At 38.0% G+C, this 126,970-nt stretch overlaps 15 protein-coding genes across 18 annotated transcripts; 6 read left to right on the forward strand and 9 right to left on the reverse strand.

Annotated features, from left to right (window-relative positions):
* Window positions 1-650: 650 nt before the first annotated feature.
* LOC124639817 (transmembrane emp24 domain-containing protein 2) lies at window positions 651-3,501 on the forward strand. Its single transcript, XM_047177299.1, has 4 exons — window positions 651-897; window positions 1,405-1,586; window positions 2,329-2,478; window positions 2,726-3,501. The coding sequence occupies exons 1-4, from the start codon at window positions 756-758 to the stop codon at window positions 2,873-2,875; spliced, it is 624 nt and encodes a 207-aa protein (XP_047033255.1). The 5' UTR covers window positions 651-755; the 3' UTR covers window positions 2,876-3,501.
* A 561-nt stretch (window positions 3,502-4,062) lies between these two features.
* On the reverse strand, window positions 4,063-15,303 carry LOC124639491. Its single transcript, XM_047176879.1, has 10 exons — window positions 15,153-15,303; window positions 14,227-14,983; window positions 13,111-13,265; window positions 11,675-11,816; window positions 11,443-11,522; window positions 11,138-11,244; window positions 8,691-8,850; window positions 8,025-8,136; window positions 5,280-7,651; window positions 4,063-4,971 (listed from the first exon to the last, which is right to left on the reverse strand). Exons 2-10 carry the CDS (start codon window positions 14,972-14,974, stop codon window positions 4,834-4,836), a joined length of 4,014 nt encoding a protein of 1,337 aa, XP_047032835.1. The 5' UTR covers window positions 14,975-14,983; window positions 15,153-15,303; the 3' UTR covers window positions 4,063-4,833.
* A 306-nt stretch (window positions 15,304-15,609) lies between these two features.
* On the reverse strand, window positions 15,610-29,285 carry LOC124639439 (DNA replication ATP-dependent helicase/nuclease DNA2). Its single transcript, XM_047176798.1, has 23 exons — window positions 29,144-29,285; window positions 28,468-29,068; window positions 28,213-28,334; window positions 27,763-27,899; window positions 27,254-27,464; window positions 26,255-26,485; window positions 24,334-24,472; window positions 23,803-23,962; window positions 22,100-22,215; window positions 21,722-21,842; window positions 21,176-21,364; window positions 20,731-20,831; window positions 20,390-20,528; window positions 20,178-20,312; window positions 19,596-19,762; window positions 19,119-19,224; window positions 18,476-18,611; window positions 18,109-18,198; window positions 17,843-17,946; window positions 17,350-17,533; window positions 16,602-16,784; window positions 16,200-16,391; window positions 15,610-15,840 (listed from the first exon to the last, which is right to left on the reverse strand). Exons 1-23 carry the CDS (start codon window positions 29,168-29,170, stop codon window positions 15,637-15,639), a joined length of 3,795 nt encoding a protein of 1,264 aa, XP_047032754.1. The 5' UTR covers window positions 29,171-29,285; the 3' UTR covers window positions 15,610-15,636.
* Window positions 29,286-35,277: 5,992 nt separating this feature from the next.
* Window positions 35,278-36,731, forward strand: LOC124639442 (probable 18S rRNA (guanine-N(7))-methyltransferase). Its single transcript, XM_047176803.1, has 6 exons — window positions 35,278-35,438; window positions 35,519-35,556; window positions 35,650-35,828; window positions 35,906-36,099; window positions 36,181-36,370; window positions 36,457-36,731. Exons 1-6 carry the CDS (start codon window positions 35,400-35,402, stop codon window positions 36,645-36,647), a joined length of 831 nt encoding a protein of 276 aa, XP_047032759.1. The 5' UTR covers window positions 35,278-35,399; the 3' UTR covers window positions 36,648-36,731.
* Window positions 36,664-38,540, reverse strand: LOC124639443 (ATP synthase subunit C lysine N-methyltransferase). The gene is made up of 2 exons (XM_047176804.1): window positions 38,378-38,540; window positions 36,664-37,399 (listed from the first exon to the last, which is right to left on the reverse strand). Exon 2 carries the CDS (start codon window positions 37,330-37,332, stop codon window positions 36,739-36,741), a length of 594 nt encoding a protein of 197 aa, XP_047032760.1. The 5' UTR covers window positions 37,333-37,399; window positions 38,378-38,540; the 3' UTR covers window positions 36,664-36,738.
* Window positions 38,541-38,652: 112 nt separating this feature from the next.
* On the forward strand, window positions 38,653-50,549 carry LOC124639440 (ATP-dependent RNA helicase Ddx1). Its single transcript, XM_047176800.1, has 13 exons — window positions 38,653-39,218; window positions 39,391-39,508; window positions 40,210-40,376; window positions 41,685-41,816; window positions 45,270-45,459; window positions 45,753-45,940; window positions 46,187-46,311; window positions 48,050-48,187; window positions 48,464-48,678; window positions 48,898-49,013; window positions 49,279-49,386; window positions 49,720-49,854; window positions 50,280-50,549. Exons 1-13 carry the CDS (start codon window positions 38,769-38,771, stop codon window positions 50,382-50,384), a joined length of 2,187 nt encoding a protein of 728 aa, XP_047032756.1. The 5' UTR covers window positions 38,653-38,768; the 3' UTR covers window positions 50,385-50,549.
* Window positions 50,550-54,475: 3,926 nt separating this feature from the next.
* On the reverse strand, window positions 54,476-62,949 carry LOC124639441 (histone-lysine N-methyltransferase PR-Set7). Of its 2 annotated transcripts, none has more exons than XM_047176801.1 (6): window positions 62,606-62,949; window positions 60,573-60,675; window positions 59,883-60,306; window positions 57,235-57,425; window positions 56,421-56,633; window positions 54,476-55,757 (listed from the first exon to the last, which is right to left on the reverse strand). In XM_047176801.1, exons 1-5 carry the CDS (start codon window positions 62,613-62,615, stop codon window positions 56,426-56,428), a joined length of 936 nt encoding a protein of 311 aa, XP_047032757.1. In that variant the 5' UTR covers window positions 62,616-62,949; the 3' UTR covers window positions 54,476-55,757; window positions 56,421-56,425. The 2 variants fall into 2 exon arrangements, with proteins under 2 accessions (XP_047032757.1, XP_047032758.1); XM_047176802.1 differs by lacking the exon at window positions 62,606-62,949 and adding an exon at window positions 62,375-62,550.
* A 428-nt stretch (window positions 62,950-63,377) lies between these two features.
* On the forward strand, window positions 63,378-67,462 carry LOC124639475 (histone deacetylase 8-like). 3 transcript variants are annotated; one of them, XM_047176853.1, is made up of 9 exons: window positions 63,379-63,727; window positions 63,814-64,003; window positions 64,072-64,213; window positions 65,242-65,348; window positions 65,418-65,610; window positions 65,686-65,858; window positions 65,968-66,168; window positions 66,261-66,467; window positions 67,435-67,462. In XM_047176853.1, coding segments are annotated over exons 1-9 (1,296 nt in total). In that variant the 5' UTR covers window positions 63,379-63,646; the 3' UTR covers window positions 67,437-67,462. The 3 variants fall into 3 exon arrangements, with proteins under 3 accessions (XP_047032810.1, XP_047032811.1, XP_047032809.1); XM_047176854.1 differs by lacking the exon at window positions 65,686-65,858 and having other exon boundaries at window positions 63,378-63,727; window positions 65,418-65,552; XM_047176855.1 differs by lacking the exons at window positions 64,072-64,213; window positions 65,242-65,348 and having other exon boundaries at window positions 63,378-63,727.
* Window positions 67,463-67,520: 58 nt separating this feature from the next.
* Window positions 67,521-70,075, reverse strand: LOC124639476 (ubiquitin-conjugating enzyme E2 L3). Its single transcript, XM_047176856.1, has 4 exons — window positions 69,824-70,075; window positions 69,333-69,428; window positions 68,606-68,792; window positions 67,521-68,526 (listed from the first exon to the last, which is right to left on the reverse strand). The coding sequence occupies exons 1-4, from the start codon at window positions 69,848-69,850 to the stop codon at window positions 68,372-68,374; spliced, it is 465 nt and encodes a 154-aa protein (XP_047032812.1). The 5' UTR covers window positions 69,851-70,075; the 3' UTR covers window positions 67,521-68,371.
* Window positions 70,076-70,954: 879 nt separating this feature from the next.
* On the reverse strand, window positions 70,955-75,686 carry LOC124639267 (eukaryotic translation initiation factor 3 subunit C). The gene is made up of 7 exons (XM_047176531.1): window positions 75,529-75,686; window positions 75,238-75,354; window positions 74,104-74,521; window positions 73,631-74,016; window positions 72,261-73,544; window positions 71,869-72,162; window positions 70,955-71,623 (listed from the first exon to the last, which is right to left on the reverse strand). The coding sequence occupies exons 2-7, from the start codon at window positions 75,328-75,330 to the stop codon at window positions 71,453-71,455; spliced, it is 2,646 nt and encodes an 881-aa protein (XP_047032487.1). The 5' UTR covers window positions 75,331-75,354; window positions 75,529-75,686; the 3' UTR covers window positions 70,955-71,452.
* Window positions 75,687-75,944: 258 nt separating this feature from the next.
* On the forward strand, window positions 75,945-77,366 carry LOC124639268 (gastrula zinc finger protein XlCGF57.1-like). Its single transcript, XM_047176532.1, has one exon. It carries the CDS (start codon window positions 76,043-76,045, stop codon window positions 77,264-77,266), a length of 1,224 nt encoding a protein of 407 aa, XP_047032488.1. The 5' UTR covers window positions 75,945-76,042; the 3' UTR covers window positions 77,267-77,366.
* Window positions 77,367-77,658: 292 nt separating this feature from the next.
* Window positions 77,659-79,553, reverse strand: LOC124639269 (synaptosomal-associated protein 29). Its single transcript, XM_047176533.1, has one exon. It carries the CDS (start codon window positions 79,360-79,362, stop codon window positions 78,547-78,549), a length of 816 nt encoding a protein of 271 aa, XP_047032489.1. The 5' UTR covers window positions 79,363-79,553; the 3' UTR covers window positions 77,659-78,546.
* A 2,489-nt stretch (window positions 79,554-82,042) lies between these two features.
* On the forward strand, window positions 82,043-83,682 carry LOC124639764 (mediator of RNA polymerase II transcription subunit 31). Its single transcript, XM_047177232.1, has 4 exons — window positions 82,043-82,267; window positions 82,391-82,480; window positions 82,790-82,959; window positions 83,207-83,682. Exons 1-4 carry the CDS (start codon window positions 82,252-82,254, stop codon window positions 83,351-83,353), a joined length of 423 nt encoding a protein of 140 aa, XP_047033188.1. The 5' UTR covers window positions 82,043-82,251; the 3' UTR covers window positions 83,354-83,682.
* Window positions 83,683-83,831: 149 nt separating this feature from the next.
* Window positions 83,832-92,986, reverse strand: LOC124639763 (pickpocket protein 28-like). The gene is given in 15 exon segments (XM_047177231.1): window positions 83,832-83,985; window positions 84,820-84,911; window positions 86,014-86,155; window positions 86,393-86,467; window positions 86,551-86,636; window positions 86,931-87,115; window positions 87,182-87,270; window positions 87,361-87,473; window positions 87,619-87,767; window positions 91,082-91,202; window positions 91,907-92,113; window positions 92,334-92,476; window positions 92,640-92,723; window positions 92,830-92,964; window positions 92,966-92,986. Coding segments are annotated over 15 exon segments (1,776 nt in total). The 3' UTR covers window positions 83,832-83,851.
* Window positions 92,987-94,685: 1,699 nt separating this feature from the next.
* On the reverse strand, window positions 94,686-103,175 carry LOC124639724 (pupal cuticle protein-like). Its single transcript, XM_047177184.1, has 2 exons — window positions 103,035-103,175; window positions 94,686-95,693 (listed from the first exon to the last, which is right to left on the reverse strand). Exons 1-2 carry the CDS (start codon window positions 103,044-103,046, stop codon window positions 94,965-94,967), a joined length of 741 nt encoding a protein of 246 aa, XP_047033140.1. The 5' UTR covers window positions 103,047-103,175; the 3' UTR covers window positions 94,686-94,964.
* Between the last annotated feature and the right edge of the window lie 23,795 nt (window positions 103,176-126,970).

The following is a 126,970-nucleotide window of genomic DNA, read 5'->3' on the forward strand; positions in this document are numbered from 1 at the left end:
AATTTTGTTAAAAAAGGCATACAATTAGTAGAGCTGAAAACCAGTTTATCGATGTTTATTTATTGCTTGTCTCGTCGCAAATCTAGGTCCGCATTTAAAAACTTGAACAAAGATTTGGGCGCTATTTATTAAATTAGCGATTCATGCTGTATAAGACATACTTGTGTAACTACTTATACAGAGGTACCTTCATTATTTTTGTGCAATTGAAAGTCTTTCCCACTAGCTGTTTTTTGCGATTTCACCAAAATGTCCCATGTGAACATGTGCTTGGGGTCGAATATAATATAGTGTAGCTTGCAGCTCCCCCCAATAGTAAAATAATTTTTCAAATCGGTTCAGTAGGTTCAGAGCCTTAAATATATCAACCTTAACTAGTGACATCTATTATCCAGTAGCAGAAGCTCTTTGAAATAACCATAAACTAAGATGTGTGATGAGAATTTTAGATTTTTGTTTTAATTTCTTTGAACAATTTAGTTGCATATCATTAAATTATTATACAAGTTTTACAGTTAAGCTGATTGGACATAAAATATATGATTTTGATAAGGAAAAAAAAACATTTTCATTATTTTTCACTCATTATAATTTTTTATTTATCTTTGAACGCATTATTACGGCTGTCAAATCCGCTTCAGGTTGTCATCTCGTGAGTTGTCAAATTACGTGGCTTTCACGTAGGGAAAACAAGCTGTTCGCCTTTGATTGAAGAAAATCATATATTTTAGGCAAAATACTTTCAATTAAACAAAATGAAAAGCTCGTGGAGATCGCTTAGTTTTGCCATTTTAGTAGCGGCATCATTATTAAATACAGCGCACAGTTATACCATCACAGTGGATGCGCATGCCGAAGAGTGCTTTTTCGAAAATGTTGAAGCAGAAACCAAAATGGGTAAGTAATTATTAATAGGTCCCCTAATTTCCTATCTTCCTGATGTATCTCAACCAGATGTTCCAGGGTTTCTTTCTATATATAATTGTGTTATGCTAGACCCCATGTAGGACGTTTTTTTCACCTCTACTGTAGAAAAATGTTGTACGCCGGTGATAAGAAAGTGCCGCAGAAACGTCAATAGGTATTTGATAGCACAGTTATCTTGGAATGGCCTCGTCAATATAAGATTTCTGATATTGTTTACTTTTTAATTGATTTTTGTTATAACCTGGATTTTCATTGACATACTGCTCTTGAGAAATAAATGTTAGCTTATTGAATACTCCATTACTGAAATCTATTGAAATTGTAAATAAAAGTGTTAGTCCAGCATTGGTAAATTGTAGCAAGCCTGCAGCTGCTAGCCAGATAGACAATAGGCTATGCTATAATATTAAGTATTAATTTGGTAGGTTTCTGTGGATTCTTAAACTCTAAAATGACTTTCTATATCACCATTTTCAGGACTGACATTCGAAATAGCGGAAGGTGGCTTCCTAGACATAGATGTAACAATCACGGGCCCCGATGGTGCTGTGATCTACAAGGGTGAGCGAGAGTCTTCCGGAATGTACACCTTTTCTGCCCCCACGTCAGGCAGATACACTTACTGCTTCAGCAATAAGATGTCCACCATGACTCCTAAGGTTTGTTCAGACTTAAATTTTTTGACCATTAGCATGTAACATTAAAGTAAAAACATAATTTTAAGACAATAGAAAATCTATTGTGTCTTGCATATGTCTGTGCTCTGACATACAATGACCTAATTGTTATCCCTAATATTGGTTAGTGTTATTGTTTTACAATTATGTCATGTAGGCATTGAAAGTGAAAAAGAGTGAGTGTTGGACAATCAGGGCCTTACTACAAAAACTTTAAACCCTGTTTTACACTTGTCTAATAAAATTTTGGCTGCAAAATGAACCATATGTCAACGTCAGAATTTGACATTTTTTTAGACAAGGCATAAACTGACGTTTAAAAGTTTTTGTGGTAAGACGGTATGCCTTTGTTAAATATTTTTTTGTTAAAACTGAAAAAAGTAAAGGTGTAGTAAATATGATACTAAAATTATTTATTACTACTTCAAAGTATTTACAAAGACAGATAGTAGTACACCACACAATACATGTTATTGACTGACTATGTTACAACTGATTAAACAATACTATTATTGAGTATAAATAACCTTCTAGAAACAAGCCATAAAGAGGAATAATCTTTTTGTTTGTTTTTACCCTCAATTTCAAAACTCCTGAACCGATCTGAAAAATTATTTCATCTTTAAGAAGCTACATTATCCCGTTATAAGCAATAGTTCTAGTATTAATATAGTTTTATATCACAGTGTCTTTTATCATACTAACCAATAAATACATTTCTCAGGTGGTGATGTTCAACTTGGAAGTGGGCGCAGCTCCCCAGAGTCAGACAGGTGGCAAGGAAGAAGAGGTGAATCACAACAAATTGGAGGACATGATCAAAGAACTCGCCACCACACTCAAAACAGTCAAACATGAGCAGGAATATATGCAGGTAAGTTTGTGTTTATAATTCAACACTTCCTTTTGGCATTTTAGGGCTCAAACTACCAAAAACAGTGTTAGTACATTTCCTATGTTGACCTTAACTACACATCTTATTCTTAGCAAACTGAACAATTTATTTGCTTTCTATGTTACAATATTGAACATCAGTTTGAGAAACAAGTCAATGAAACTGTCTCTATTGTCTCTGTCATGGCACTGAATGTTTTGTTTATATGTTCAATGCCTATTTTCAGGTTCGTGACCGCATCCATCGTGCGATCAACGAGAGCACAAACTCGCGCGTGGTCATGTGGTCTATCTTCGAAGCTTCCGTCCTCCTTGTCATGACCCTCGGTCAGGTCTACTACCTCAAGAGGTTCTTTGAAGTACAACGCGTTGTGTAACACAACCGAAAGTACACCCACTGTACCAACAAATTTCTGATGACCAAGGACATTTGTCGGTACAGTCGAAATTAACAAGGATATATTTCTTCTTATGTTGATTTTAAGTTCTTGTTTAACAAATGCTGTATAAAAAGTACTTAGTGCAAATTATAGAGAAATATATCCATGTTTTTATATGAAATTCTCGCTCCCAGCTATGAACTTTGTGTACATTTCATTCATCACAAATAGGAGAAAATCATCTGTACAAATAATACATTGTCAATACTTACTAAAATCATGGATGCATGTGAGTCAAACTAAACTTCTTGGTTACTTAAAGTTAACATCTATCAGAGTATTGAGCAGAATAAGTTCAAAATCAAATAAATATGGGTCTCATTAAAGGTGTCCTGTCGGCAACACCACTGGCACGTGCTAAGAAGTTTGACGTACATAGACCATGCTTATAATGTTCATGTCTATCACATAACATTCATGTTATCAGGGCCCCGATTCTCCTAATTTTACTTAAGCGTCATACGATTCACGTTCGACTCGATTCGACTGATATCCGATCCCGACTCGATTACGATTGAAGCGTATGGTGGCATTCCGCTATTTTTTCTTTGAAATAAACGTTTTTATCCTTTTCTGTCATTCAATAATGAATCATTTTGTCTGCAAATTATTTACGATTGCAAAATGATTGTACAGCAAACTACCGTATGGACCAAAATCACCAAAATGGCAGACCAATCGAACACCAATCAAATGTCAATCGAATACGATTGGTCTTTTATTAGTAGCAGAACGCCCGATATGGTTAAAACTGCTATTGCGATCATATTGCGATTCGATTTCTACTCGATTTTGACATTATTAACTTAGGAGAATCGGGCCCCAGAGGACGTGCGCACGCGCAAGTCGTTCTATTTATGAAATATAGGTGGGGGCGAGACTGAGTGGATTCTCCGCGATCTGAAGTGTGTTTGGGTCAGTGTGCAGTATTGTATGTAGTTACGCGTTTGATGACTAAATAAATTAATATTGTTTGTATTTGCATGTTTCATTATTTCCTAAACCCAACTTTATGTTCATTCCAGTGGACGTTCACTCTAAAGAATGCTTCATTTTTATTCTATGCAAAATTCATCAAGATTATGACTATAAAAGGAAATGATGTTAAAATAAAACAATAGAAAAACAGTTAAAAAATAATTTTATTGATATGTTTCGTTAAAAGTACAGCAGCACCAACAGTTACTAGAAAATATCACTATGGAGAACTAGTGTACAATATAATATTTTATGTTCTGTATTACTATTTTTGCGCACGTTGCGCTTCCTTTTATTATTTGTTTATTATCATTTATTTAATTAAGCTACAATTATAATATGATGACCTACTACTAGATACAGCGATGGTATTATCGGTCTTCTAGGTTTGATTTCGTTACATAGTATGTAGGTATTTAACCCTTCTAGCGCAGTCGGGAAATTATTGAAATACTTTACTTAAAATTACTAGGTACTTGTAAGAAAACATATGTATTCGCTTCTTTGAGATTCACACTGCGAGACAACCGCCAGTGACAACATATTTACATAGGTTTATATTTTTGTTATTAAAAAAAAATACTTTCACATCGAGATTACCTATGTATCGCAAAATATGGCCAAGCCGGAACATATTACACAATGATTGAAATATGTTACAAGAGTCAAGTGATGGCTTATTCTAAGGTTTTTGTATCTTTTGCTAGCATACTACAGTTATTAAGTCACTAAGGCAGATCGTATGCTAAGTGTAGTTCTCGCCAAACTTTTATCGGCATGGCACATTGCACGCTTTGCTGCGCAGGAGGCATATGGCAAGGGTGCGTGAGGGATATGGGCAATATGCGCGTACTTGTGCTCGGAATTTAGCTGTAGACCGCCTGTGAGTTTTGCGAGGACTATACATGCGAATGTATCTAAGAGAATACATCGAGTCTGCCGGTAATGAGCGCGGAGACGACGGCGCCGGCCGGCAGTCGCTGCTGGGACGCCGTGGCGGCCGGTAGCTCCAGCAGCACGTTCGACCCGCAAGCGCTCAGAAGACGACTGCTACACTGTTAGGGAGAGAAACGTCATTTGTAGAGATATCAACAAGTTGTAACGTCCGGCGGTTTTATAGGAAATAATAGTAAGTATATAAGAAATCGTACGTAAGTACAAAGTAATACATAATGGGGTACATAAGAGAGTATTCTAAGTGGAGAACTATGGAGAACAAAATGACTAGCGGAGGCGCCATAACAGAAAATCACCTCGACAAAAAACCTCGTTGGCCCTCCGCTCATCTTTCCTTATTTGGGGAGAACAGAAGGTAGTATATAACCTCTTTGACTTAATATTGCTCTAGAGCTGTTAATCATACCTGACTGCCCAGCATGGTGGCGACGGGCATGTCCCTGTCCTGCGCCGGGTCGAGCTCGGCGCGCGCGTACTCGGGGCGCGGGTCGAGCTGCGCGGCACGTACAGAGCAACGTACCTGACTGCCCAGCATGGTGGCGACGGGCATGTCCCTGTCCTGCGCCGGGTCGAGCTCGGCGCGCGCGTACTCGGGGCGCGGGTCGAGCTGCGCGGCACGTACAGAGCAACGTACCTGACTGCCCAGCATGGTGGCGACGGGCATGTCCCTGTCCTGCGCCGGGTCGAGCTCGGCGCGCGCGTACTCGGGGCGCGGGTCGAGCTGCGCGGCACGTACAGAGCAACGTACCTGACTGCCCAGCATGGTGGCGACGGGCATGTCCCTGTCCTGCGCCGGGTCGAGCTCGGCGCGCGCGTACTCGGGGCGCGGGTCGAGCTGCGCGGCACGTACAGAGCAACGTACCTGACTGCCCAGCATGGTGGCGACGGGCATGTCCCTGTCCTGCGCCGGGTCGAGCTCGGCGCGCGCGTACTCGGGGCGCGGGTCGAGCTGCGCGGCACGTACAGAGCAACGTACCTGACTGCCCAGCATGGTGGCGACGGGCATGTCCCTGTCCTGCGCCGGGTCGAGCTCGGCGCGCGCGTACTCGGGGCGCGGGTCGAGCTGCGCGGCACGTACAGAGCAACGTACCTGACTGCCCAGCATGGTGGCGACGGGCATGTCCCTGTCCTGCGCCGGGTCGAGCTCGGCGCGCGCGTACTCGGGGCGCGGGTCGAGCTGCGCGGCACGTACAGAGCAACGTACCTGACTGCCCAGCATGGTGGCGACGGGCATGTCCCTGTCCTGCGCCGGGTCGAGCTCGGCGCGCGCGTACTCGGGGCGCGGGTCGAGCTGCGCGGCACGTACAGAGCAACGTACCTGACTGCCCAGCATGGTGGCGACGGGCATGTCCCTGTCCTGCGCCGGGTCGAGCTCGGCGCGCGCGTACTCGGGGCGCGGGTCGAGCTGCGCGGCACGTACAGAGCAACGTACCTGACTGCCCAGCATGGTGGCGACGGGCATGTCCCTGTCCTGCGCCGGGTCGAGCTCGGCGCGCGCGTACTCGGGGCGCGGGTCGAGCTGCGCGGCACGTACAGAGCAACGTACCTGACTGCCCAGCATGGTGGCGACGGGCATGTCCCTGTCCTGCGCCGGGTCGAGCTCGGCGCGCGCGTACTCGGGGCGCGGGTCGAGCTGCGCGGCACGTACAGAGCAACGTACCTGACTGCCCAGCATGGTGGCGACGGGCATGTCCCTGTCCTGCGCCGGGTCGAGCTCGGCGCGCGCGTACTCGGGGCGCGGGTCGAGCTGCGCGGCACGTACAGAGCAACGTACCTGACTGCCCAGCATGGTGGCGACGGGCATGTCCCTGTCCTGCGCCGGGTCGAGCTCGGCGCGCGCGTACTCGGGGCGCGGGTCGAGCTGCGCGGCACGTACAGAGCAACGTACCTGACTGCCCAGCATGGTGGCGACGGGCATGTCCCTGTCCTGCGCCGGGTCGAGCTCGGCGCGCGCGTACTCGGGGCGCGGGTCGAGCTGCGCGGCACGTACAGAGCAACGTACCTGACTGCCCAGCATGGTGGCGACGGGCATGTCCCTGTCCTGCGCCGGGTCGAGCTCGGCGCGCGCGTACTCGGGGCGCGGGTCGAGCTGCGCGGCACGTACAGAGCAACGTACCTGACTGCCCAGCATGGTGGCGACGGGCATGTCCCTGTCCTGCGCCGGGTCGAGCTCGGCGCGCGCGTACTCGGGGCGCGGGTCGAGCTGCGCGGCACGTACAGAGCAACGTACCTGACTGCCCAGCATGGTGGCGACGGGCATGTCCCTGTCCTGCGCCGGGTCGAGCTCGGCGCGCGCGTACTCGGGGCGCGGGTCGAGCTGCGCGGCACGTACAGAGCAACGTACCTGACTGCCCAGCATGGTGGCGACGGGCATGTCCCTGTCCTGCGCCGGGTCGAGCTCGGCGCGCGCGTACTCGGGGCGCGGGTCGAGCTGCGCGGCACGTACAGAGCAACGTACCTGACTGCCCAGCATGGTGGCGACGGGCATGTCCCTGTCCTGCGCCGGGTCGAGCTCGGCGCGCGCGTACTCGGGGCGCGGGTCGAGCTGCGCGGCACGTACAGAGCAACGTACCTGACTGCCCAGCATGGTGGCGACGGGCATGTCCCTGTCCTGCGCCGGGTCGAGCTCGGCGCGCGCGTACTCGGGGCGCGGGTCGAGCTGCGCGGCCTGCGCGAGGCGCACGCGCAGCCGCGCCCACGCGCCGCGCGACCCGCACGACACGCGCAGCGCGCGGATCACGAAAAGTAGGGCGCACACGTAAGCTGATACTGGGTTGCCTGTACATTCAAAAAAATATTCTGTTATACCTCTCCCAGAGATGGAAAACGAAGGAAGACCATGGAAGCGCTTGCGAGAATGTTTAGGACCTTTCCTCACTGACTGACCGCAGCACGCTTCAAATAGAAAAAGATGGAAGACTTTTGGGGAGTCCATTGCCCAGCAGTTGCGTTTCGTGGTCACAAGAGATTATGCGAGTTACCGCGTCACCGCGCAAAAACCAATTCTAAGTATCAGCGTACAGCATGCAAGGGTGGGGAAGAGGTAAGACCCGTGTGATTGGAATTAAACTTTAGAACGACACCAAGTCATATGAAAACTGAACATGCAATCAAAAGTAAATCAAAACAAATAACCTTAAAAGTAACGTACCAGGCAACGCGAAGATATATTTCTTCTTGCCTTCGAACTCGCACGTGGCAAACGTGCACGGCTTGCCCGGCTTCATGCGCACGCGTCCGAAGTGGAGAGTAGCGTTGAAATCCTGCGAGGGAGACACCACGTCATATAGGATTATTTATTAACTCCTGCGCACAATATACTTAGTACACGATTCATTTTTTTTGTGATACATAAAAAGTTATCATTCACGTGTTTAGTAAATACTAGGCACCTGTGACAGTAAATTATTACATGAGAAACAAAAACACCCGAATCGATGACCTCCTTTTGGAGAAATCTGTTACAAATGTCTTAAGTTACACACTGGAAAAAATACTCCAATATACCAAAGTACCCATGCCTATACCTAGTCATAAGCCATTTTTAGGGTCCCGTACCCAAAGGGTAAAACGGGACCCTATTGTTTTCGCTCCTCTGTCCGTCCATCCGTCCGTCTGTCACCAGGCTGTATCTCATGAACCGTGATAGTTAGAGAGTTGAAATTTTCACAGATATGTATTGCTGTTGCCGCTATAACAACAAATACTGAAAACTAGAATAAAATAAATATTTTGGGGGGGCCCCATACAACAGACGTGATTTTTTTGCTCTGGTACGGAACACTTCGTGCGCGATTCCGACTCGCACTTCTCATACCTTGAGCAGCACAGGTTTGAGTAGATCCTTCTCGCCCATGGAGACGCCGCCGGTGCAGACGAGCACGTCGGCCAGCTTGAGCGCGGCCGCGATGCCCGCCACGATCTCCGGCGGCGTGTCGCGCGCGATGCCGCAGTCTATGCTGTCGTAGCCGTGCTCTCTGTATCAATGTAACTCTAGATTAAGTAATATAATAAAGAGCATCGGAGAACACGTAAATGTCGGTCCTGCGCCTGATCTCTCTCCGGTCGTATCGGATTGCCGTCCCATCGGGCTATGAGAGTGATGGAGTAGTGAGTGCACCTGTGTCTGCGCAAATGCTCGTGCACTATAATTATGTCCTGCGCAGCTGGCTGATCTCCTTATATGAGAATCCTTATGTGAAAAAAACTTTTTGTTTGTAACCTAAAGCTATTAAGCTATTGAATCGATTTGAACAAATCTTTTTAGTGTTGTTAATTTGGGTTACCCGGAAAGCAGATGCTATATTTATTCCGGGTGTCATTATTTGGAAAATGGAACTGTCACTGGCACTAAAGAAACTTTAACTAAGCAACCCTTTTTCTCGAAGTTAGTGATTGATACCTCCGTCCGCGGCTCGGAGAGCTCGTAAATGTCGGTCCTATGCCTGACCTTTCTACGGTCTATTCTAATATTACAAAGTGTAAGAATCTGTTCAAATTTTTTTTTTCATTCAAGTGTTAGATAGCCCATTTCCAGCCCTGAGGAAGGCTTTGGACTTTTTTGACCCGATATCCAACCCGGATCAGGGTGTGCGAAGTAGTCCCAAGTGACGCGGGAGGAAGTCTGCCTAACCACTCAAGCGTCCGAGGTGATAACAGTCACCAAAAAAATTCTTGCCTTAAGCGTCCATGGTGACTACAGTATCCGAACGACATCGTTCGGTTTAAACGTGTACAGCGCTATAGCCAGGTGGTATTAATATAGTTGATTGATACTAGATGGCGCGTTATTAAATTTGTCATCCGTGAGTTGTGATTTTTTCTGTGCAATTGCAACATTAAATTTATAAAAAAATATATTGAAGTGACAGTTCGTCGTTTTTGACAAGTGACTTTTTTGTGTGTGGAGCTCTTGACTAAAATGTGGTAAGTTTCTTGTTTTATACCTTATTTAGATTGTTATTTTATATCAAAATAAACGTGAAGAAATTTCCTTTACGAAATATGTATTATTACGACAATTTCAAAACGTTTACATAGTATAATTTAGGTGGAAAAGTTATACGATCACTACACGATCATCGTTTGATACTTTTCTATTGTTTACAGTGTATTCTAATTGGTTATTTGTGTTAAATAAATGCAAAATATACGAGAATCGTTCACTATTAGCACGTTAATGGCCATTTACAAACGAAATACATTGAGATGGGGTCTATAATGATTAAAATGTTAAGACGTTATTCATGATTTTAGTGTTGGTGAGCCGACTCCCCTTGGACTGATCTACTTACAACGTAAATAATGGTTTGTTCACACGGAGCGTTTTATGATCAATTTGGGAATGTTTTGTGGCTTTTGGCTTTGTTTATGTATCTACTTATAGGTGACGGCATGTTTATTTAGTTTTCGTTTTTCAATATCAAAGAATGAAAAATACCTAAAATTACAGTTTTACAGTGTATTTATTTTACTGTAATATCAATAACCGCTTTCTTTTTTTTTATTTAACATAATAAAAAATTATATGTAATAAAATTATATAAAAGTAAACATGTTTGCTCTATAAACATACCGAACAGTAATATGCGTGTTTCATTAAAACAACGTCGTCGTGTGAACACGCTATTAGCCGGGCGGCCATCTTGTCACATTTTTACGTCGCCCGAGGCCCAGTGACCGCTTGAGAAACACTTAACTTTGTTTATTTTTTCATGACAGAAAACTAATTACTTATATTAAGATATTGGTATCATTTTAAAGAGTATATCCTGTACTAATATAATAAAAAAACATTGTTACCAGTAATCACTATATTTTTCTTATAAAACTCGGAATAAAAAAAAATTACGAATTTTTTTTTGATATCCTCAACTTTATACTTTATTATCATCCTATAATATTAATTAAAGTAATTTACTTTTGATCAAATTAAATTTTACGTTCTTTTAGCTTTCCGTGAGTATTTTTTATTCGAATCTAGCTATTGTAGTTTTTCAGTAGTAATCGTTTTTGTTGAGAGAGTCTCGCTTGGTCGTAAAAAAGCAATTGACATTTCATGCGCGGACAGGTGGGCCGAGAATCACTGCGCGGCTTGGACGCTTGAGTGGCTAAGGCATACTAGCTCATCACGAAAAATGCGAGTGGTGCTTAAAATAGATTGATAACATACCTAAAACGAATACTTGGCACCTAATCTATTACATCAAAACTTTTGTGTACAGTTCATGTAGTTCTATAAAATCTATTGCACATGAATCTTACCTGAGTAATACCCTTAGCATGGTCCTATTGGAGTCGCGGATGTGTGCCGGTTTTAGTTTCACATCCGAAGGCTCTTGTAGCTCGTTACCCGTCGACAGTAGCGCCACCTACACACAGTTGAAACCAAGTATTTTCTTGTTTTTGGGACTTATGGCTTTTGAAGTCGTATTTGCGGATTTGCCATTATTTGGAATAATATGTTCTGGAATTACTTGAAATAGGCAATATGGAGTGAATGGCACTTCCTTTCATGTTTGACATTTGACTTCTAAGCCGATGGGCAAATAAATTGAATGTATACATACCTTGGGAGGCGCTCGAACGGTCACGTTTTGATATCCAGCTCCCGCAAGTATTCCGATTTTAGCTGAGTCTAATATATGTCCTGAAATTATTATTAGCTTTTAATATAAGTGTGAAGCTGTGCAGCTGGCTGATCTCCTTAGTGACAGTGAGAACAGCCGCCGTGGCCGATAATATAATCGATGTGGACGCTATTACATAAAAAAATTATCTATTATAGCATAGGAAACTAACCTTTGTCAACAAGAACGGTTCCCATAGGTATATCGAAGCCCACATTCCTGACATCCTGCTGAGGTTCAGGCGCCTTCAGGATTTCCACCTCGTGCTCCGTCATTCCATCTTCAGACGCTGATATGAGTCTTGTGTCCTCAACCTGGTAAAGGATATTAATAATATTTAACTTTATGGTTCTTCGAAGAGACGGAGTAATTTTAAGATTAATTAAGAGCGACATTGGTACTCTTGTTTAATGGCGTCCACGGCCGATTTCGGCCACGGCGGCTGTTCTCATTTAAGGAGCTGCGCAGGACATATTATAGTGCACGAGCATTTGCGCAGACACAGGTGCACTCCCTATTCCTTCACTCTCATAACCCGATGGGACGGCAATCCGACACGACCGGAGAGAGATCAGGCGCAGGACCGACATTTACGTGCTCTCCGATGCACGGGTGAATCAATCACCAACTTCCAGACTACAGGCTGCTTTGTGAAAGTCTAAGAAAACCCACGAAGCGATTTCGGCCCGACCCGGGAATCGAACCCGAGACCTCGAGCACAGCAGTCGCGCTTGCGACCACTAGACCTATAAATCGAATAATCTCTATAAATCTGTTCTATATGAAAAACACGATGCAAGTCTTTATTCTCTGATAAGATCTTTAGCTCCAATCTTGGGAAAAGTATTATGACCGTAGAATTAAAGTAGTTCTCCCAATAAAGTAAATTATAAATAGGTACTTTTAATTGCCTATATAGTAAATGTATGTGTATTGTACATACACATAAACACAGTGTTTACTGTTAAAAGAGTGATAGTGATGAAGTTTTTAATAGGCATGACAACATTCTCAGACTGGTCACTTACACTTGGCTAGATTTATTACGACGAGCGCCAAAATGTATATTGTATCTGTAAGTTGTCAGCAAGCATACAACTTTTATATTGCAGATGTTATCAAACTGTTAATCATTTTCCTATCAATGCAAATCATAATTACTTGAAACATTTTTGGACGCATTATAAACAAACAAACATACCTAGCCTTTTTTATCGTCAGATGAAGTTGATGAGATTGTCGATTAGTTATTAAGTATTATACACAATATATTCTATTAAGACAATAATCACACACTTGTATACTAATTAATACAAGGCTAGAACTAGTCTGACGTTATTTACTTATGTGCTTATACGCCGAGCTGTGATCATTGGTGTAGTGGTAGAAATCGCAACTTAGCGCCCGAAGTCTAGGGTTCCATGCCGTTTGAGACCAGTAAATATAATGGTATTTTACATATCTTGTGTAATTAAAAGATCAAATAATTGCAATTATCTTAGGGCATAAGCTCTAGGTGTCAAGACTGTCAAGTCTAAGGGACATAAAGTCCTACCTAGGTAATATTAGGAAGGGAATTATTGACCTCTAAAAAAATCGTTTATTCACCTGTACAACGCAATCAGCCCCCGCAGGCAGGGCCGCGCCGGTGTTAACTCTTGCGCATTCGCCCGCGCAGAGCGGCGCGGTGGGCGCGTCGCCCGCAGTCACCGCGATGCGCACCTTGCGTGGACCCGCGCCGTCTATGCTGAGGCACGCGTAGCCTGAACATGGTGATTAAAGCAGTATTAAGCTACAGAATAAATATATAAGTGGACAAAAAATTGAGAACATCCTTCTTGGGAAGTCGGTTAAGAGTAGAGTATTAAAAAAAAATGGAACATCCTTGTGGATCATTTTGGAATATCTTTATATGTAGAAGAAAGACGAATTTTATTTTATGCGTGATATGTATTTTTTTTGAGGTATTATCGCTAGGTTTCTATTTTTTTTATATTTACTTCAAACCTTCTATTTTAAAGTTCTGTTTCAGATTCAGTTAATTATTTTAAGTTGATTATCATTATTTAAATTTTATCAACCTTCTGACAACTAATCGCCAGCATATTTACTCAAGTGTGTACCTGCCACTTCCGAAAAATTTTGATAACAAAAAACTGTCACCAAGATGCATATTAATTAGAGTTTCAAGGCGAAATAGTTTCATGAAAACATGTTTTATATAGTTGTTATGTACAATGTACTGGCGGAACAAATTGCTGAAATGACTATGCAATTGCTAGAATGAGCAATAATAGGTAATATCATGTTTCGTCATTGATTTAAAACTTGTTACAAGAAGAATAGTTCAGTGCATAAATTAAATGCAAATAGTGCATAAACATAACAATGATAGTTTAAAATACTGAGTGTAATAATTGGAAGTTTGTTGATTTGTACCAATCTGTAAATAGCAAGCAATTTCCGAATAAACATAATTTATCACAGACAGTGAGATTATAGAAGATAATAATCAAAGTGATTACAGATTAAATTACATGCTTTATTGCTCCATATTGTTCTATATTTAGATTAGTTTACTATCAGAGTAATCACATTGGATTAACATATGATTCAAGCAGACTTACAGACAGAAATGTTACTTTATCTTATCATATTATAGAATTTACTTTTTAACGTCTGGCCATGTGGGGTATTTAAATGCAGACAATAGCAATTACATACCGTCTTTAACTGATGCAGGAAAAGGTGGCATAGGCTCCTTAGCATGTAGCGCCTGAGCAACCACTCTGCCTAGTCCTTCTTCAATCGTCACAATTTCTAATCTCTCCGTCCATTCTGACATCACATCATCAACTATCTTCCAGGCTTCTGCCATCTCTATCATGGGGAATGGAGACTCCCTGGGTCTTAGAGCTACCTTACTGATGTCCACATTGCTACTGTGCATGCAAGTGTGGTTGAACTGCATGGAGTTGTGAATGTAGCTCACCTCGGCTACCTCATTGTGGATCAGAGATATAGCATGTGGGAGAATAGGCTTTACTACTTCAAAACACTCTGTGACAGCCTTTTTGCTGCCTGGGAAGTTGACTATGAGTGTTTTGTCTCTGATGCCAGCTACGGCACGGGATAGCTGGGCCATTGGGGTCTTTTTTAAACTAGCCAGTGTAATGGCTGTTGTGATACCCGGCACTTCTCTCTGTATGATTGCTTTAGTTGCTTCTGGAGTAACATCTCTAGGTGTCAAACCTGTCCCTCCAGTAGTCAATACCAAGTCTAAGTTAGTTTCACAGAAATATTTGAGTTCCCGTTCAATGATTTCCTTTTCATCAGGAATGATGATTGTATGGAGGTTGGCTTCAGGGAATAGTTCTCTGACAAAGTCAGCGAGGGCCGGCCCCGAGGTGTCTTTAGTGTTGTCCTTGAAGCAAGTATCGCTGATGGTGATCACTGCTACAGCTTTCACCATCTTGAAGACCTATTTAATAAATTGTTAATTATTTGGATGCAGAAGTTACGTAAGTCTGCAGAATTCCAGTGAAAAATAAATCGATAACTTTCGAATATGCATAATTATCGTACATAGTTCAATAGTATGAAGTTTCATATAAAAAAAAAAATAAGTTGCTCAATAAAAATCTGTTTACCTTCAGTTATCCGGCAATCACTATAGTTGTTTAAGTTTTAACTGATACGCTGGTGAATGAACCCGTTTAAGACCTTTATTACATCACACTGATAAGTGATGCAAAACACATTAAAAATAACAACAGGTCCAACACCGGCTCACATCAAACACAAACTAAAAAAATATTTTTTTATCTGTATACTTATGTCAGCCATTTGACATTGACAGATCAGCAAGGTAGGCAACTGTACGGCAGTAATAAATACGTTCAGTAATTTTAGCCGAACTAAACGGCAACAACGATTACGTCGTTTGTAATTTCGTATCACGTCGGATTACGAAGCTTATAACAAAAGAATAAAAAAACGTAATCTATAAAAATAATTGTTTAATAAAGTAACATACCTAACACATGATGTCCAAACGAAAAATAAAGGCTTACAAAACTATACTTAATTAACCAATCACTAAGGCACTTTAATTAAATTATTTATACTTTCATATCATAATGTTACATGCATTTTGTATTTATTACATAATTTGTTCACAATATGTTTATCTAGCTGGACGGTAGTACACGTTTGTATAAGCTTCTGAAGAGGTGCGTATCGACGCAAAGCCATAGAGTTGCCCACTATAAGGAGTTTGTGTTTCGCTCGGGTCACACTGACGGCGAGACGACGCTGGTCGTTTAGTACCTCGCCTTCCTGTAAAATGGAAAACAATATTTAGGAATAATAAAAAAAAATAATCCTAGCTGTTTTTCCCGCATCCCATGTATAAAACAAATATTCGGATATTCTTAGGCCCAAGTTCACCGACAACACAAACTGTAGTTTTCTGCATACAACTGATTATGCATTGTGAATTTTCACATTCAATTTTCGAAGTTAAGACTTGTTTTACGAAAAACGTATGATTATGTTGTTGGTGAAAATAGACAGCAGTTTTAGGAGACAGTTATTCCAATAACTTTCATACTAAATCTTATTTATGATGCAGGGAGTATAATAAACATACTTTTTTCTCTCATTATACGTAAAGTTAGGGTGGGAACATTTCTTACCTTAACCTTCTTATCATCACTTTTGCTATCCAATCTTTTCGTACAAGAGTATATGATGACGGACTTGTCCCTGCCTTGAAACTGGTCCACCGTGCTGACTTCCACCACGTGGTGGGAGAGAGAACGACGCAGAAGGGACACTTGGTCTCTATAGGGTGCTATCACTCCTATGTCTGAAGGTTTCACGTTGCCCTGGAAAGGAAATACGTAATTTAATAAATTATATGTATGTATATGGATGTCTGTTCCTCCTTTACACACTATCTCCTGAGTGGATTTTGATGAATCTTGATAATATAATACATATCAGAATAACATTTTGGCTTCTTTGTATCTGGGTGCGGCAAGTAGTATCGGGAAAAGAATGAGACTGCTTCTACTGTAATAAATAATTTCACTGACCTTTTTCAAAGCCTCTACCAGAGCCATAACTACGCAGGCTTCAATAGGATTTGCGCAAGAGTTCTTAGTGTCAGGAACATCTCCAACATCAACAGCTTCCACGTCCAAGAACAATGCTGCATGCTGCTGTTTGGGACTACACGCCGTCGACAGCCAGGGTGAGTCTGATAGTTCGGGGATTTTCTGAAACAGAAAATAACTTACTTATCACAGTAATTTGCGCAGTTTTGTGCAAAAATACAAGAACTGCGCAAAAACCTATGAAACAGATAGGCATCTGTTAAGTACATATATTATTAAAGACTTGAAATGCCAAAAAACTATAATTCTTTAGTTACGCGAAAAAAGTTCCATGGAACGCTGTCAACGAAGATCTGAGATCGATGGATAAGCGCCCATGATTAATGTTAATTTCTTCTGTTTGAGAAGATGCTTAAGTCCCCAGGACAAAGAACTGACAAAGGACTGGTGCTGTTAATGTATGAAGACCTTGAGTAATAATTTTAACCTATAGTTCGGCCATTCAGAGAATGCGTTCCTGACACGTCGCGATTGAACTGACGACGTAATAACATTCATTGATTATTGATATAATAATGTTGTTTTAATGCTCCTCAATTGTTAAAACGGTAAACAACCAGCAAAAATATTTTTATCGTAACTGCAACGCCATTGCAAAGTTACGTCGTCAGTTCAATCGCGACGTGTCAGGAACGCATTCTCTGAATGGCCGAACTATAATACCCACCAGTACGTCGATACTCAAGCAGGCTTGCGCGATGTTCTCGTTGGCACACTTGAGCCTGTTGTCATAGGCCACGCGGTTGGCAATGTCGGCTAGCGCTTGGTTCATGCGGTACTGGAGTTGTAAGGTAGAAGTCGCTTCTTCGCACATTAATCTGTGGAATAGGCTTTCTTCCATGCCTAGGCGCCTAGAAAGGGAAATAATATAGGTTTTTAGAATCTATAATTAACTATAACTTTCGGGGGAACATCTTCCTGCACATAGATAAAACCTAGCCTATTAGATGATATATTATGTTATATATAAGTAACATCAATGCTTTCCTTAATATACATCCGATAGTTTTTGCGTGAAATAGGACCAAACATTCCTATTAGGCTGATTTGAAAGTTCCGAAGTCGCAAAGTTCTTGTTGCAATAAATACTTTATTACCTTTCTTTTCTTTTTAGCCAGCATACATTAAAATAATACCAAAAGTATATGTTGAGGACCTACCTTGCTGCCCGACTCCTGACTACGGGTGGCAACTGTTCAGGGTCTCCCACTAAGACAAATGTCTTCGCCGCGAATAAGGGACGCAACACGGTACATTGTAACACCTGAAATAAAAAAAAATCAATTTAATTCCTGCAGAATTTCATAATTAGTATTGGCTTAATTCAGTAAATATCCTACCTAATCATGTAAAGAAATATGACCTCCTATATTTCTTTACACTATTAGGACAATATACATACGTTTATGATTATGTATGTATGTACCTGTGTAGCCTCGTCAACTATGCAAAGATCGAAAGTAGTTTTGGTGAGCATCGCATGAGCAGCTCCTAAGCACGTCACTCCTACAACGTCCTGGAAGAAATATTTTGAAATTAATAACCTGGCAAAAAAAAAACACATTTGTGAAATACCACAGCTCATTATTGAGAAACAAAATTGCCTATATAGTAGATTCCAACACTGATCTGCCAATAAAGATTCTTATTCTTCTATCCTAAAATATTTTTTTTAAATCGGACCATTAGTTCTTGAGACTAGCGGGTTGAAGAACTCTTCAGCTTTATAATATTGGTACAGATTAAAAAAAAAATAAAATAAGATAAACATCATAAACGATAATTATTATTACCATAGAATCATACAAAGCAGCAAGTTTTTCAGGAGTATCGCAGTCAGCGGTGAGTGCTTGCTCGCTCCGCTTCTGTAGAGCGGCGGCCACGCGACTCGACGAGCCCAGGCGCATTACACGCAATGATTCTGGTAACCTGTTATACAGATAAAAAATTATGGATTGTGTGTTGTACGTAAACATTTCTTTAATATTGTAGATGAGCAACAAATTTTTTTCTAGAAACTATTTTTATTATCCATTCTGAAACCCGCAGTGTTGCCAGCAATTCAACAAATTGTGGTTGCAACATTATTTATAAACAATAGTTTATATTAGATGATATGAATAGGAAGGGAGTGAGTGTCAGTATGACGAGTGACAGGATAAAATGGAAGAAAATGACATATTGTGCCGACCCCAAGTAATATTTGGGAACAGGGCAGGAGAAAGAAGAAGAAGAAGAAGTTTATATTACATACGGTTTTAACTATATTTTTTTTACGAGAAAAATAAATACTCGATCTGTGTATTTCTAATTAAATTTCTTCCAGCAGACCCGTTGTAGGAGAGTTAGAATCTATCTATAGTTCGTATTCGTATCGTTTTATATGTTTGGACGTTAGAATATCTGGCTAGTTAGAAAATAAAGTAAATATTTGACCTGCTAAGTACAGTGTCGACGGCGGAGTGCGTGTGCGCGGTGACGAGCACGCGCTGCTTCAGCGCCGCCAACATCTGTATGAGCACGCTTATCGTCTGCGTCTTACCTGGGAGAGGATATTCATTAATTTAGTATTTTTTTTATATATACTATATGTACAGTTAAGGTATTATAGTTATGGGATGTTGATGCTGGGTGGAACTTTAAATGCATTATGTAAACATGTGTTGTGGGCTGTTACAGTTTCTAATCCGCGATAAACTTAAATAAAATGAATTAAGCAGTACAAGATTTTTCTGAATTCATTGTAAACAGAATCGATTACCTCAATCGATTTACAATCTCCAAAAAAACGACTAAAAAGTCCAAAACTCGAGTTCATCAGCCGAGTATCCAGTCTGCCCACTTCACGTGGGAGCTTACCCTCGAAAGTGGGAGGTTCCTAGTGTAATATAACCTGGATATGTAATGAGTTACCAGTGCCCGGCAAGCCCCGCATGAGCGCGTAGTCCCTGGCAGCGACACACCTGAGCACTGCCCGCTGCTGCTGCACGTTCAGGCTCCTCATCAGCCGAGTGCCCAGTCTGCCCACCTCCCGGGGGAGTTTACCCTCGAAAGTGGGAGTTTCCTTGTCTATTAATAACCTGAAAATGGAATAAATGATGTCTTTTTTATATAGTATTGTTATAAAAATAAAAACATGTAAAGCCGAAAGAGGGTTGAATTTTCATATAAAATCAATTAACAATAGAGTTAGAATGGATATTGTAGAAAATAAATAAATAATAATAAGATCCTATTCAAACATAGATTTTCAAAAGTTTAGGAGGTTACAGAGGTCCTAAACCACTATCGGAGTGGCAGATGACGACCAACGACCGCATACAAAAATCTCCTACAAATTATCTCGCGGAAGGGAATGACGGATGTGTTGGCCTGGATTTCGGTCTAAACTTCGAAATGTAAGGAAAGGTGTGGATAGATATATATCAGAATGCCAAAAACAAGTAAATAAGAATTTTTAGATTACTTCTATACACATAGTTTATTTCTACTTACTTCCGAAGTCTGTCCGCTCGTTCGCTGTCCTCCATTAAAACGCCTAAATTGGTCAGATTCTGTACAGTAGTTGCATAAGATTCGTAAGTATCTATGTGATACACTGTATCTTTGTGCAAACGACTACTTACATCCCTGAAACAATTTAAAACAAACATTCAAGTCAGTCATATTTTTTTCCAAAAACTGTAAAAATAAATAAATCATCATACCTCTCTAAAAATATATGAATTTCTTTGGAATTTGATATGGTGACTACTCCTGCGGCTATCCAAGGACGGTTCTCAATGCTGACTATCGAAAATTCTCCCTCTTGTGGGCCCTTGTTGGACTTCACCTCATTATTACCACCTAAAAAAGTTTGAAGTAGCTGGTCATTTATTCCAGTCTTTTCACACCAGCGGATTTTTTGCGGATTACATAAAAACAACACATTCCGAGCGGCAAAACCCTGTCACTCGGTTTTATACGTCATTTTTTACACTAGCAGTTGTCAATTATTTGCCGCCCATAAAAAAAACCATACCTGTGCACATAAAACGTATGTACATACCTTTATCGTCATTCTTGCGATGAAAAATATGCAGATATCTGTCTTCTAAATAAGTTACTGCTATCAATTTCAGGTTTCCAGCGCATGTACCGCGCTTTACTCTGAAATGTTTCAAATATCATTAGTTTTCGTGGTAGCTTTGTTTGTCCGAAGTTAGCTACTAATAAAGTTAGCGACTTCACTATCTTAGGCAAGCAATACTCTAGAGCCGAAAGAAATACATGCAAATAAATATTTTGAGTTTGCTTTTGAGAAATCTACTATTTACAAATATAATAAAAATAATTTTTTTGTTTGTTTAGCTCCGAAAGAACTCATCCAATTTGACAAATTCTTTGAATGTTGGGAAGTTGCACTATCCCGGATAACATAGGCTATATTTTATTGTAAGAAGTTCTCCTGGGACGCGGGTGAAACAGCTATGTAATAACAAATATATCCTTACCTCTTTTCAACACTATCAGTCCATAACGCGTGTAAGGGAGACGCCACCATCTGCCCTGCTTCTTCCATCTTGAGTAAGGCGGTCCAATGAAGAAAGTATTGTATGTGCTTAGGTGTCAAGTGGCCTAGCGCGTCTGTACGTAGTTTAGTCAGGGGATGAGACTCAGAAACAGTTGGGCCGTCTGTATGCCTGTGATATGAGAAAAGGGTTACATGATGTATCAATATGTTTTTTTTTTTTTTTAAGATAAGACATGTACCTAAGACTTCATTAATAATTTAAATTATTAAATTCAATAGAAAGGTTACATTTTTTTTTTCATAAGACTATATACGTCAAAATTGATCAAAATCGCCTTCCTTTAAGAGTAGGGAGTTTTAATTAGGTCCGCAAGGGGATGAGACTTGAATCGAATAATCACTTTACTAAGATTCATCTTTTTTGAAATCGGCAAAAGAGCGATATGTTTACTTTATAAAGGATGAAATAATTTAAAAAATGGATACATTCAAAAGACAAGTTCAGAAGAGACATTGATAATCTCACCATAAATGCAAAGAGCATAGAGTGAGGTAGGGACACTTGGAGCAGGCGTTGTGATGATCCACCGGCTCCGGCAGCTTCTGTTGTAGCATTACTGATGCCTCTTCTATGTCAATTAGACTCTCTGAACAAAATCATCTTCTATTAGGTAAATACAAAAAAGTTGGGGTGAAAAAAAATTTGATTGGCAAACAATATAGCCATTTTTTTATTAATAAACCATTATAATTTATCTAAGATAAAATGCACTTAAGTAAAAGAGTGGGAATCGCGACGTCACGGTTGAACAAAATTTGTACCTAACAGTGACGTCACACAAAAATTGAAACATATAAAACGTTATCTTTTTCGTTGTTTGTTTGTTAAAATGGGGTAACATACCTGGGTCTACGCTCTGAGGCGACGGCGTCAGATACTGAACTAATTGATTACGCAGCATCACCAAGTCGCGACGCTCCGGGTACCCACAGCTCACCTCACGCAACTCAACTCCATCCCTGTTCACGAGAGGAACATGTTATTTTTATATTTTAGCCCTCAAGAACTAAATCAAACGTGTGTGAAGTACCTTTAACGTTAATAGCAGTGAATTGAATTTAAAATTTGATTTTTTTGTTAGTCTATAGCAGCGGTTCCCAAATGGGGTTCCGCGGAACCCTGGGGTTCCGTGACAGGCCCTCAGGGGTTCCGTGGAAAATTCAAGATTTCCATATGGTAAATTGTTTCACTTTTGATAATATTACATTATTATTCATTTTCAATCAAATTGTTTTAAATATGCATTCCAAAATTCCATTTAGGCACCATGTAGGTGGGTACCACTCGGGACTGTAAGTACGAGTTCACGACAAGTGGCGGGGGAAGGCCACAGCAGCAGATAATTTAATTCCGTTTTTTACACATTGTAGATTAACTTAATAACTCCAGGTCTTCGGCAATCGGCAAAAATAGGTAGCGAGTCGGCCAAAAATCACCGCATTTTTTGGACTTATCTCATTGCCAGGATTATACGTTTTCATACATTTGACAGGACGTGAAATGACACGGCATACGAGTATTTCCAGTGGCTATTTTTACCATGAATCAAAAAGTGTCATTATTTCCAATTTTTGCACCTCCGCGAATCCGAAAATTTCGCGCTCGCTTCGCTCGCGACTCCATATTGCCTGTGATGCTTTTATGTTCGTTTAATAGCTCAGGTATCCAACACCGAAAAAATTTCGCGCTTTTCCGTCGAGGTTTCTTTTGATGTTTATTTTTTATTCCTCTGGTTCAGAAAAAGCAATAGCGCTTTCTTCTGCTTTTTATTCATTTGCATTTGCTTTTTTGTGTGGATATTATACTTTTTGAGACCTTATTAATTTACAGTGGTTTTGTTTATTTTGTGTAGATACTAAAACTAAAAAAAATTCGCGCTCGCTTCGCTCGCGATGTTGGCTACCACTGTATGTCTTTCAATGCTAGCGGGTGTTTGGAACTTCTTCTTTTAATTAAAAAAATCGCGCTTGCTCGCCTCGCACCTGTACAAACCCAATCTATTTCTTTTTGCGTTTACTTTGTCAGTTTTTAAACTGAAAACTATTCACATAATGCACAAAGTCAAGAGCGGCAAAATTGTTTTCTGGCCCGTGTGGCAGATAGCCATGCTACGCCTGAATATACTGAATATGTCTCTAACCATATAACCATTTGGTGCGCTACCACACGCTACGAGCCGTAACTAAGTGTATTTACGTCTTTAGTTAACTTCTTACTTAAGCTAAGGTTCCGCCGAAAAATGGTGAAACGAAAAGGGTTCCGAAGCCAAAAGAATTCGGGAACCGCTGGTCTATAGACTATACCTACTGTCCCACTTCAGGTAAATCTACCTTACCACCTCCCCATAAGCAATAAAATAAATTACAGTCCACCACTTCCTAGATGACTCAAAGAACCTACGATTGAGCAAGGGCCTCCTTTACTACTAAGCCATTTCACAACTAGAGCATATTCTATGGTAAGGTAAGTACCCATAAACATGTATTACGACCCTTACATCATGTACATGCATAAATAAATATTATTCATGTCGTTTTTTAACTAACTTCAAATACAGTAGTAAGCCCCGTTGCGCCGCCTGCGTGGGGTCCTCACAGTTCTGCAAGTTTAGCATCATTCCATACAGGACCAGTTGGCCGCGGTGTTCCGCCGACATTGATGCCTTGCCACTCTTCAGTTCTAGAGGTACTACAGCTCGTTGACGACCTTCAAAATAGATTATGGAATATTATTAAGGTTCTATAACACAAGGGGAAAACGGGACCCTATTATTACGACTTCGCTGTCCTTGTCACATAATTTTGTGTCATTTTCATAGAAGATGTATTATTGTTGCGGCTATAACAACAAATACAAAAAACTATAATAAAATAAATATTTAATGGGGCTACCTTGCAAAAAGTTATTTTTGTCCTATCTTTAGATAAAGGTTTGGCTGGTTTTTTGGCGCATTATGTAATTTGCGAGTTTTAATGCAACACATGTCGATATAAATCACAGTTATAGTTCTAAGGATGAGACATCTGACGTCACTGACCTATTTTGATCTGTACAAAAGGTTTACACATTTTTCTTACCATTTCTTTCATGAATTGTGACTTGAACGGTGGCGTCAATCTTCCCCTTCAACCCCAATTTTGGACAACAGAGATTCTCCTCAATGTCTAATATTTTATCGATATGCCCAGACCAGTTCTTTTTATCTTTTTTGACGTGCTGAAAAAAATAAATATGTTTAACGAATCTTTGACCACCCATCTAGATTAGCTCTAAATATTTTTAAAGCATAAAAAAGCATTATTTATTTATTTATTTATTTATTTATTTAACTTTATGCAATCCTAAAATTACAAAGGCGGACTTAATGCCATAGGCATTCTCACTAGTCAACCTTAGGGTGATGCAGAGATAACATGGCAGGTGCATTAATTACTTAAAAAGACATGGACTAGGACAAATAAAGAATAACAAAATTGGATACTAAATACACATACTTATACATATTTAACATACAAATAATAAAAAAAATATAATTATATTATATATACATACACATATATATATATATATAGGTATATATACATATATAATATACCAATGATTATCATGATGAAGATTCTTCTAGCAATTTTTTAAATAAAAACTTCCGTACGGCACTTTTAAATGACTGCTTGCTGGTGGACTTCCTGATTTCCAAGGGCAGCTCATTCCACAAAAGGATAGACTGAATATGAAAAGAAGAGTGGATAGCGTCAGAAGTATGGGAAGGACAGTGAAGAAGAAGGTTGTGAGAAGAGCGGAGATTTTTAGAATGACCAGAGCAGCGGTATTGAAAATGAGGAGTTAGATATGAAGGGGGAGTGGGAGAGTTAAGTAACGTGTAAAGGGTCGTCAAGGCACGCAGGGATCTTCTCTGGCGAATGGGCATCCATTTCAATTGCATCCTGTACTCAGAAACATGATCGTACTTCCGCAGGTTGAAGACAAATCTTATGCAATTGTTGATAAGTCGATCAAGTTTATTGAGCAAGTCCGCATTGAGATCGTAGTAACACACGTCACCATAGTCAATTATAGGAAATATTAGGGACTGCACAAGCATTGCTTTGGTCTTCGGCGGCAAAAAGTTCCTTAACCGATTTAGATGACGTAAGGTTCCAGTTACACGCATACTCACACTAGCTACCTGAGTTTGCCAACCAAGCGTAGTGTCCAAATTTAGACCGAGGTTCTTGACATTGGGGCTAAGTGGAATAACAGCACCGTCCAGAACAATTGGAGGAGTGTTAGCTATATCCACCCTACCCAGCATCCGAGAACTACCCACAACTATAGCCTGACACTTTGTAGGATTAACAGAAACTCCAAATTGGTTAGACCATTGATTTATGATCGATAAATCCCCATTGAGTTTATCAATGGCTATATGCAAATCCTCAGGCCGAGCCTGAGTGTAAAGCTGAAGATCATCAGCATACAGATGATACGCACACTGAAGGTTATGAGTTATAAAATTAATAAAGATAGAAAATAATAAAGGAGAAAGAATACCGCCTTGTGGAACACCAGCCACTAGATCACGCCAATTAGACAATGTCTCATCAACACGAACAGCTTGCTGGCGACCACGAAGATAAGACGAGAACCATTCCAGAGCCTTGGGTGAAATCATAAGATGGGAAAGGATGGATTCTAGGATTTCATGACTGACGGCATTAAAGGCATTAGAGAAATCAATAAGGACCAAAGCTGTAACTTTGGTGTCCTGAATCCCCTCCCTAATGTCACCAGTCACCTTGAGGAGTGCCGTAGCAGTACTGTGTCCTGGCCTGAACCCCGATTGCAACGGGCTAATGAGGTTGTGGCGGTGGATAAAACTCGAAAGTTGCTTATGGACACAGGCCTCCAGCACTTTGGAAAGGAAAGGTAGGATTGAAATAGGTCTGAAATGGGTGGGGAGGTAGGGATTGGTAATTTTCGGAAGAGGACGGACATTACCGCTACTGTAGGTGGTTTTTCAGCAACATAAGTGTTTATAAAGTCGGCTAAAGGCGGTATATATTTGTATATATTATTCCTCGCTTCCTCCTCACTCAAGCCTGCGTCATAGAGCCTTTCAACCGCCTCCTTCACAATGACGTCAGTTATAGAACGTAGCTGCTCTATAGATGTTATCTTCTCAGTTAGAGCCTTTTGAACTAGCTCGTGTATTAGTATTCCTGTTGTCATCTGAAATTAAGATAAATATCTGCTTGTATATTTGTATGTGTGTAAAAATGATGCTTAATAGTCACAGTCATATAAATAATAGTTCTATAAAAAGTCAGCAATCGTATACCCTGCTCACCATTGTCACATGGAAATGTATCAGTATACAACATTCTAATGACTTAATTTAGCCGAGTTCCCAAAAAGGACGAGGTTTTTCATTCGCATGTTTATATTTTTTTATGTTTTACCTATTTAAGGCTCATTAATATTGTTGTCAATTAATATTGTTTTTTCTTTTTCTCTGCACATGTGGCTTCCCCGGCGACCACGGGCACGGGAGTGCCTCCGCCCAGACCAGCCAAGCCCAAGCCAGCAAGACCCCAAATTGCATTGTATAATAACTTGGTTACCCAATATATTTTTTCTTTGAATTGTATAAATTATTTTTCCAGTAAAGATTGCACTAAAATTATTTTGTATAATTTATTAATACATTTTTAGCTCAATTTGGATTGTATAACATTCTCAGGGCTAGTTAGAAAACTGTATGTCTGTAATTATTTTTATTTTCTTTTAAAAAGAGTGTCCATGGAGTTTCTTGCCGGTTCTTCTCCATGAGACCAACTCTTTGGAACCGTGCACCTAACTTTGACGTTTCGAAAGAGCTTTCATAGGCCTATTTGAAATAAAAAATTTTGAGTTTGAGTTTGAGTTTTGAGTTTATTACCAAACAGTACCTAAAGAACAGACAATATTCTTCAAAACTTTCCTAAGAGTTTCACCTACCGCCATATTAGCAGAGTCCAACCCTCTCCATCGTTCCTGCAGCACAGCCTTACGCTTACAGAACACGCCGGCCACAACACTAGTGCTGGACACTAGATGGTCTGGGCGCAACACTAGCAGGCCTGATGTGTTTGTTAAGCTGTAGGAACCACTTGAATCCCTTGAAGCTAGTATACTGACTATATCGCCTGGTACTAGGGGTGTGTCTTGCCTGAAATTGTTTAATTGAATGGTTTGTAAAACTTAGAAGTATTTTTTTATGACACATAGATGGTTAACCAGTCTTGCCAAGGGGTATCATGTTGCCCAGGCAACTGGGTTCATAGCTGCATTCTGGTTAGACTGAAATCTGACCTCAATATAGTTGGAAAAAGGCTAGGCAGATGATGAAATGGCTAAATGTAGAGTGTGTTAAATATGAGCGGGCAGGAAGAAGATGGCTTAAATAGCTACATATTTTTTTTTTTCGTAAGTGAAGTCATTGGATTAAGGAAAGAAATAACCCTTACCATATCCCTTCAACAAAGCATGTTGCTTTCTTGTCTTCACTATTTTTAAGTCTTAATTCTGTTCTTGAAGTATTTGTTGTAACTTTAAGTATTTCACAGCGCTGCATTGTACTGAGGTCTAGGTCATCAACACAATCCTGTGGAATATTACGGCACATTTTGTAAATTTATTTAAAGTACATACACTTAAGTTTTGCCATTGATTTGAGCATTTGTCTTATATGCTCTGTACAGACTCCTACTACAATCTGTCAAATTTTCTTTAATAGATTTTCAACTTTATCTCTAAAGCATAAGGTTCAATGTTGAGTAGTTTGGCCTGGTGTCTGTACTTCAAATAAAATCTTCAGGTTAAACTAATGAGTCATGAAAACATGTTGCTTTATGAATCACAGGTTACTTCCTTTACATACTGTTATTTAGTAAATGATAAATAATAAGTAATATTACCTCTTCAATATCATCGACTCCCCAATCATCACCAAAGTCATCACAAATATCTTCTGTAGTGAAATCCTGCTCTTTTACAATAGGTTCACCAGACAACACATTGGTTGGTGAACTGAATAGCTCTGCAAAGCAAGAGATGAAGTATTTAATGGAAAGTATATAGAGAATAGAAAAAGTGGCCTGCATATAGAATACCATATTGCGTACAATTCAAAATAGTAACGAAGTAGATAACATCTAGTTACACATACATACCTTGTAGAGGGCTTTTCTTAGGAGTTTTACTAGGACTGACATAAGTCTTGCATGGTGACTGCTTTACTGGAGTCACAGATCCTTGCATAATGTTCTCTGACTTATCACCATTTTTAACACATGATTCCTTATACAAAATATTGATATTCTCACATTCTTTTTCACTATCGTGGACAGTGGGATGGGTTTCTCTGTTATTTACAATTACATTATCTATTCTTTCATTATTTCTTTTGTTATCTACTAAATCAGTCATAGTGATCTTCTTTGGAGAAATTCTTTTTTCAGATATGTTTTCTTTGTTCGGTGACTTGTTCATCTGATTATTTATTTTATTTGGTGAACAGTTATGTCTGCTAGTTTCAGTCTTAATTTTCTTCGGTGTGTTTTTATTTCCGTCATGATTTGAAATAGCGTTAGTGGATGACCCATTTACATCAGTATCATCTTTGGAGTTGGGAGAAGGCGCCTTTCTTTTAACCCTTTTGTTTTCAATATTATCTTCTTGTATCTCAAGTTTAGCCTGCTTTTGACTTGCACTGTTACCAGCATTTCTGAGAAAATCTGTTATAGATTTCTGAGTTTTAGAAGGACCAGCCGTCTGAAAAGTTTAAAATAATGTGTTAAGTATAAAACAGTTTGTGATATCGTTTTCATCGGTTTAAATGCGTTTTACCTTTTTTAAACTTAAAGCTCTAGGCATACTGTAAGCGTAATTAAATTTACACTAAGAAAAATACTTTAGAACGTTTCCAAATAAAGAGAAAACAAAATAAAAGCAAATAAACTTAAGCTTTGCCTGCTCCCGCGCTATTTTGACATGTTTACAAATGACATAAATGCTAACAGGTTTTTTTTTTTTTTTTTTTGGGAATTTTATGACCTGGTAACTGAGACCTTTAAGTCAAGTCATATTTTACACATTAAAACTTTATCACTTCACTTCACGACACTTTTAAATTGTTTTGATAGTATTTTTAATGTATTTATATATGGGTTTATAAGTGTTCTTGTCTTTTAATAACTGTTCAAGTGGCGGCGGGCGGGATGAAGAATCAAACTTAATTTTCAGTTCACACAGTTCACTAGCCAACACTAATCTGTCAAGTAAGAAGGTTTGACAGTCAAAAATAAGATGCTCCATGGTTCCTTCTTGTGATTCACAATGGGGGCATGTATTACTTGTAATAATCCCAAGTCTAGCAAGGTGTGACGGTGCAGTATTATGGCCAAAGCGCAATCTATTTAACGTAGTGATAAAGTCTCGGCTGGCTTCTTTCAGTCTATTGTACCAGGGTCTAGCAGGTAATCTTTCTTGAATACTTCCATACCACTTCCCTTTGATGTTTTGGTCTTTCTTCCACATTTCTAACCATAAATTATGTACATTTTCATTAATACATTGCAGGAAATCAGTCATCGGAATTTCCATTGCATTTCTAACATCAACAGCATTATTACCATCATATGCGGTTTTATCAACTATCTCATTGCCAGAGATGCCTCGGTGAGATGGTACCCACAGGAATGCAATTTCGATATGCTTAAGGTAATACTGATAAATTATTTCTTTGATAAAATACAAAATATAATTAGACTTAAATGAAATTGAAAGGTTAGTTAAAGATTTTATCAAGCTTAGTGAATCAGAAACAATCAAAAAGTATTTACAATGATCAAACTGACGAATATATAATAATGCCCTATAAACCGCATATGCCTCTGCAGTGAATATATTACAAGTATTGTGCAGAACAAAGCTTTGAGAGAATTTTGAATGTGAATCGTATATAGCAGCATGCACATAATCATTCCCCTTACTGCCATCAGTATAAATAACATAAAAATTCTTATTTTCTGCCAAAAACTGCAACATTTCAAAATTATTATTAATTGAATTTTGCATTACTTTAATAGGATGTGTAATACTCTGATAAGAGAAGGAGTAACATGGCTATGGGCACTGTTTTCTAACACCAGTAAAACTATTCTCTGTTTCCAGCAATATTTTGGATAATGTTGGGGAATTACCACTCAAGAGCTCCTCTCCTGTTGTTAGTCTACCAGAATTAGTATTTCCAAAAGGTACAATTTTATTTTTTATTTTCTTGTTATTTGCAGCAATTAGCTTAAGACAGAATCTCCCTGCAAGTAGAATACGTCTCAAAATTAAGGGCATCAATTTAGTCTCTACTTCCATGGCCCTTATGGGAGTAGAGCACATTGCACCAGAAATTGTTCTCAAAGCTCTGTTCTGCAAGAGATCTAATTTATTTACATGAGTACTATTTATATACACTAGTGAACTATAATCGAAATGACTCCTAACTATACTTTTATACAAAATTGACAATATCTTCGGGTCTGCCCCCCATGAAACACCTGCGAGACATTTTATTATATTTAAGCCTTTTAGAGCATTCTTTGATATGTATTTAATATGTTCCTCGAAAGTTAATTTTCTGTCGATTACTATGCCTAAAAATTTCTTTGAATTTACTGTATTTATAATTTCTCCATTATAAATTACTTTTGAAGTTGTATTCTCATTTCCAAATATCATAACACTGCTTTTGGACGGGTTAATTTTTAAATGCAATACATCATTATAATAGTGGAATAGTTCAGACAGGGCTTTGTTGATATTGTCAATCGCAATTTCTACATTATAATTACTACTGTACAGAACAATATCATCTGCAAACTGCAGAATTTCTACATTACTATTTACAAAGGAGATGGCCAAATTTTCATAGAAAAAAAACCCAGAATCGACAGCAATGAAATGGTTACCAATAGGTTCTTTATGATAGACCTTTGATGGTGCCAAAAAATCCAGACTGAAATCCATGGGGTATAGGAGCTATTTCATATTATCGCAAAAATAGGTTATGTTGAATATATGTTGATTTTAAAGATTATTAACATCAAGGGACATAAAAAAGCAAAGTAAACTAACATTATACAAGCCACTAGTAACAACCCCATAGTTTCAGAGTTGGCCTGGTGATTAAAAGGTCTTGTATTTAACCACTCCAGATACGATTAAGCACCGACCTTACCTACTTGGAGAGGTTTCGCAGTTACATGCAACCTTCACAACTGGCTATGAAATGTTTTTGGAGAAATTGTCTTTGAAAATCGCGCCATGTGACATTGTCAAATATAACAAATGACTTAGCAATGTAAAACGGTCCAATCACGAGTCTGCATTCAACTTCTAACGAACATCAAACAGTAAAAGTAAACTTTTTTGTGAACTAAAATCTTGATCGAAAAAACGTTATAAAAAGAGAACCCCATGGTTTTTAGATGTTTTGAAATACTTTTTAAAATCCACAAATTATACTGAATCCAATCATACATATGAAGTTCCTGTCGACTCTGGGTTTTTTTTTGGCCATCTCCTTTACATAGTGTAGCACCCTGCATAGTACCTTTAGACGTAGATTTTGGACCATACAATGTATTATTATGCCTTACATAGACTGTTCTATTTTTTAAGAAGTTATATATCCATTTACACAGCTGACCAGGCACGCCCAACCTAGACATAACTTCTACAAGTATAGTCGGATCTAAACTGTCAAATGCACCTTGAACATCTAGAAATACACAAACAGTGTTTAACTTTCTATCTTTTGCATGTTTCAGGTCAAAGATTAAAGAAGTGAAGCTGTCAGCACAGCTTCGTCCTCGACGAAATCCATATTGAACATGTGGAATGATGCTGTTAGATTCCATATACCAATCTAAACGATTTTTAATCATGTTTTCAAATATTTTTCCTAGACATGAGGAGAGTGATATTGGTCTATAAGAGCTGGCCAGCTTTGCAGGTTTATCTGGTTTGAGTATTGGAATGACACATTGTGTTTTCCATGACTGTGGAATACGTTTACAATGCCAAAGGAGATTAAGAACATTAAGAAATATTTTTTGCGCAGATTCATCTAAATTTTTAATAATACAATATGGAAAATCATCTAAACCAGGTGTAGTGTCTCTCCGAGATATCAAACTCATGTTAAATTCTGACCATGTAAAAGGATGTAATAAAAATTTTGAATTTAGATTGTCATTATTTAATTCAAAAATACTGCCTAAATAATCAGAATCTTTTAAATTACTATTATCTGATAATTTATCTAGAAATGGAGAAACAAACTCATCACTGTATGATTTGTTGCCAATTCTTATACCTTTAAACATTTTAAGATGATTCCAAATCTTACTTATAGGTGTAGTTCTATTAAAAGTGTTACATAAGTTATCCCAACCTATTCCTCTTTGTTCCGATATAGTTCTTTTCTTAAGCGCATCTTTTCTTTTGTAATCTAAATAATTCTCCATAGTAGACTCACTTCTATAAAGTTTTAATGCATTATAAGAGGCAATTACACTTTTTTCACAAATGTCATTCCACCAAGGAGCTGGAGGCCTGCTTTTAAAATTATTTAATTTAGTGAGTTTAGGAATTGTCATCTCTTTTAAAGTATCTAATCGAGAACAAAAATCATTATAGGTTGAAATAGGATCATACAATTTTAGGGCTAAATCATTGAATATTGTTTTGGAAATAGTTTTATACTTTATCCAATCTGCTTTTTTATATATAAATCTATCAACTGGGGCATTAATTTGATATTTATCTATTTGTAGAGTAATCTCTGTTATTGTTGGATAGTGATAACTACCCATGGCATCATCATGAACAGACCACTCGCATATTGATGCGAGGTTAGCACTAACAAAGCTAACATCAATTGCAGATGGATTTCGTCTCGGGTTATTAACAGTTGTAAAACTACCATCATTCAAAATACATAAATCCAAGTCATCAATGATATTAAATAAATCCTGACCTCTGCTCTTAGTGGATAGACAACCAAATGCAATGTGATGCGCATTAAAATCACCGCTGATAAAGATGGGCTTTGGAAGATCATTAATTATATTACGCAGTCTATTGATTCGTAGGTGTCCACTAGAAGGAGGACAGTATACACAAAGAATAGTTAAGCTACCATGCACAGTAGATAAGGACAAAGCAACAGTTTGTATGCCTTCATAAAATCTAGTGTTTAAAACTGTGTACTTTAAGTATGGCTTAATTAGTATTGCTACACCATTATGAGCGTTATTGGAATTTTGATTGTAAATATTATATCCAGGTATTCTAAAATTATGATCTTTAAACCATGTTTCGTTAAGTAAGCAAATGTCAATATTTTGTTTTTCTAAGAATTGAATTAATAAGGGTTTCTTACTATTGGCACTCTGTATGTTATACTGAGCAATACGTAGCTTAGATATTGTGTGACTTGGATCCATTACTTTAGATTTTTAAGTAAAGTTTCTTTTATACTGTTTATGGTAGTAGGCGTATTATCTCCCTTATTACCTAGTTCCACCAATGTTTGCACTAGGGCCATGAGTACATCATTGCTGGCAACTATTTGTGCTTTGATGTCTACCTTAGGGACTTCTTTAGGTTTATTTACATTATGTACAGTATTATTTACAACAGGCTTATTTACAGATGTATGTACAGACTTATTTACAGTTTTATTTACATTATCAACTAGTTTCATTTTTGGAGGTGAAAGAGGTGGAAATTGTGAAATATCGGTCATTTGTTGTTTTGTCATTGTTGCACTTGCGTAAGTTATTTTATTTTTCTTTTCTAAAATTTTGTTTAATTTAATTGGACATAATCTAGATATTGCCAGATGAGGCCCACTGCAATTGACACAGCAGATCTCTGTTGGTTTGTCACATACTTTATATAAATGCTCACCTCCACAAATGGAACATCTTTGTTTACCATTGCATATTCTAGCAGAATGGTTAAATTTGAAGCAACGAAAACATTGCTACAATGGGGGGACATATTCAAATACTCGGTATGAAAATAGATCATATTGCACATTGTCTGGAAGAATATTTGATAGAAAAGTTATGCTAACTGTTTGTAGTGGTACTCGCTCTTGTCCAACTTTCTTTGTGAATCTTCTTACAGCTATTATTTCATAGATTGAAGACAGTTTTGTATATAATTCTTTGTTAGAGATGTTTGCTGGTACAAATCTGATTATACCTGTTTTTTCTATTTGCGCAGCCGGAATAAATGCTTTCAAATCATGTTTGTTAAGAAAAGCAGTATTATTAATAAAATTATTAGCAGTATTATATTGCTTGAATATTACCGCTATTTTATTCGCATTAATGCGCTGTATGGCCGTCACCCCTTTTATTTCGCTAGAAAATATGTGGTTAAGGTAGATAGGGCTCTTATTTCCTATTCTATCCTTATTGTTGGTGGCTTCAATAAACACTTTAAAGTCTAAATAAGGTGCATTTTCTGGATATAGTCTTTTATAATCTGGTTTAATATATGGTGAATAGTCAGTACGCTCACCGCCGCCGCCATCACCACAGCAGTCCATCGCAGTCCCTTCGCCTCCGGCCTCAGACCGGGGACGTTTATGTGAGGTGGGCGGGTTATCCCCGCCCCCCTCATTTCCCACCATTTTCACGGTTTTCCACACCTAGCACTTTTGTTTTAATTAACTTTTACATAAAAAACTAGCAAATGTTTAATAAAAACAAATTTTGAAAAAATCCTGAACCGCGCTTATTTAAAGTTCCCGCCAGAATCGATGCTAACAGGTGATTTTGACATTATCACTAGAGGTGCTATCTTTTCTGAAAAAAACACTCCGTAGCGTCGTTTTCGCGCCGGGGGTTGAAAACCACAGAAGTTACGGTTTTTCCTGCCAAGCATGTCCAACAACTTTCAGAAAATAACTGTCTAAGAAGAAAATGTCAATGTCAGTGTCACCAACATTTTTTTGAGGTTAAGTCTCGTGTGGCTTTGTTATTATTTTAATTAATAAACATTAAGGCATTAAAACACTAACTTAATTAAAATGTCGAAGAGGCCAGAGCATCAAGCACCACCTGAAGTTGTAAGGCTACTTTTAAAAATTAAAACTATTACAAAATATGTTTTGTTTACTACCTATTCATCCAATGTTTATTTTTTTAGTTCTACAATGAAGATGAAGCCCGAAAATACACACAAAAGTGAGTTTTGTCTACAATCGACATCTGTCAATAACAATATATCGGTTATATGGGGATTGGATAAAGAAAACTTTTGTTGATATATGTTTTCAGTTCGCGTATTATTGATATCCAGGCACAGATGACAGAACGCTGCATAGAGTTACTATTGCTACCTGAAGATACTCCATGCCTTCTTCTAGACATAGGATGCGGTTCCGGCCTGTCTGGAACAGTGTTAGAAGAAAATGGACACATGTGGATTGGCATGGATATATCACCTGCAATGTTAGGTAATTTTGAAAATAAATTGAAACTACATAATCACTATATTGTCATATCTTCATAACTTAACTTTATGTTATTGCAGATGTAGCTAAAGAAAGAGAGACAGAAGGTGATCTAGTGCTATCAGACATGGGTGAAGGAGTACCATTCAGAGCTGGCTGTTTTGATGGTGCAGTTTCTGTGTCAGCCTTGCAGTGGCTCTTCAATGCTGATAAGAAGTCTCACAATCCTGTCAAGAGGCTTCATCAGTTCTTTAGTTCTCTTTATGCCTCTTTAGTAAGTCAAAATACATTACAATTTGTTAAAAAAATATTTTTACTTTACTAGTAAAATTTTAAAAATATAATTTAATTGCAGTCCAGATCAGCCAGAGCAGTATTCCAGTTCTACCCAGAGAATGAGAGTCAAATGGACCTTGTCACTTCTCAGGCCATGAAGGCTGGCTTCTATGGAGGTGTTGTTGTAGACTTTCCTAATTCTGCCAAAGCCAAGAAGTTCTTCTTGGTTTTAATGACTGGAGGATCTGCTCCATTACCTCAAGCACTAGGTAACTATCAAAGAGTTATGTGCCAATCAAATTTGTTTATAGTAATATTGAAGAAATTAATATGCTGAATCTAAATCTTATTTTAGGTACAGATGAGGCAGACAATAATCTCCAGGTGAAGTATGCTAAAAGAGAAGCTACAAGAAACATTAGAGGAAAGCCACTTAAAAACTCAAGATCCTGGATCATAGAGAAAAAAGAAAGGAGAAGGAAACAAGGCAAAGACACCAAGCCTGATACAAAATACACAGGCAGGAAAAGAAGTGGTCGCTTTTAGTAATAAAAATAAGTTATGTGTAAAAACAACAGTGTATATTGATTTAAAGACTAAGCTAAAATTTAATAAAATATATCAGTTATATTTTGGTTTATCTTTTCACTACATATTTCCAAACTGTGTCTACACCACTTCCAATAGTTTCCACAGGAATCATGTTAGGCAGGGGAAATCGGCAAGCTACTATGACAGTGTCAGAGTTAGTTTCTGCAAGCAACTTCTTCTCAAAGTCTGTCATCATCTGTTCAACACCAAATATGACTATATTGTTGTAGGGTTTTAAGTCAAACTTCCATAAATCACGCCGGTAAAACTTGCTGCTTCTGCACTCTGGATTCAATAATGATGCGATTCGGGAATAGTATACGAGCCATGGATTTAATTCTACTCCATCTGCTTGAAATCCTAGTTTAGCAGCTGTGAATACAATCCTTCCATCACCCGACCCTACATCCAACAGTTTACCACTACGACCTGTCAGAGCTTTGGTAACACCAAGGAGTTGTTCGGTGGTAGCAGGAACGTAAGGCAAACATACTTTTCTCAGCGCTGGAGCTGTAAACGGTATGCAAATAATACTGACACCAACCGCTAGGCCTCCAGTTACGTATATGAGTACTTTTCCAGTAGACGAGAGATTTGCTGGATTCTTTGGTTTCGAACCCTGGAGTAGCTCTAGCTCCATTTTTCTGGAATCAGAACATTCTGTTTATGTTGAGAAAATGAGGTTATAAAATCATTTGACAATTGACCATAGACATAATATAGTAAACAGGACTGCGCACCTTTACCCAAAAAACGAGCCGAGTGAAACAGTTAGTACGGAGGCCGTCTGTCCCTTTCTAATAGGGTGACTATGAGATTAAGCTATGTGAGACAAATCCGAATTTGCTAAGATTATTAAACACAGATTGGTATTGAAATTTAAACTTACGCAGTTTGTGACCTTAAAATACTAATATAGGCTTTTAATAATTAGCGGGAATTAGCAGTATAAAAGCAGGAAGATTCGAAGTGAAGACTGTTTTATTTTGTATTTTTGCTTCACACATAGACTGCTGAGCCGTTTATGTCGCCTTTCTTCATTTTTTGGGAAGCTATAACAATAGTACAACAGTTTTAAAATCCATCACCCTTATTTTGACTCATTACAAGAATTCATGGGCACCCTAGTTGTTTGATTTACGAAAATGTTATTATTAGCTAACCTGTGGAACGATATATTGCAACCACCATAGGATTCACTTTTGCAAGTAGAAACGCAACACTTTTTCACCATTTTAATAGTTTAAATTGATTTAATACAAAAAAATATAAACAAAATTTTAAATGCTGATTACGCGCCAAGAATGTTCAGGGTTACCGCTAGAAAATAAAAAAAAGCAAAATAAAAATTTATGTTGTTTAGGTTTTAATAATAAATACGAATAAATTAATGCGATTGTTATTAATTTGTTGACTTACAATTGTTAAAATAAAATAAAAATATAAGTGATTCAATTGTTTTTTGGGAAGACAAAACTTTTGATCACAACATTTTTTTATGCTGGCAAGGTGTTAGAAAGAGACAAACAGCCTCCGTTCGAACTATCCCTCTCGGCTCGGATTTGCCTCTGTGTATTATGCAACCAATTTAGTACCTTATTGCGTTAGAATAGAGTTCATTTTCGTAAATATATATTTTGAGCGTGCGCAATCTTGTTTAGTAATATTATATCTATGCAATTGACTGACTTGACAGACAATAGTAAATGGTGTTAGAGGTGAGAGCTGTAAATTTTTTATCGTTTTTATAAACGACTTTGTCACAATCAAATGAAAATTTTCAAAGCCGCACTGATTAAAGAATATTCCTTCTATTCGCAAGAAAAACAAAAGGAAATTAAAGTTTTCAGCTGGCGTCTTGCAAGCGTCAGAGAGTATATAATCACTACGTTTTAGCAAGCGTCTGCTGTCGGATGTCGGTCTGACATTCAACTTGTTTGACAATGTCAGTGGTGCAATAAATATTGGCAATTGGCATTTCTGTCAATTCGGTGTGATCCTAATCGGTAGCGGCAGAAATTTTATTCGAAGTGTACAATTTCTAAAAGTGTTATAATAAAGTAAATACCTAGAGTAATGACGGCATTCGAAGAGTTCGGTGTCCTCCCCGAGCTGGGGAAGGCCATCGAGGAGATGGACTGGACACTACCAACAGATGTCCAGGCTGAAGCCATACCGCTCATCTTAGGCGGTGGTGACGTGCTTATGGCTGCTGAGACTGGCAGCGGAAAGACTGGCGCCTTCTGTTTGCCCATTCTGCAGATAGTATGGGAAACTTTAAAAGATCTACAAGAGGGGAAGACGAGTAAGATTATACAGACAGTTTCGTCAGAATGGACGATGTCGTTCTTTGACCGCACAGACGCGCTGGCTGTAACGCCGGATGGTCTGAGGTGCCAGTCCCGAGATCAGAAGGGCTGGCATGGCTGCAGGGCCACTAAGGGCGTACATAGCAAGGGAGCCTATTACTATGAAGCCACTGTGACCGATGAGGGTCTTTGCCGTGTAGGCTGGTCCACACAGGCGGTAAGTTAATATTCACAACAAAACATGAAAATAAAACTAAAGAACATCTCATCATCAACAAATTCTAAATTCAATTGTTTAAAGTTCATATTTCCCCCACATACCGATGATTTTCAGTTAAATTGCACAATATTTCAAAATATTAACATTTTAATATCCTTAATATTTTAAGGCAAGACTGGATCTTGGTACAGACCGCCTTGGTTTTGGTTTTGGAGGCACAGGCAAGAAGTCAAATGCCAAAAACTTTGATGACTATGGTGCACCATATGGAATGAATGATGTAATAGGTATGACACTTTCATTTGTTTGATAATATTATGTTACATGCGGTAAGCATGATCTAAATAAAAATAGGCTCCATATTAAGAAATTACCCATTTATAATTTGAGTACAATTGTGATCTTAGGGTATTAAGGGAGCTTTATGATAATTTATTAAATACTAGCTTTTGCCCGCAACTTCGTTCGCGTGGAATAGTGACTACCAGCAGATTTTTGATTTGACCAATAGATGGCGCTATATGTCCGGAATAATTTTATTTTTATTTTTTTTTGTAATAAAAACTATCCTATGTCCTTTCTCAAGTTTCAAACTATGTCTGTACCAAATTTCACACAAATCGGTTCAGTAGTTTAGGCGTGAAGAAAAGACAGACAGACAGACAGAAAGACAGACAGACAGACAGACAGAGTTACTTTCGCATTTATAATATTAGTTTGGATTGAGCCAATTTTGTATAGAATTACCTTATTGCAATATTTTGTGAGGTGCTTAGAATTTAGGGTAAGAAAAAGTCCCTGATTTAGTGCTTTATAAACCTTTTAATAAAAAGTAGTAATTTTTACTTATAATTCTTTATTGCACACATAGATACATTTTGACACACTAAAGAACAGAGAGATTATGTATGACGGTGAGCTTAACCCAGTGCTGGGTTCTGATTTGATAGGGTAGGGCAAATTTCTAACATTTTCTTTATTATTTAAGGATGTCTACTGAACTTGAACACTGGAGATATCAGCTACACAAAGAATGGGGAGCCACTAGGAGTTGCCTTCAATTTGTCACCAGAGAGACGAGGCGACACATACTTCCCAGCTGTGGTGCTCAAGAATGCTGAGATGAGCTTTAACTTCGGCAAGATGCCATTCAAGGTGCTTAAAAAATATAATTTATTGTAACAACAAAACAGGGTAATTTCTAGGTTTATTATCTAGTCCAGATGCAATGTGTATTCCATAACCATACTTATACCTATGGGTGCATCAAAAGAAGTATGTTGTAATGATATAGTGAAACCCTGAATCTTTTATTCAATAAGAATTATGTGTTGTATTTTTTGTTGTCACAACAATTCATACCTTTTTTTTTTTTTTTTTTTTTTTTTTTTATCGACGTAAAATCATCAAATGACCCCTCCCGCTGTGGGTTAGCAGCGGTGAGGGAGTGTCAGACTCTTACTGACTAAAATCGTCGTGTTCCGTCATAGGCCTTTTATGTACCAGGGCCGCGGTATCTCTTTCGAACAACCCGCAGCCCCGGCAGGCCTTGGCCCTGCTGGGCCCCGCTGGGGTTGCTGACGTCTCTTTGAGGAGCGCGTGGAACAACGCGCGCCGTCGACACGGGTCTGTCGTCTAGGAAGACAGAGGGACGATGAGCCACCCGAACTCACCGCCCACAGACCCACGCCTACGGTGGCCGGGAGTCATCTCGCGACACCCGGCGCCCATGGTGTCTACCTGGTCCAGCGCGGCGGCCGGGATGAGAGGTGCGGACTCTCTGGCGTTCCGCCTCCTCCTTCTCGAGCATGACCGCTTCGCAGAAGGAGGCGACGGCATCCCATTCCCTCTCGCCCCGGACCATGGCCTGAACCAGGGCCGGACGCGAGAGGTCGCCGCCGCCCAAAGCCTCGACGAGGACCCGGCGGTGCCCCTCCCATGCGGGGCACACCTGGACTGTGTGGTCCACCGTGTCCTCGGGGCTGTCCGCACAATGGTGACACCCGGGCGCCTCCTCACGACCGATGCGGTGCAGGTACCTCCCGAAACAACCGTGTCCGGTGAGGACCTGCGTCATGCGGTACGTGAGGGCGCCGTGACTCCTCCCGAGCCACTCCTCAAAGAGGGGACTTACCGCCACGATGGTGGCGTGCCCTGCACTGGGTTGCGATAGTCGCTCCCTCCAGGCCACCATGAGATCGCGCCGGAGCTCCGCCCGCTGCGCGACAACTTGCCGCGGCAACGGGGTTTCTCCCCGGCGCTGAGCCTCCTCGCGCCAGTCGTACAGGCGCAAGAAGACAACAATTCATACCTTGCTTTGCAATATTGCATAATCCTTTTGGGTATGATTCATAATCATTAATCAATCATGTAAGCATATCATTAAAAGTGAAATAATGATAATATACTTCTTATGACATGTGTCATACTTAAACCTATTATAGTATTTTTTTTTTCTTCTAGTACCCCCCAACAGGGGACTACGTAGCTATCATTAATGCGCCGAAAGACCGCGTGAAGCCAAACGTGGTGTCATCAGACAGCGCGGTCGAAGCCACGCCCGCTAACAATGCACCAAGATCCATTATCATTGAGGTAAGTGTATCTTATCTATACTAATGTTATAAAGCTGAAGAGTTTGTTTGTTTGTTTGAACGCGCTAATCTCAGGAACTACTGGTCCGATTTGAAAATTTATTTCAGAGTAGCCTATAGCCTTCTTCGATAAATGGGCTATCCATTTATCGAAGAAGGCTATAGGCTACTTTTTATCTCGGTACGGGAAGTAGTTCCCACGGGATGCGGGTGAAACCGCTGGCAGAAGCTAGTCGTATATAATGTCAAAACAAGTTTATTTGTTTGAAATTGTTTTGGGTAACTTAAAAATAGCTAATTATTCACTGATGATAAGATTTTTTTACGAAACATTTTTTTGATTAAGTGAGATGACTATGTTTCGGATGGCACGTTAAACTGTAGGTGCCGGCTGTCATTGAACATCCTTGACAGTCGTTACAGGTAGTCAGAAGCCAGTAAGCACTGGTACTCAGCTACATCCATTTAGACATGTCCATCAGGATTGAGGAGCCACTTTTTGTATCTTAATGAAATTTTGTACTTATTTAGTAGTAAGTTAAAAAGTATTGTAGGCTCAATCTTGGAATTTGTAGTATAATAGTTCAAAAGTTATATGAACACAAAGGTGGCTCCTCAATCTAAATATTTGGACTGAGGAGCCACGTTGGAACACAGAAAGTATACGATGTAAATTCTTGAAAATTTTGTATGATTTAGTAGTAATTGAGCGCAATGCGTACTAAAAATTTAATTCCAGTATCTTTAATATTTAAGAAGATACAATACTTTGAATGTGGCACCTTAACCCATACAATGAAAGTGTGAATTCCCATGAATCGTAAGTGGCAAATTCAAATTACACCCCATAAACATTTAGTAGTAAGTGTGTCTGAATTTGTAGTACATAAACAAAGTAGTAAAACTGTGTGAATTTTGTAAAAATACGTATTTTAAGTGGCTCCTCAATCCTGACGTTTCTGAAATGAGAAAATGCTTGGGTTACCTGAAATCGGAATGGAATTAAAAAAATAAAGACACTAACATTTAGTATAAATTTCTACTAAATATACATGCATAAATGAAAATTGTATGTATATATATCTGATAAAAAATCATCTTTTCCATTTTCCTTAGGACGTCGCCATTAAGGGTGACCATGTAATATGAATAAAAATCAGGATAAATAGGTAGTTCTCAGCTTTGTCGCCAATTTTTTATGAAACCTCTGTAGACAAACGCATTTATGGCTATTCCGCCTCGTGAATGACAAAATATTATTAAATACAAAAGTATTTAATAACCTTACTTAATAAAGTATTTAATAAACTTGCTTTGCCATTCAACATTGCTGGAGCGGTGTAATGTTCCAAATTCAAAAAACGCGCCTGCAATGGTTTTTTTTTGCCCTCAGGGCAGGCTAAAGTGTTACGACCATACTGCCTAGTATTTCGTAGTGGCAATGGATTTGATTTTCATTGTCCGTAAATTCGATACTTCGCATTTTTTTTAATAATGACAGCATTACATATGAAACGGATATTCGCTGCGTTGTTGTAACCGACTTTTAAAAAAGGAGCAGGTTCTCAAGTCACTTGTTATTTTTTTTGTTACTCGCTTACTCGAAGACGCCTGGACCGATATGGTTTTTTTTTCTTTCTGCTCGCAGTTTTGTCCCATAGCTAACAGGTTATTCGTGATATGACCATGAAGGTTTGGATCTTACCTGATGATGGAGGCGACAGAAAATCAAGGGAACACCGTACCGGTATATAGCAACTGCCAAGTGTTTGGGCTCATTGGCTTCGTATTGACGAGATCTTTTCACCAAAATATGTTATGAGTACCATATCAGACCTGACAATGAAGACAAAGTGCGTTTAGGGAACTCCTTAACGGTTGATAGCAGCTACCTTGTGTTAGGCCATATTTTATTTATATTGGTAAAGACTTTCCACAACTGCCACTGAGGGTATTTAAAATACACTCTTTTGCAAAAAAAAGCGGCCACCTATGTTAAATCTTGGCTTTAAGGACTTTATGTGTGTTTCAAAAGGTTTTAATGGCTGGAATATATTACTAGCATCAAAAGGGTTTGCCAAACATGCGTATCTATTATTAATTTTAATTTTGGAGAATTGCTAAGAAAGTTGTTAAAACCTTGTTCTGGGACTAATTCCTAGTAGAAACTTTGTCGGTGTTTTTAATAGCAAGTTTTCCAAGTGATTTTCAGGAAACTGATACTGCAGATTTAATAACTGATTGATGAACATTTTTGCTGCATCAAAACATTTTAGAAAAATCATGCACATTTAGTAAAATTGTCAGCTGTAATAAATGAGAATAAGATTATACAGAGGAACTCAGCACGACGATTGACGACAAATCATTAGAGATAAAAAATAATAAAGAATATAAAAAAAAATTGGCGTCAAAGCTGAGAACTACCTATTTATCCTGATTTTTATTCACATTACATGGTCACCCTTAATGGCGACGTCCTAAGGAAAATGGAAAAGATGATTTTTTATCAGATATTGAATACATACAATTTTCATTTGTGCATGTATATTTAGTAGAAATGTATACTAAATGTTAGTGTCTTTATTTTTTTAATTCCATTCCAATTTCAGGTAACCCAAGCATTTTCTCATTTCAGAAACGTCAGGATTGAGGAGCCACTTAAAATACGTATTTTTACAAAATTCACACAGTTTTACTACTTTGTTTATGTACTACAAATTCAGACACACTTACTACTAAATGTTTATGGGGTGTAATTTGAATTTGCCACTTACGATTCATGGGAATTCACACTTTCATTGTATGGGTTAAGGTGCCACATTCAAAGTATTGTATCTTCTTAAATATTAAAGATACTGGAATTAAATTTTTAGTACGCATTGCGCTCAATTACTACTAAATCATACAAAATTTTCAAGAATTTACATCGTATACTTTCTGTGTTCCAACGTGGCTCCTCAGTCCAAATATTTAGATTGAGGAGCCACCTTTGTGTTCATATAACTTTTGAACTATTATACTACAAATTCCAAGATTGAGCCTACAATACTTTTTAACTTACTACTAAATAAGTACAAAATTTCATTAAGATACAAAAAGTGGCTCCTCAATCCTGATGGACATATTTAGACTGGAAGCCGACCCCAACATAGTTGGGAAAAAAGGCTTGGAGGATGAGGAGCATGAGATTTTTTTGATGAAGTACCTACAGAATTTAGAATGCATACTTATAAAAATCTCTTATTTTATTCTTAGCAGCTCATAAAATAAAAGACGAAAATATTTTGACCCTAGCTTTAGCTCCTTTACAATCCTTATGACCACACTGCAAAGCGCTAGTAGTGGTTCCAGACTAGGCGATTGAAACGCGTGTGTAAGCTCGTTTTTAAAACTGCATGTTGGGCGATCTCACCATTCTACAGATGTTCACAGTTTTCTTTTTTCTGAATAGCCTTCCAGAGAGTTGGCAGAGCAGACCTGCAATCAGATAACAAAGTTCAAGAAGTACCTGGACAACCCAAAGGTTCGCGAGCTGCTAGTAGTGGGCGGTATCAACGTGAAGGATCAAATCAATGCGCTCAATGCTGGTATTGATATTGTTGTGGGCACTCCTGGCCGGTTGGAGGATCTTATCCAAGGAGGTAAGGATTTTAAGATACAGGTACAGAGACAAACCTCGTTCTTTCTCTGCCACGTGGGACAGCCGTATGTAGCTTCAAAGCATCGCGCTCTCGAGAGCCCTTCTCTTATACTTCATATACGACATTGAGTTGAGTTTATAATCTGCCAGAAGTTAACAATCCGATGGACTAGTTTTAAAACCTTCTAACTCTTAAAAATATATTGTTTTAATAGAGAAGTATTAGTAATAGATCGTAATTCATCTATCACTATTCACTACTCTATAGCTCAAGTTTCTTACATCCACCTTCAGGTTACCTAGCCCTGACACACTGTCGTTTCTTCGTCCTGGACGAGGCGGATGGTCTCCTCAAGGCTGGGTATGGCGAGCTCATCGAGCGCCTGCACCGGCAGATACCCAAGATCACCTCCGATGGTAGACGACTGCAGATGGTTGTCTGCTCCGCTACTTTACACGCTTTTGAGGTCAAGAAAATGGCGGTAAGTTAAGTTTTTGTTTTTGGAAACCGTTCCGTTTTCTACCCGACTTCAACTACTGCCCGTACCTGCATAAAATTTAGCCTATGTCCTATGTTACTCGCAAATAATGTTATTCCCTAATGGTGAAAGAATTTTGAAAATCGGTCCAATAGTTTTTGAGTTTATCTATTGCAAACAAAGTTTTCCTCTTAGTATAGATAGATTATAAAGTTGTGCAAAAACTACTATATTATTTTTTTGTTATAGGAGAAGTTAATGCACTTCCCTACGTGGGTGGACCTGAAGGGTGAGGACGCGGTGCCCGAGACCGTGCATCACGTGGTCGTCAACGTCGACCCGCAGAAGGATCGTCTATGGGAGACCCTGCGCAAGTGAGTACCCAGTATAAGCATCTATAGAATAGAAAAAACTAGCTAAAATAAGATTAAAAAATATCCTTGCACACAACTTTACTAGCAGAGAGAATGATTACCAACTTGTAACTATTGCATTTGCAAGTTTCATAATTATATTGGACAAGGACAAGGGTGGCAAAGTGGATGTAGTCTATACAGACTATAGTAAGGCCTTTGACAGAATTGATCACAGAATTTTGCTATCGAAATTAAATAATATGGGTGTTCACGGTGACCTACTTAGATGGTTCTCCTCGTACTTGGATAATAGGTCACAAGCTGTGGTACTAAATAACTATATTTCGAGTTGGGTTCCTATCCCTAGCGGATGTCCTCAAGGCTCCTTGCTTGGTCCGTTGTTATTTGTTGCATATGTTAACGATATCGATTCATGTCTGATGTCATCGAAACTTTTGTGTTTTGCTGATGACATGAAAATTTACTCAGCTATTTCATCAACCGAGGATATGATCAAACTTCAGGCTGATCTGAGGAGACTGGAGGAATATTGTCGGAGAAGTAGGTTAGACCTTAATCCTGCCAAATGTTCGGTGGTGACATATTCACGTAAACGTTCAGTAATCGAAATGAGTTACACTTTGGGTGGTCAGCCTTTGCCCAGAGTGAGCTCCATTCGTGATCTAGGTGTACACCATGACTGTAAACTCTTGTTTGAAACACATGTGGATACTATTGTCTCTAAAGCGACTAAATCTCTGGGATTTATAATGAGGGTCTCTAAATCTTTAAAAATGCAAAAACCTTAAAAATATTATATTGTACCTTTGTTCGAAGCCAGTTAGAGTATGCGTCAGAAATTTGGAATCCTTGTTACCAAAAATATATTGATAGAATTGAAAATATCCAAAAAAGGTTCTTAAAATTTTTATGTTTCCATCAGAAAGTTCCATATAATTCCGAAAATTACCTTGATCTTTGTAAAAAGTATCATTTACTACCTCTGTCAATTCGTCGTGAGATCTCTGACTGCATACTACTATTAAAAATGTTCAAAAATGACATTAATTGCCCTGAACTTTTATCGAAATTTAGTTTTAATATCCCATCCAGAACCCGATATAATCCACCTATTTCTGTGCCATTTGCATCAACAAACTATAGGAAAAATTCTTGTATTGTGCGTGCAAGCAGAAACTTAAATAAGTTAAGTAAACAGCATGATATTGATTTGTTTAATACTAGTATAGTCACGGCCAGGCGGCGCCTGAGTCTTGAGTTTTTCAGAAACAACGATGTGGAGTAATCACATAGTTTTTTATGCGCTTTTATTATATTACTAAGTAGTAAGTACTGTTCCTTAGTAATTTAGTATTCTTATTTTTTCAAATTTGTAGTTCATGGTTATTTTTATACTCTAGTGTTAAACGTGAGGACTTGTTATTGGCTATCCGATTACCATTCATAATTACAATGTGTTTTATCTTGCTGTAAGTCTTCCATGCTGTATAAATAAATAAATAAATATATTGCTCAAAAGAACAAGACTTTTGTTTCATGATTTCAGTGTGGGCGATTCGCGGTTTTAATTTCAGTATGTAATTTTGGAGCTGGAGCTGTCTTCAATTAGTTGCGTTGACTTAAAAATGGCAATTTGACTATTTTGTTTAATTCTTAATGAATTCTTTTTTTTTTTTTGGGAAATTGTGTTATATATTTTGGGAAAATTTCACAACAGCAACTATCCTTGTTATAGGCACGTACAGACCGATGGCGTGCACTCTAAGGACAACATTCGTAGCGGCAATACCACGCCCGAGACGCTGTCGGAGGCCGTCAAGATACTGAAGGGAGAGTACTGCATCCGCGCCATCAGGGAACATAAGATGGACAGGTGATACTTACTCCTCGATATTTTCGTGAAAAATTATTACACATGGCTCCTGTCAGCGATTTTAACCCTGTGAGAACTACTCTGCGCTCACGGAATAAGACTTTTTTAATTGGCCAATTAGTAGTATGGTCACATAAACTCATAGGTTTGTAATATTAACAATTATTATGGGAATAGCAGCAGAAAAGATACCCAGTTCCTGATCTTTAATATTTACATTATTTAGAACTCGTATATGCAGGTCCTCAATACTGAACATGATTTGTCTTTTTCCAGAGCCATAATCTTCTGCCGCACAAAGTTAGACTGCGACAATCTGGAACGCTATCTAAAGTCGTACGGCAACGAGTTCTCTTGCGTCTGTTTACACGGTGACCGTAAACCGGCGGAACGTAAGGGCAACTTGGAGAAGTTCAAGACCAGCCAGGTCAAGTTCCTGATTTGTACCGATGTAGCCGCTAGGGGTATTGATATCTCTGGATTGCCGTTTAGTAAGTATTGGAGTCATATTTTTTATAAGAATTCTCCCTGAAATTAAAGTTGTAATTATATAAGATATAATTTATTATTTAGAAATATATAAATTCCTTGTAAACGAACACGTGACAATGATGCTTTATTTTTCCTGTATGCATAATTCTATACATATTATAGTTTATTTTTCAGTAAATCAGATAACTTATATTGATAAAACAATACTCTTTATTTAGTGATCAACGTAACTCTGCCCGACGAGAAGTCAAACTACGTGCATCGTATTGGTCGTGTAGGACGTGCGGAGCGTATGGGGCTCGCTATCAGTCTTGTCTCCACCGTGCCGGAGAAGGTAATCGACTTTTCACATTCTAGTCCAAAAATGTAAGGATTTCTGTCAGACACGTCGAAAGAAACTCACTCAACTGCGTGTTTCAACGCTTTTGTGATTTTTTTACGTTATTTAGTCCTGATTCCAACGACTGATCCGTAGACGTAGTGGACGCAGCAAACAAAATTGAAATAATTTTCGCATTAACTTTCTTGTGTCGATTATTTTCGAAGCTCTTCGCTGTTCTATATATCGAGGCAAAGCTACTATTGTTATTTACTTGCAGGTATGGTACCACGGCGAGTGGTGCTCGTCTCGCGGCCGCAACTGCTGGAACACCAACCTGACGGACGACCATCCTCGCGGCTGCTGCATGTGGTACAACGAGCCACAGGTAAAGTCGTAACTCCTCTATTATGGAAACTCTTCTGTTTATTTCTGTAGTGGAGGGGGAAGTGTGAATGTTGCCGAATTTCATGAACGTTGAACTTAAAGAACACTGATGTAAAGAATAGTCCTGCATTTTGTGATATCCTGAATAATACAAAGTACCTTTGTAATAGCATGGTTGTAGTTCCACTTAAAAGATAGGAAGTTTCCTCATCGTCTTATCAGAAAGTACGGTCATCGACATATCTCGAAGGGAGGATTCTATTTTTTTTTCATGCCTAAATATTGAGGTTTTCTTAAATACATTTTACCCCCAACTTATATAAATCTTTCTCAGTATCTGGCCGACATCGAGGATCACCTGACGATCACGATCCAGCAGATCAGCAACGACATGAAGGTGCCTGCCAATGAGTTTGACGGCAAGGTCACTTACGGACAGAAGAGGCTACAGACCGGCACTGGATACCAGGTAACATCCTAACTAACTTAACCATTGTAAATGCAAATGTTAGTTTGTTTATGAGTTGCACTCTGACTGACTATAGATGTAAGTTATATTTACTTATACTCCATTCAAAATAACATTAGAAATTTAAGTAAACCTTTTTTACTGTTTGTTCAACCGATTTTGACTTCCATTGCGTTAGTAGTATGATTAATGGCGGCTGCAGTAAATACTTGGTATTGTAACCACTATTTTGCTTTCAATTCCGTACTTTTGTCTAAGGAATAGAAGTCAAAATCGGTGGAACAAACAGTAAAGAAGGTTTACTTAAATTTCTAATGTTATTTTAAATAGAGTATAGGTGCCCGAAATGTATAGACACTTTCAAGGTAGTAGTGTAGTTTTTTTGGAAAAGTTATGGGTGGTTGATTTGTTCCCGCCATTTATAGGATCACGTGACCCAGATGGCACCAGTAGTGAAGTCTCTGCAAGAACTGGAGTCGCAGGCGCAGCTCTACTATCTCAAAATGCACCATAACGTGACTATCGCCTAATTAATTTATTGTAATGAATTGTAACTAACTTATAGACTGATAATTTCTAATGTATTGTCCTATAATTTAATGTTGCCTTTGAACGTATTGAGATAAATAGCAAGGCATTCATTAATCGTAAACACTAATTAAGTTTTTATCAGCTAAATAAAATATTAAAACACAGATCAAAGTTCATTTTTTATATTTCACCCAATTTCTCAATCACTACTGATTATTATTAGGGCAGTGTGGCGGCCCACATTTTAAAATAAATTATTAAGTCTCATAACACCGCTACTTAGGAAAATAGCCGTTAACAATACTGTTATAATAATCATAGTTCCAATCCTTTTGCAATTTCCATCGCTTCATATTTCACAAGGAATATAAAATGTGTTCTATAAAACTGTTTCAGGAAAGTAACTTCGGATTTATAAAAATATATTATTTGTATTAAAAAACTTTATTCGGTCACTATCAGTGTATAGTAATTCTAAATTTCATTGTGTAATATGAAGAGAATAAAAATCAACTTGAAATTTAAATTGACTTTCCACTGCACAACTGCTACGTAGGATTTATAAATTGATTAAATTACATTTGTTGCGAAAACGCACTTTATCAGAGTCGACATTTTAGAACGTGGTTGCGTAATAAGCACATTTCCCAAGATAACATCTATACAATGCTCAACTAGACAGCAGTTACATAAGCAGTGGAGTAGGTCTAACAATAACTTCAATGATTTACAATTATTATTTTCAAGTATAAATAATCGCTTATCAACCTAGGAATTATATTAAGTTATTCATCAACAATATAAGCGCTAAACAAACAAATCATTTGCCTGTACCGCAGGCAGTGCACAAGTTATCAATGTAATGTCGTACTAGATATATTTATTCACGTGTTGTAAACATACTTGAAGCTCAATGTTATCTGATTCTGGCCATTAAACCAATGGGTATTTAAATCAGTTTAACCTATTATCGTTTTAAAATCCGAAAGCTTATACAAATTCATAAAAATGATGTTTAAAAGGTTTCTGCGTCTAGGCAGTGACGTCACTAGCCGTCTTTGGTTTGTCTTGATAAGTCAATTTCATCGAAATCAGCACAGGTCTTATTGCGAAAGCTTATCTGAGCGTGATATTATTTCAAACGAAGATTTCTCATAAGCTTCGATCACAATTCCGGGAATAAAATATCTACTACTACAAGTCAAATTTTAATGGAACTATAATAATTGCATAAAACATTTCGGTTCGGCATAAAATGGGATTCTAATAAAAATAATATCATACTAAAATCCAGCAATAATCTAGTTTAATCGACAGATTCTTTGGACGCATGTCATCAAATATTTACAAGTTTCATTAAAAACATAAGCTAATATCAATCTATATCTTTATTCATGAATTTCTTTAGCTAAGATGACAGCTTTTCGTTATCACAGTTATGTTTCCGTATAACATGTAAACGACGAAATACAAAAATCTGTAGAGCAAACTGATTAAAATCGCAGCACAATCATCATTTTGATTCAAACAAAATGCATTCAAATACAAATATATTAATCTATTTAATTTAATTAAAATGATTTACTAACCTAGTATTTGTAAAGAAGTTCGATTAGGGAGGTATGTAACTAACAAGTTTTATGAAAGTATCACTAATTTCATCGTAGACAGTAATAAAATATAACACTTTTTAGCAGCGACGTAGATAACAATAGGGATAGTAGGTACGTTACGAAGTCACACGTTAGTAACAAGTTAGAGGAAGTAGGAACTACAAAAGCAATACAATAGCGGTGTAATGTTACTGGATCCTCGAGTGAGGAGGAGGCTTGCCATAGCTCCGCTGCACTCAATCATTTGGCATCAAATGCTGTAAGCGTATAAATTGTGTCAAGTTCACACGTGATAAATACGCGTTTCACTCAATATTAGATTAGATCCAGCTACATTAGCCTATTTTAGAGTAGGAAAAATGAAGTGCACGATCGGTACAATAACATTATTCTTATTAGGTTCGCCAGCCGCTTAATATTAATGACTACACATTAATTTTGATAATCCGATAGTATAAAACGTAACACATATATTTGAGAATCCGAATGGAGCAAAAAAGGGTATCAAGCTGAAATACAAAGGTTGGTATACACTGAAATACAGGGACCGGCTAACCCAACTATATTATCATTAACAATATTACTTTAATATTACTCTTTTGGTGACCACTGCTACCCACCAGCTGCATAACTTACCATCATATACTACGATACATATAAAAATTTCTTAGTATTACAAAAATCCCTTCTACTTCTGACATGTATCAAAAATGCTTTCCCGTCAAGGTAAGACGATAAGGCGTTTGTACCGAGGTCGGGCGCGATGCGGGCGCTACTTCACTTCCACAAGAGAACACCACCATCTCTCGTATTTACTTACTATCGAGGATAGTCTCTATCACATACGCTTATAATCACTATACGAGTCTCGCGAGCAAACTACTATTATATTATTTTACCATTGATTCAATAGTTCAAATAATGATACACATTTTTAATTATTAAATACTCGTTACTAATTTAGTATGCTCGGCAATAGTTTGGCAAATAATTTCCGTGCCATTCTACCTGGACTTACGTGCTACAATAAGCGTACCATCCGATGTAACTAAATACGCAACTCAACGTTGGTTTTCTCCATTTATTCAGGTCTAGTCATTACACCCACTGCGATCGTTTTATAAAATTATCTCTGATGTACGATCTTAGTATCGAAACCGATTGATTCAGTTCTGCCTCAAAATCTAATACTAAAAAATAATTGTTCTCTATGTTTGGAGTGTTCGTGTCATCACATATTACAAAGTGAACGGCGCCTAATAATATTCTATATTTATTTAATGTATGTTATTGCTATAAATGGTGTTCTATGATGTAATTCTATGGATGGAAGCCTAATTTCTCACTTCGGTGGGCAATCTCAGCATCGCTTTACGAATGAATACGGCACGAATTTCAAATATTATTCTACTAAAAATAAATGAAGGATTCAAACAATACGAAGCACATATACGGACTTTGGACAAATTTAGGACTCAAAATTAGGGACACGAAAAAAGTATCGATGCTTTGTGGTATCGAGTACATTCCAGTTCGATACCGATACTTTTGTACTCGATACTTTGCATTCGATACTTTTACTCAATAAGTACTTTTTCCCAGGTATCGTATCGAATGAAGAATTTAATTTAACAGCGCTTTCTAGCTCACTACTACTTATAAGCTACTACTTATCGGCACAGGTTTCGCCACTTTCAGTAGATCCCTTAAAACAATGGGAAGATATGAAAGTAGTATTCCCAAAATTATATAAATTGGCACGAGAATATATATCAATCCCTGCGACGTCAGTACCTTCAGAACAATTATTTTCTAAAGCAGGAAGTACCATCACAAAAATTCGAAACCGCTTATCTCCAAAAAGGCTCAACAAACTTCTATTTTTAAGTGACTGTACGGAGGAGGAATGGGATCTTTAATCTACTACGCGGGTGAAACTGTGGGACACTGCTAGTTTTTAGTATACCTCAAATAACTTAATATTGTTTCCTTTTGCTACATTTTCGATTTGTTTCATTCATTCCATTTTTCTATTATTCTATTAAAGTGTACCAATACCATTTGTTTTTTATGTCCTGCTGAACTGAAGTAAAGCTGACATTATTTACTGACTGATATTGACCAAGCAAATTTTGATCTAAAAAAGTACTCGATACCTTGAAGTATCGATACTTTTGTTTCGATACTTTAATGAGTACGATACTTTGTTATCGATTCTACTCATGAGTACGATATCGATACTTTTGCTTCAATACCGTGTCCCTACTCAAAATATTAAAAATATCATCAACACGCAATGAGCAAGTCTTACAACCTCACCGTCTTTCTGAAAATATTTACTTATTTTATAAAACAAATTATAACTAATTATAAATAGGAAACTATTCGAGTTTGTGTCGCGACCGAGTTTGTATCGTGGCTGGTAGCAAATCTTTGATATTGGAACAGTCTGCCATCGTCATGTCTTGGTCACTTTGTACCTTATAGGCATCATTCATCTCCGCTAAAGTTCCATTTGAGACGTGGCTTGGAGGAGAGCGACAACTAGGAACTGACATTACCGTCGCCATGTTTTCCTAGAAATGGACACCCAAGTTGCCTTCAACTGGTAGTCTAGACTATAATTAATTATTATGTCAGATTTGTCCAGACAACATTGTTTCCTTACCCTAACTACAAAAATCTTGTCATTTTTCTTCAAGCCGACGTCGATTCAATAAAAATGTGACGTACTTAGCCGTGTCAAGCGTTGCTTCCGTTTACCAAGTACACTTAGCAAGTACTTGAGGCACTCTGCAACATTCTATTATCAATTTAACTATCTACTGGATATCTCTTACATTGGACTTATAGTCTACCCAAAATAGTTCTTAATACATTGGAACAATTTTGTATAACAATATATCCCTGTTTTAAGATACCTAGTCGAAAGTATAATTTATACTCAGCGGACGTCAAACGCAAGAATAATTGATTATTACCGGTTTACTTTGTTAATTTGGCCTCTTTATTAAGCCTCAATAATCAAATCTTCACGTCCACTGAATATTGTTCTATAACTCCACTTTCTCCATTTTCAACATAGAACTCACCCTCTTTACCGTCACTACTATTTAGAAAAACCATAGGTTTTGTTATCTAAATAAGTATTCACGTTTAACCAATTGTCTATGGACCTGAGATTACTCCCGTCACAAAACCAACATGAAATACTGATTCACACTTCAATACTATTACAAAACGTTAACTTACGGAAAGAAACCCAACTTGCTTACAAACATTCTAACATCTTTTGTGTACGGTAGAGATCGTCAAAACAGTTGGTTCATAAGTTAATTTCTGTCCCTCGAATCTAATAAGCAACACACATTGCTCTTAACTACATTTTAGTCAGTACATTTCGTATTTTATACAAATCTTTGTATAAATTCAGTCATTTGCAATATGACTAAGTGTTTTCCGTCGAATGCCAAGAGGTCCATACTTCTTACGGATATACAACTGCTTTGACGTTACCTCCTTACATTGTCTTTAATATTTCCATATCTTAGTCACATAACCACGAGTGGTTTAAGGCAGTTTATATATCGTGAAGCGACCACTCCGTCATGTATCCGAGAGTGTTAGGCCACTTGTCTCACTACTAAACACATGAATGTCCAATCAACATAAAACTTCATAACAAACAAACTTCATAGTAACTAAGACTAAATTAATAAATAATTCTTAGTAGTCCAATGAGATTTTCGTTGACCATACCTGTAAGAAATACAAATTATTTAATATTATTTTTTATTTACTTTCCTGCTATTTTTTGTGTCTGTTTTTTCTAAGGGCCGGCGTTTGTGTGATAACGGATGATTTGTGTAAATATGTTTATTTATATCCCTGTTAGACGCCGGCCCTTAACCATTGGCATACCTTACTCCTTTTTTTCATAGTATAACATCGAGCATCGGTCGCCTCAAAGACATGGGGTAACAAACACACACATAATATCAATTTTTACAGAGACAGTCACGGAAATTACACAATTTAATCACCATAGCAATAGCAACAAAATTATCAGTGTCTGAAATCATTAAAATCTAATAATATTCTCCATTAAGACTGTCACTTGTAAGAAGGTCACTTTTCGAGTTAGAATCTGTTTTCTTATAAGCTATGGTAATTGGAAGGTCTTTAAAAAGCTAACGTAAATTCTATTACTCCTACGGTTTTTCTTTGTGAATATTAACATATACTTAAGTATCAATACTTTCCAGTATATATAGACCGACTGTCTCCTTAGCGGAAGGAAATACATGTCCCTCATTCCTTTACATTAGTTTCCCATAGGCCATTTAACGCCTACCTCTCTAAGGCACACCATTCTCCAAAGACACACAAGTCTACAAGGTCACAAAACATAGTATATCTCACCCAGGTCAAAGCGCAAGCCAGGGATGGTGCTGCAGCGACTCTTTGGAGCGGTCTCCGTAATCGTAGGTGAGTTCCTCGCCCGGCGCGATGTCGTGGGCAGCCAGCAATACCAGCCGCGGCCCGTCTACCCACACCGCCTTTGTGGACAAGTTGCCGTTGCGAGAGTGGTTCACTAGGCGCCCTAGGCGACCGGATTCTGCTGTCGCGTCGATACTGTGGATTGAATATGTTGATTAGATATGGAATTAGGCGGTTCTTTGCGGAAAACCGTGATATAAAATGTTAGGAAAAATTGTAGCGTTAATTTCTGCGAGACAGTAAATGAATATGCCCCATGGAGGGGTGAAACGCGTGTCGAGTATTCAAAGCCTCGATTTACCGTCTCACAAAAATGAAGGCTACATATTTTTCTACCTTATTTTTTTTTTAAATATAAGGATGTGAAATAGGTGAAAGTGCAGAAAAAAATGGCTTTTTATTATACACTTCGGGGATAATATAGACGATATTTTTTTATAGCTTGAAATATTGCGATGATTCAAATATAGGGAAAATTTCATCAGTCTATTAATATTCAAAAACATAATTTAATATATGGCAGTGACGCAAATTGTGACGTTACTGCATCTATACGCGCAAATTGACGCTCTGGTTCATGAGATCATGAGCTAGGACGTAATAATTGGTCTTCAATTTATTTTTAATAGGATGACATGTTATAAGATTCTTGTCATTTCATTCAATAGCTGCAGCATTCATTCTTAAAATGTAAGACACAACTGAAAAAAAATCCTAAGATCGTTTTGACACTTACCAATACTGTTGGTCTCCATGTCTAAAGTAGTACATATAGCAGCCGGCCTCCGGGTCCTGCGCATATTTGTGTTCCCTCTCCCGCGCCTCGGCCACGCCCACTAGTTCCCCGGCGTACTCCACCACGAACTGACCGCGGCCGAACGGACGCGTCGCTATCACGCCTCGGCCCTTGCCGTCGAAATATGCCACCTATTGTAAACAGATAAAGTTGTTAATTGATAGCCAATATTCAAATATGTACACACAGTTTTATGGTAAAGGCGAATAGGTGACATGTGAAGTACTGCGTAGGTGTCATTGTATGTGTTGTTTAAAAGGTCATGCTAATAAACAGTTTTATTATATTGGTTTATGCAAATCAGTGCATGAATAGATGCATCCGTTTTATACAGTTACCTAACTATTTATGTTTAAGTTAAATCTTGTATGTACTATTTTAAGAAATGTCAGAAGACAGCTTGGTATAATGGATATTACATAACAGCATGCAGTTGCCTAGTTTGTGTTTCTAAATAGAAGAAGAAGTTTATTGTTAGTCGTTAGTACCCATGACTGGCCACATTAGAGACTGATCCATAATAATAATTAATGAAGACCTAAGTTTACCCTTTTCATAAATGTCAACGACCTATTAGAGCAAGGGGTCGTCGGTCAACCAGAAACAGAGAAACCTAGAAAAAGATCGTTACAAGATACCGAAAACAATAGTCATAGCACATAGCATAGCGGATGCAACGATATTTTGCAATAGTTACATTAGTCATTTCAGATATGAAAGCACATGGATTACGAAATCTCGTTATCTTTGTAGACTAATAGAATAGTCTCGTCATGAGCGTAATCTGTAAACAGTTCGTCGGATAGCAACCAACGACCTTGATGTTGCACACTTATCTGTAGTGTAACCTGCACTGGCGGTGGTGGAAGGAAGTTATCTGTCCTTATCTAATCTTAACCGCGTTTTCTTTTGTACGTAAGGCTAATATTGGAGTCAATATCGTTGTTTTGTGTTACGTCACATCTCAAGCATAGTTTGTAAGATTTTGCGTTTTGAATCTCGATACTTATTGTAGCTATACTCCTATTACATACGTACCAAACATTGCATACTGTTGATTCATTAAAATTAAGTATAGATATTATCTAGCACCAGTGGCAAATGACTAATGATGTCTCACATGCTCATAGCCATAAGCATTATGATGCAACATTTATTTTTCCTACTTTTCAAAGGCATATTAATTTGTTTCACTTGTAATTATAGATAATAGCATCTAATTTGTTCAAATCATATCTTTCTCGTGAAATACATACAGGAAATAATTACGAATGGTTATCGAACTTTGGTCCAACAACTAAAACTGACTGGAAATTGGACTAGAGTACTTTTTGATATAAGATAAGTGTTTCAATTATGTAAATTGTTAGCCTTATCTACTCAGTAAGGGGAAAATTTATTATATGTATTATGTGTCATGTTATGTACTTTTATGTTTTTCCAGAATTAACTAGAATGGTTTATGGTAGTTATTGGAAATTACATTAAAAGCCACAATTGTCTAGCAGTCATACTAAAACTATGATGTATAATCTTGGATAATATTATTTGGGAACAAATATAATGACCACCATAAAATGCTTTGATACCCTAAGTTTTGTAACCAGAAATATCTACTGAACACCAGAAAAATAAAGTCTAAAAATGTAATAGTACCAGCTATTTTAGTCACGACTTCACTTTAAATTGTATTCGACCACCAAATTTAGTAAATGATCACCAACTCTTGACGACCAAATTAATGTATTATTTTTGCCTAAATAAGTCACTGTGATTGCCATAAAATGTAGGCTTATTACCAAATAAAGTATTATGATGCCATATTAAGTTATGTGTCCGGCTTGCAATGCATGCGTGAGTGTCAGTATGACGAGTGACAGGGGAAAATGGAAGAAAATGACATATTGCGCCGACCCCAAGTAAAATTGAGAACAGGGCAGGAGAAAGAAGAAGAAGAATGTGTTTCTCAATACACTCCCTCGAAAACACACTCTTATCGCACTGTTTAGAGGCATGCAATAGACAATTTTCCACCCTAGAGCAGGAAAAGGGTCCCCATAATGTTATTACATTTATTGTATCAGGCCGAACTTATTTTTTTGGAGTCAGTTTATTTAAACAGGATAGCAAGATGTAAAAACTTTGATTATCATTTTGATATAATATATCTGGTATAATTTTGATGATCATTTACTACTTTTGGTGATCATTTACTACTTTTGGGATAACAATGATTTATTTGGACTCATTTTGCTTAAATAGGATAGCAGAATTTAAAAACTTTGGTTGTAATCTTACTTTAAAATGGTGGTTTAATTTTGGTGATCGTTTACTATTTTTGGCTTACGCATGATTTATTTTGGAGTAATTTCACTTAAATAGGATAGCAAAGTGTTAAAACTTTGGTGATAGTTTTACATTAAAATGCGAGTTTCATTTTGGTGATCATTTACTATTTTTGTCTGCTATTTGTTACTATATCTGGTGATCATTTAAACATAAGCCATATTATTTTGTGATTGTTGTCTAAATAATGATTATATCAATTACTTTAATCATTCTGTATATGTAACTTTCATATTACTTACTTGTAGTCCATCTTCCCTCTGTTCCCTCACAGCCCTTTCCAAGTCCCTCATTTTCTCTGCCATAACACATTTGGAAGTTTTCCTTACACTACGCCTTACAGGGAAATATTCCGTAAGTTTATGGTTTGTGTCACCATTGACAACTTTTTCTATTTTGTTAATTGTTTTTTCGATGGGGGGAGGCGAAGGTGGAGGCTCGACTTTGGGACTTTTGAGCTCTTCCTTAAAATATTCAGTCAGTTTATGACTTTCTGCAGCGCGGGCGGCGGCGCGCGCCGCTCTCGACCTCAATGTATGTCCGTTTGTCATATTGGTAATACCGTTGCTAGTCTTCAGTGGCTTCGATCTCAATTCTATCTTTTTTAGTGGAGGTTCAGAAGTTATTTCCGCATTCTCAGTCTTTGGCTGTGCTGCTGCTATAATCCTATAAGGAGATATTCATGTCAAAAATTGAACTATCAATGTTGAAATAACCACAACCATAGATAAGGAGGTTCCCACCAGCTTTTTACAATCAAAATAACAGTACATTCAAATAAGTATAGATATTGTTATGAATATAAATAAGTATTTCTATGATGCACTACAGGACAAACTTCACCATGATCCCAGCAGATGTGACTATAGATTTCATGATGCAATTATAAAGTGGGAGGTATAAAATGAATAAAGTAATAGTGCCTCAGTTACCTGCGCTTTCTATAGTTGCGCGTAGGTCTGACAGGCTTCTCCTCGCATAGTTCAATGCGGTGGGGGGTCTTCACGCCCTCCTGGGCTGCCATCAAGCTACTGGCTGCAAACCATACCATCAACTAATTAACTTTGTAACTAAAGAGATTTTACTACAAACATAACTTTGTTCAATTCTTTATGAAAATGAGATACATCTTTTTTATTCATAATGAGATGGCTCATGCAAAACAAATATTTTTGCTTCAAAACTTATTTGTTTGTGATTAATTTAAATGAAATATTTTAATGGTTATAACTTATATCTATAAACCAATTAACATAAGGACATGCACATTCTTAGAGTTAACAAGGCTGTGAGAAATTTTATATAAATGAATAAATATTTAGTTAGGAATGAAATATATGAAAAAATTTTAATAATATTTTTTCCTCACTCATTGTCAGTTTTGTTCTGTATTTTTTAACCATCTCGAAAAGAAGGAGGTTCTCGATTTGGTTAAATTACAGCAATTAAATGGTGACTTCCTTTATAATATATATTTTCTGTTATTGAGGTTATGCTTAAATTGTTTTCAATTGATTATATGATTGTGATCGGACAACAATATATTTTTTTTCATATCATTTACACATGCATTTCAAGACTTTGAAATATAATGAATGCATAAATTAATTTATTTAATAATAAAACCAATTAAATACCAAAATAATGATTAGTAAAGTTAAAAAGTAGATACACTTATAGTTCGGCCATTCAGAGAATGCGTTCCTGACACGTCGCGATTGAACTGACGACGTAATAACATTCATTGATTATTGATATAATAATGTTGTTTTAATGCTCCTCAATTGTTAAAACGGTAAACAACCAGCAAAAATATTTTTATCGTAACTGCAACGCCATTGCAAAGTTACGTCGTCAGTTCAATCGCGACGTGTCAGGAACGCATTCTCTGAATGGCCGAACTATAGTAGAAACTTTTCCAATCAAGAATTAGATATTTGGGGTTTTTACGGATCAAAGGTACGAAGTGAGGAAAGTCAAGTGCACACAAATAGATCAAAGTCCAATGGGAAACATGACCATGATAAATTAAATGAAGAATTAATAGGAAATTTTGATTTTTTAGTTAGGGTTCCGATGGCTACAATAATATAAATAAATTTTAGTAAATTGATTCTGAATTTGATGAAAAGCTGACAGGTGGCTGAAACAGCCTTATCTTTGCCAACTCATCAATAAATTCTTTAGATATTAGAAGTAATAGGTTATGAAGTAGAATGTATATAGTTCGGCCATTCAGAGAATGCGTTCCTGACACGTCGCGATTGAACTGACGACGTAACTACATTCATTGATTATTGATATAATAATGTTGTTTTAATGCTCCTCAATTGTTAAAACGGTAAACAACCAGCAAAAATATTTTTATCGTAACTGCAACGCAAGTAAATCGCTGTTAGTATCGTTCAATCGCGACGTGTCAGGAACGCATTCTCTGAATGGCCGAACTATAGTAAGTACAAAAACATGTAGCTTTCTAAGTATGCATGATACTTTTTTTTTTTTTTCGTTTGTGAAGCACAGTGCCTGTTTTATCTAATCACATGGCCTATTTAAATACTGTAATTTAGGACATATAATAAAAAAATATACATTTATCAAAAACTTTAAATATTGAATAAATCATGCTAGACAATCTTATTATAACCATATTGTCCATAGACTAGTGGGATCCCGCCATTTAGGTTAGATTAGACATTTTACAGGAATATTTAGGTTAGCGTCCATATCTTACCATCACTGAATTAATTTCTAGAATAGGCATGTGACAACAACTCTAACATTATATCGATTTTGGTATTACATACGCATAAAATGCATATTTTAAGAAGAATGTGCTTACGAAGAGGCGTGTTAGAAGACAGGATAGCAGAAGAGGGTACCGTGAACAAAGGATGCCGCGGTCAAACATAACATGGACATCGTGACAATTTTATGTATAGTTATGTAAATACGCTATACTAACCTCGAACCATTTCCACTTGAACTTGATAATTGCTGTTATAAAATCACGAAACACCATCGAACAAGTGCACAAACTAGACACAAACAAAACCAGACTGGCTCGAGTTACCAATATTTTGTAACAGACCTTGTCATATTAGGATCGCAAGAAAATTATCATGTGATGTATCTTTTTCTTGTCACGTATTTTTCATTTTCTTAATGTTTTTCGTATTACTTAATCTACAGAACAGGAGATAATAATCACTTTTTCATCTATTTCAGTAAAAAATATTATTAATTCATTCAATGCCTTTGAAAACGTCAAGACTGATTATTACGATTTCTGTAGAAAATGGACGCTTGTTTTTCCTAAGCTGCTTTCTTTTGATTGGTCATTGAAATATCTTTTAGCCAATGAATTTAAAAAGTTTCGTCATAGATAAGCAAAATATTTTTTTTCTATTTTGAAAAGCATCATTTGTCTTTGATGGAATGTGATGCATTTCATTATACACAGAATTATAAAATTAAAACAAAACTGAAAACATGCACCATTCTTGGCAGTTGTCTGATAATATAACACTCTCAGCATTTTGCACTTATAAAGAAGGATTTTGATTTTTTAAGCGACCAAAAAAATAAAATAACTAAAACTTCAGATATTTATGAGAATCATAGTCATCGTTTTTGCGATCAGTTTTTGGTAAATCGGAACATATTTATCATAGACCATAGACCTTGTCGTAAACTTGTTCCTATGAACAGAAAACTGTTTTTTATTTAAAAATTTAATTAAGAAATTATTTACACTTATTATCTAAAATGAAATTAATTAATTACCACTATTTTACTATTCTATTGTCTATGTTAAAAAGTTTATTTTTGTAGCATCAAACTTAGATAAATGTCAAAATCAGATGAGGAAAATTGGCGCGCAGTCTAGAAAGGATTAAAAATAAAGTTGAATGTCCGTTTTTAAAGCTTTTATTTACAGAGATCTGTGTATGTGGAGTGGTATTAAAAGCGTGTTTACCTTATTTTTATTTTGACACTGCGCAAAATGAGTGTTAAATTACCATGCTATGTATGGGACGAAAAACTAATCGAAGAATGCGACCGATTGCCAGCTGTTGAGAAAAGGGTAACTTTGAAATGAAATATAAAACTTTCTATTGTAGTTTCTACTACTGTTTATTAACAATAAGTGAATTACGTGTCATTTTGTAGGCTACCATGGTACACGATTTAATAAAGGCTTACAATCTCCACAAACGGCTTACAGTCGTGAGATCTGCCCCAGCAACCTACAAAGATATGAAAGAATTCCATTCTGAGCAATATCTTGATCATTTGAAGAAGTTCATTGAAGTTGATGACGATTATATGAGTAACACTCAAGATGAGGAGTATGGCATTGGTATGTAAACAAATAATATTAAAAAATTATGGGAATTATGAAAATTCTTTACTAATATTTTTTTATAGGATATGATTGTCCTCCTGTCTCTGATATGTCCGGGTTGGTGTCAACCATTGCTGGTGGCTCTTTAACTGCAGCCAGGTGCCTGCTGCTTGGGATGACTAATGTTGCTATCAACTGGTGCGGTGGTTGGCATCATGCACACAGGTAAAATCAAATGATTATCCCTAATAATATGGTGGATGTGCAAGTAACTAGTATCTGTCACACATTTACTTCAAAAATACTGAAGCAATTTAAATAAAAATTGGTACCGAGATAGTCTAAAGCCCAAGAAAGGACACAGGCTATTTATACAATAATCAGTTACCTTGCAACAATTTTTGGATATATGATAAAAGGCTATCTGGTATAAAAACAAAGAATATTCATACCTATAGGTATAGATAGTTCAACTCAGATTTGCGCGCGGCCCTATGTGTGCGTCGGCTTGTAAATATACAACTTTCATTCGTGTGACAGTGACGTCGTCCGAGGATGACGTGTTCTTATCGCTTTTTGTTATGGGTACAGTCGTTTACGAAAATATCTAGTTCTTCACGGAGAAAATGTTTAAGGAGTCAGGTAGCGTTTCAAAAAATGAAACAACTTTTTATTATTACATTTTACAGTTTTTCATTATTTTCTCATAAGTTTTTTCAAATTGACGTTGACAGTATCTAAGAAATAAATGAGGTGAAATATCTAAGATCAATTAAATACTCCTTACATATTTTCTAGATCTCGGGGTACGCGGACAATAAATAAAAGTGTGGACTAAGATTGTAAAAAAACGTATAATCTATAATAGTATAATAATGTAAGAATTTTAAAAAATAATATTGCTTCGCATAATGTCGACCAAAATAAGACGGAAATAATGAAACTCATAAATGAACGTTTAAGTCATATTGATGAAGGGATGTTGGGTAATACTTGTCGACATGTACAAAAGAAAAAAGAAAAATACTATAGACATTTTGACATGGAGTCAAAATTTATAATTTACCTTGGTAAGAGTAGCGAATCCGAAAATTCATCATTTGTACCCGACTGTACCTCTTGTCACGCACACAAAGTCACTGTGTATGTACAAGGGTTACCCACACATAAGGCCGCGCGCAAGACTGAGTTGAACTTACTATAAGTGTATATTTCAATATTGTTGAAACTAAATTTTTGATTGTATTTTTCAGGTCCCGGGCCGAAGGCTTCTGTTATGTAAATGACATTGTAATAGCAATTGAGCAATTAAGGAAAAAGTTTCCTAAAGTATTATACATTGATTTGGATGTCCATCATGGTATATATTTAATTTTGTAATCTCCAGCTTGATTTTCTTGGTTATCCTTCATTTACCAACTGCTTTTAGGAAATGGCGTACAAGATGCATACAGCCAGTCTAAATCTGTATTTACTCTCTCTTTCCACAAGTTTGAACCAGGATTTTACCCTGGGACTGGCAACATTGAAGAAATTGGCAAAGACAATGGGACAGGATACTCATGTAACTTTCCTTTGCATGCTTCATATTCTGATGATACAATGGAGTATGCTTTTGAGAAGTATGCTATTGACATTATGCAATATTTATCTAAAAATATACCACACAATTATTAACAAACTATCTTATTTTTTAGAGTATTTAACTCAGTATATGACTATTTCAATCCTGACGCCATTGTGGTTCAGTGTGGAGCAGATGCATGTGCGCGGGATCCGAACGGTGGCGCCAACCTCACAACGCGTAGCTACTGTTATTGTTTGCAGCTTGTGCTTGACAAAAGAAAACCTACCTTATTGTTAGGTGGAGGTAAAATCTTACTTTTTTGCGACCATGGTATGAGTATGGTATGCATGGTAAAGAGAGATTGTGAGTTTTTTACAGAACTATATTGTTGATCAATGGTTTGCTTGTTCAGGTGGATACAACCATGCAAACGCGGCAAGATTGTGGGTGTCTATAACAGCTCTTGTAGCTGGAGTAGACTTGGATGATCAAATACCAGAACATAGTCACTGGCCCCAGTACGGTCCAGGCTACACAATAGCAGTGGAGCCTACTTTAAGTAAAGATAAAAACAGAAGTTCCTATGTTGAAGATTGTATTAGAAAAATAAATGGTGAGAGATTTAGAGTTCTTGTCTGTACTAGCCTAACTTGAAAAACAAAATAATACATAGGCCAAACAATATAAAACAATTACTTGTTTCAGGTAATTTAGAAATGTATTTAGGGCCATCTGAAACTACAGGACCAGTAGGTCCTAAAAGAATAAAGACTGAACCAAGTCCAATAAAATCATCAGATGTAAAGACTGATAGCAAATTGACATCAGTTCAGAAAGTAAGGATATTTATTTCTGAACAACAAACTAAGGAGGAAAAACTTGTGACTGACGATGTTTATGCATTCACTGACTATAAGTTCGGCCATTCAGAGAATGCGTTCCTGACACGTCGCGATTGAACTGACGACGTAACTTTGCAATGGCGTTGCAGTTACGATAAAAATATTTTTGCTGGTTGTTTACCGTTTTAACAATTGAGGAGCATTAAAACAACATTATTATATCAATAATCAATGAATGTTATAATTTTGTGCCAAACTGAGTGTCAAATAACTTGGTAAACAATATTTTTCTAAATCTATACTGCGCTATTACAAGGTTATGTCAGCGGTTTATATTTTGTAGTGCTGTGCTAAAAATAACAGGCAAGTATCGTAATCTGTTCTTATACAGTTATAATATAAAATAATACGTTTTGATTTTCTTTTTAAGAATTGGAAAATAATGGACTATAAGACTTAATTATAACGTTTATGAAATATAAAAATAAAACTATGACCAAACCGCATTTTTATACTTAGATTAAAAATGGTAACCCCAAATGGCGTTATGGGCCGCCATTTTGTGACGCTAAAACAGTCGTCCGTTGTCGTTTCGTGCGCATAGACCACGTTTTTCAAGTGTTTTCGATCTGTTTTTATTTGATTACCCGGCTTTTGTTAGACCGAGATATCAGGATTGATTCTGTTATTGATAATAATATAATTATACATGTAGGCGAAGATGATGATGAAGACACCACCTCCTCAAGCAAATCGGAGTCTGATTAATATTCTGTTCGCACATTCAATTCAATGTACTTGTAACAAAGAATAAATAAAACAATTTTATTATATGAATATTACCTTTTTTTGGTTTCCACTTAAATAACTAAAATATAAAACAAATGATTCCGCCAATTTAAAACGAAAATAATCTTAAAATAATGCGGCGGTTCATTTTGAAGGAACGGTAACGAACTCAGTGTTATGTTGTGCCCATCACTAGTCGTGACTAACTGATAGGTGTCAGGAACGCATTCTCTGAACGGCCGAAGTATAATGAAATATATTTTACATAACCTTTAAGTTTTTTTCATACTTTTAAAATACCTACATTAATTAATATTAGTAAATAAAACATAAATAAATTCGAAAAAAATATATTTTTAAAGTTCGCACTGAACTGTTCAGCACACAGTAAGTTACCAAGTAACATTGACATGTAGTAAAATTAAACATAAGTATAGTCTTGTGTCCTGGGGATCAATCATATGATGTTGCATTGCAATCAAACGTTATGATCACTCTCTCTTGTTGGGCAATCCTTAAATAATCTTCATCTTCAGTTGATATTAAATTCACGACACATACTTCTTATTATACTGTTTAAATAAAAAAAGCACACTATAATGGAATTACAACTGATTTATGGACAATTTGTTCAAAAGGTTAACTCTTAGCTTGGGATCTGCTAACACAGGTTTTTCATTTATTTACATAGCATTAGTTTACATACAACATTACATAGATAAAATCTACCTTCCTTCAGGAACAATATAAGCAGGTAATAAATTCCTTTGCAAGACTAAATAAATTTGGAGATTTCTGTGATTTAAAGTGCTGACTGTAAAATTAAATAAAAAAATATTTACCCAACTTAATACCAAAATCTCTAAAGCACTTAGCATTTTACATTTTCCGATTTCTATTTACCTAATTCTTTATAAGTGCTTATGTTTGCATTGCAAGCAAGGTGATTCAAAAGCTAGTACCAGTGTAAAATCAAATGCAAAATTAGTTGGAGCCTACAGCAATGGAACTGATCTGGATTTATAAACGACAGTGCATTTCTACTATTTCAGAAGATCTTATAAATACTGTCTTGGAAAAATAAATGCATCCTTAATAAGTTACTCTCAGAAATTGCTACAAAAAGGGCAGTTTAGCTCCACTGCTGCAAATCCAAGCTAAACAACAATGATTCAATTAGCTACTTTAATCTGTGGGCCGCTTTTCACTGTGTTTTTTAGTGAATTCCTCTGCATTTTTTGTGAACTTCTTCCTGTCTTTAAGGAACTCCTCAGCAAGTTCTGCACGCAGTGGGTGTTCAGGCTCAGGGTCATTGACAAGGGCCACTAGAGCTTGAATAACTGGAATTGGGAAAATAGTAATAAGTAAAGACATTTCTCTAAACATGTAGTTAAATAATCAACTTTTTATGTTGTATACCTTGATCAGTCTTGGTGGCAGGTTTCCAGTTTTCAGCACTAATAATTGGCAGGCACACTTGACCTTTCTCATCAATATTAGGATGATAAATCTTTGTTTTGAAACTAATCTTAGGAGGCTTGAATGGATATTCTGCGGGGAAGTTAATCTCAATGCGGAAAGCACCCTTGTTGTAAGGAGGATTGTCCTGGAAGTTAAAATATATTGATTTAGTCTTGGTTAACCGTTTTTCTTTAGTCAAATCCACTAGGCATAATATTGAAATAAGAAAGTAACAAATCTTATTGGACCACCTCAATAGTCTCCAGGGCCAAAAATAATGTATTTGAGACTAAAGTTTAGGCAAAGTGGAACTACAGAAAAACTAATGGGAAAGTACAGCACCTGGTACAATGATGCATAATCTTTTCAGTTTCATTACATTGTATAAATATATATGTGATATAGTATATAAGTAATTTAGTGTTTTATGACACTTTGATTCTAAACAAGATTGTTGTAAATAAATCTCATATTACATTCTGATATCTAAAATTTCATTACTTTTAGTAGAAATTTCTAGATTAAATTATGACTCATTGTGAGCTGTACGCAAACATTACTGTTATCCTATTATATCAGAGAGTACAGTTAATCATAAGAAATGAAAACCAATAAATAACCCATGGATCATTTTTCGAATTCTCATTTTCCCCCATAAAATCAACAGGATAGTTTGTATACTTACAGGAACAATTAATCCTTGCCATGTAAGAATATTGGATTCATCCACTTGTATGTCCCTAAAGGACTTTAGGCCTGATTGCCTAATATCATTCAGTTCCTGAAAATAAGGATAATAAAACATTTAGCTGTTGGAATCATGCAACATGGAAATCCCTAAAATTTTCCATTACTTGGCTCTCTTTCATAGCAGTAGAGCTTATAATCAAGACTAGATAAAGTAAAATCCTAGTAGTACTAGTATACCGGAATTACGAATAAACTATTTGTATACTTTTATTAATAGGTCGATGATTTCACTATGTATCAATAATAAAATAGGCCGCTGCGGTGTTTCTTAATCTAGCTACACTTTTCGGTTTGTTTTCTATCTGCTAAAGAAATATTGCAAGACGTCAATAGGCATACAATATGAATTCTTATCGAATTTACTGAGCAAATACAAGAAAGGCGATGACGAAGAAGAAGTTAAGTCACAGAAAAATGATGTCTCACCTTCTGTAGTCTCCTCGTTGCAGCCATTATATTAGAATCTGTCAAAGTCCCAACCTAAGATTTGTTACAATGATTCTTCAAAAAATCTTCTTTATTTTATATACAGTTCCACACAAACACCATAATTATATGGTACAAACAAATTATAGTAGGATTTGTCCGCAAAATGCTGAAATATTATCTGCAAAATGCGACGAACACCAACAATGAACAAAATTTTGCAACGTTATGTTAGTGCATTGAACTATCAAAACTGTCCATATAAATGAATGTTACGATAATAAAATATAAATTATATTTACATTAATAATCTTGTAAGATTTATTTTTGCGCTTTTCGATAAAAGGTTATTTAGTAAATAATAATAAGCCTTAGTAAAACTATAAAACTTGTCCAACGATCTTGATGAAATAAAACGTCGCTCACTAATTCTAAATAGTGAGTGGTGCCCTCTAGGTATTTATAACAGAACATAGCTAAATCTATTATGCTTTCCACGCTAGATGGAGTCGATGATGATTTGTGATGTACCGGAGGAGAAAAAATATGTAACCTATTGTGTAGGTACCCTCATCAGAATATTGTTTTCAACATAGCTGTGAATGCACAGTCCATCTACCACACATTTACATACCAAGAGTATCTACTTGTATCTAATACTATCATCTTCGTCAATTTTGAAAGGTTCTGTTCTGGGCCCCGATTCTCCTAAGTTAATAATGTCAAAATCTAATAGAAATCGAATCGCAATATGATCGTAATAGCAGTTCTAACCATATCGGGCATTCTGCTACTAATAAAAGACCAATCATATTCGATTGACATTTGATTGGTGTGCGATTGGTCTGCTATTTTGATGATTTTGGTCTATACGGTAGTTTGCTGTACAATCATTTTGCAATCGTAAATCATTTGCAGACAAAATGATTCATTATTGAATGACAGAAAAGGATAAAAACGTTTATTTCAAAGAAAAAATAGCGGAATGCCACCTATGCTTCAATAGTAATCGAGTCGGGATTGGATCTCAGTCGAATCGAGTCGAACGTCAATCGAAGGTCGCTTAAGTAAAATTAGGAGAATCGGGCCCCTGAAATGGATAGATGCGGAAACCATTGAAATAAAATAGCATTTTGATATATTTTATTTATTATAACGACGACTGGATTGTGAGGACTACGTAACATTGTAACGAATGCAACTGGAGGCATAATTTTGTGTAGGTTTTAAAAATGGCTGCAAATATGGTATATATGTATGTAGTATCTATCATAAATAAATACATAATATTGGTTACAACGTTACCACCATTATACAAACGTAAAAATGAAAGATAACTGTACTCCACTTACATAGTTTTTATATAACTACAACCTCCTATAAAATATACCAAATAAAACAGTTTTTCCAATTTCTATGAGCTTATAAAACGGCATACAAATGAAGTTCCAATCGGATTATTGTGACAGATGATAATGAGGACCAGTAGATTTTGTTTATTTGAATTATGAAGTCATGTTTTACTTTGCTTCACATAAATCATCTAGTAACACGAATACTGTTTAGCTATTGTTTGATCATCTACTATAAAACAAATCGACTGGTCTTCTTCATATCTCGGAGGTAATGTTAGTCATCCCCACGCTCGTCGTCGCGGCGTCGGTTGCGCGTGCGCCGGTTCCAGCCCTCGCGCGGCCGCTCGCGCTGCCGGCCCTCCCCGCGCCCGCCGCCACCGCCGCGCTGGAAGAACGAGCCTTGCTTCTCGAATATGCGCTCGTTTGAGTCTACTAGGTTGCCGACCTGCGAAGATAAAAAAATTGCATTAGATCAATTTTGCAATGAGTTTCATCATCGTTAGCATTTTACTGTTACTCTACATGTCTTTTCTCATACAGAAAAGTAATGAGCATCAATCACGCTTACGGATTGGCGATTTCAGACTTGAAAGTCCATGTTATCTCAAATCCTGGGTATATTTACCCTGGTACAGCTGGCAACACCTGGTAATTTACATCAGTAAAATAAGACAATCTTTTATATCTTACCTTATCAGCCAGCTGCAAAGCCAAAGCTTGCATTCTGGTAGGCTCAGAACGATGTAGGATAGCGCACTCGCTGGGGTCATCAAGTGACGCCAGTAGCTCCTCATTGATGATCATCTTGGAGACGAGGGAGTGCACGCGTTGCCGCGGTAGCTCGAACATGTCGGCGAGCGAGCGAAGCGACAGCGACGCGTACACATGAGCGTAAGTGAATAAGTAAGTGCGTAGCGATTCTTCCCTGATCAGTCTGCCGAGCATGGCGCGAACGTTGTCGGCGCCGACCATTAGATCCCATACCTGTAAAGGAATAATTAACATTAGGCTTTATTGTACTGTCATCTGATGAAAATTGAGTTCCATTCTAAGCATGATTAAACATTGAAATTAATATATACCTTGGCGTTCATCTTCTCGTTGACAATGAAGTTAAGACAAGCGCGCCAGTCTCCGCGGCGCATGGCTCTGGCGGCCGCGACCGCATGCTCTCGCATGGACTCAGGCGGACCCACCAGCGCCTGACGCTCACTCGCGCGCAAGTTCTGGTAGAATGTCTTACTGATCATACGACGACGAGCGTCGAACTCGTGGGCAGCCATGTACGGAATCTCGATAAGCATAGCAGATACTAAATAGACACATTCAAGCAACTCCAAGTTGATGTGCATGTGGAACGGCATTTGACGCTGCTTCTCAATCTTTTCTTGTTCTTTAGACCGTTCGTGTTGACGCTGGGGCAGCAAACCTTGAGCCAGTAGTTCTTTAGGTTTGCCAGTCATCATCAGTTCAGCAAGGCAGCCATGGGCTTCCTTGACATTTCCGCGGCGGAAAGCACATAGACCCAAGTTGGCCATTGTACGATTGTACAGAATCTGAGTACTTGGGTCAGAATGTTGAACTGTTTCTTGTAAATGTGACATAAGCAGCAAGTCACGAGCTTGGAACCAGTTATCGTGCAGAGCGTGATGGTAGATGTGGGAGAGGATGGCACGGGTTCTGAGACGGTCGGATTCATCGTGAGCGTAAATATATTTGCAGAATTTCTCCATCTTCTTGATGGTTGTTTCCTCACCAGGAGGCAGATCCTTACGCACGGCGCGAGGATCGAACTTGTAGTACAGATGATCAATTTTACGTAAGTAAGCACGGCAAATTTCTTGTGGAGTGCCGTCGCGCTCGACCACTTGGCACACGCGGTCAATCAAAGCAGAGACGCGCACTTCGTCCTTCAGTCTCTCAACATATTCATTGGAATGAGGATCGCACTCCTTCAGCAGCTTAGTGAACTCGTCGTCAAGTCGCTCCAAAGCCGTCAACAGACAACCGCGGACCATGAAAGGAGGCGTAACCAACTGTTCATTTTCCTCGGTAATATTTTCGCTCAGTTGCATGTCTTCATGAGCCAACAGCAAAGTGACCATGTGGTCAACATTTTCGACTAGTTTCGACCAGTACTCGGGCTTCATGGCGTCTGAAACTTTAGGATTGTAGTCGAAGAGAGCGGCAACAGTGGCGGCACGCAGCTTAAGCTGAAGAGCGTCTCCTAGATTATGCGCCGCAGCGACAGTACGGAGTTCGTGCAGGAGTTCCAATTGAGCACGACGATCCGTGCGCTTGCGACCACGAGCTGCGCTGATTTCACCCAGTTTCTTTACAACTAGAGCTGCGTCAATGTCGCTGTCCTATAAAAAGTGTAGACCAATTAGTAAACAAATAGTATTTTATTGATGCTACAACTTTAACACTGATCAAATATAAACTATCTAACCTTAGCGAACATCTTGGGCTTGTCTGAAGTAGCAGCTCCCTTCCTGACGGTTTCCCACTCGCCGCCATCATCAGCTTGGTCCTTCTTGACCTTGCCGATCCTGGCGTCACGCCTATCCTCACGTCGCTTAGCCTTGCGCCTATCTCTTTCTTCGTCTTCATCTCTCTCGGTGTTTCTCTTCAAGAACCTCTCACGGAAGGTGGTAGCTCCGCGGTTTTCGTCATCCGAGCTAGAGCTGGAGTCTGAAGAGTTGGATCCCCAGTCCATGGAGTCGGAAGACTCGTCGTCTTGTGGAGGAGGGCGGCGTGGCGGCTCAGGGGAACGACGCACTCGCGGCTTCTCTTTCACTTTCTCTTCATCGTCAGACTCATCCGAGGAAGATGTATCTAAATAATAAACAATAAAAAAATATTTCAATAGCCCTCAAAAATAATTATTTACTTTTGTTCCAATGGGATATGTTTATACAATACCTTTACGTTCATCGTCATCGTCAGGCAGGTCAGGATCCTCACGGAATTTGGACATTTCAGCATCAAAGTCTTTAGCATACTTCCTCAATTTCTGCCTGAGTGATGTGAGTGCCTTGCTGTTGCCCTTTGACAAGGCCTTTCGGCTGTCACGGTCATTCCACGCTCCCACCACCCAATCATCCAATTCCGCCAGTGCTCTAATGAAGAATCTTGGAGCAACTCCATTTTCCTCTTTCATTACAACGGGTGCAGCCCTTGTGTAAGCTCTTTGGAGCTCTTCAAAGGAAGCTAGGGCTGAGGAGAAGTCTTTGATCTTGCGGTGGTTACGCAGGGAATGGATGATGCCTTCCAATTCCTCATACCTCTTCTCCTTCATGGAGCGCACAACGCGCTTGGTTTCCTCCTCATCATCACTGAACTGTAGAGAAATATAATGGTGGTCTCTTATATTATTGAAATTAAGTAGTATTTGAAAACAGAAATGAAATAAAAGGTAAGAGACAATATGTATTTTTTGGAATGAGTTAAACTTTATTTCATTTGAATTTTGAATGTTCAAATTCTTTAACATACATGAAAAAACCACACACAATGTTAACTTTACTGTATGGTATGGAATTACAATTTTAGTTAATTAATGTACCTTAATAAATTAAAAACTAACAGTTTACTGATGCAAACTTATGAAACAGTTCCATTGATAAGTAATAAGATGAGTCAAGTTATAAAAGCTTGTCAGTGGAAATGATGCAAACAATAAAATTGTGATGGAAACATTAACATTACTCAGTAACATTATTACCTAAATTATGTTTATAATATTAAGGGGAAATATGCAATTTTTGAACTGAAACTAGTATGAAATACTTGCTTTTTTAGATTGTATTATGTAGGAAAAGTATAGTAAATTAATCCAGGTTCTGATTTAATAATGAAGTTTTCATTGTTACCAATTGCAGTGCTTACTTTAATTCATTAAATACAAATAAATATATAGGTAAATAAAGTTTTGAGACCACATTTGAAAAAGGTGAATGCAATGAGATGCTTTGAAGTCAAGGATGTGTGTAACATTTATTGAAGGAAAGTCTTATTACATACTTATGTTTGATGTTTATATTTAGTGATACTCACCGTGTAGACGGGTGCGGGGGCGCGTACTACTGGCTCGTCCTCGCTCGAGCTCTCGGACTCCGAGTCCGTTCCAGTCGCAAAGAAACGACTCATGATTGCGTTGTTCTATATAATCAGCTACAAACAAAACGAAAAGCTTTATCTTTACAATTTATCCACATAAAAGATGTGCACTTATGGTATTAAATTCCATTAAATATCGTAAAATATGGAACATCAAAGGTGTTGTCCGGGCGGTAGAGGTTAGGACTTTCTCCTTGCAAAATATCCATAATAACAGATTCTACTCACCGTCTGTAAAAGGTCCTATAAATAATTTCCTTGTTAACAACTAATAATAGTGTCCAAATCATGAAACTATCTTGTAATATTTATAAAACTGGAGAAACTCCAGTCTGCCCACGACGCACCACACACGTCAAAAAGACATAGACCAGACAGAAACAGATAATATAAAAACATATAAAAAAATATCAGCGCTGTCTTGGGTTATGGTCTAACTTGCGAAAACTTTTTTACTAGTTGCGATTACGATATTTACAGAAAATGTATTGTGTGGATTATATACGGCAACAATTATTTTTTATTGCTTGAAATCAGTAACTTATTTTTAAGGAGCCTCTGCAGCTTCTAGTCTGCTCCCGCCCTCAGTGTCACTGGCCTCTCTAGTTTTGTGTGTGTGCGTGTGTGCAATTGTCAAATAAAATTTACGCAAGAGCCAATGTCAATGAAGAGCCAGGTGATGTGATGTTTCCTGATAAAAATAAAAAATCCTATAAATGTACACGGAACTTCCTAATTAAAAATGGAGTTTTCGGGGTTAATTCTTCCTTTGACAAAAAACATATGTCGTACTTGTCTTTTAGAGTCTGATACGACGATGTTCAAAAACATTCAAGATTTGATTGAACACGAGATGATTAAGGTTAAACTAATTGATATTTTGGTTTTTCTTAATTGTTTGGAGAATGATGACGAAGAAAACTGGCCTCAAGGAATATGTTCTTCGTGTGTTTCTACAGCCTTAGTCGCTTATAATTTCAAGTTGAACTGTTTGAAGGCTAATAGTACGTTATCACAGATACTAATGATACAATCTCCCACTAATTTACAGAGGACTGATATAGATTCTATCGACATCAATGTTGTTTATCAAGATCACGAGTATGATGTCCCACTGTTTAGTAGCCATCCAACATTAGATTTTGATACCACTTTGACTGATAATAAATTGACACCCCTTCCACCTGTTAGTGAAATTACTTCTACTGAGCAACCACCTCGAATAGAAGGAGAGAAGCGATATGCTTGCACTGTATGTTCCCAGACATTTACTAGGCTGTATGGTCTCCAGTATCATATGGCTAAACATACTGACACAAGAAAGTACCTGTGTGCTAAATGTGGAAAAAGTTTCCATACTTCTAATGGATTAAATCAGCATTTAAAATCACATAGAGAGATTGCACAGTTCAAATGTGGTTTTTGCCATAAGACTTATAAGTCGAAGCAGTCATTAAAGGAGCATTTTCGTGTGGCTCACTCTAGCAACCGCATGCTGTTTATATGTGTAACTTGTGGGAAAAGGTTCACAGCTAAATCAACATTGATCAAGCATGTTAAGATTCACAATGGCGAGAAATTTGCATGTCCTAGCTGTCCAAAGACATACACTAGAGCATCATATTTGAGAGCTCACAGCTTGGTTCATACTGGGCAAAACAAGCCCAGGCCCTTCTTGTGCACACAAAAGGGCTGTGATAGAAGTTTTTCAACTAAACATTCCTTATTAGTGCACTTTGCTCATACTCATTCAAAAGACAGGCCCCACAAGTGTGATATCTGCTTCAAGGGGTTTGCTACTTCAGCTGGTTTGAACATTCACATAGAATCTCATGGTAACAAAGAGGTTACATGTAATATCTGTGGTAATAAACTGAGAAACAAGAGGGTGTTACAAAAGCACATGAAGACTCATGATGTGGATGCTAATGATATGATTGTAGAAACTGTAGACCAAGCCTACTAGGCTTTATTATGCTTGTATTCCATGTGATAAATTAATAGCATTATTTTTCCTTTGTATTATTCTCACTATGATTATTGTTAATAAAAACATAAGAATGTAATTAGTTTTTATTTTAATAGCAAACAGAAGCAATTAAATAAGTTCTTATTGACGATAAGTACCTATGCTTGGTAGAATTATCAACAAAGACAAGTATGTATATAGGTAATTGTCTGAACTTATTTATTGCTTCTTTGTTCTTGTAATCTTCCTAAAAGTAAGGACATGACAAGGTTCTCTACTGTGGTTATCGCATTTGCACTACATTTTATTTTCAATGCTATATGGACTTGATCATTGGTTCTATCATAGAAATAGCAACTTAGTATCACAGAGGAGAAAAAATTCAAACAGTCTTTATAGAACATTTTTATTAGACATCCATATACCATACATACTCAGAAACATTACTTTCATGCATGCAATATATTTATTTGATTATGAATTTGTGTTACACATTCTCTGGGCTTTTTGATAAAAATGTATGAATTAATTGGTAGATAAGGCTTCAGCGTGATTCAGACTGATAACAGTAATTGTTTATTCATACATAATTTACATTCTTATCACCAGAAATAAACCCAAAACTATAAAAATAAAAGAACTTTATAAAATATTATGTACATAACTAAATTTCTTCTTAGAACACTATACCATTGCAACTTTATTTGATGCTGTATCAGGAAATATAAAATTACAATTTAATTTATGCCTATATTAGTTATACAACATGAACAAATGAAGCAACAGCACTGTTTGTGATATTAAACAAAATCTACATTACAATAATTGAATATAGTAAATGTACATTGCTAGCATATTTTCCTACTAAATAATATAACAGTGCTTTATGTTTTAAACAAATAACAGGAAATAATTCAGATGATTTGCCTGTGGAGGCTGTTCAATATTAATTATAACTACCTAGTCAACTGCAAATTTTGATGCAGGTTGCATCCACTTACATACTTTAATAGCACTATGGTCACAAAACCTCTACATTTGGAATTCCATTAACAATAAATAGGAGCGAGTACACCTGGATTTGTTAAACAAAGCCAATGTTAAGTTTACAACACATTTTTACAAGATCCAGTTGAGAGTATAAAGTTTGGGGCCCTGCTAATACTTTCAATATTGCTTTCACTATGTCTCACATGATAATCTCATGTAATTTTCCATTGACTTAGAGCCTGGTGCATAGTTCAACTTATAGTTTGTAAAGATAGAAGGAATGTGGACTATTTACCAAGTATTTTGTTCATCTGCTTGTTTTGCTTGCCCATCTTGATATCAGCCTCTTCAACTTTGTCATGGATGGTGTCAATGAGGTCACTCTGCTGTTCTATTTCTTCTCCAAGAGCTATTCCCAGGCCTTTCAGTCTTGATATGGCATGTACCATTTCATCTAGGTTAGCATCCAGTACTTGGTTTACACGCTGGCTGTCTGTTATTGGGGCAGCCACCTGGGCGTCTAACTCTCGCAGGCGGGTGGCGGGGTGCGACCTGAAGCGATCTTCACCATTGACTTGGGTAAGATTGTCTAATGTATCATTCAGTCTGCTGCTGGGGCCTGCACTGCGAGTACTTGGTGAAGGCTGGCTTCTAGGAGGTGTCTGATCAGATTTACCAGAAATGTAGTTCTTTAGGCCGTAGAATACAGACTTAATGCCATTCAAATGCTTCTGACTGTAATTTAAGTTGGTGTTTATCTCGTCAAGCCGTTTGTTGGTGTTCTGCAGTTGCTCGCGCTGTCGACTGAGTTCTTCAGCGGTAGCGATACCGATCTGTTCAGACTCACGTAACAAGCCTATGCTTCGCGATGATGAATCCAAGGTTCGTTGTTCGATTTCCCTTTGTCTTTCCAACATAGCTTGTCTTTGTTGTTCCAAGGCGGCTATGTGACTTCCATACGTGGATGGAGCTGGCTTACTTGGTTGAGGCGGTGGGATTCTCGATCTAAAACTGTTGACGAATGTCTCGTCGTCGACGTCGTTTTCATCATCGTCCTCGAACAATTTATTGGGATTAACGTAAGTGGCCCCTGGACGAGACATTTCGCTGATGTTTCCTGTTCCTTATTGAGTTAAGATGTGCCTTGCACTGTGTATATTTCCTCGAAAGTTTACGCGGAATACTCAAAATGTTTTTTTTCTAGATTATTGGTATCTGGTTGATGGGAGTAAACTTTTTACGTAGGTATTTACACAACATGGACGAAGACGAATGACACAGATGACGTGACGTAAAATCCCCGAGGGGGCGGGGGAGGGAGGTACTCATTGACACATGATCATAGATGTAATATACTATAAACAAGATTGCGATCTCTCAAAATATATACAGAAAATGAACTCTATTCCAACGCAATAAGGTACTAAATTGGTTGCATAATACACAGAGGCAAATCCGAGCCGAGAGGGATAGTTAGAACGGAGGCCGTTTGTCTCTTTCTTACACCTTGCCAGCGTAAAAAAATGTTGTGATGAACAGTTTTTTTCGCCCAAAAAAACAATTGAATCACTTATATTTTTATCTTATTTTAACAATTACAAGGCAACAAATTAATAACAATCGCATTAATTTATTCGTATTTATTCTTAAAACATAAACAACATAAATTTTTATTTTACTTTTTTTTATTTCTAGCGGTAACCCTGAACATTCTTGGCGCGTAATCAGCATTTAAAATTTTATATATATTTTTTTGTATTAAATCAATTTAAACTATTAAAATGGTGAAAAAGTGTTGCTTTTATACTTGTGAAAGTGAATCCTATGGTGGTTGCAATATATCGTTCCACAGGTAAGCTAATAATAACATTTTCGTAAATCAAACAACTAGGGTGACCATGAATTCTTGTAATGAGTCAAAATATGGGAGATGGATTTTAAAAATGTTGTACTATTGTTATAGCTTCCCAAAAAAATGTAGAAAGGCGATATAAATGGCTCAGCAGTCTATATGTGAAGCAAAAATACAAAAAAATCAGTGTGCACTTCGTATCTTCCTGTTTTTATTACTGCTAATTCCCGCTAATTATTAAAAGCCTATATTAGTATTTTTAGGTCACAAACTGCGTAAGTTAAAACTTCAATACCAATCTGTGTTTAATAATCTTAGCAAACTCGGATTGGTCTCACATAGCTTAATCTCATAGTCACCCTATTAGAAAGGGACGGCCTCCGTACGAACTGTTTCACTCGGCTCGTTTTTTGGTTAAAAGTGCCCAGTCCTGTTTACTATATTATGTCTATGCACATGATTGACACATGCTGGCTGGCACTGGCACACTGGCACTTGCACTTTCAGCCTCTCGCTGAAGACAGATTAAATATTATGAATAAAGAAAGGTTCTTTGGTAAAATTTAGTTTGTGACGAATAACATTTTTTCTGTTCCTTATCGCATTGCTCAATGTTTCCGTATTAAAATTAAAAGAAACAAAATTTCAAAAATCCGCACTTGAAATTTGCAAAATTTCAAGTGCTAGTTTACCGGCATTCCTCTCCTCGGTTCACAGTACTGATACATTAACCAGAAAGATATTGTCGTCTTCTGCACTGGTTGATGTTGAAGTACCGTGTTTGACCGACGCGCTGGATGCCTGGAAAATGGCTACTCCCAATACGGATTTGCCCGGCAACCGCTGCTCTCAGAGACAATGGGACGGGCCGCTCTGTAGCACTATACGGAATAATCTATTAAATACGTGTAATAGTGCTGCTGAGCGTGCCCGTTTGTTGGCTGTGGGAGAGTGGGAGTCGGGCCTCTGGTTACAGGCGATCCCGTCATCTAGCATAGGCACTATGCTGGATGACACAACGTTCCGCATCGCTACATGCTTACGGTTAGGCGCTCCCTGTGTTGCTCCGCATCGCTGCCATTGCGGTGAAGCCGTCGACAGCCTCGGGCACCATGGTCTGTCGTGCTGCAGAAGTGCTGGTCGTATTGCTCGGCATGCCAGCATTAACGACATTATCCGTCGTGCTCTTTCCACCGCCGGCGTGCCAGCCGTGTTAGAGCCTAATGGACTGGTACGTGACGATGGAAAGAGGCCAGATGGTATGACGTTGTTGCCATGGAAGTTGGGTAGGCCCTTGGTGTGGGATGCAACGTGCGTCGACACCCTGGCGCCATCGCATCTTCCCTGCACGGCAGGTCATGCTGGTGCGGCTGCTGCTTCTGCAGAGACCACCAAGCGGCGCAAGTATAGTAACCTTATTGGGAACTATACTTTTGAGCCATTTGGGGTCGAAACGCTCGGACCATGGGGCCCGAGTACGCGGTTACTTTATAAGGACATCGCGAAAAGGCTTGTCGACGCTTCGCGTGACCAGAGGGCTGGCTTATTCTTCGGACAAAGAATTAGCATTGCCATTCAACGTGGCAATGCAGCCAGTCTTCTGGGCACGTTTCCGGAGGACAGTGATGCGGAGGAATACTTCGACGCCTGATCGATGCTCTTTTATATTTTATGTTTATATATATTTTGTATATAGTATTTTATTTTTAGTTTTGTATAAAGATAAGTAGTTTAAGTTTGTATATATGTATAGTGTGTACATTGTAGAAATAGATAATAAAGGATTTTCCTTGTGGCCGATAATCAAAGAAACAAAACTCTGTCTCACTTGTAGTGGACAAATCCTTTACCCTTTGGTAAAGTATTTGTGTGCCATAGACGAGGCCATACAAAAGCAGAGCAGAATTGACAAGTGTCAGTGTCATGTGATGACATTGACAGACAAGATGCCGAATACATACTGTGGCTCGCTTGGTTTATACGTCGAGTTTGTGTATTTCTTTCTGTAAATTGTTGAACTTTTGAGTATGGAAGTGATGCTATAAAAATATGAAAACGTAGCTAGATTAAGATTATTACTTTATAGACCAATTTGGTATTTTTATAGGTAATACATATTAAAACATTAAACGCTTCCAAGATGATGGCTGGAAAAGGTGAGCTTTGAAGAATTTTTGCAACAATTTTGTTCAATATTTTATAACTTATTGAGGTTAATAATTTTGTGTTTGTGTTAAAACGCAGTGATATTGTGTTATTAATTGTTATTTACTTTGCAGTGATGCCCGAAACGGAAGAACAAAATAGAATAAGATTTCAAGTTGAGTTGGAATTTGTTCAGTGTCTGGCTAATCCTAACTATATACATTGTAAGTATCCTTTTACAATAGTTAATCACCCTTTTATGACCCCTTTCGCAGAATAAAGGATATATTCTAGACTTTAGTCCTGTTCATGTATTTAGATAGTTATCTTGGCATATTTACAGATGATTCTGTCCATACCTTTTACCATTGGTATATCATTACTACATTGTCTTCAAATCGTCTAAGCGACTTGCCTTTCTCTTTATGTCTGTTAAGTAGCACAAGCTTCCTGTCATAAAATAATACCCTCCATATAGAATAAATAAAAAAAATATTGTTGTCAGAATTTCATCCAGTCTATTAACGTTTCAGTTTTGGCTCAGCGAGGATACCTGAAAGAGGCCACATTCATAAACTACATTCGTTACCTACAGTACTGGAGAGAACCAGAGTACGCTCGCTACCTGAAGTACCCAATGTGCCTTCACTTTTTGGAGCTTCTGCAGCACGAGGCATTTAGAAGAGAATGTGTGTCAGCACAGGTATGTCACTATACCTTGAATTGATTTTAGTCTTGTTTAATTTGATATTGAGTATCATAATCATTTGAAAATTTGTAAATTTCGTTTTGTAGCCATGTTTGGTGACTGTTGGACAAAGTTCTCTAGCAAGATTTAGCTCATATTTCTGCAAGTGCTAAACAGCCAATACTCACATAAAAATAATGTCATTGCTATTTAAAGTGATCAGAAATATCCATAATGAAAACAATCATTTTTTATGTTCTAGGTTTGCAAGTTCATGGATGACCAAGCTATTTTACTGTGGCAACACTACACGCGGAGACGCACGCGCACACTGCAGCCGCCCGACGCCCCCGCGCCGCCCGCACCCCCCGCGCCTCCTCAGCAGGGCCCGCCGCGCCAGCAGTCATAGACCACAAGTCAGTTATGATTACTATGTGAAGACAACACTTTGGACTTTGAACTAAGGACAATGCTGATCATGGATATTCACCTTAGAACATGACATAGGTTTTATTCCTATGTTATTTACAACAACTGGGGTGTTGTCTTAATGTAACGGGGAAAACTTTGTCAAGCCTAGTGTGCTGGTCACACTTTTGCAAGCAAAGGCAAATTGTCCCCTGTGAGGTGATTAGACTGGTTGTAAATATTTGTGGGTGAAATGAGTTTGAATATCTCAACAGACTGAGTTATTGTAACTTGTAGCTGTAAGTTTAATATTAAAAACCTTTGTTTAAATACTTTTTTTTATTAACTCCTTTCTATTAAAACTTGTTGTCACATATTAGAGAGTGTACATTGTCCATACATTGGCCAACTTGTTTCTATGTCAGATATGTGCCACTGTCACTACACCAAGTAGGAAGGTGAATTTAAAGACTGATTCATAGACAATTTAGCTGTGCGTTTATTTAACAAATGGTTCTTTATGAGGCTTCCGACGCGCTATGCAAAGTGCGCGCAGTGTCAAGTAGTAGAGAAGTTCCACTGCACTCATCATGCTGAACCCCATGCACAGTCCCAGCAAGCCGCCTGTGTTCGCTGAAATAGTATGTAAAAAGCGAAATTATTGATATGAAACATGAGGTAACTTTAAAAAAACGAAAAATCGAATTCAACATTCAATTTATACTTTAAACCATCTTCTTAGGTCTCATTTACGGAGACGCGGGGCGTCTCGCGTCGCGTGTGGCGTGGCGACTCGCGGAGCGTCGGACGTTTTTTCTGTTCACGGTGGGACGGCGCGTGAAGCGGCACGCATCATCGCACGCGTAAACACAAACTTATAGCAATATACGACCATGTTCATAGAGAAGCGAGACGGGAAGCGTGGCGTAGCCCGCCGCGGCGCCCGCGGTTTCCTCTAGCGTGTAGCGAAGCACGCGGCGGGCATCGCGGCGGCGCACGCTCGCCTCGATCAAATCTAAATAAATAAGACGGACAGAAGATTCCGCCTCGGACATAGCTTCATCGAGAATTGCCGCTGCGTGCGCCGCCGCGATAAAAGCCGCGTGGGACGCGTGGGTGCCATCCGCGGGCTCGGCCGCAAAAAAAAAAACGCCTCTAAAATCGCTTCTCCGTAAACGCACTCATATAACGCCATATATTTGAATTCAGTGCGGGCCGTGCCGCTCAACGCAACGCGCGACGCCCTGCGTCTCCGTAAATGAGGCCTAAGTGTGTCAAATACAACGCTGAAAACTGCATCAAATTCGGTTCAACCAAACGTTAGATAATCGCGCACAAACATATCACACATCTATTTGTTTGCAGTTAGTTAAAACCAAAGGAAAATGTAAGACTATAATAACAACTGATACTAGGTCTTTGGGAAAAAAATGTTGAAAATTGGTAATTGTTGCTTAAAATACTCACATAAGAATTCAGTGAGGCCAAATATTTCTCCTTTGGTAAATCTCATGAATGTGTTCTCTTCAAAGAAGAAGTGCACCACCAGCATGTTTTCCCTGTTTTCAATAGGTTATATAACAATTAATATTTTTGGTTTCCTAATGATTTTTGAAGGAATCCTGTCGGTGTTCTAGAATTTACAGGTGGCATGCACATAGTGTAGCGACGAAGCTACCGTAGAGGGCGCTGTGGGCAACCCTAATTATTTACTTATGGCGTCACACTTATTTGTCTTCTTTATAGGCACTTCCTTATATGTATACTCCCCTACGTACTTCTGTTATGAACTTCTTTATGTACTGCCCCTATGAACTCCCTTATGTTTTTAAATACTCCCTTCTATCCCTACTACCCTTGTCCTCCGTGCTACTACCCTAAATATTCTGGCTTGTGTACTCTTGCTGTGTACTCTAGTTATATGTATATTTCCTTTTTTAGTACTTCATATACTCTCCCTCAATGTATGTATGCTTCCCTGTATACTCATGTTCCTGTATTTAATGAATGTGAATGCATGTGATTTTATATTTTTTCGCCATATCGGATGGATGCGCCCACAACCTATTTCCGGTCCTGCTCTGTTACTCGTTCCTAAATTGATTATTTTGATTAAAACTGATTTTGGAATTGCCTAATATCCTGTCTAAATAATTTAGCTTCCGCTGGCCTCAATCTACCTACATATTTGCCTGCCTAGCGGCAAGGAAATGTTACCAATTAATTTTATTAGATACCAGCAATTTTGCCAAAATCAACTACTTTTGACGCTGACTAAAAATTTACAATGTGAAATATATCTACAAGTCTCGTTAAATAACTTGCCCGCCTTGGAGTCAGCCGTTTTCCCTTGCGATTTGCCAGTTAGGTATGTTTTGGCGTTTTGGTCATAGATTTTGTCCGTATAATAAACTCTTACGGCCAGTTTCTTCATCAAACATAAAAGTCAAAGTAATGTCTAAAGTAAAAGTAACGGTCAAATTCGTTTTTTCAAGGCTAAAGTGTCAGCAAAACTAATAGAAAAAGCGAATTTGATCGTTACTTTTACTTTAGACATTACTTTGATTTTTACTTTGGATTTTACTTTTGATGAAGAAATTGGCTGTTAGTAACCAACTTCAGAGCTTCAATGTTATTTGCGGAAAGCTTTAATGTTATTACGTGAAGTATTGTGGCGTTCTGTTGCCGAGGCTCTTGGCTAGCTGTTCCACCAGCGATGCCTTGAGGGGCGCGTCGCTCAGCCGCTCCATGTAGGCGATCTCTGTGCATGCTGGCAGACACTCCTCGCATGTTACGTCACGACCTGGGACAGATGAGGAATCTTATTTTTTTTAGGTTTCTGCGTTGGTTTAGTGTTTGTAGTTGTTAGATCCTAATGGAACAGTCACCGAAGCTGAGAACTGGCTAGTGGTGACGTGGTGGAAAAAAATCCTATTCCGGAATTTCCTAAGGTTTATTTCTCAATGTGCAGGTTTGAAAGGCCATTTAATACCACATAATTGGCATTTGAAACTAAAATAATAATGAAAAGCCCACCCACCGTCTGGCATTATTCTGCTCATATTTGAATAACATTTCGCGTCAGCTTTCCCGCAAATGCGCGTTGATTTGTTTTCTGTAACATACCAGAACAAAGTATATTGTACATAGATACTCCTTTTTTTACTTTGTAGTAAGATAATTGCTTTTTATACTCACTGGGCATATAATAATAGACACATTTGCATACGTCCAACATGGCTCGCGCTTCACACTCCATTTCGCAGTTCTTCAAAGTGTAAGTTCTGTGGAAACATGGAATATTTGATTGTACGTAATAGATAACATACTTGATGGTTAATTACAGTTACATGATGTAATGTGACGTCATCGTGTTATGGTTAATTGACCACGGACCATCAAGTTGTGTGAATCTTTGTAGGTAATTGTCCGTCAGTTTGATTCGCTTTAGCCGCGTAGAAAATCATGTCTGAGAATTTAAGAGTGTTGAGTGTACAGTTACACTGTATATTTTGCAAGTCCCCAGATCATCTTTAATTTTTTAATTAAACGCAAACTCATAAAATATCACTTTCTACCTGAAAAATACTAATTCCTTTTCATTAGAGAATAAACATAGCCTCTTTTTAATATCAATTGTCCGCAACGAAGGTTGAGCATCTAGTATTCTTGGCCAAATGGCGATCCGCGCTTCTTGTCCTGGTCCATAAATTTCCCCCAAGTTCCTTATCTTCGGCGTCTCTGTAGGATTGTGGAGTAGGATCTGCAAAACGAATGTCATTAAAATCGTGGTAATATTAAGTTTTATATATAGCAAGTGATACCAAACCTTGAAGCCAGCACTTTTCGTGGAAGCGCAATAATATTCGGCTACATTTGCATCCAGAACCAGGGTGAGGCCATGTTGGGTGCCAATTCCTTCAAGCGAAAAGCATACATCAGTCTACGAGGTCTCTCATGACTAACTCCACATTTTGAAGGGTTATTATACTTTATACGTATAGGTACCTTTAGGTCTCCAAGGAAAGCCGTCAGATGGAGCATCGGGCGGGTAGCCACCTTCAGGAGTCCAATCTACTGCTGGTGATGGAAATGTTAGATTCAAGTCGTTCAATGATCGCCTGTAAACAAGATACAAATATTTTATTATTCACCTATCTGATATCAAGAATGGTCTGTGTGCCGCAACTTTCTCAATCTTCAATTCGATAAAAAGGTATAGGCCTTAGACCTTTCCTAGAGTAGGTAACAGTTTTTTTTCCTTACGGATTTCGAAACATGTTATTCCGATGCACCACGTTGAAGGTGCAGCAGAGGCCTTCGTCAGTAAGCTGTGCGTTGAACAGATCTTCGCAGTTCACATCCGAAGAGTCCCAGATGCACTTCGCCAGCATTTCACTGCATGGCTGCGTTACCTGAACGGGTATATGAAATATTGTTAAAATCTTAAATCCCCCTTGTCATATTCTGATTATATTCTGATTGCAGCGACTAATGCAGGTAATCCACTTTGCTATTAATTAGCCTCTTGGCAGCTGAGGGTGTCTTTTTTGCAAATAAATTCATGCAGTATGGAAAAAAGTAAATATCGCCGGCTTATACCCATATTTTGTTTTGGTGGGCATGTAAATTACGAGTATACTCAGTATAATTACATCAGATCTGGTCCAGAATTCACTTTTATCTAGGCAAGCTAGATCGTTCCTAAACAATAAAAACAAAGCAACGATGGCTAAGCCAATTAAGAATTTTATAAGCCGTAATTTAAAAATGAAACTTTTCATGAGCAACTTTATAACTATCAAAGTTATAAACTAAAATATTTGACATTCAGACAACGAACTGTTGAAAAATACCCCACTTTACTTAGCTTCCAGCTCGTTGAATGCTATTTTTAAACTATTAGCTATTTAGAAATCAGTTTAGCAAGTTGTTATAATAATTTGCAGTTCTAATCACGCTTTATGCCTAGGTAAAACGCAGTTAATGCTGGGACTAGCTTTGCCTAATTGCGTAAAGAAAAATGCAAAAATGTTCGAGTTATAAAATCACCATCCTCCTGCCCTTTTCTAAATTTAATTTTGGGTCAGCTTTGTCGCTATATCAAAAATGCATATAGTGCATGAGTATCTTCATATTAAAGTGGATGGAAGGAGAGTGAGAGGTATAAAAGGAAAAGATGGATAGACACCTGAAGTATGTTAGGAATAAGAAGTGTGTGAATGTTGTTATAACCATGTAAACTGGCTAACAGAGGGATATGGCAAAACTTATCGCGTCTATCAAACAGAATATAAGAGGGTTAGAGGGATAGCCGTGTAGCGACGGCTTAAGAATACATATGTCGCTACCCCTTCTTCCAGTGGGTGTCGTAGAAGTCGACTAATGGAGTCAAAAATGCACCGAACACCAGTGCGAGAGAAGGAAAACTCGAAAAAAAACCCTCTATCAACCCGTCTGACCAGCGTGATAGCAGTAGGCTAAATACCTCTATGAGCAGCACAAAAAAGCCACGGCCCCTAGTTCCCGGCAGTTCCGCTATTCCCGGTCACGGTGGTGACCGTGGTTACGGCGGGACAGGGGGTGCGAAGAATCTCCGGGTTACGGGAGGCCACCAAACACAACTGACTCTTGCGACGTACAACGGCCGCACGCTACGGCTTGACTCGCATCTGGCGCAACTCGAGGTGGAACTTGGGAAGATTATGTGGCACATATTAGGGTTATGTGAAGTTCGAAGAGAGGGGGAGGACACCATAACCCTCGAATCAGGTCACCTAATGTACTTCCGAGAGGGAGACCAACAATCCCAAGGTGGCGTTGGGTTTCTGGTTAATAAGTCCCTAGCTGATAACGTTGTGGAGGTGTCTAGTGTGTCGAACAGGGTAGCGTACCTTATCATAAAGCTCACCGATAGGTATAGCCTCAAGGTAGTGCAAGTGTACGCACCGACCTCGACACATTCAGACGATGAAGTGGAGGATATGTTTGATGATATATCAAGGGCCCTCCACTTCACTACAAAGACCCATTACACCGTTGTCATGGGGGACTTTAACGCTAAAGTGGGAGTACAGATTTGCGGCGAATCGGCAGTAGGATCCCATGGATTTGGAAGCAGGAATCATAGGGGGCAAATGCTCGTCAACTTCCTCGAACGCGAGGGGCTCTTTTTGATGAACTCCTTTTTCAAAAAGCAGCCCCAAAGGAAGTGGACGTGGCAAAGCCCCGACACTATGACTAAAAATGAGATTGACTTCATCATGACGAACAAGAAGCACATATTCAGAGACGTCTCCGTGATCAATAGGTTTAATACCGGGAGCGATCACCGACTTGTCCGAGGCTCTCTGAATATCAACTTCAAGGCCGAACGTTTCGGTCTGATGAAGGCCAGGCTCCGACCAACACTGCTCCAAACCATGACAGGATCTGAAACGTTCCAGTCAAATCTGGAGAACCGATTTGCCGCCGTGGAAACCACAACAGACGTTAACCAGAACCATGAATATGTGGTTCGGATCCTCAGGGAGGAAGGTTCGAGATTCTGTAACATGCAGCGTAAGGGCAAGAAATCAAAGCTTTCGGAAGAGACATTAGGGCTTATGAAGAAACGACGTGAAAACCCGCCTGTCACTTCGTCAGCTAAGCGGGCTCTGAACCAAGAGATCAACAAGCACGTACGACGCGACCTCCGGTGCTCCAATACTCTTGCCATTGAAAGAGCAATTGAGCTGAATCGGGGGTCAAAGGTGTTCGTACAATCTCTTGGAAGAAGCCACTTGACGAAGCTGACCACAACAAGTGGAGAAGTCGTTTCTTCGGTGCCGGCAGTCCTTTCGGAAGTGGAAAATTTCTATGGCCGGTTATACGCATCGCATGCATCTCGACCTGATCCCGGAAATGAGGATTCTAGAGCCACATTAACACATCGTCATCATGGCGGAAACGCTGCAGGACCTACAACAGATGCTGAACGACCTGGCTGAATCTTCTCTACGCATCGGACTATGGACGAACTTGGACAAAACCAAGATCATGTTCAATGAACATGTTCTACCGGAACCGATTGCGATACACGGCGCCGTTCTCGAAGTTGTTCGGAAATATGTATACCTCGGGCAGACATTGCAGTTAGGTAGAAACAACTTTGAAGACGAGGTGAATAGGAGAATTCAGTTGGGTTGGGCTGCATTTGGGAAGCTACGTCGAGTCCTAACATCGTCGATCCCACAGTGCCTAAAGACAAAAGTCTTCAATCAGTGCGTCCTACCTGTCATGACTTACGGAGCCGAAACGTGGACACTGTCGGTACGGCTGGTTCACAAGTTTAAAGTCGCTCAGCGGGCTATGGAAAGGGCTATGCTCGGCATTTCTCTGAGGGATCGCATCAGAAATGAGGTAATCCGTCAGAGAACCAAGGTCATCGACATAGCCCACCGAATCAGCAAGCTGAAGTGGCAGTGGGCTGGCCATATTAGCCGAAGAACCGATAACCGTTGGGGTAAACGAGTTCTAGAGTGGAGACCACGCCTCGGCAAACGTAGTGTAGGACGTCCTCAGGCACGGTGGAGTGATGACTTGCGCAAGACGGCTGGCAGGAGCTGGATGCGAGAAGCTGAAAATCGATCTCAGTGGCGTGCACTTGGAGAGGCCTATGTCCAGCAGTGGACTGCGATAGGCTGATGATGATGATGATGAGAGGGATATGAAGAAAAAGTTTACTAACGTTAATCAGGAACGATCTGGTGTGATCCCAGTCCGCGCTGCCGGCGATGTCATCTTCAAATATCTCGGAGTCGTCCTTTGTGGAACACAGACTCATCAGCAGTTTTTTGTCGACTGGATCCCTGGCACACATGTTTTAGATCAAAACCTTAGGTTTACTTACTTTAGACTATGAAAATATGTTATGTTATGGTAGACGAAGGGTGATTTAATTCACAAGTAGGTGTTTTCCTAAAAAAGCTACACAGCCCATCTATTTCATTTGCTAGGCCGCTTTAAACTAATTTGCCTGTTTCATGCTTTTGAATATAAATATATTATTATCCATCTGAATATTACACACTTTGAAAATCATTCTTTTGCCTCAGTATATAGGTACTAAACAGTTTCGAATCGTTGAACGCTTGATTTCTCACTGAAGCAATATAATTAAATTGGTATTTGTAATAATTATAATTAACCTGAGCAACAGTGTTTTGGATCGATGAACTAGGTAGTAGATAAGCCAATTATTTAAATTGTTTCCGACTGCAGTTGCATTTTTATTGACATATTTAGCTACTGCTAAAGGACTTGTTTTCTCCATCAACTTATAGAAGGCTTAACGAGCTATTCCCGTACCGTAAAATTGGCTTAACTTCGTTTCCTATTATTTCCAGTTTAGGTAGTTCTAGGGGATAAATTGACGATAGATTCACAACTTTTCGTAGTCTGAACAATGTATTAGATATTTACCTACATGATATCAGGACCTACATGTTTGCAAGTGCCATCTCTACTTGTGTGGTCTTTCTTCAATTCAATATCTCTATGGCTACATACTTACCCGTAGTCCCAATATCTTTCCGCAACGGATTTCTTAGCCTGATTAACGTTGCATATAGTGAGAGCAGGGAAGGGCAGGTTGTTCAGAGGCATATTCTCAGGGTTTATGCTCACTATCATGGGAGACGAGCGCCATTTCGCGTATATGTTCAGTATGAAGAAGCTCGCACTTACTAAAGAACAGCCGAAAGCTGTTAACCAGAAGAATCTGAAAGCAACATTTTTCAACCCATTGTAGGACAGCTGAAATTCAAAAAAAGGTATATATAAAAAGGGCATTCCTAATAATTGGTGTTTTTTTTTTCTTATGAGGTTGAATTTTGTGGATTGAATGAATTGAGGATGCTGTTAAGTTGGTGATGGATATTTAATAACGTCGAAGAAGACCCATGTACATCGTGTCGGGGTAAAACAAAGAGCTACGTTACCTTTCAAACCAAGTTAATTTTCGCTCGCCGATGTACCGCAGGCCGTGTAATGTGGAAGTAAGGAGGTAATTTCTTAGATCGCTACCACAAGTGTTGGTTCCTTCTTCCAAGTTGTTTGTGCTTTTAGAAGCAGGTGGTCGTTCCTGCACATTATTTAATGGTTATAGATTTGTAGGTACAGTCTCGAATTTCTGAGTTCAGCTCGTTTTTAAAAGGCTATGTTCAGAACTTAGGTCAGAATAGTTTTCCCACATTTATGTATCACCAAAGCATTGAATATAGTAAGATAGTTGAACGTTGACTCACTTCGCTTCTACTCCTGCTGATCGGTATCTTGGTGTCCCACACATACCAAGGCGGTGGTTCTTTACCTTGAGCCCAATAATTTTGCTGTCAGATAAATTACGATATGCCATTATGTAACTTCCTCTTTCAGTGATTTTATCACGTTAACAATTGGAAATAACAAATGGAATGCAATGTTTAAATTGCTTACCTTTCTAAACATGTCCTTATGTTCTCTTGGAGGACGCGGTCCGAATTCTCTGTTGGGATAGACCATCATTTTGTGGTGCCTGTGACAATGTCTGCCGAGTGTTGTCGACGATGCGAAACTACACGTGTGCCGGCAACAAAAACTCTTCTGTGGACATCCAATTGGCGTTGGCAACCTAATTGTCCAAACCAAATGTTTGCTGTCTAATCGTTTGATTGCGTCTATCATTTGATAGATCGACCTTGCACCGCCTCCATCGCTAGTTTTCGATGGCAAAATTATACATTTTCCTGTAAATTGTCGTCCTGTCTTGTGATCGTAATTATGAGTCTTAGCCGTATCGTAAGTTAGTCACCGAACCTTTGATGTTGTAGTATGTAATTTGCTGTAAATTAGATTTATATCGAGAACTTTGATAGCGTTAACTATTAGCGGGTTTTTGTTTGATTAAATTTAAAATAGTTTTACGTTTCTTTGCTTGGTTGATTTAAGTATTTTGTTAATTTATTGTCTATTGTGTGATGCACACTAGTTAGTCTATCATTATCGACTGTTTGTTTTGCTAAGTTAATTGCTGTTGCGTTTTTATAAATTAAACACAGAGAATTACTTCAACTGGTGCATTATCTATTTGGAGATCTATGCGGTGTCGTCATAGCATGTCACGTTATGGTTACGAGACTGCTAACCTCAGTTCAAAACTTTTATTTCTGTTTAATTTCAATTTAATAACTGACTTACTCCATTCATTTGTTGAGTGTTCGTAGAATTTTGTTTAACAATAGCTACTTTCCTAGTAGTCAACAACAAAATCTACGAAATGCCTACAGCTTTTAACATTCAATATTTTTTAAATAAAAGTTTTAACAATGTCTATGTCATCATCATCATCATCATCATCATCTCAGCCATAGGACGTCCACTGCTGAACATAGGCCTCCCCCTTTGATCTCCACCGATACCTGTTGGAAGCGACTGTCTATGTGTTTATTGTCAATTCTTAGTAGGAGAAAAAGCTTCGGGGCGGCGCGGCGCTTATGTGACAAGTTGACCCTGTACTTCAAGCGAAGCATACTTGATGTAGTACCTGAGCTTATAATAATATGTCCTCACTGAATAATTTGTAAGTACTATTCATCGACTGATAGGTACCTTTTGATCTATTTACATATCTGATATTGCCAATTCTTTCTACTTTTTATGCGGAAAGACGAAGGATGTTCTGAGCAGAAATATTCGTAAATCCATGAGTAGAATTGTGTTATCATCATCAACAGATATGTTGTGATGAAATTCTTCCATAATACCAGCTAAAGTGTATTTAATGTAATGTATGGAACTACTTATTCTGTGATTTATGGGACAGATGCTTTAATCATTGTCACCTTGTATTTACATATAGGAATAGGTGCTATTCAAGGTTCAAGATTCGCTGATTGATGAACTCGTTATTGAACTGTTATTGAACTTAGCTCATAATTGCTGTGAAACCTTCATATAACCCCTACTAGATTCCATCAACACTAAATCCTTATTTTCCAGCAGAATCTTCAAAATGTGGCACAGTTGAGTCCATTTACCTAATTGATGATCATTAGTGTTTGTCAGAATGGCAGTTTCGTGTCATCTTATTTAAATTAGTTGAATTAGGGCCCAGGTGGCAGGATTGCTTCTTGTTAGATGAATATGTGATCATTTAGCTTTATCACTTTATAAACATCACCTCTAGTTATTTGCAAGTCTTCATTGTGGGTAAATTGACGTCATTTACTAGATCGGTATGCTACCGGCTAGCCTTGCCGGCGAATGTTACGTACGATAGGTAGCTATCGATTATTATGATTTAAACAACATAGTATTTTCCGTTCTATATAATTCGTTAATAACGCATACATACAAATTATTTATTATGTACAAAAAGTTCGTTCAATAGAAATTTCTTATAAAAGTAACAAAAAAGCCACAGGAAAGAATAGGCTGACGCACTTGCACTTTGTATAATTCCTAAAAGAAGAAGAGATCGGAGGAAAAACAAGAGAGACACCTCAACGGAAAACTAGCGCACGACGCGCGGTCACACACGTTACGAGCTAGCTCATAGTCCAGGAATCCAGAGGAGAGGAGAGGAGTTCAGTTCACCAGTGCTGCTGGGGAGCGTGCGCGGGCGCGGCGTGCGCCACCTGCGCGTGCGCGGCCAGGTGAGCGGCGCGGGCGGCGGCCACCTCGGGCGTGTCCAAGATACCGGAGCCGTCGTTGGCTAGCCTGATGTTGGCGGGCTGGTGCTGGGCCTGACCGGACTGCCATGAGGGAGCGCCGTTCCACTGGGAGGGAGCGTTCCACTGGTTGTGGGCGGGGGCGGCGTTCCATTGGTTGTGAGCGGGGGCAGCGTTCCACTGCTGAGGAGCAGGGGCGGCCTTGGCGGCGCTGAGAGCGGCGAGGTGGGCGGCACGAGCCTGGGCTACTTCAGGGGTTTCGGCAACGGGAGCGGGGGCGGGGCCGGCGGCGTTCCAGGCGGGTGCGGCGGGAGCAGCGTTCCACTGGTTGTGAGCGGGGGCGGCGTTCCACTGGTTGTGAGCCTGAGCACCGTTCCACTGTCCGGCGGGGGCAGCGTTCCACTTGTTCTGTTCAGCGCCCTGCCAGTACTCTTCGTTGTCCCAACGGGGGTCGTATGAGCCATCGTCCTGGGGGTTGGGGTTGTTCTGGCTAGCCTGCGAGAGCGCGGCGAGGTGGGCAGCACGCGCCTGCGCTACCTCGGGGGTGTCGAGGATGTTGCGGCCGTCTTGTGACAGCGCGATGTTGGCGGGAGGGCCAGCCCATCCGGACGCGTGAGCGCCGCACGCCAACGCCAAGCAAGCAACAACAATCTGCGGAAGATGACAACTTATGTAATAGTTTGTAAGGTTCCTCGGTTCGACATGGATACAATTAGTTTAGTTGTGGACAAGCGAGTTTCATTTACAACGGATCGTTATCAGGCATTGTGCGCTAGTCTATCTGATCTAAAGTTATTGCGGCGCGGCGGCACCGAGCCTACTATATCCTTTATTAAGGCGATAATATTCAGAGTTATTGCCGCGGTACACCGAATCTAATTGCAAGCCGCGTTGCTTGTTCCCTGCCCTCTCATTATATCTCGGACAAGTTGATACAATATTTATATAATTCTCGTTGTCGATGATAAGTCGCCCCCGTTCTGGTCAGGTGTCGGTTGGCTATGCAACGTTTACTTGACTTTATGACCGGTACAATCACAAGTACAGCATGCAAAGCATTGACCGACATTTAGAACAGAGATTGTCTCAGGTTTACTGGCATTCGTCTTTGGTCATAATGTCTGTGCTTATGTGTGATTTGGGTTGAAGATTAGAAAATGGATACAGATTTGATGCCTTGTTTGGAGTCTTCAAATATTTTAGCGTTACTAAATATGTTACGAACTTCGCAAACTGATACGCAGAAACTTAATAGCTTGGAGTATGGAACCTTTGTATAAAGCTGAAGTTAATGTAGAATTGAATTTAAATAAATATCTAAACAAAATCCGAAGTCTATTATCAGTGCGATTCGAATATATGAATGACAAAGTGAGTACAGAAACAAACAATGCTAGAATTTGAATGCAACATCGCGAGTCGTGCTTAGGCTTGGTTCGGTAGGCGGCACAGGCGAGCACTCAAGTGTCTTGTGATAACTGCCTGTGTCGGCGTCACTCAGCTGTAGGCTTAAATGATTGCTGAAACACTCGCTTTCAAAATAAGCTTAGCTTTTAAAGTAGTATTGTTGGTGAAACAAAGAAAAGTTAGCTTCAGGATATCGTATAGGGACAAAGAGAAATAGCTGAGGAAGAAAGTGTGATAGCATTTGCTAGCAAACGAAGAAGAATGGATTCATTTTGAGAAGGTGAATTATTATAACTTTCAAAAGCGATCCTTTGTTTTCCTGTTTATCCTTAACATTTTCTTTAAAAGTAAAATAATAAATGTCATTACATGCTCATTGTATTTAAAGCCCACACATTACATGCATTTTAAGTTCTCACTTTATCGTCGCGGTCGGCGTGAATAAAGGTCATTTATAAATTATGGCAATGCTCTGGAGCAAGTTTAACGAGAAGTGACAGCATAACTGAAGAATGCCATTACATGCGATCGAGTTCAATTCATTGCCATCGATTATCGAGAACTTAATACCCCTGGGAGATACCGAATAAGGTAAGCAAATCCGAACTGGGCGCGTCCTCTAATATAGAAATGCACTCATTACTAGAACATCAATAACATTGCTACGAATGGACCGGTTTAATACCGCTACCATTTATTTCATTATTTTTATTTTCATTGCTACCAAACGGTTTGGCTTTTATTACCGCATTATGACCAATTAAACGCAACTAAATCTTTTATGTTAATAAATTCAAATACCAATAGTTTATGGGCCATTTATGTTTTAATTTTATAGTGCTATTGGCAACGAATAACAACGATTTGCATCCATTTTACAGTTAGTACTAGATTATTTATACCGTGTTCTTTGTTTGCTATATTATCACTGCAACTCCATTGACTTATAATTTTGTTATTACAGATAACAGTAGACTAGACATGATAGAAACCATCGATAAGTAATGATTGATGGATCCTTCACGGTGCCGTCATGAAAGCTGTCTGCTCATCAATCAGTCAAGTTCCCGTGTTTAACCGCCCTTAGTTCAAACGTTCGTGTTAACTTAGGCGATAAATGTTTTAAGTAACACAGCCTAATTCAAGTTCTGGCCGTTTAGGTCTGTTGAACACTGGCACTAATTCAATTTGCTAAACGTTTGTTAAACCTGTCGGCTAGTACACGGAGCTTATTATTATATTCTGAAAATAATCCTAAGCTGTCTCGGTTTCTAGGTATTAGTTGTGTCAGATTGTAGGTCAAACTTAAATAGGCATAGTAACATAATGACTTAATAAATCAGGTTACTTTTGCAGTTTAAACGTGAATAAACATGGCCGTGACTAAATTGTTTTTCATATAAAGGCTATATGAAAAAAATGCGTTGTTGGAAATGTAATAAATCACGCGGACGGAACATGATATTAGCACTGCGTCGCTATAAACTGAATATATGGATAATGACTAGCCTAATTGTTATTTGAAGCGTGTTAAAATTGAAGTGTGTTGACGAGAGGAGCGCGTGAGTGAGGAATGCTGCGGCGGCCGGGGCGGCTGGATAAGTTCACGTAATCATGTCAGGGCTTGCGGTTCTCGTAGGCCGAACTACATGTGACCGTCTGACCGCCGACGCGGGTCACGCTGATGCAATCCGATGCAGAACATGATACCTACGGAGTTGGTCGACTTGACAATGGGAATTAACTGTTATTTGTACAAGATCATGGAATTGAGTGAAGTTATTTGAAGAATTCTTTGCGTATAAAGGACTTTGGAAAGAAAGTGATGTTGTCCCTTTTACTATGTCAGAAACTTTCTTAATTATGTTGTCAGAGTTTCTAAAATTTTGCAAATCACGACACGGGTCAAATTTCATAACATGACATGTCTGCGATGTACGATGCGCTTTAAGGTAAATTGCACGTAATCACAAAAATCTTTATGCGTTGCAACGTCTGGAGAAAATGCCGCCCTTGAAAACTCACGGATTGTGACGCAATCCATATTTTTATCTGATCAATTCCGTAACGACACACTTTTGTCCCTTTGTGGCTTAGGAAGTTTGGAGTTAAACAAAAAGTGTTTATTGTTCCGTGTCAACGACTTGGTATTGCAATCACGTATACCTAAGTTTATAAATAAACCGGCAAAACGCCATGCAACTGGATTTTATTAATTAATGGACAAGCTGTTGGCATTTCTTGAGACATATTTTTTACTGCACTGACTCCTGAATTGAGTTACGAAACGATTTCAATGAATGGAAAATTATTGAATAATGTGTTTCCCTTTCAATGTCAAATACATGCTTTCTTCGGAAATAAGCAATTAAAACAAAAGAGGATCAAGGATTTTACTAGGGAGGGAGAGCATCTAAGACAAATTCTGATCACGCGTGCGACACATTGTCGCCTACGCTTTCGTTTGAACCATTCCAAATAAAAGTGGGCACATTGAGTGAATGGCGTCAAGGTCTGAAGGCCAGCCGAAGGTCGAGGAGCAGGAAGTGCGCCTTCCGGACCTGCCCAGAGCCGTCACATTCAGCAACTGGTTACCCTCGCTTGTCATACAGAATGTTGCATTTTTTACCATAACATGTATATTTGCCCTTTTAAATGTTATGTGACGGTTTAATTTATACAGAACTTGTTCTAGATGTATGTGTTGCTCTGATTAGTGTTTAGTTCAGTAGAGCAAGTGTAGGCGATACGAGACAAACTTTGTTAATGCTGGAATGCTTGAATTGGGAAGAAATGCGCCACAAGAAGACTAGACGTCGTTTTACGCGAGAACTTGACATTATCTCTATTTAATGCTAGTAATCGTAGTTTCAGGAGAATCAAGGGTAAAAAAATCATTAATTTTCATTAAATATTCGGATATTTTAGACAGGCTATGATTAATATCGAATTATCAGCGTTGAGTAGTTAATTGGACTCTAAATCATGAGCTAAATAGACATGTGACACCTCTTTGGTAGCCAGTAATTAATGTTTGAACGACGCGTGAACATGTGGAATATAAATGGATAGGCGTTGCAATTCGGATACAACTTAATCACATCAGTAATTGACTAGGATTTTTTATGAATTCTATTTTTTTTCTAGCTGCTTCTACTGTTTTAGATTGATTTATATCTAACTCAATTTTTAAACTGAGAGTTAAACAAAGAATATGACAAAAAAATGTAACCCGATATCGAACGACAGTGTTTTTTGTTTTGTGTTCAGTAAAAAATCTTGTTTGTATGATACATTTATTAATGCTATTTTGAAAAGCAAAACTTTATGAATTGCATATTAAGTTATGCGCGGAAAAGTTGTTTCCTTTTAAGTTAATGGCTGTCAGGCTGATGCAAGATTCACTTGTGACTTCTTTACCTTTGCTTGTTTAATATAGAGAAACAAAACATTGTCGGTAGCAAGCAGCCTATAAACTGTTTTTCTAATTAAGAAATTTGAATGAAGAACAGATATTTTTATCAAAGTCCGGGATCGAGGGTGCGTTCCCATACCTACCCACATGACGGTGGGCGTATATAACATAATTAGGATATCGATAACACAGCCGTGGGGCGTTGCGTGGGCTTGCCCTTCTAAATTGGTGCGCGAAGGAATGCCGGCAAAAAGCACCGGTGAGCGGCGAGGCGAGCGACACTCGCAGGCGCGCCTACCGACAATTAAACCAAAGCGATCATGCTCAATGACCGTCACGCTTCGATACCCCCTTGTTGTCTTACGAAGACCTAGGATAATGCGATTGTAAGCATACATGCGCTATTGCAAAGAGCCAATTGAGATACAAGACAGGTGGATGATGAATGATGCCTTTGTTTGTAAGTAAAGTCAAAATAGCTACAATAAAGTCTAACTATGAGTACGCCCAACTAGAACCAAAGGGTACCTGATGAAGTTACAAACAAAAGAAACAAATCGAAGAATTTCCAATCATGATCCATGTTTCCGATGCTATTCCCGATATGATAATACATGACGTCAAGATGAAATCATAACTGATCGATCTACATAATGAAATGTTACGTAAAGTCGGTGGGTGGTCCTAGGGCGAGCCGTGGGATTACAGGCCGGCTACTCTAGCTATTGTGGGAGAGACCGTATCGAAAACCTAAGATTATTAAGCTAGTGCATTTTGAACGGAAAGGTCGATTTATCAAAAGCAGATTGAAATAAATGGATGCAGATAGGAAAATACAATTCAGCATTTGTTGAACTTTAATAAGTCAAACTTATTTTTGACGATGATGAAATTAGCTGACTTGAGAAGTTGAAACACGGAACAGTTGATGATAGATAAAAGTACGCGTAGGAACACATTCTCTAGGAATGTAGAAAAAGTGTTAATAACGCATATCAAGGTGAATGAGGTGGAATACTGGGCTGGTTGACATTGTGAACTTAAATGGAGCATGAACAGATGAAACGCGGCCCTCGTAGGCTTTCTTTGTCGAAGAAGCTGTTTTAGTTTACCGTCCTATGTTTATTTAATAAATTGTGAAAACAATGTCCAAGGTTTGGTTGACAAAGAAGAGAAGAGAATCATGCCTTCGATTGGGTATCCCCTTGTCCAACAAAAATAATTTGGATGGTTACTAATTCGAAAATCAACAAAGAAAATGGCGTCCAACCGGAAACATTGGGATTTCCCACGATTAGATAGGAAAAGCTTTTCTGGGTGAGCTTTCTGTTTTCTTTCATGACAATTTTAAACAAGTTAACCAAGTGTTGCAAAATACAGCAACACAATAATGTCTAGATATGTCTCAGTACTTTTTTGGTTGTTAAATGTACTCTATGACTTGCAATATTAAAAATGCCTATGCGTAATTGATTTTACAGTATTGAATTCTGAATAGGGTCTGAATTTGTGACTCAAATATTTTTCCGATATTTTTTGTTGCGACAATTTATTTAGTTCGTGATTATTCATGTGTCATTCGGTTAGCCAATCGATTTATAGGTTTTTATTTAAGTTTATCTAAATGTGATTCAAATTGATTAAATAAATTGGATTTCATCATTCGCAACATGTCTTGAGTTGCTTTTGTAGTCGGATGAATATCATTACCGTCAGTTTTAATTAGTTCAAGTGCTTTCACAGTATGGATTATCTAGGCTAAGGACTACCAGATATGTATTAGACTAAGAGATCTGTATGTACAATTGGTCAAGTGAGTGACATTGACATGGGCAGGGAGGCGCGCGGGGCTATTTGTGCTCTGATTCACTTTGCGAGCCACGGGCGACGGTACGGAACCTTAACCGCATTGCGTTGCAAAAATATACACTTACCGATACTACGCAAGTTCACAAATTTTACTACGACACGTGATCTTTCACGTTTACGTAAACGCACTAAGCTATTTAGGCAACGCACTCGACCGAACATAAACACCCATTAGGGGAATTAGGCCAAAATTGTGAAAAAAATCGTGCAACGAATTTTTAGAATTTTAATAAAATGCTAATTAATAAATAACGTTGAACGAAATATTGTAGTTTACTCAAGATCGCGTGAAGGAAATGCTTTTACGTGTCCAATTAAAATTAAACAATTACTTATTTTTATAGGCATTCACAACGATAAGGAAATGAATGAAAATTTTAAACTTGGTTGGCACTGAAATTAATTGTCGTTTTAAATAAAATAAATCGCTAAAGCTCAAAAAGGAGTTTATGCTGAGAAAAACTATAAACAGAAAAAGACAAAAAGGTAGGAAGAAAATGGTGGACAAAGGAAGAAAGAATGCTCCTATGAGAACAAGCAAGCTAGTGATATGTGCATTGTTAGAAGCTTTTAAGAGGAGATTTAGTATTTTGATTTAGAGTTAAAATTACAGTTAGTAACACAAGGCATGTAAGTAATAGAGCGCGAAATTAAAACTGTGTGCTATCTGACACTGACCTGTAGTCGTATGCATTTATTTTGAAACAAGCCTACTTACGCATGCTCATAATTTGTTCACATTGTTATGCGCTTTTTGACTACAATTACTAGATGAATTTGGAAATAAAAAAGATTCGGTGAATTAGTACAATTAAAATTTGTTTGAAGTTAATTTATGCAAATAGTGTTTGTTTTTCCGTTAAAGGTATGTTTTTGTAGTTGTAGTATGCTAATTAGTTGATAACAAGACTATTAGTAAAGTCGGTTTTAGTGGATACAGAAATGTAAGTACTAGTTGTTCGGAATAGAGGTCAGGTATCCTGGCTCGGCCGACAACTCGGACGTTGGGCAAGGCGCTACGTGAAAATAACAAAGTGCGCGATTGCTCCTGATATCAGATGCAACAACAATAAATAAACTTATCGAAAGCCCACTGGCGCACACTTAATCAATCCAACTGTATTGTATCATTTGCATAAATGATCTATGGAACATAATTGTTCAGATATTGATAAGTCCTTTGATGGTTTTATGAAGTACCCCAAACAATGGGATAAATGAACTTGTTGCTGTCACACCATACGACTGGGTTGATTGATTGTCAGTTAATGGAAATGATGCCGACAGAAAAAAGTACTCACCATGGATTTCATTTTGTTTTGTAGTTAGCACAGAAGTGAAAGAGAAAGAGTTAGAAATAGATATTTTTTATCAAGATTAATTTATAGCGCTGATGGAAGACTAGTGTCTTCCAGGAATCGCTATGTTGGAGTGCAACTTGCGTCTGTGCGAAATGAGGGCGGGAGCGCGCTTTTATAGTTCGGCGCGTGCGCAGAGGGGGTGCGCGCACTCCGCGGGCCGAGCCGCGGCGCGCGTGAAAGTATTGGGACATGCCATTGATAATAGGCGAATATCATACACATTTCAATGGCAATCGCCGGTGTATTAGGCTGTTTATGATTTAGTGTGTGATCTTGGACCCTCACGGCAACCTCTACACGTCAGTCAGTGCTTCCCTCAGCAGTGTTCGTTTATTCATACAATTTCGTTGATGTCGCTTTGTAAATTTTCAAGTGCGTGGTGTCAACTTTTTCGTTCCTTAGGTTCTTTGCAGATCTTTGGTGTTTGTTTTCGTTAAAGCTGGATCTAGGTGCAATATAGACTTGTATTTTTTATCTACGTTTGAGAGATAGGCAATATTCATTGCGAGGGAGTGATAAAGTCTTGTAAATTCCTCCGTCTCATTTGTCGTGATTAGCAGAACATGTGTTTTTGCATTTTATTGGATTCGTTACTGTTAATGAATACTTCATGTCTTGTATCATTTATGTAGCGATAATGTTAACGTTTCTTATGTGACATAACGGTAATCATGCTGTTATCTAGGCGTTGACAGTTTCTTTAGACAATTATAAAATTACAAATTGACTGGATATTTATTCTAATGAGAATAGTTTATTAGCTCTTGGATGTATTAAACAATAGGTTTATGGTGATGTGGTGACATCATTTGCGATAATTTCTTGCAACTCCAATGTTTATGTCGTGACTTCCGGCAAAGAAAACAATCGGCTTTTCAGATTTAAGCTATTTTGTCACTAGCTTTGGAAAATGTTTGAAGGGTAATTGAAAATATTATTTTCATATTTTTTGCTCCAAGGCTTTGATCATCAGCTGATTGTCATTGATTAATAAGTTTACTTAGATGCAATCGAGTTCAAGAACGTTTTTCGGAATTTCAATCTCCAATATACTGGAAATGGAGCAAATGTAAACGGTTCATGTGTAAGAACTTATCGTAAGTACAGAATGCTGATTCGTGATTTCTGTAGTTCACGGTTCCACCCGCGTCCTGAGGTTATTACTTCCCGAACCCCAATATAAAACCTATATCCTTTCTCAGGCTTATGAACATCTATGTCAGAACCAAACATGTAAATCGGTTCACTTATTTTGGCTTTCCATTAGGTGCCGAAAATCAATGTCATTGTTGTGAAAATGTGTCCTCGAAATACGTCGATATTTTAATTTTATCAAACGTTTGAAGATTTATAGTCCTTATATTGACAATGAATGACATCTAAAAGAGCTTATACTTTTCCTCAGGGCAAAGTCAAGTGATCTATATGATTGCTTACAAGATCTTATTCGTGTGAATGCATACGTTTTGTTTCCAAACTTGTCCAGTTATCAAAATCTTCGGCGTCTGCGCAGAAAGCGAAACGACCTGTGTAATAACCGAAGTAATTATGCAACAAATGCCTAGGTGTTGCCAGCCTACACGCCTAGATCGACTGCTGATTAGAACACTAGTTTTTTGTACTAATGATTTTTAATCTATACATTATGTCTTGCAAATTACTTTGCGCTATTTGTTTTTGTTATATCTATCTTTGAATTGCAAATAGTTTTGTCTTTGCGTCCTGTGCTGTTTGGAGTTTCTTTGGTTTGGAGAATTAATGAAGAACATAACATTCAATGGCATGCAGATGCATAGGTATGTAGATTCGCTGATGTTCATTTCATGTTGTACACAGGAATCCAAGGGTAAGGCACTGTAATCTTCCATAGATTAATTTTATACCAAATAAAAAAAGCTCTTTTTATGTTAAAACGTAAGTATATTTAGCAAACTGGAAGCTAAGTTACTCCACCATTTAAAGCCAAAGGTAAAGACATAATCAGTAACTGATGGAATTGCTTAAAGTAATGGATTTCCACTCAGTAGTAATTCTTTCCAGATTTAAATAAAACAATAAAATCTCTCGGTTATTAAGACATATTAAGAAAATGAAATAATGCGTGGGTTTATGAAATTAAAGGCTTGTATTGCCAAAATGGTAATCACACTGCAATGGTCGGCAATAATTTTCTGACCAGTATAATGAGTATTTCTTTTTAAGTTTTCAATAAGAGATTTTACTCGAAAATAATCTAAAATTATAAAGAAACGGCATGAAACAATGTTTAACATACACTAAATAAATAAAGAATTAAATTATGTCGCCAAGTGTCCTAAAATATCGATACTCGAAAGTCATCAGTCATGGCCAACAATAAAGCCTTGGAATAGGTTAAGCAGACCCACCTACATACTTATGTGAAAGTAGGATATCCTGAAAATCAAAAACAACCAGCCAGTTTCAATCCTTCATCCATCTATTTAATTAAGTTATGCAGACTTTTTGGTAAAATTTCTTGTGGTCTCTATCAAAGTCTTGTCCAGTCCTCATTGAACCTCGTCTTTCTCCTTCTTTCTTGAGCTCTATTTCCAGGAATTCCATTTTCAATTCACACTTATAAATGAAGCTTTTTTTCATTTCATTCTCATTTTGGTCATCTCAGGCCTTGTTGGCGGAAATAAAAGTGTTGATGGTAAATCTGTATTTATTACCGAAATTGTTAACACGCGATGAGAAAGCATGGAGTATCGTATCTGCGTGAACAATGCTATAAGGTGTAAAGATATATACCTGTATTATTGTTATACAATTCTATAGTATACGGTCTGTTAGTCGGTATCCGTAGTAACTGGCTAACAGCAGCATTTACGTAAGATAATAGCGTTTAGGAATATGGAGCACTGCGGTGACGTTGGAGGTCATCTCGCGAACTCGGCTACTATTTCGTTTGTAATTAACACGTTTTGATGCGCTATATCTAAATAGTGTTTTAAAGTATAGAGTTTTTAATGTCGTATACTCATTACTACAGGATGAGGTCTTCAATATTACATAGAGAAGATCATCATCAGCCTATCGCAGTCCACTGCTGGACATAGGCCTCTCCAAGTGCACGCCACTGAGATCGATTTTCGGCTTCTCGCATCCAGCTCCTGCCAGCCGTCTTGCACAAGTCATCACTCCACCGTGCCTGAGGACGTCCTACACTACGTTTGCCGAGGCGTGGTCTCCACTCTAGAACTCGTTTACCCCAACGGTTATCGGTTCTTCGGCTAATATGGCCAGCCCACTGCCACTTCAGCTTGCTGATTCGGTGGGCTATGTCGATGACCTTGGTTCTCTGACGGATTACCTCATTACTGATGCGATCCCTCAGAGAAATGCCGAGCATAGCCCTTTCCATAGCCCGCTGAGCGACTTTAAACTTGTGAACCAGCCGTACCGACAGTGTCCACGTTTCGGCTCCGTAAGGCATGACAGGTAGGACGCACTGATTGAAGACTTTTGTCTTTAGGCACTGTGGGATCGACGATGTTAGGACTCGACGTAGCTTCCCAAATGCAGCCCAACCCAACTGACTTCTCCTATTCACCTCATCCTCAAAGTTGTTTCTACCTAACTGCAATGTCTGCCCGAGGTATACATATTTCCGAACAACTTCGAGAACGGCGCCGTGTATCGCAATCGGTTCCGGTAGAACATGTTCAACATGACCTTGGTTTTGTCCAAGTTCATCCGTAGGCCGATGCGTAGAGAAGATTCAGCCAGGTCGTTCAGCATCTGTTGTAGGTCCTGCAGCGTTTCCGCCATGATGACGATATCGTCAGCAAATCGCAAGTGAGAGATGTGTTCGCCATTGATGTTGATGCCGCGTCCTTTCCAGTTCAGCGTCTTGAACATATCCTCCATTGCATTAGTGAACAGTTTCGGGGAAATAACATCCCCTTGTCTCACTCCTCGATGCAACGGTATGGGCCTTGTTTGCTGATTCTGTACTTGGACGGACATTGTAGCGGCTTCGTAAAGACATCTCATCACTTGGATGTATCGCCAATCTACTTGACAACGCTGCAGGGACTCCAGAACAGACCAGATTTCAACTGAGTCAAAGGCCTTCTCATAGTCCACAAATGCTAGACACAGGGGCTGATTATACTCTTCGGTCTTCTGTATAATCTGCCGCACTGTGTGGATGTGGTCTATGGTGCCGTATCCGCTCCGAAACCCAGCCTGCTCCGGTGGTTGGAATTCGTCGAGTCTTCGCGCAAGTCGGTTCGTGATCACTCTTGAGAACAGCTTATAGACGTGGCTTAGGAGGGAAATGGGTCGATAGTTCTTCAGCTGGGTTTTGTCTCCCTTTTTGAAGAACAGGACGACAACACTCCTATTCCACGCCTCATAGAGAAGATGCATAATGAAAAAGAACATTGTTATTCATATTCAAGCAAATTCAACATTTAAGTATCATTTAGGGTATGCAGACAAAAGGCTTGGCAGATTTCTAAGTAAATATCACAGGAATACAACTGAACACTATGCCACAGATGGTAAATAGTTACGAACTATGTATGTCAGAAAAGTATATCAGTAGCGTGTCTAACTTTCCTCTGTGATATGAGAAAAAAAGATAGTAAGTATAGTCGTTGTATGCATTTGATAGCATCAGTTACGTTTATGCATAAACCACGGAAGTAAACCTCAGATCAATGCGTCAACAATTACGCATAAATGAAAATAGGTACAACGCACTTTCAATGAAAACATCCGAATAAAAATTAATAATCTCGAAGTTCATAAAACTCATCTCTATTTGTCGTTTGGCTCAAGGCTTGTCACCGAGTCATCTGTTTATGTGACAGTAATGTGGTGAGCGTATCGGCGCACGCGCAGGCCCCCGCGGCGCTACGCCACGCTACACTGTTTCTCGTAGCAGATTAACAACAGATATTTTATTTTGTTTTGTAAATACATTACCATTAACTTTCAATTTCGGCTGGGAAGATTAATTTGGTGTATTCGATTTATTTTGCCTCGTTATAATTTTATGATGAGTTTAATAGCTTTAATATTTATGCAGTATTTACTTCTTGTAGGTTGTATGTACCGTCTATTGACTAGAAGACTGAGATATCACAACTGAATTTTTCATCAGTAAAAAATAAAATCCTTACTAGTACCTAAGTCTAAAGACGAAAGATGGTACGGTCATTTGTCTCCGCCACCCAAAGGTAGACTGGTAGAAAACGTCTAAGGCGTTAAGTCCGCTATTGTACTGTATGTTCAAGAAGTAAAATTAAGTAAATAAATAAATCATTTCACATATAGAACTGCATCGCATTGTGCAGTTTATTTGAACCCACAGGGAATTTAAAAGATTTTCTTTCTCATTTCTTTGTCAAACCTATCGATAAAATGCGAAAGGAATAAAATATTGTAAATCTAAACAGTTGTTGTGAACTGGCTGTCATATAGGCAACTATATTACACTGCCTAGTGTAGCGAAAAGCACAATTAGTGGAAAATGATGTATGTTTCACCACGAGCAAATAACAGCTGTTTGCGCAGCTCGGGACTGATGTAACGACCACATGTATTGGGTGATGTTTGTTGCTGGCTCGCCTCGAGGCCGGCGACTTTACCTACGCTGCATGTTGTATTCATTAACTTTTGACGATTAAGTTCACCTGAACTATCACCCACTTATTAATAGAATCACCCAGTTTGAACCGATGAAAATGTATGGCTATTTTTTTTGTATGTAACTTTTATTCCTGTTAATGAATAAGAGGATTACTGTACCTATGCTTGAGCGAAATTAACTTTAAAGGTGCTATGTATATCAAGCTATTATTTATAATAGCTTTTAAGCACAATATGTACTTAAATAGTGCCCATTTTGGTATGAACCGATACCCAAAATGGGCCGATCTTACATTTATATTTTTCTTTAGCGAGATAGAATCAAACTTTAAAACATAACGTAGCCTGATAATATGTAAGTGAGTGCAATAAATGCAATAAACAAATTATGATTTAGAATGACGAGGGACTGCAGCGAGGCATACGCAACTTGCAACAAAGGATTATGATTACAAATAAAACTAAGAATGAACCTGCGTTACAATTCACGTCAGGTATGATTGACAGTACTGCGATCTGTCTTGTAATTAGTTTTCAGACATAATATTGTACCGGCCTTTCTCTCTTCGCAGATACTTATGAAGATTTTAATCGGAACAAGATAGGATCTAGTATCAATAAATAAGCCCCATTCAGTGTAACACTGGTTTTGTTTATTTTTTTAACACTTGTACATATGTTTGGTATCTAATCATTATCAATGAATGGATGCTTGCGTAAATTTTTCATCTTATTTTTTGGATGGAGGCCATAAAATAACAAGGATGACTAAAATGGTTGCGTCGCATTATATCGAAGTAATCAATTTATCTTTCATAGATTTAATTACCAGCTAAAAAAATTTGGTTGAAATAACAAGTTTTTTTTGTCCACAAACAATAGACAATCACTTCTTCCTGACTTTTTTGTTGTTCTAATTCTGAAAGATGTTTATCGTCCTATAGAATCTTGTTTTGGATCGAATTTAATCGAGTTCTAAGAATCGCACTTTCAATGACAGATATCCAGATAAAGAAGTAATTAAGTATATTACGTTTATTATCTGTTAAAACAGTAGTTTCCTCATTCTTTGGAGCACCAAAATAAATATTATCCACTCCGGTTACTAACCCAGGACTTTTAATATGAAACAAAAGTGTACCACGGCGTATTAATTTAAGCTTTTAATGTATATTTACATGTCTGTATTACGCCACTCGTGTATTTTTAATTTCAGCTATAGAACGCAATGTATTCGGACGCATGCATGATGCATGAGTCGCTAAAACTTGTTAGCTGCCAACCTTTGCATTTTCCAGTTGCATAGTTCACGCTTCCGTTTCAAAAGTGACATATTTGTGTTTTTTGTTCTTATTTGTCGCTTTAGTTCTGTGGAATTTATTACCGGTTCTTTTAACTGCTATTCGGAGTTTTGGTAAAGTATTATTTAAGCTTAGACTATTCTATTGATGATTTCTTCCTAGCCGCTTGCCGACCACGGCAGATGTTCTCATATAAGGTTATCAGAAAGTTGAGCAGGACATATTGTAGTGCACAAGCATTTGCGTAGATACAGGTGCACTCCCTATTCCTTCCCTCTCATTGACAGTCATAGAGTAAGTGAAAAGGGTTTCGTCAAGCCAACCTGCCAGGAACATCATGATTACATTATTATGATAAAACAATTGTGATATCATCGTCAAAATAGGACTATAATTCGGCCCACAGCCCTGAATCTTTTCGTACAGCCAGGAAGTTCAAACAATTCCATGAAATGTGACACTAAACTCATATAGGAACAGCTAAATGTCAGGGATATGTCAAGAACGTAATGTGTATCACTCTCGCGCAGGTTCGTGATCGGTATCTAATTGTGGGTAACCTTAAGCGCGGTGCACACCGTGCTATTACATAGCTAGAGAAACGATGTTTTATGTAACTGCGTAAAGTGCGTGCTTGTGCGTGTGTGTTGCGAAGATTGAAGAAATTTTGTAGTTTTAGGTTTTTTAGCAAGTAATATAGGATCTACCTCTAAGTATTTGGTTAGGTTTTGTCTTAATATACTCCTACGTAGTTAAAAGTTACTTTGTTTCTAGATAAAACTATGTATATGTAGGCACGAGATTTTCATGGGAATAAAAGTGTGACTGCCAGGTGCCCGTCATACGTCTCTTCTCTTACATAATATTCAACATTTGTAATACAGGCTTTTATGGGAAACCAATTATGTATGAATAAATATGTGAACTGACGAAGGATGTCCTCAATTGTAGCGAAGTGTGGAGAATTTGACCTGACCTAGCATGGTACCCATGGTGTTCTACGAAGTAAATTTTTGCAAAATAAATTGTTAACAATTATTAATAAAAATGCATTTTTGGTTCCTTTTCAAAAAATACTCGGTTTAGTTTTTACTGAGCAGTGAGTGTACAGCTTTACACCGTTTAGCGGTCGGCCAATGCGTCACCATCACTGGGTGTGACAGCTCGCATTATTACTGAAACTTATGCTGAACCAGGAATGTCCTGCGCACACAAATTTATGATTATTACGTTTAAGCTAAACACAGAACATTAGTCTTGTCGGAGTTATTGAAACGTTACCAAAACGTTCGTTTATCAATGTAAGAGAGTGTCAGGTCAACGGGTTCACGGTGCTGGTTTGACAGTCAGCTGACGGCTTTTAAAGGTCCTATTATGTAGAGGCGTGAATATTAGATTATTACTTTTGATTATATTTTTATTAGAAAATTTATGATTATTACTTTTGAACATGCATCAAGTAAAAAAAACTTCCAGAAAATTGCGACAATTTCAATAAAAAGAATGAGTCAATTCAATAAGGCATCAGGCAGTCGTGTTAATCACTGCAATTCCTCGCATCTTTTCACCAGGAAGTTGTCGTCAGTTGTGGATTATACCAATCGAAATTGATGACTAATTTCCGCGTGCATTCGTGTTCTTCAGCAAATAAATCTTTCACTCGATTGAGTTGTTGCTGACTTTTAACAAGTGTTTCGTGATTATTCGTGATTCGACAGGGCTCTCATTATGTGCTTACAGGGAGATAAAAGACAGCTGAGAAATGTTGCTAGCCCTGGTGCAGATATTATTGATATTATTCAGTGTTCGTGACCCGACCGTGACCTCATTCATCAGGATTGTTCCATGCTGCTCATTAAACAATACTGTGAGGAATGTGGATATTTCACTAAGTATTAATGAGACAAACTTCGTCTATTGAAGTCTAATAGTTCGTTGATAGAGATCACAGATTCCACGTTAGGTACAAACAGTATACTTACTAACACAATTGTAAACACAATAAATTACCCGGTGTAATAAAGATAGAAGTGTTGATATCCCAGCCATTAAAGAAATAACTTTGACTTTGTCCTACAAGAAACATGGCTATGAATTTCTTCTATAGTTTTATTGACAGTTACTGTTTATCTGTAGGCAAAGTTATAAAACTTCGCATGCTTTTATGTCTCTCTCACGACTACTTGACCACTTGTCTTTATTCATACTCCGAGATAGCAAATAATACTTAAGTTATGCCTTATCGGGTAAAAGCCAATCTAATAATCTTTCGCCGAGTGTGGCACGTGACCGGTACCAAGGGCGACAGGTCAACTCTCTGTAGGGCTGTCGAATGCTCTATATTTATCAGACCAGTGTCAAGACATGACATTTTTCATTCAATCTTTCGGAAATATTTTCATAATTATTTCTATCTGCTATACCTTTCAATAACGTGTATATAGTAATAGTTCTACTTTTGAAGAGTATACATTCGCGTTGAAATAAGAACACTTCTACGTAGGTGATGATGCTTAAACAAAAGCTATGGACAACCCTACTCTAATTAATCATAAATCTAGACTGACACATGGAAAGTTTTTATCAGCACCAATATCGATCAGTAACACACGCTTAGAGACAAACAAGCAGTCTATGAGTCTCGGCGCTCCGCCCCCGGCGCCCGGCACTCGCCGCCACCCGGGTGTGCCGGCGCGCGCGCAGCGTCATGCGCCGCAAGGACGACCGCCACCGTCACCACACGCAGGGACTCCGTGCCTACACAGAGTATGTAGTGCATGAAGCACTCAGGCAGTAGGTCAAACGATTTTATGTAATTTTCTCTTTAATTAAAAAAAAAATCAAATTCAACTTCAACATTTATTTATTTACGTTTGTACAATAATATCTTAATTAGGTCTTACATTATAATTAATCTAGGTAAATAACAATTAACTATATCTTGGTAAAAAAAATGACATATTCACTCAATATCCTGTGTCTTATTCGTTAGTTGTCGAAGTCGAAGGTTCCTGATCGCAATTATTTACTTCCTACCTAAGGCATAATAAGACGGGTTTCCTTTCTTACCAGTAGAAGAGTATACAAAAGAAAAATTTTATGGGACTGCGAAGAGAAGTGTAGAATTGTTTTATAAAAAGTGTTACTGTTAACTCTCCATGTTCTCTCTCATCTGTAATTCCACAACAAAACCTATCTGATCGAGAATGGGTGCCTTCTAACATAAATATCATAATTAAGTTCTGCAAAATTGCTGAACGAACGCACTGACATACATATTTCATATCTATCTGTCTATCTTTGACCTCGGCCGCACCAAATTCTTGAATATAATGTAGAACTTATTTGTGCAGCCTTTAGAATATTTGTTTAATGTCATTTGTTTTAAATAATTATTGTCGTGCACATAACTTACTCTTCCCTATCACATCTCTCTATCGCTCTAATCTCTTATAAAACCCAACTCTGGGTTAAGCTCGCCTTTGTACGGTATGTAAATAGATTTTGTATACAATAAAGAATAAGCACAAGAATTTTTTACGGCATAATGTCAAATGATCTTGATTCTATTTAATATGCCCAGTTTAAAATAGAATTTAGATTTTTAAGCAAATAGGTAATTATTGGCTGTAATTAATAAACACGGAATAAAGCCAATAAAGTTATTCCATGTTTAAATCTTAATCTGTGTAACGTAATTCCTGATATAACTTTATTATGTGTTCATTGATAAGAGGACAACTGTTTCCTACGGTTACACCCGCGTTCCGAAGATATTGTAACTTTTTCGCCTACTAGAGTAAAAAGTACCCGTAGTATATATGTATACGAGCTTAAAAGCGTCGCCAGAGTTCTTTGGTTTAATTCGGGCGAATTTTACAGCAAAAAAAACTTTCTTAGAGTTTTGATTTAATATACGATTTTATAAAAACAAAGCATTTAAACAGTTCTAGATTGTACATGTGATCAGCATCGCTAAATTAAACTAATTTTGAAATTAAATTCGCAGTAAATTGAGCTAGAATGTGTTTCTTGCAATTGATCTTGTGAATTAACACCTACTTAGTAAAAACTCTATTTACCTAGGCAGCTGCAGTTAGGTGCAATCGTGTATTTTGTATAATTTTTGTGACGATTTTTGATTTTTTTAATTATGCTGCAAATTAAATTTTACCAACTTTTTTATATAATTTGATCTTATTCTATTTTATTTTATATGATCAAATCCGTGGAATGAAAGGAAGTGAAATAAGGAGATATACCTAATGTATGTTGACAAACAGAAAAGTCTGAATCCTAACGGTCTGTTACAACAAACATTAATTAAGATATTTAATATATCAATGGTTAAATGTTCAAGTAGATATACTTAAGTGATGTAAGCGTTGAACTTGCAAACTAAACGAACCTTCGCTCCATACAAACTGCATTCTTTGATCGCTTTTCAGAAGAAGTGCATAAATGTATATTCTATGTATTTATGTAAATGTTGCCTCCAAGATGGAGTGATCGAGGATCTGTTATTGCTGCATCGTGAACTCGTGCTGATGAATAGGCGTACAATGTATAATGAGGTCGAATAGTCTGCGCGTGGCTGAATGCGTGCCTTGTCTGTGCTATGCCTAGACAACGTTCTTAGAAGGTTCTTATTTATATACTAGCTTCTGCCCGCGACTTCGTACGCGGATCCTGTCCCTTATGCCAGCGACTACGGGGTCAGCAAAATCAAAGATCTGAATCGTCTGATATTGAATTTTAAGGGCCCGTTGACTTGAAAACAACGGAATACGCATAGCCATTAGAAATGTTCCATATATATATTATTTTTGTACTTTAACGGCAAAAGCACAGCAGACTAAACAAAACGCTGAGAACTGAACCGCAATAGACGTGACCATAGGGATAAAAGTAGTGATTCTAATTAGTCCGCATTTAAGTTGTGTGTGGCAAAAATATTACACGTATTATTACGTAAAAAAACATTAAATGTTACTGAGATGACAAAGTCGTGATGACTTAGTGGAAGTCGTGGTGGTTTAGTGGGTAGAGAACCAATCTCTCAAGTATGAGCGTGCGTCTTTAATTCCAGGTCTGGCAAGTACCTGCCAATGCAACTTTTCTAAGTTCGTATGTACTTTCTACGTATATTTTGGATACCAATGACCGTTATTTGGAGGGGATGTTAAACTGTAGGTTCCGGCTGTCATTGAACATTCTTGGCAGTCGTTATGGGTAGTCAGAACCCAGTAAGTCTGACCAGTTTTACCGAGGGGTGTTGGGGGTTGAGCGGTTAACCGGGTTGTGGAGGTCAAATAGGCAGTCGCTCCTTTTAAAACACTGGTAATCAGTTGCATCGTGACTGGAAGTCGACCCTAACATAATTGGGACAAAGGCTCTTGAGATAATAACGACAATAATAATGAGATATAAGCATCGCAGGATATCTGAGGCTGATGACGGGGAGTAGCGACCCCGCGGGGCATATATACTGAGTTCTCCAGGGAGAGTATACTGTCCCCCATCTCCGGCCGGTCGGAGTGAACCATGATGGGGGTAGGTCTCACGCCTCTGGCTTGGCTTGACCATCCAGAGTGGAGTCGCTTGAGCAGGGTTAGTAGCCCTGCTCGGAGGATAGGTGCCTCGTGGTAAGTGACCAACAGGGAGCGCGTAATCTGCGTTTAAAATCCGCCGAGGTATCCTCACACTTCAGCCGCTCATGTCCCTGTTGCCCTTTTGTTGCTATTCAGTGACAGATTCCCGGGGGCCCAGTAAGTGAGCTGGCGAGTCTCCACCTGCCATTTTTACATGTATCTAATACATTGTCATCGGCAGGAGCCATAGTTCCCGTAGTTTCCCCATTCCTAGTCCATTAGCATCCCATCACAATAGCCCAAGTAGTATTCATCCACAGTTTGCAATGGTATAGCACAGATTGTCTTTTTTTTAACGACGTTCACCGAGGATTGTCCTTGGGTTCATTTCTATAGTGTATAAAGGGATAATTGTCGGTTTTGTGTCACCATTTCATTAAAGTTGTCTCAAAAGGGCTTCAGCGTGTTGGCTTTGGCCTCACCTTTGCCTCCCAAAAATTCGGAACTCTGTAGTCCCGAGGTCTGGAAGAGACATACAAAATAATAATGAGATATATATAACGCAAAAAATTCGGAGAGTGGGGGCTCGTGACGCCACGTCTAGGTATGTAAAATTTGTACTAAGCAGTGACTTAACACAAAATTCAAGCGTGTTATATCTTTGTTATTATTTGTTTGTGAGAAGGAGAAAAGAAAAAAATACGTGTCCATTATTTTAGGGTTATCTAAAAGACGGACTAAGGTAAACGCGGGTGAAGTCGTCATGCCCCAATAGTCGTCAATTAATCTAAAAACTTTTATTTATTATTTCTACTGAACTTAAAATGGCCCGGTTTATATGTCAACATATTGTTGATAATATATTGCACAATTGAAATTACAATACGGGGTTTTAACATTCATGGCGTCTGAGATATGTTATTCGAAAAGTGTGTGCCCTAACAAAATAGTTTTTTCGTGAAGTTCAGCTGTCAAAAGTGAAACTCAGCACGTGGTTTTGTGCTTTGATTTACTCCAGTGGGGTCTGTGGTATGTTTCTTTGTTTAATTAGATAGTTAAGTTTATTTGCTAACGATGTAATAAGCAATTTGGAATACGTTTAACATAGAAGATATATTTTTTTAATGTGACATCTATTGGTACTTTAAAACTCCTATTTGACCCAAAACCCGTCAATTTTAGAATTATTATGACGACTACTGGGACGTGCTCAAAAGTTGCACCTAAACTCGTCATAATGAGGATATTTTGTGTTTTACAGTACAAAATGCGAATAAATAGCTAATATCGGGACTTTTACAAAACTGTTATCTCTCTAGAACAAACATATTTAAGGTTTAGACTACATTTGTTGATAAAACTGCGTTTCTTTAAAGCTTTTTCTTAGGGGTACATTTTACTCTCCTGGTTCTAGATGCACGTACACAGTCATGTTATTCGATTCAACTAATATGTTTCTTAATGAATAAATCCCCTGTTTCCTATAAGTATGCATTTTCTACGAGTGTTTTTTTAGGTATATATTGGCCGCTGTAGGCCTCCGCCATTCGATTAAGGACACACGATACATATTGCCACGCTGGATGGCAATGCATATCCTTTGGCCGAAGTATAGGCCAGCCTTTTGGTCACGAGTGGACTCCACATTTTCATGTCATTTATGCTGGCGTGTCGTGCCATGTGACCAGCACTTTTGCCACAGGAAAGACCATGGTGCCCAAGGCAGTCCACAGATTCGCCGCACTGACAGCGATGCGGAGCCCCAGTGGGAGCGCCGAGGCGTAGGCATGTAGCGAGCCGGAATGTTGTGTCACCCAGCATGGTCCCAACGCTGGGTGACGGCAGTGCGTGAAGCCATAGCCTGACTCCCACTCTCCCACAGCCAGTAGCACGCTCAGCAGTATTGACAGATGTTTCAATTAGTCTCGTCAATCTGCAGAGCGGCTCGTCCCACTGTCTCTGGGAAGCCGGGTTGTCAGGGAAGGCTGTATTTGGGTAAGCCACTTTCCAGGCGTTCATACCATGCACCTCAGAATCGACCAGTGAAGGGGCTAAAATTTTGCTGGTCAACTATACAAAATTAATAAACTATATATAATAAACTATACAAAATTTGCAAAGTATTACCGGTCAGCATAAAACATAAGTACTTACTCGCAACTAATAGCCATGGTAATCGGGAGCGTAATTCATTGTTGACTAATGTTAGTAATAGCTATAACACCCGAACGATGTCGTCTGGTAAATATGTAGTACCCAGAGTTAATAATGTTTATGGGGACCGAACGCTAGAAAAGCGTGTCCCTTACGTACTCAATAGCTTACCAGACGACATCAGAAACGAAAATAGGAAAAATAAATTTAAGATAAAACTAAAAAAACACCTACTCAGTACACTGCCTTAACTTTTTATTGTATTACTATCCTACTAACTACTTCTACTAACTAACTACCGAATACTTTTCTTACTTATGCTATATCTATACTCCGATTATATCTATCTAATCTTTGATTTTCATACTTACGTACTTAATATTAACCTCCTAATACTACTTATATAACTTAACATATATAATACTAATATTACATATATAATACTAATATATATATAATATAATACTAATATATACTAATATATTAATTTTATAATTATTGTAAACTTAACTTAATAGAACCTATAATAGTAAGTCAATAGTTTAGAAATCTGATCCAACAGATAAACTGTGTATACAGTTTTGTTGGACATTTTATATTTTTTATAATGTAAAATGTACCTTCTAAGCAATAAATAAATAAATAAATAAAATAAATAAACTCCTTAGTGCCGCAGACCGAGGATAGGAACGCCGGTAGACTTAAACTGGAAAGGACATTGTTCCGGCTCCATACATGTTCTGCCTAAGAACCGTTCGAATGGAAAGTGACTTCTATAAACTCTTAAAATTATATGGAATCCTATGAAATAAGTTTTCACGAACGGACACTTCAGGAAACTAAAATAATTACGAAAAAAGTTAATATTTTGAGGTTATAAATAAAAAATAACCAAGCTTGCGTGAAATATCAGAGTAGTATTATCAAACTACACTATACAAAAAATCAACAATACTATGTACAGCTCTATATGTTCTCTTCTAGATCTAGGAAAAGACTACTCTACTAGATACTAGGAAAAGAGATAGTAAATAGTCAAGTTTAAGATAATTCTTTGACAATGATCATTTTATAAAGTTGCATTTTCTGTCTGTCCCTTTGAATGCTTTAGATCTTTAAAACTACGCAATGGATTTGGGTGCGATTTTTTTGAATAGATAGAGTAGGTCAAGAGGAAGGTTTACACCAAGGTTTTACATTGCCACCGTGCGAAGACGGGGCGTGTGACTAGTTTTCATAAATGCTTAGAATTTTTATGAAAAACAACTACCTAAACGCTTTTGCTTTCAACGTTACGTTTCTTAATATATAGTGAATCCACTTTGGATTTGTGATAAAACGCATAAGTTTCCAAAATGGAAGAGTTCCATTCACCACAATTCATAAAATATCGATATTATTACGATGGAGAATTATTTATTTAAATGATTGTTACTACTTTTATATTAGACAGTTACCTAGCTATCTACATGCCATAAGGCGGGAATCGAACCCGCGGTCTATTACCAAGAAGGCACAGACCATACTAAAAATGTCATTACCACACAAAATAATTTAACGGTTTACCAATAACAATGAAAGAGGTTTTCGAGGATGTGCAATAAAAACAATATTTATATTCAATTAAAGGTTTTTAATCATCAATATTTCTCAATAATATATCTAAGAACTGAGCTTTGGTATCTCGCCCAGCTTAAATACCAGATAATAGTCATTATGTGGGCACAACAGCCCACTGTTCTACGCCCAACGATACAATTGCAACAGTATGCCTGATGGTAGGAGCTTCTTACAAAGTACACAATTGCGTCCAACAGTGCATTGCATCTTATTATGCTCGACTGCTTCAGACCAACACGTCGTACATATAAGGTCATGAGCTTCAACCTGTAATAATAAATACAAAAAATCATTAGTAAATATCAAGTAACTTGCAATTGTGGCAATTGATTTGAAAACCGAGAAATTGTGTGCTTATGAAAACATAAGTAGGTATTATAGTAACATTCTTATCAAAATTAGAAAAACACTTTCGTAGACCACTTACCATGCGGGGAACAGTCCATTGTTGTATGCAACGAAGTATATCTTCGTTTTCTAATACCAAAGAACCTCCAGCAGATCCACAATTTATACAATATACTATATTCTGCATCCATTGTTGTAATTATAATATAACTAAATTCGATCACAGACAGAGCAATATCCGAAAATGCTAGTAAAATCCAGTTCTTTACACAAAGCCGAGTCTACCAAGTACGCAATCTAATCGGAGTCCGTAATCAAGCCAAAGTTGTTAGAATAAAACCATGAAACGCATAGAAAATCACAAAAGAAACGATAGTCGCAAAGCAATCAAACCAATCAAACTGACTTCTAGCAAACTGACTGAAGTACACCAGTGTTGCCAATTACGAAAACTATAATCCTACTCGAATGCCAAGCTAGAAATTCGCGATTCGCTCAAAACCATCTTAAAACATTATACAGAATACTAGCTTTTTTCTAGCTAGTCAGTTTAGGTATTTAAATGAATAAAGTGTTACCAACTAATTTTAATAACCGACTTCGGAAAGTAGGTTCTCAATTCGATCCGTATTTACCGAAATCCCGAAAACTTCCGAAACTGGCAGCACTGGCTGACGGAAACATTTTATAAGGCATCAATAATTGTGACCCTACTTTTTATTTGGAATTTATTTATTTGAAGTGTCCGTGGAATACTAAAATATGTTTCAAACAATATAAAAATAAATAAAAATTATAGTATAATTTATATTCACATCGGTTCTTAGGCCAAAATTGAACAATGTCCTTTTGCGGACGCCGAGGCCACCGAATCTGATCGGAAGGGTGGCTTCGCGCCCGTGTCGACGGCGCGCGTTGTTCCACGCGCTCCTCAAAGAGATGTCAGCAACCCCAGCGGGGCCCAGCAGGGCCAAGGCCTGCCGGGGCTGCGGGTTGTTCGAAAGAGATACCGCGGCCCTGGTACATAAAATGCCTATGACGGAACACGACGGTTTTTAGTCAGTAAGAGTCTGACACTCCCTCACCGCTGCTAACCCACAGCGGGAGGGGTCATTTGATGATTTTTGACGTTGTTAAAAAAAAGGGTGGCTTGGAGCCACGCTCGGTCGTCCAAGGCCAAATTAAAAAGAGATGAAGGATAGTACGGATAATTTGGTCAATTCTGTCTAAAAGATGTGGCTGCTTCCCTAAGGGAGAGGAGCGAAGGTTGTGTAAATGTTGTGTGTAAATTTTGGGAAAACACAATATTGGTTTTACAATTTAAATATTTTAATAGTAATAATTTTACTCGTGCTACATATGCACATGACTGCATGGTTATATGATTGATTACGAAATATAATTATTATTATATTATTTTGTGATTCCAAGCGTTTGATAGATAGGAATATAAATTAAAATGTAATATAATATAATCTGTTTTATTGAATACTTGCTCTTGTAACAGATTATGACCTGCTATTCTAAATAGGGATTTGGTTTTCTATCTATCTACCTAATGTTTCAAAGGGACAAGTATGCTTAACAAAGTCAAGCACAAAAAAAATGTACATAACTTGAACTTTATGTTCAAGAGCAGAGAGTTCACATTAGCATTAAAAGTTGACGAGTACTGGGAATATTTGACGAGTATCCGTACAAATCAGACGGCTATTGGTACAAATCGCCCTTTTTTTACTTTTGCCTTAATAAGTACATACACCCATGAAAATGATTAAAAAAACATTAATTACTTAGAATAACGAATAAATACTCTATCACGTCATGCAAAAATTTTCATTTTATATTGAATATTTAACACACAGTAGCGCTTCAAAGTCGGTGATTTCCGAAATCCGACGAGTATTGGTACGTTTACCTTAATTACTTTTTTTGATTCACCATACCTATTTCATAACATTCATTTCTATACATTTCAAGTGTAGTATTGCTCTTGAAGTTCCACATCAGGTGTTTCAGATCTTCGATGTTTATACGTCAAAATAGAGAGTGCTTATCAGATTGAACCACTTTTGCTAAATCGTCATATCTTTATAAGCTATAGTCTAGCTGGGCTCCTGGGTTTCCACATCAGGTGTTTTACATATTCAATTTTTATAAGTCAACAGAGAGTGCTTATCAGATTGAACAACTTTTGCTAAAACGTCATACCTCTATATGCTATAGTCTAGCTGGGCCCCTGGAGTTCCACATCAGGTGTTTTAGATCTTCAATTTGTATAAGTCAATAGAAAGTGCTTATCAAATTGAACAACTTTTGCTAAAACGGCATACCTGTATATGGTACAGAGAAGCTGGGCTCTTTGGGTTCCACATCAGGTGTTCCAGATCTTCAAATTTATTATCTCAGCTGAAAATGCTCATCACATGAAACAATTTTTGCCATGACACCATTTTTGTATCTCTTATAGTTTTGTTGGTCTGTTGTTGTTCTGCATCAGGTCTTCAAGTTTCGAAGATAAATTATAGCCTATATGTTGACCAGGCTTAATACTGATACAACAAAGAAAAAATCATTGAAATCCGTTCAGTAGTTCGGAAGATTAGCGTGTACAAACAAACAGACATACAGACATACAGACATACAGACATACAGACATACAGACATACAGACATACAGACATACAGACAGAATTTTTTTTTTGGATTTGTGCTCCATTACTGTTTCTAAACCCCACCCAATTATTATTTTTTTAATATATTCAATGTACAGACACAGTTTTTTTACAGATTTATTATATGTATATAGATTGTAATTTGAAATTGCTAAGTACTTAGGTAGGTTAGTTAAATTTAATTGGTGTTGGATTCGTTTCATTCATTATTTGGCTTCAACAAGAAGCCAAAATAATCGTAACATCCGTGACGAACTTGAAATCGTGTTGTGTTTCATGCCCATGATATGTCTACCTAGCAGTTTCCTGAATTACTTTACGGATTCGAACAAGACTCACTCATTATCTCGATACGCTTCCGTGAAAGCACACTCAGACAGTAACCTCATAACTAACACTAAGAACTATTTAATGTTCAGTCGAAGTAACATAGATCAATTCGCATTATGCTTAATATCGCTTATCTTTTAATGTGGGTCTATGTCGATCTGCAATCATCGTGAACTCCCACGCAAACACGTTAGTTCAGCTTCGATAATAACCATCAACTTTACCCGTATTAAAATACTTCGTGTCATACCGCAGAATCCACAGAATCCACAATCCACGCAACTCTCAGACTGTCTTGTAAACCGAACGCAATTAATTTCTAACGCGTACACAGATAAAAATAAAAGAAACGAATAATTACATTTCAGTAAATAATTTGGTAGACAAGCTGACATTGAATAAGTCTGTCTGCACTCAAAAGTGCATTCATTTATATCATGAAATGCTTGTATTGATTGAATAGCTCCGTGCGATATAGAAATTGCAATTTAGTTTAATTTTCAGTTGAATGAAACACGTTTCTTGAAAGACTTTCTAAATAAAGTGTTTTTTGCTAGTATGGAAATATTAAACGGTTAACACATTGGTTAAACGATTTTAAGGAACTAAAATACCAAATTAAATCAAACGACAGCCGTAGCTCATTCACTATAGGTATCATGTATTATTTCGCATGCTCATTTACTAACGACTTCCAAAAATTTATCTTTTCTTTGTCTGATAAGGTCTCATTTGACGCATTAACGTGTGCGAAGTTGGTGTACGCGTAGTATGTTACGGTGTGACAGTCGGCCGCTCCGCCGCCACTTGAACTTGGTCGCCAGCAAAGACTTATGGAATGTCAATTGCGTTCTAAAAGAGTCAAGTGTGAAAGGCACTCCGTTTGCCTACAAATTGCTTTTATTCCTACAGACGTAAACATAGGCCACAGGAAATAGATTCTATCTGTCGCTTTTTATTTCCTTTTAATGTGCATTTAAATAGGAACGACCGGTCTAATTAGATTATCAAGTAGCTGCGTAAGAACAAGCAATTAGTGGTTTAGTGTCACGTCATATGCATAAAATGAAGGTGACCGTCATTAAACCATGTTTTAGCCTATTTTGGCAAATTATAAGGTACGTATTAATTCACATCTATATTCCAAAGGTCACCTACTTTATTCGTCTCTTCGTAACGCAAAGTCGAACGGAACCGATTATTTCTTAAAAAGATATTAACCTAATTAAATTATAAAGTAATTTCGATGTGATACTTAGCCATTAGACGCGCCTAAGTAAATAGTCACAGATATACATATACTTACCGGTGCAAATGCAAATTTATTCTAAAGGTCAATTTTGATTGGTCACAATGGACATTTCTAAACTACTTGGACATAAGTACTGGTTCTCAAATTCAAGGAGCTCCGCTAAATTATAGGGGACGGATCGCTTTTATAAACATTCTATGATTTATGGTCGCTGGTTGCGTAAAAGTGTTGAGAGGAAGATTTATGCGTGGTTATAGATTAGGCCGCATGCCTCGATAATGTACGTTGTTAGGTACGAACTAGGTTTTGTACAGAATCGTTCTAGAATAAATTGTAAAAAGAGTAGTTAGAGAATTGTTGTTTGGTCTACGATGCTTTTCGGTCTTCACAAATGTCTGATATAGATATGAGTAAATTACCGTTGCACCTTCTCGATACCCGTAGGAAGATAGCTTTAACTAGGTTAAAAAGGGATCATGAATCTGATGTGCTTATCACCAAGGACGAATTTTCTGTTACCGACATAACTGTTCTTTGATAACGTGCCGCAAAAAGAACTAAAAGTTCGCAGTTATGTAAATATCAAGACTGCCATATTTGGAGATCAATGAGAATAAATTCAAGTACGTAAAACAGACGTAAAAAAGTGGAGCAAGTTTAATGATTGTTCTAAGGGTACTAGACTGCCTTGTGAGATAAGAGGAGCAGAAAGGAGTCCGTCTACAAAGAATGCAACGAGACTTAAAAATATGCTGAGTAGTGGGTCATGCGCAATACAGTTTGGATGCATTACTTTTTTTTATTAGTTACATAGATAGGTACTAATGTCTTCGATATGATAACTTTGTTTGTGTTTTGTTTCTTTATTATTTTACGTTTTTTGAAAAGAAGATACATATAGATCTCTGTCAGCAATGGCTTTATTGATTCTCTTGAAATGTGATATTTGATGATTTTTTGAAAATTCCGCTTTCTTTCTACATGCACATACATTGAATCCATGTACATTGAATTGGTTTATTTTTTTATTTACCATAACCCAAAGAAGTTTTGTCGCATCTGGAAAACTTTCCCACATACCTCTTTCTAAATCTGCGGACAGCCAAACCTTGTTGCAATTATTGATACATTAACTTCGGTAACGTACCTGGACTTAATTAAAAATGGATTACTTTATAGCTGTAGTCACTTAAGTAACTGCAATTAACTAGTCAACAGTAAAATGCAACAATGAACGTATAATGCCCATTTTCTGCTCGAACTTTAGGCAAGTAATTAGGTCTATCTATTTATTAGTCGACTACTTTATTTTACTAAGAAAATGTCGTAAGCTCCGGACTTGTGTCTCCGCAATAATGCAATTGAATATAAGCCCAATATTAGATACTAAATATAAGTAAACAAATTATTATGGTCCAGGCTTCAGGCTTGGAAAGGAAATTTTCCTCTGAAAATTTCAGTTGGTATCAGAGGATAAAAAAAAACTTTACGGCCGTACACCGTCATACTCAAGTATCACTTCACACATTAAAATGTTTTATTTATCAGTTCTATTCAAACTAAAGTTTATAAGTTAATAACTTCAACAATGGCACCCCTGTCGGTACACCGATCGACTGATAAGGAAGTTGCATGTTTATTTTCATTTCAAAATAACTTGCACTTAAAAGGAATGCTGTAAATGTATTTCGCGCATTCTTATCAAAGTCGTGCATTTTTTGTTCCCCGCTGTACCTATTGGTTCTCTTGAAATATAATGTTATGCATGCCAGGGTGACACGACTCATGATTTATCGCCCAAACTTAAATATTTATTGAAAATCTAATATCTGACTACGTTACGGAAAACCTTATTTAATATTTCGATGTTAATTATAATGATTTGGTCGATTTCCTGCAATTACGGCAGTAAAGTTCCTATTTGTTAATCGCTTTGTCAGATTAGATTATCATCATTAATCAAGATTATAAGCGTGTGTTGAAAAGTTGGCAAGGCTTTGATTTTGTGTGCAACGTAGCGTGACTGAAAGACTGTAGGTGCCTGACTACTAAACTATTCAATTTATGCACTAGACTCAGTCTAGAAATAAGAAAGCATTTAATTTATTTAATAACTTTGATTCTAATACAGTAGCTGAAACGAAATCATATATTCTTTCAATTGATCAAACCTATAATTAAGGTGGTTTAACAATCAATTCGTTATTACGGTTTACCAGAAGCAATTTATTTAGTTTAGAGACATGTATAACATTATCAATCAATATACATAATAAATATGGAGTAGTAATTACACAGGGCCGACATAATGGCTTATTAAAATAATACGATTACGTCTTGTTGGTTTTCTAATTGTCAGTGCTCAGTGATTTATGAAGATGACATGAAGGGTTACCATAGGTTCGAAATAGACACGGGACAAATTATAGAACTTTAATAGAGAATAATCGTTTTGAGATATTACTCTTGAACTGGTGATGACTGGATTGTGTTACCTTCGTAATACACCAATGTTATAAAACTGCTCTTAAAGGGAACGGCGTAAATAGCATTATATTAAGTCTTCAAGAATGCAGGGACCTAAATTGTTTTTTCTTTCATTTATTTTGTAGTATCTTACAACTCGGGATTGTCCAACAGTCCTCCAACGCATGGTAGTACTAGTGTGAAAGAAAATAAACAATTCCGACAATATTTCAATACAACGTGTGTGGTTATTAACCGAAGGTTATTGGCAGCCATACTTTGATTGACCACTTACTAAAGTAAAACAGTAGGATATATATGACCCGTGTTAAGTACCTATGTAAGAATAATGACGGTTGGGATTGGGCGAGGTCGCATTTTTAATTAAACCATTATGTACCTACAATTATTTCGTGCTACGTACGCCCCACGGCGTTACGGTACGGACAACACCGTATTCGTAATGGCTGATCGAATGATTTCAATAAATAAGTGCCCACGCAGGCGCCCAAGATTAT

The sequence above is a fragment of the Helicoverpa zea genome, chromosome 19, assembly GCF_022581195.2.
Source record: "Helicoverpa zea isolate HzStark_Cry1AcR chromosome 19, ilHelZeax1.1, whole genome shotgun sequence".
Lineage (NCBI taxonomy): Eukaryota > Metazoa > Arthropoda > Insecta > Lepidoptera > Noctuidae > Helicoverpa > Helicoverpa zea.

Excerpts from the sequence above, each read along its gene's own strand:
- LOC124639817 (XM_047177299.1), top strand. The coding sequence starts at position 756 with ATGAAAAGCTCGTGGAGATCGCTTAGTTTTGCCATTTTAGTAGCGGCA. Across the intron at positions 898-1,404 it reads TGAAGCAGAAACCAAAATGG|GACTGACATTCGAAATAGCG; the intron begins GTAAGTAATTAT and ends CACCATTTTCAG. Across the intron at positions 1,587-2,328 it reads TGTCCACCATGACTCCTAAG|GTGGTGATGTTCAACTTGGA; the intron begins GTTTGTTCAGAC and ends TACATTTCTCAG.
- LOC124639491 (XM_047176879.1), bottom strand. The coding sequence starts at position 14,974 with ATGGTGAAAGCTGTAGCAGTGATCACCATCAGCGATACTTGCTTCAAG. Across the intron at positions 11,817-13,110 it reads GGGCTGATTGCGTTGTACAG|GTTGAGGACACAAGACTCAT; the intron begins GTGAATAAACGA and ends ATCCTTTACCAG. Across the intron at positions 11,523-11,674 it reads AACCGTTCTTGTTGACAAAG|GACATATATTAGACTCAGCT; the intron begins GTTAGTTTCCTA and ends TAATAATTTCAG.
- LOC124639439 (XM_047176798.1), bottom strand. The coding sequence starts at position 29,170 with ATGCCTAGAGCTTTAAGTTTAAAAAAG. Across the intron at positions 21,843-22,099 it reads GCCTCAGAGCGTAGACCCAG|AGAGTCTAATTGACATAGAA; the intron begins GTATGTTACCCC and ends GATTTTGTTCAG. Across the intron at positions 20,313-20,389 it reads ATTCATATATTTTTAGAGAG|GGATGTAAGTAGTCGTTTGC; the intron begins GTATGATGATTT and ends AAATTGTTTCAG.
- LOC124639442 (XM_047176803.1), top strand. The coding sequence starts at position 35,400 with ATGTCGAAGAGGCCAGAGCATCAAGCACCACCTGAAGTT. Across the intron at positions 35,557-35,649 it reads GCCCGAAAATACACACAAAA|TTCGCGTATTATTGATATCC; the intron begins GTGAGTTTTGTC and ends ATATGTTTTCAG. Across the intron at positions 36,100-36,180 it reads GTTCTCTTTATGCCTCTTTA|TCCAGATCAGCCAGAGCAGT; the intron begins GTAAGTCAAAAT and ends ATTTAATTGCAG.
- LOC124639443 (XM_047176804.1), bottom strand. The coding sequence starts at position 37,332 with ATGGAGCTAGAGCTACTCCAGGGTTCGAAACCAAAGAATCCAGCAAAT.
- LOC124639440 (XM_047176800.1), top strand. The coding sequence starts at position 38,769 with ATGACGGCATTCGAAGAGTTCGGTGTCCTCCCCGAGCTGGGGAAGGCC. Across the intron at positions 46,312-48,049 it reads CTATGGGAGACCCTGCGCAA|GCACGTACAGACCGATGGCG; the intron begins GTGAGTACCCAG and ends TCCTTGTTATAG. Across the intron at positions 49,014-49,278 it reads TCTCCACCGTGCCGGAGAAG|GTATGGTACCACGGCGAGTG; the intron begins GTAATCGACTTT and ends ATTTACTTGCAG.
- LOC124639441 (XM_047176801.1), bottom strand. Across the intron at positions 60,307-60,572 it reads CGCAACTATAGAAAGCGCAG|GATTATAGCAGCAGCACAGC; the intron begins GTAACTGAGGCA and ends ATCTCCTTATAG. Across the intron at positions 56,634-57,234 it reads CATGGAGACCAACAGTATTG|TATCGACGCGACAGCAGAAT; the intron begins GTAAGTGTCAAA and ends TTCAATCCACAG.
- LOC124639475 (XM_047176853.1), top strand. The coding sequence starts at position 63,647 with ATGAGTGTTAAATTACCATGCTATGTATGGGACGAAAAACTAATCGAA. Across the intron at positions 64,004-64,071 it reads AGATGAGGAGTATGGCATTG|GATATGATTGTCCTCCTGTC; the intron begins GTATGTAAACAA and ends ATTTTTTTATAG. Across the intron at positions 65,349-65,417 it reads TGATTTGGATGTCCATCATG|GAAATGGCGTACAAGATGCA; the intron begins GTATATATTTAA and ends AACTGCTTTTAG.
- LOC124639476 (XM_047176856.1), bottom strand. The coding sequence starts at position 69,850 with ATGGCTGCAACGAGGAGACTACAGAAG. Across the intron at positions 69,429-69,823 it reads CAACGAGGAGACTACAGAAG|GAACTGAATGATATTAGGCA; the intron begins GTGAGACATCAT and ends CCTTATTTTCAG. Across the intron at positions 68,793-69,332 it reads GGCAAGGATTAATTGTTCCT|GACAATCCTCCTTACAACAA; the intron begins GTAAGTATACAA and ends TTTAACTTCCAG.
- LOC124639267 (XM_047176531.1), bottom strand. The coding sequence starts at position 75,330 with ATGAGTCGTTTCTTTGCGACTGGAACGGACTCGGAGTCCGAGAGCTCG. Across the intron at positions 74,522-75,237 it reads CCCCCGCACCCGTCTACACG|TTCAGTGATGATGAGGAGGA; the intron begins GTGAGTATCACT and ends ATTTCTCTACAG. Across the intron at positions 71,624-71,868 it reads CTTTGCAGCTGGCTGATAAG|GTCGGCAACCTAGTAGACTC; the intron begins GTAAGATATAAA and ends TTATCTTCGCAG.
- LOC124639268 (XM_047176532.1), top strand. The coding sequence starts at position 76,043 with ATGGAGTTTTCGGGGTTAATTCTTCCTTTGACAAAAAACATATGTCGT.
- LOC124639269 (XM_047176533.1), bottom strand. The coding sequence starts at position 79,362 with ATGTCTCGTCCAGGGGCCACTTACGTTAATCCCAATAAATTGTTCGAG.
- LOC124639764 (XM_047177232.1), top strand. Across the intron at positions 82,481-82,789 it reads TAATCCTAACTATATACATT|TTTTGGCTCAGCGAGGATAC; the intron begins GTAAGTATCCTT and ends TTAACGTTTCAG. Across the intron at positions 82,960-83,206 it reads GAGAATGTGTGTCAGCACAG|GTTTGCAAGTTCATGGATGA; the intron begins GTATGTCACTAT and ends TTTATGTTCTAG.